At 39.6% G+C, this 103784-nt stretch overlaps 6 protein-coding genes across 7 annotated transcripts; 4 read left to right on the top strand and 2 right to left on the bottom strand.

The window, feature by feature from the left end:
- The first annotated feature begins 28941 nt into the window (after positions 1-28941).
- On the top strand, positions 28942-40761 carry LOC124864345 (RUN domain-containing protein 1-like). Its single transcript, XM_047359107.1, has 5 exons — positions 28942-31732; positions 37145-37303; positions 38323-38521; positions 38629-38724; positions 38804-40761. Exons 1-5 carry the CDS (start codon positions 31352-31354, stop codon positions 39664-39666), a joined length of 1698 nt encoding a protein of 565 aa, XP_047215063.1. The 5' UTR covers positions 28942-31351; the 3' UTR covers positions 39667-40761.
- A 1305-nt stretch (positions 40762-42066) lies between these two features.
- On the top strand, positions 42067-47372 carry LOC124864344 (60S ribosomal protein L27). The gene is made up of 5 exons (XM_047359106.1): positions 42067-42139; positions 42646-42728; positions 44344-44513; positions 47075-47185; positions 47284-47372. The coding sequence occupies exons 2-5, from the start codon at positions 42648-42650 to the stop codon at positions 47330-47332; spliced, it is 411 nt and encodes a 136-aa protein (XP_047215062.1). The 5' UTR covers positions 42067-42139; positions 42646-42647; the 3' UTR covers positions 47333-47372.
- A 3667-nt stretch (positions 47373-51039) lies between these two features.
- On the top strand, positions 51040-57457 carry LOC124864194 (interferon-induced 35 kDa protein homolog). The gene is made up of 10 exons (XM_047358858.1): positions 51040-51121; positions 51391-51417; positions 51604-51681; positions 53051-53209; positions 55795-55911; positions 55986-56130; positions 56230-56339; positions 56425-56608; positions 56716-56822; positions 56907-57457. The coding sequence occupies exons 2-10, from the start codon at positions 51403-51405 to the stop codon at positions 57111-57113; spliced, it is 1122 nt and encodes a 373-aa protein (XP_047214814.1). The 5' UTR covers positions 51040-51121; positions 51391-51402; the 3' UTR covers positions 57114-57457.
- Positions 57458-58444: 987 nt separating this feature from the next.
- Positions 58445-69894, bottom strand: LOC124864193 (branched-chain-amino-acid aminotransferase, cytosolic-like). Its single transcript, XM_047358857.1, has 11 exons — positions 69385-69894; positions 67297-67368; positions 66726-66926; positions 66402-66512; positions 64590-64709; positions 64309-64472; positions 62718-62860; positions 62550-62635; positions 62157-62297; positions 61486-61560; positions 58445-59481 (listed from the first exon to the last, which is right to left on the bottom strand). The coding sequence occupies exons 1-11, from the start codon at positions 69475-69477 to the stop codon at positions 59440-59442; spliced, it is 1248 nt and encodes a 415-aa protein (XP_047214813.1). The 5' UTR covers positions 69478-69894; the 3' UTR covers positions 58445-59439.
- LOC124864195 (17-beta-hydroxysteroid dehydrogenase 14-like) lies at positions 68720-74713 on the bottom strand. The gene is made up of 9 exons (XM_047358859.1): positions 74411-74713; positions 74283-74321; positions 74061-74158; positions 72271-72337; positions 72088-72179; positions 71761-71865; positions 71613-71680; positions 71036-71132; positions 68720-70074 (listed from the first exon to the last, which is right to left on the bottom strand). Exons 1-9 carry the CDS (start codon positions 74490-74492, stop codon positions 69928-69930), a joined length of 795 nt encoding a protein of 264 aa, XP_047214815.1. The 5' UTR covers positions 74493-74713; the 3' UTR covers positions 68720-69927.
- A 2532-nt stretch (positions 74714-77245) lies between these two features.
- LOC124863977 (potassium voltage-gated channel subfamily A member 7-like) lies at positions 77246-88045 on the top strand. Of its 2 annotated transcripts, none has more exons than XM_047358570.1 (3): positions 77246-77908; positions 78331-79069; positions 86170-88045. In XM_047358570.1, the coding sequence occupies exons 2-3, from the start codon at positions 78377-78379 to the stop codon at positions 87103-87105; spliced, it is 1629 nt and encodes a 542-aa protein (XP_047214526.1). In that variant the 5' UTR covers positions 77246-77908; positions 78331-78376; the 3' UTR covers positions 87106-88045. The 2 variants fall into 2 exon arrangements, with proteins under 2 accessions (XP_047214526.1, XP_047214524.1); XM_047358568.1 differs by having other exon boundaries at positions 77248-77935.
- Positions 88046-103784: the final 15739 nt, after the last annotated feature.

Raw genomic sequence — 103784 nt, 5'->3', positions numbered from 1 at the left:
GATTGATTATGTTTTAAACTTAATAATGCTGAACTTGAGACTGAACAAATTATTGTTTTTAATGGTTTTATATCCTCCACCCACTGCACTGCTAATAATATTGCTAATAATTCTTCTGAATATACTGATAATCCATTTGTAATTCTTTTTCCTACTTTTATTTTAAATTCTGGTATTATAAATGCTACTCCTAATTTTTCATCTGTGTAAATCTGAACATATTGATAGTAACTGTTTATATATTCTTGTATTATACTTGAATCTAAAAAACATTTTGGATCCTTTTTCTTTTCCATCAACACCATATCCACCACTGCTTCTGGTAACAGCCACGGTGGCACCACTGGCAAAGGCAACATTGAACTTATTTCTATATGATATAGTTGAAATTCTTCTGCTATGTTATTAATAATCCAATCAAAACTATTAATTTTTTTTTTTTTTTCTTTTTCCCAGCATGGCTTTAATATATGTGTGGGATGATACGGATTATTGCTTTGTTCTTCCAGTAATTTATTGCTGACTGTTTCCTTCGTAGATCTAATGGCATCTCTCCCATCTCTTCCTGGAGTTCTGCTATTGGACTGGTTCTGATTGCTCCTGTACTAATTCGTAAAGCTTGATGTTGTATATTGTCTAATTTTATAAGTTGTGTGTTTGCTGCTGATCTATAAATTATACTTCGATAATCAATATTTGATCTAATTAATCCTGTATAAATTATTTTTAATGATGTTCGATCTGCTCCCCAATCAATACCAGCCATACATCTTATAATGTTTAATATTCTTTTGCATTTATCTATGATTTTTTCTATATGTACTTTCCATATAATTTTTCATCAAACCATATACCTAAAAACTTTATACTTTTTACTTGTTCTAAAACTTGATTGTATAATTTTAGTTTTATATTTTCTCTTATCCTTTTCTGTGTAAACACTATTACTTTTGTTTTTTCTACTGGGAATTTAAATCCCCATTGTTTTGCCCATTGTTCTATTCTAATAATCTCATCCTGTATTTTCTTTTCAATAAGTTTGATATTACGACCCCTTTTCTCTATACCTCCATCATCCGCAAATAGTGAGCAACCCACTTCTTTACCAATATTTTTAAATACATCATTTATCATTATAGAAAACAATAACGGACTTATAATACTTCCTTGAGGAGTACCATTTTCTACTATATATTTACCTGACATTTCTTGACCAATTCTTACTTGTATTGTTTTATTTGATAAAAAGTTTTTAATCCATTTAAACATTTTCCCAGTATACCCAATTTACTTAATTTAATTGATAATCCTTCAACCCACATCATGTCATATGCATTTTCTATATCAAAAAATATAGCTACTACATTTTCTATGTTTATTTGTGCTCTCCTAATTTCATGTTCTAAACATAATGCCGAGTCATTAGTGCTTCTCCCTTTTTGAAAACCATTTTGATATCTAGATATATACCCATTAATATTTAAATAATATGTTAATTTATTATGAATCATTCGTTCCATTGTTGGGACCCCAGCCATGGTTACAACATGAAAGTCCAGTATGAACTTTTCTGGAATTTTCAAAATGAATCGCATTAACCTACTTCCAGCAGGGCCAGAAAAATGGGTAACAGCAGCCTTCCCGTGATGTCACTGTCCAAATAAAATAACCGCTCTTGCTACATCCTGTCTCTTCTACGTGGGTCCCTCAGGGGAACTGGACCAGAGGGACACAGCGCGCTGTCTCTTTGCTGGAAAACAGACATAACAGATAAGGCCAAAATTGAATAGATTAAAAAATAATCTAAAAGGAAGAAATCAGGAAAGTCTCATAAAAATAAACACAACTCAGACTAAAAAGAAAAATAAAACAATTAAATGTGGCCTACTGAATATAAGATTTCTCTCTTCAAAGACATTGCTAGTTAGTGACCTGATTTGTGACAATCAGATTGATTTATTTTGCCTCACAGAAACCTGGCTGCAGCAAGAGGATTATATTACTATAAATGAGTCAACTCCTACTAATTATTCAAATTTTCACATTCCTCGAAATACTGGGCAAGGAGGAGGAGTAGCAACCATCTTTCAGTCCGATTTATTTATTAGTCCCAGACCAATCAATAGCTACAACACTTTTGAATATTTAATCCATGGTTTTCCTCATCCAAATTTCAAAGCACTAAAACCACTTCTGTTTGTTGTTTTGTACCGTCCACCAGGCCCTTACTCTCAATTTTTAGATCAGTTTTCAGACCTTTTATCTGATTTAGTGTTAAATACAGATAAAGTTATTATAGTGGGGGATTTTAACATTCATGTTGACACTGAAAGCGATAGCCTAAATATAGCCTTTAATGTATCTTAGACTCAATTGGCTTTGCTCAAAACATTAACAAACCTACCCACCTTTGTCTTCATTCTCTGGACCTTGTGTTGACATATGGCATTGAGTGTAAAGACATAACAATATTTTCTCATAACCCTGTCCTGTCTGACCATTTCTTAATAACCTTTGAGTGTAATTTAACCAGCAATGACCTGTTTGAAGAGTTTCAGTCAGGTTTCAGAGCTCATCATAGCACTGAAACAACTCTGCTGAAAGTCACTAATGATATTCTTATGGCCTCAGATAATTGACTTGTGCCTGTCTCTTTACTATATATATGCTTCCAATAGGTCAAATTATCAGGCAGCATAGGATACATTTTCATTGTTACGCTGATGATACTCAGCTTTACTTATCCATAAATCCTGATGAACCCAACCAGTTAGATAGACTACAAGCATGTCTTGAAGATATAACAACTTGGATGACTTTACATTTTTTGCTTCTAAATTCAGACAAGACAGAAGTTGTCGTCTTTGGACCGGAGTCTTTAAAAAAGAAACTGCTTAGTTAATCACTTAACCTGGATGGCATTAAATTGACCTGTGGTAATAAAGTAAAAAACCTTGGTGTTATTTTTGACCAGGACATGTCATTTAAATCCCATATTAAACAGGTTTCTAGGATTTCCTTCTTTCACCTCCGGAACATTGCCAAAATTAGAAATATCCTATCCAGAAGTGACGCTGAAAAACTAGTCCAGGCATTTGTTACTTCAAGGCTGGACTATTGTAATTCTTTCCTATCAGGATGTCCACAAAATGCAGTTAAAAGCCTTCAGCTCATTCAAAATGCTGCAGCAAGAGTTCTGATGAAAATTAAAAAGAGAGATCATATTTCTCCTACTTTAGCTTCCCTTCATTGGCTCCCTGTTAAATCCAGAATAGAATTTAAAATTCTCCTCCTCACATATAAAGCCGTTAACAATCTAGCTCCATCATACATCAGAGATCTGATTGTTCCATATGTTCCTAACAGAGCACTTCATTCTCAGGCTGCAGGTTTACTGGTGGTTCCTAGAGTCTCTAGAAGTAGAATGGGAGGCAGATCCTTTAGTTATCAGGCTCCTCTCCTGTGGAACCAGCTCCCAGTGTCCGTGAGGCAGACACCCTGTCTACTTTTAAGGCTACGCTTAAAACTTTCCTTTTTGATAAAGCTTATAGTTAGAGTGGCTTAGGTTATCCTGAGCTATCTCTGTAGTTATGCTGCTATAGGCTTAGGCTGCTGATTCAATTCAATTCAGTTTTATTTATATAGCGCCAATTCACAACACATGTTGTCTCAAGGCACTTCACAACAGTCAGGTACATACATTCCAATTAATACTAACAATTGAACAGTGCAGTCAGAGTTAACTTTTTATTCAAATTGTATAAAAAGTTTTTCTATCTAAGGAAACCCAGCAGATTGCATCCAGTCAGTGACTTGCAGCATTCCCTCCTCCTGGATGAGCATGTAGAGACAGTGGACAGTCACTGGCGTTGACTTTGCAGCAATCCTTCATACTGAGCATGCATGTAGCGACAGTGGAGAGGAAAAACTCTCTTTTAACAGGAAGAAACCTCCAGCAGAACCAGGCTCAGTATGAGCAGCCATCTGCCACGACCGACTGGGGGTTTGAGAGAACAGAGCAGAGACACAAAAAGAACACAGAAGCACTGATCCAGGAGTACTTTCTATGGGAAGGAAAAGTAAATGTTAATGGATGTAGCTCCTTTAGTCGTTTCATCTAGAAAGAAAGAACAGATAAACTCTGAGCCAGTTTTCAAGGTTAGAGTCTGAAAGAGAGCACATATAATTAGTTACAGTTAAGCTCAGTCAATCGCCATGTCTAGGAGAGAGAAAGGGTTAAACACTAAAAGACAGGGCCATGTGGATCATCTGTAGAGGGTGAGCATTAAGTTGTTGCCAGCAGAAGCTTGGACGATGCCCCTCTCCTGAAAGGTGTCACAGGTAGACACAGAGTCAGGCCAGGTGTAGCTTCTAGGAAGAGAAAATAGGGAGAACAAAGTTAAAAGCTGAAATAACAGCAAATAATGCAAAATTGGAGAGTAGTGTGAGAATGTAGCGAAGAGGGTGAAAGTGGTCATTATGTCCTTCAGCAGCCTAAGCCTATAACAGCATAACTACAGAGATAGCTCAGGATAACCTAAGCCAGTCTAACTATAAGCTTTATTAAAAAGGAAAGTTTTAAGCCTAGCCTTAAAAGTAGACAGGGTGTCTGCCTCACGGACTAAAACTGGGAGCTGGTTCCAAAGAAGAGGAGCCTGATAACTAAAGGATCTGCCTCCCATTCTACTTCTAGAGACTCTAGGAACCACCAGTAAACCTGCAGTCTGAGAACAAAGTGCTCTGTTAGGAACATATGGAACAATCAGATCTCTGATATATGATGGAGCTAAATCATTAAGGGCTTTATATGTGAGGAAGATAATTTTAAATTATATTCTGGATTTAACAGGGAGCCAATGAAGGGAAGCTAAAATAGGAGAAATATGATCTCTCTTTTAAATTTTCATCAGAACTCTTGCTGCAGCATTTTGAATCAGCTGAAGGCTTTTAACTGCATTTTGTGGACATCCTGATAGTAAAGAATTACAATAGTCCAGCCTTGAAGTAACAAATGCATGGACTAGTTTTTCAGCGTCACTCCTGGACAGGATATGTCTAATTTTGGCAATGTTCCGGAGATGAAAGAAGGAAATCCTAGAAACCTGTTTAATATGGAATTTAAAAGACATGTCCTGGTCAAATGTAACACCAAGGTGTTTTACTTTATTACCGGAGGTCAATTTATTGCCATCCATCTTTCTTACCTTTGCTTGCTTTCTTTTGTACTCAATTAGATTCTGATAAACTGGGTTACTTTTTAATGCTTTAAATGCTTTACTTCTTAGTTTTATTACTTCACTACATTCTTTTGTCCACCATGGCACAATTCTTTTATCGTTATTTCTTCCTCCTTTTTTAATTGACTCTTCTGCAGCCTTAAAGATTTTTTGTTTTACATATATTTATATTTAAACCATTTATATCAATCGACACATCAATTTCTTCCAATTTCTTTTGACTTAAACATTTAAAATTTTCCCAATCAGCCTTAATAAAGTTCTTTTATATAATCCTGTATTGTCGTTATTTATTAATATTCCTGTTATGATTTTAATGGGGTAATGATCACTGCCTACTGTAGTATCTTTGTCAATGTCTCACTCACTGTTATTAGCTAAAGAATTTGATACTATTGTTAAATCCATCACAGACTCTGTACCTATTTTTACATTAATTCTTGTTCCTCTTCCATCATTTATACATACCAAATGTTTTATTTCCATTATTTCTTCAATAATTTGTCAATTTCTATCATTACATTTTCCCCATAATGTGCTGTTAGCATTAAAATCTCCACACCAGATTACTTTTCCTTCCAAATACACCATTAATTCATCCATCAACTCGAATGATAATGTTTTACATGGATTCTAAAAATTTACTATCTTACATTTTTCTTTTTTACCATAAATTTCAACTACTATGTATTCTAACTCTTTACCTTTTCCCAATATCTGATATTGTATTCCTTCTTTTATAAATATTCCACATCCTCCTCCACTTCCTTCTAGTCTATCCCTTCTGATACACTTTAAACACAAAATCTAGGTTTGCTTTAACCATGTCTTCTGCATACATATAATTTCTGGTTTTTCATCAATTTCAGCAATTAAGCTTCTTTCATTGTTATCATGTGTTTCTGTAATGTTATCATGTGTTTCTATCAGCTGGGGTTCCTCCTTGCCTTCCATTTGTTTCCACCTTTTTATTAATGTATTCCCAAAATCCTTCTTTAAACTCTAAGAACGTTTCTGCTCCTCTGACTATTATTTTAACCTTTTCTGTTTTGTGTTTAGCCTGTTCAGTTCAGTGAATCACATAAGCTATGAATAATATCAGTTTTTCCACAGACATTGTAACATTTTCCTCTGATTCTACTTTTCTTTGTTGATAATCTGGAATCCTAATTTGACCTTCCTTCCTTGTTCTTTCATTCTGTACATTTTTGACTGCTTCAGCATAGCTTATGTTTTTAGTCAATTTAATTTGTTGGATTTCTTTTGCTTTTTTCCTTTCCTCACATCCCCCGAATGTGACTCTATGTTGCCCTCCACAATCGCAACATTCCCTGCACTTCTTCCCCACAATCTTCAATTCGGTGAACTTCTCCACACTTTGGACATCTTTGTTTACCTTTGCATACAGCTGCAATGTGGCCATATCTCTGACATTTATAACATCTTAGTGGCGGAGGGATGAAAGGCCTCACTCAGATATCCTATTTTATCATTTTGCGGCAACACCGTTTCTTCAAAGTCAGTTAAAATTGATTGGCTTCCTACTCTTTTTTGTCGATCACTTGAGATTTTTTACCTGTGCACCAACAATGGTTTGTTTAGTTTGTCTACATTTTCCTCCAATGAAATGCCATAAATTACCACCCGAATTATTTTATCTTCTCCTATAATCTTCCTCTCTGTCACCGTTTACTTCCAAATGTTTTCAACTTTTAATGCCTTTCTTCTTTGTTCTTCAGTTTTACATGACACCGGTATATTTCCATCTCTCATTACCTTCACCATTTCAACATCTACTATCTTTTTTTTTCTCCAGTGAAATAGGACTCAGGTTCTCTTTTTCTTCTTAATTTTTTAGCTTTAATATTATTTTACATTCTCCCCTTCCAATTTTCCTCCTAACTACTCCCTCTTCTTCAGAATTGTTTTCTTCCAGCTCTCTTTTACTCCTTTGGCTAATATCTTTCCTTCTGCTTTACCTCTTCCCCGTCCTCTACCTCTACTTACTGCCGTCCATTCATTAAAGTCCATATTGTCCTCCTGTGTGTCCATTCTGAACCATTCACATACCAGTTTATGCCTCTTACCTCCTCTTCCAAAAATAGATAATCTCTCAACATGTATCTGCTTGAAACTGTTCTCAAAATTCAGTCTATATTCAAGAAAAGCTTTCCAAATCCGTCAAAAGTATGATTTGGTTTTTTTTCGCTTCCCCGTTAACAGCGTCCGATCGCCCCATGTCAGCTACTGCCATCTACTGATCAGAGTGTGAATTATCACAATGACCAACCCTCCTTCCTTCCTTCCTTCCCTTCTTCTTCTTCTGTCTTCTTATTAATGGTAGGCAAACAACGTAATGGTGCATTACCACCACCAATTGGTAGGGATTGTGAACCGAATGTCGCTCAGATCCTATCAAACATCTTACCCTGTCTCAACCAGTGCTGAGAGTAACGTCGTTACAAAATAACGGCGTTAATAATTGCGTTCCTTTTTCGCTAATGGAGTAATCTAACTAATTACTTTTATTGTTTCGATAATGCCGTTATTATGTTTATAAGGTAACACGACTCTATACTACAACTCAATGGGGTTTAATAAGACCACAGTCTGTTGTGGGGAAGAGATCTGCTTTTCTCCCTGTAGTGAGTGTTTTGTTGAAAGCAGGAGGTGGGGGAGCGGAGGAGGGACGTTATATGTTATGCCGATTGGCTGAGAAGGGATCAGGTAGGCGGGTTTTCACCACACAGACAGTAAACCAAGAGCAAGAGAGATATATGACATGGAGGGGAGTCTTCAAAGGCAGCGTTCGAAGGCTAGAAATGTAGGCAATATTTCACGTCTGCTGAAATTAAAGGCGAAAATGTGCATGTGAATTGCAAGTAATGTCCGTGAACATCCGTGACCAGCAACTCCAACCTTATTAAGCACCTAGCTTCGTATCACAATACGTGTGGCTAACAACCTGACCCTGCTACTGCCAGCATGACCTCCGACAATCCTACACCGTGCAATCAGAAAAGGCTTGATTTTTCTGGTCAGAAACCTGTAACACCATTTTAGATTCTAAAAAGTAACTGAATAGTTACCCGAAAAGGGTGGCTCTTCCTCTTCAGGTTGGAGGGGAGTTCCTGCCTCAATTCAGTTCATGTATCTCAGGGTCTTGTTCACAAGTGAGAGAAAAATGGAGCGGGAGATCGACAGACAGATCGGTGCACCTGCCGCAGTAATGGGGGTGCTGTGCCGGTCCGTTGTGGTGAAGAGAGAGCTGAGCCGAAAAGCGAAGCTCTCGATTTACGGGTCATTCTACGTTCCTACCCTCACCATGAACTTTGCGTCATGACCAAAAGAACGAGATCCCGGATACAAGCAGCTGAAATGAGCTTCCTCCGTAGGGTGGCCGGGTACCCCCTTAGAGATAGGGTGAGGAATTCGGCCATCCGGGAGGAGCTCGGCGTAGAGCCGCTGCTCCTCCACATCGAGAGGAGCCAGTTGAGGTGGTTTGGGCATCTACAGGGGTTGGACAATGAAACTGAAACACCTGTCATTTTAGTGTGGGAGGTTTCATGGCTAAATTGGACCAGCCTGGTAGCCAGTCTTCATTGATTGCACATTGCACCAGTAAGAGCAGAGTGTGAAGGTTCAATTAGCAGGGTAAGAGCACAGTTTTGCTCAAAATATTGAAATGCACACAACATTGTGGGTGACATACCAGAGTTCAAAAGAGGACAAATTGTTGGTGCACGTCTTGCTGGCGCACCTGTGACCAAGACAGCAAGTCTTTGTGATGTATCAAGAGCCACGGTATCCAGGGTAATGTCAGCATACCACCAAGAAGGACGAACCACATCCAACAGGATTAACTGTGGACGCAAGAGGAAGCTGTCTGAAAGGGATGTTCGGGTGCTAACCCGGATTGTATCCCAAAAAACATAAAACCACAGCTGCCCAAATCACGGCAGAATTAAATGTGCACCTCAACTCTCCTGTTTCCACCACAACTGTCCGTCGGGAGCTCCACAGGGTCAATATACACGGCCGGGCTGCTATAGCCAAACCTTTGGTCACTCATGCCAATGCCAAACGTTGGTTTCAATGGTGCAAGGAGCGCAAATCTTGGGCTGTGGACAATGTGAAACATGTATTGTTCTCTGATGAGTCCACCTTTACTGTTTTCCCCACATCCGGGAGAGTTACGGTGTGGAGAAGCCCCAAAGAAGCGTATCAACCAGACTGTTGCATGCCCAGAGTGAAGCATGGGTGTGGATCAGTGATGGTTTGGGCTGCCATATCATGGCATTCCCTTGGCCCAATACTTGTGCTAGATGGGCGCGTCACTGCCAAGGACTACCGAACCATTCTTGAGGACCATGTGCATCCAATGGTTCAAACATTGTATCCTGAAGGCAGTGCACCAATACACACAGCAAGACTGGTTTGATGAACATGAAAGTGAAGTTGAACATCTCCTATGGCCTGCACAGTCACCAGATCTAAATATTATTGAGCCACTTTGGGGTGTTTTGGAGGAGCGAGTCAGGAAACGTTTTCCTCCACCAGTATCATGTAGTGACCTGGCCACTATTCTGCAAGAAGAATGGCTTAAAATCCCTCTGACCACTGTGCAGGACTTGTATATGTCATTCCCAAGACGAATTGATGCTGTATTGGCCGCAAAAGGATGCCCTACACCATACTAATAAATTATTGTAGTCTAAAACCAGGTGTTTCAGTTTCATTTTCCAACCCCTGTATATCGGATGCCTCCTGGACACCTTCCTCGGGAGGTGTTCCAGGCACATCCCACCAGGAGGAGGCCCAGGGGACGGCCCCAGACACGCTGGAGGGACTATGTCTCTCGACTGGCCTGGGAACCCATTGGTCTCCCCCTGGAGGAGGTGTCTGGGTGTCTCTGCTGAGTCTGCTGCTCACGCGACCCGGTCCCGGATAAAGCGGAAGACGACAAGTAAGGGTACGAATCAATCTAAGGGCGTATTCACATCTGCCACATTGGGTCCGCTTTATATGGACCAGAGTTTGTTTCCCCCCTTGGTCCAGATCTGTTGTACATATGTGAATACACTCAAGCAACCCCTAGTCCAGACAAAACAACAATGCTGCCAGCATGCTGTGGATCAGGGCACACAGACCACATAGTCTCCATTGGCTCACAGCTCGCATTCTTCGTAGCCATTCCAAAATTAGAAATACATTGTGAAACCTGTGTTGAATGAGCTGCTCTTGACAATGATTTTCCAGCTGAACAGAAAAGAAATACAGCAAGCATTACTTCCATGATAGTTTCCCTCCATTTCCGGGTTTCTGCTCTGTTCAGTCCTATTCATTTCTGTCCAATGCAAGCAATGATCGATATGCATGTGGCTTTGTTTACAAGCTATAGTTCACTTGCAAAAAGTACAATGTGACAGCGAACCACACCAAACGAAGAAAATTAAGTCTGCTTTTGGATCGGACCAAAAGGACTTTCCTGGTGTGAATACACCCTAATATCTAATTAAACCAGAGAATATTAAGAGGTTAATTACACTAAGATTATTATGTCTTTAATCATTTTGGGACAGCCCTGATAATGATGATGCCATTGCGTTTGAAAGTACTGATAGGTTGAATTATAACATTTGAGTTAATTGGAAGCACATCTGTAGACATTTTAGGTGTAACACCTCAACAGGCTGCCTCCTTAAATTACATTGTGGAAAAAAACAAAGGAAACCAGCCAGGATATCAAAAATAGACTTGAACACGTCTACAAGTCTGGTTTATTGTTGGGTAAAATTTCCAGATGCTTGAAGAGATAATACCATAGTTTGTTCAAACATTTATCCGGAAGTATAAACAGCATAGGAGTGACCAGCCATCATACCGATCCAGGAGGAGACAGGTTGTGTGTCCCAGAGATGAACATGCTTAATATGAAATGTGTCTCAGCCCTAGAACAAAAGCAAAATACATTGTGAACATGCTGGCTGAAGCTGACAAGAGAGAGTGTCATCATCCACAGTGAAATGAGTCTTGTACCAACATTTTGCTGAAAGGCCATTCAGCAAGGAAGAAGCCAGCACGCCTAAAGCAACTTAAAAAAATGCATTACATTTTCCAAATGCACTTGGAGATGAAGACCTGGGACATGTCCTGTGGTCCGATGAAACCAGAGGTTTTTGGCCATAATTACCTTTTATATATTTTTGGGGAAAATAGGAAAGCATGCAAGCCTGAGAGCACCATCCAAAGTGTGAAGTACGAGGATGGCAGCATCATGTGTTGTGATTGTTTTGCTGTAATGGGGACTGGGGGCACACCACTAAATTGATTGTGTTATGAGAAAAAGAATGTTGAAATTTTGACATAACATTAGACAGGAGGTTAGAGCTTGGAATCAAATGGTTCATCTATGTAGTTCATGACCCTCAGCATACAACCAAATTAGTTCCAAAGTGAGTTGAGGACAACAATATAAATGTTTTAGAGACCACATCTTAAAACATCTGGTTTTAACTGTGAATCTGATTAATTTATTAAAAATTTAGATCTCATGTCTGCTGCCTTAAAGTGATGTCATTTGGCGAACACCATTTTACTTTTACGGCAGTATCAAACAATTTTTGCCTTTTTAGACTGACCTTTGTTATGACTTTACCAATGAAATATGAACACATTTTAAATTCAATAAAACCAAAATAGAATGATTAAATAAAGAAATATGTCAATAAAAAAGAGCATCAAAATGGAAATTTATTAAAATTATATTCAGTTTAATTTTACTTGGTTCATTTATAAACAATCAAATTTCACCCAAATGCACTTTATAAGAAACAGATTGTTTATATTCAGAAATATAAAATCTGTGTCCCTAGCCTTTCGCCCCATGGATGTGCGTATGCCTCCGTCTGTTTGAACTTGGCGAAACGGGGGTGCCTATTGGGGAGCCAGGAGCTAGCTCCCTGGGAGAGCATTTTGCCCCCGAGTCCTTCCCTCCCCATCCCCGGACACCTCCCTCCGCCCACTCCATCACACTACCACTCATGTAGGGCCTTGTGGTGCAGGTGTGTCATTGGAGTGCCACAAGGGTTTTCCATCTCTGCGGTCCCATGGCACCCTGTGCCCCAATTTTATTGTACAACTTAGACACTCATTAATAACATTTAATTTTCATGGCATTCGCATGTAGGGCCTTGGGTGTGAGCGCAGTCATTGGCATCAAGAGGGAGGGTATTTTATTACCCAAACATCTGGCTTTTTCTCTTTGCTCTCGGTGGAAGACACGTGTTTTTCTCTCCCTCCCTCCCTGCTGATCCCTGCTTCTGCTTTTTGTCTGTATTTTTCTCAGAGCCTCGCTTTGCATATCCTCCAAACTTGTAAATTATGGATTTGGTCAGCTGGTCTCTCAATGTAATTTATCAAATTGTTTCGACGGGAAGACAGGGTAAAGGTGAACCCTCTTGTCCAGACGGGACGTTCTTCTCCGGATACACAATGGATTCTTGGCAGCAGTAGAAGATTGTGTGCCTGACTACGATGTCGGTCGAGGACGTAGAAGATGTGTACATATTTGGACTTTTGATAACAGGATTTCTGCTTTTTGGAGTTGGTGGTTACCTGGCTTATTGAGTAATTCACAAAACGTGGGCGGCTGTTCAAAGCTTTCCAAAGCTGTCTGCGATGATAGATGGAGTCTGTAGAGCGATCAGCACTCAGACTGAAATGTTAAGAGAGCAGAATTGCAAGATGGACGCGATTCTTGAACAGAATCGCAGCCTGGCAGCGGTTGGGCTCAAAGGTTAAAGGATATAATCTTGGAGAAGTTCGCTCGAGATCTGCGGAAAGTACCAGAAATTTGGCTATTTGGACTCACAATTGAGACATACCAGTAAAACTCTTAAGGTAGTTGGAAATTCACAACTGCCTGAACCACAACATTGATTGTTTTTCTAAATCTGGTGCCCCACTGTGGCCTTGGCTAATTCTGCTAACTGTCTATCGACAAAATATCTCCCGGATGTTATATAAACACAACGCTCTTCCCCAGCACTCCCCTACCAGCTGTGTGCTGATAGGACTATGCAGCCAATTGATAAAACTTCCACCTCTCTTCTCAAGGACAATGGCGCTTCTATCAGTGTTGACAGTCTAAATCTTGCAAACACACTCAGACCTATATATTCGCACCCTGAAGATTCCACCGTACTCTTGCTAAATCTTTACTTATTTGTGTGTTGCTTACCCCTGCTGAGGTTTTTTGTACTACTTCCGATTTTTTTTACTCCTATCTTACTTTACCTAAATGTGTGATTTCATTACTTTTCATAGATTTTCCGATTTCTCAGAAGGATTACCAGCGAAAGCCAAATATTATTAGTATTTGAAAATCTGGACTAAAACAGTTTTTACACCAATGACCATAGATTTTTAGATTTCTTAGAAGGATTTTATTACAATTATTTCATACCAGTGAAAGCCAAACATTATTAGTATTTAAAACGTTTGGACCTAAACTATTTTATACCAGTGACCCAGCTACTCTACTTAGACTGCAGTGAGTGCCCATGACTGTTATTATTTGAATGATGGGACCACAACTGCCTCATACCAGCGACCTCAAGGATTAATATTATAATTTTTCTTCAAGCACAGGATGAATTCCTTACCACAGAGGACTTAATGAGCTTATTACCTCTATTAGAAAGATTGGAATAGAACCAGCTCTTACCAGTAAATTCCCAAGGATTATTAATGTAATTTGATTTGTTTTTCTGTGTTTGATTTTCTGTATCATTGTAATGTTTTTACTCATGTACAGAGCTTTGAGTGCCTTGTTGCTGAAAAGCGCTATATAAATAAACTTGACTTGACTTGGTGCCTGCGCTCACTTCTAAGGGTTAAGTGGCATGTAGACATTGAGGGTTCTGGGTAGGGGGCGTGTGGCAGACCGTTTTCCCCACCCATTTTTCTTTTTAAATGCACACTACAACAACACGCAGCAACACCACATTTGAGAGGACGGAGATAGGCTTGGAGTCTTTTTACACCCCCATTTGCTGTTTGCCATCAGGGGTCAAAGGCTGGGAGAGGGAGCGAGCCTTCTGGTTGGGATCTGTGCTGGGGTTGGGGTTTGGGTCTTGGGGGTTATCTGGAGGTGTGGGGTTGGGGAGGGGTGCCCGGTCCTTGGCATGCTGTGGTGGCCTTCCTCCAATGCTTTCTTCTGTGGCTCTTGCCGTTGGCCGGGTGGAGGGGTACGGTTGGCGGTGGAGCATCAGTTTCATCATTGCAACCTTTCAGCTCATCCTCCTTGTTAGCATTGAGTTCTACTTTGTCTTTTTTATGAATTTTTGTGCAACGAGTCAGATGATGCCACATGTCACTTCCCTCTAACTGAACAGCCGTTGCAGTTGTTCTTTTGACCCTTGCATGGGCTTTCCCTTCTTAGTTCATGCCTCTTGTGCCTGTACACCTTCACGTACACCAGATCTCCAGGCTCCGCCGGTTTGTTCACCACCATCTCTGGACTGGACCCTTTGGCTTTTTCCTGCGAATAGATGGTTCTATAGATAGCAGTTAGTTGTTCCATATAAGCCTTCAACTCTGTTTGCAACTGTTCAAGGACTGGTCCCTTGAATGGTAGCCTCCATTGAGGCACAGGCATAGGTCTGCCAGTTAGCATTTCATGTAGTGTTAGATGCGTGCTCCTATGCATTTGCATGCGATAGCTCATTAGTGGAAGTGACAAAGCGTCTACCCAGTTTAGCTTAGTTGAGGCACATATTTTGTTCAGTTTAGCTTTCAATGTTCCATTTATTCTCTTGACCATTCCCTGGCTCTGGGGAAGGTAGACTGCACCAAACCTTTGTTTGATCCGTCACTGCTGCAAAACTCCTTTGACTGTTTTCTGCACATATGCTGAGCCGTTGTCAGAACTTATTTCGGATGGGATCCCAAATGTGGGAATCCCTTCTCTTGCTAAGAATTTGATAACAGTATCTGCTCCCAGTGTTTTTGATGGGACGGCTTCAACCCATCGACTGAAACGATCAATCACTACCAGCATGTACCGTTTACCCTGAACTGGTTTGATCAATTTCTACAAAATCTATCACAAGATGTTTGAACGGTCCCTCAGGGACCGGAATGTGTCCAATGGGTGATTTTATGCCTTTGCATAAGTCTTCTGGCATTACCAAAGGCTCCAATGACACTATAGGTGCCAAGATAGCCATCTGGCATCGGGATGCCATTTTTGCCGCTCCGTCTGCTGTGTTATTACCTCTTATTACTACTTCATTACTTTGCGGTGTCTGACACTTTGTTACTGCCAGTTTTGAGGGGAGCATCATTGCCTCAATTAACTGCTGTAGCTTCTCTTTATGTAGGACTGGACTGCCATCTGCTCTTTTGAACACTCTTTGCTTCCAGACTGAAGCAAACAAATAGCAAACTCCATAATCATAAGCATTGTCGAGCTTTGTCCTATAATAAGAAATGGCTTGTTTTCGCCGACCTGCACAGCTTTCCTGCATCAGTACTGCTGAGACGTACATATGTTCTCTGTTTGACACATATAGGTAGAATTGCTTGTCATAGTCTGGCATTGCCAGACTGGGTGCAACTTGCATTTCCTGTTTTAGTGTTTCAAAAGCTACTTCTGCCTCAGCTGTCCATTTCAACATGGTTTTCAAAGACTGATTTCCTGATTCTTTCATAAGCTCTCTTAACTGTGACATTTTTTTCTGCATAATCTTCTGTCCAGTCTGCATTAAAGCCTGTGATTCCAAAAACGTCATCATCTCACCAACCGTTTGTGAGCATGGTGCTCTGCTGACACCTTCGAGTTGCGAAGGCGAAATGCCAATGGTTCCTTGTGAAATCACTCTGCCCAGGTATTCTACCTGCAGTTGGCAATATTGAAGTTTTTCCTTTAAGGCTTTATTACCTCCTTCAGCCAGTCTCTGAAGGACTTTCATTGAGTCTTGATGACAGTCTTCCAATGTGGGTGCACAAATTAATAAATCATCAACATACTGCATGGATGTGCTGTGAAGTTTCAACTCTTCAAGATCCTGTTTTAGGATGTGGTTGAACACATGAGGGCTGTGTTTGAACCCTTGTGGTGAGCGAGTGTAACTGTACTTTTTACCTCTGTATGTGAACGCAAACAAGTGTTGAGACTCTTCTGCTAAAGGGATGCTGAAAAACGCAGAACAGAGATCGATGACACTGAAAAACTGTGCTTCTGGTGGAAGAGCAGTTAGCAGAGTGTTTGGATTTGGCACATCTGCAGGCCGATCCTGAACAACCTGACTGAACAACTTAAATTATGAACCAGACGATATTTTGATCCATCTGCCTTTCGGACTGGAAATATTGGTGTGTTACACTGACTGTTTGTTTCTAACAATACCTCTGCTTTAAGCAGTCCTTCAGTAGTTCTGCTAATGCCTTTTTCTGTTTCCACCTTTAAAGGGTATTGTGGACTGTATTGAAGGTCTAAATTTGGTTTCAACTCAACATTAAATGGGTTAGCCGATTTTACCAACCCCACATCGGTATCATGTTTTGACCACACATGATCTGGAACATGTTTTCTCATGTCCTGCACAATCAAATCTCCTTTTGACAACTCGTTTTCCTCAGATGTATTTGTGTCATTAGCAGGCACTGTTACCACTTGTGGTTTGGATTCCATCAATGTTTCGCTTACAATCATAATTTGTGTTGCATACTGTGATTGGAAAATTAATGGATTATCTGTTTTCTCCCATTTGATTGTGGTTGCAACTTTCATCATTGGTCCCAAGTCTTTTGCATGAAAAGTTTTGTTTACAAACAAGGTTATGTGTCGCACAGTTTCTGGAACATTATACCATTTGGATATAAAATAATTTGTTTCCGCATTTATTCTTGCCCCTTGTGCACCAATAACAATGTATTTGGTCGCCAGGTTCACATTTAATCCTCACGTGCCGCTGTCCCATTGTTCCTCAAACTCTGTGCTTTTTGAAACCTCATAGAACATCGTACAATAAGAGTCCAAAAAAGGGCTTTATTGGGTGCAGCGCCGGTGGTGTAGGGGTTTAGCATGAGGCCACACATAGAATTCTCAAATTGGCTGTCCCGGGTTCAAGTCCTGGACCTGGTGACCTTTGCCAAATGTCTCCCTCTCTTTGCCCCTCCTTCCTCTCTACCTACTATCTGAAATAAAGGCCTCTAGTGCCGAAAACATTCTTAAAAAAAAAAAAGCTTTTTGTAGCTTCTGGAAGTTGGAGTTTAATGTACCGGTCCCACTTAGAAATCACATCCCCAACTGGGCTGTCAATGTCTCCTAGCCAATAAACCTTTGCCTCATGCGCCTGCATGAACATTTGCAGATCTAGACCTTCTTTTTGAACATACACTCCTTAAGGGGAACACCAAATTTTTATTTCGAGTTTACACAGAGCATCTCTGCCCAACAAAGTAATTGGGGTTTGGTTAGAGACTAAAATTGATATTTTTATTTCATCATCTTTACTTGCCAGCCGTACAGGAGCCGTCATTTGGATTAGTTGACGTGTTCCCGAGAACCCTACCGTCAATATAAGTTTGCTCTTGTTTCAACTAACATTGGTGTTTTTTTAATTTTCTATTTGAATTTTTAGCTCTGGCTCATTTTCAGCACCCGTGCTTACAACTGGGTACTGCCTCTACCCTGTAGAGCTCTCTGAGCACCCCTAGTAGCCACAATTTGGCGTGTTAGTTGGCACTCTCGGGGGACCAGGCCTGGCCCTGCCACGCAGTACAGATCCTGTCATTACAGCATTGTTCAGCACGATATCCGGGTTTGTTGCATGTCCAGCATCTCCCGACTATTCCAGGTGCAGCATTTCGCCCCGTTTGCCCATGGGGAACCTCCAAATGGTTGTGAATTCAATGCTGTAGGATAGACATTTACTACCGGTTGCAGTGACAGGGCTGTTTGATAATTTGCAGGACCCACCTGTGATTTAGGTGTGTTCTTCCCTTTTCACCATTACAGCATGTGTTTTGGCTTCAACTTTTCCCTTAAGCTCTCCGAGCTGCAATTGAACCAGCTTTCTTTGTATATTTTTGTCTTGTTCATTAAGCCTCTGCTCATCTTTTCTATATTTTCTTACATTGTGCACTACATGATCTCGAAACTCTTTGTGTGGCATTGATGTCAGAGCAACAACATCTTTGAGTTTGCTCCGCACTGGTGTTGGCATACTCTCAACGATGGTATTCCGAAATAAGGTTGTGAGTAGAGGACTCTTGTCAATGTACTGTTCCGCATCCCGTTTCAATCTTTCCATTGTTTAGAGATGTATGTCGCTGGGTTTTTGTTTGTCATCGAGTGGTTCCCCTTTCAGCGCTCTGGGGTCTACCCTTGCTGGGTAAATCCCATCTGCTCGATGATGATGAAGCATCCAAACAGTTTCATTTCAAATGTTTTTCATGGTTGCAGTCCCAAGACATTGTCCCCAAACTGCTTTAATGTCTCCCAATGCCACCAGTTTCCTCACTGTTTCTTCTTCAAATTCTGTTATCCACTTGTTTGCACCTTCATGTACATCTGGCAACTGGGTGACCAATCTGACCAAGTCCCCAGAGGCCCAAGGAACATATTGGGTTGTATTTCCTTTGACCAAAATTGGCAGCTGTCTTACATCTGCGTATCTGTCAGGTGGATGAATCTTAGGCCAATAGCATAAATCCTACTGCCTATCATTTTGTTCTCTGTTTATTTCTGACCCTTCAGTGAGCTGCCCTACCACATTTGCAGCCTCTACTTGTCCTACAGCTTGTCCTTCTGGTTAGTTTAGGTTAGAATGGTGATTGAGAAGTTGTTGTTCTATTTCTTGAATGATGGTTCTATCTATGTCAAGTCTTACATCAAGCCTAGTATGATCCAAATTGATCCAATACCAATTCAATTCAATTCAAGGATACTTTATTGATCCCCGAGGGGAAATTAGAATCACCTCTTGGTCTTCCAGTGTGTTCCGCATAACAATTATTCTCGTCCTTTATTGTCCGTTGTTTACTGGGAGTACACTCTGTGTTGCAGATAGTTTGAAGAGTGAGGCCTTACTACTGAGCTAAAGCAGTTAACACAAAACTCAGAGTTCTCTCTCCTCCCAGCCCTCATGGAGGGAACCTTTATTTTTCACAATACACAAAACATCATCACAAATTCCACAAGTTCCCCTCTTACAGGACATTTCTATACAAATACAAAGGAGTAGTGTATATGTGGTCCTCCTGACCAATCAAATTTGCCATCTTCATTTACGCACAAATTCTGGCACCCATAACATTGATTCTCAAGCACAGTTACAGGAATACGAGACCAGCATCACATCTGCAAGAAATCAAACCGGTCTACGTGACAGTTGTACCACAACAATTTTATTACTCCTATCAACTCTTCATTCCAGAGCTGAACTAGACCACCGTTTTGTCCCTTTTTTGGCCAGCAAGACTTGACTCCCAGGAACATTTTTTCTCTGACGCACAAGCACTTTTTAACCACATAAATTGCTTCCACAATCACTGCAGAAAGGCTCCTCTCCTATGTGGATTTTCACGTGTCTGTTTAAAGTAGATTTTCTGCTGAATCTTTGCGCACATAGATGACAACAGAAAGGTTTCTCTCCTGTGTGGATTCTCATGTGTGTATTTAAATATTGTTTTTGGCTAAATTTTTGTCCACATATATAAGGTTTCTGTACTGTGTGGACTCTTATGTGTCCATTTAAATATGCTTTTTGGCTAAATCTTTGTCCGCATAGATCACAGCAGAAAGGTTTCTCTCCTGTGTGGATTCTCATGTGTATGTTTAAATCAGCTTTTTGGCTAAATCTTTTTTCACACAGATCACAGCAGAAAGGTTTCTCTCCTGTGTGGATTCTCATGTGCATGTTTAAAGTTCCTATTTAGCTAAATCTTTGTCCACATAGATCACAACAGAAAGGTTTCTGTCCTGTGTGAATTCTCACGAGTGTGTTTAAATGCGTTTTTTGGCTAAATCTTTTTTCACATAAATCACAACAGAAAGGTTTCTCTCCTGTGTGGATTCTCATGTGTCAGTTTAAATCTGCTTTTTGGCTAAATCTTTGTCCACATAAATCACAGCAGAAAGGTTTCTGTCCTGTGTGTGTTATCATGTGTGTGTTCAAAGTTTTATTTCCAACAAATGTTTTGCCACAGCCTTCGCAGCTAAACTTAACTCCTGTCTCGACTTTCCTTTGGGAGTTTACATTTTTCTTCTCTGCAAAACATTTCTTGTCATCCAGCGAGCTTGAAGACGCTTTTTCTAAATTAATAGTGTCTTTCTGAAAAAATGATGGCGAACAAAATGTTCAGCAAACTCAAAAGAGCTAAAGGGTTTAACATTGTTTTCATCTGATTTATGAGCTCTGCTCTCCTTCCAGTGATTGTCCATGTTCTTAGTTTTCAGTCCAGAGCCCGAGTGTTTCAGTTTATTGCTCTCCTCATCCTTCTTGGTGCCTTCAGTCTTTAAGGCTATGGGACCATCTCCATTAACTTTTATCCTGATGAATTCTTCTCCACTGTTCTCTTTTGGAAGCTCTCTACCATTAATTTGTTCTGGATAAAGCTGTAAGAGCAGAGGAGAATGTTTATCATTCACACTCTGCATGGGAGTAGCAGTGACTGGAAGACTGATGGCATCAATCTTGTTCCCATTGAACTGCTCTCCCCCCAGACTGGTGCAGACTTCCTCCTGTTCCTCCTTTATATGGTGGACCCCTGAGTCATGCAGGTCAGCACAAGGTATATGGTCTACATGAGCTTCTTCTTTAACCATCAGCATCTGCTTAACATCTGCAGGAAATATTGAACACATTATACACGTTAGAAAGTATTTTGACTTTAGCTTGGACCGAGTCGCTTTTTAATAAACATATTTAGGTGCTATGGTTGTATTAATTTCTTTCTTATGCGTTGTTTATCCTTTATTTTGTTGTTGTTATGTCTCTTCATGCATGTCAACACTGATTCACTCAATCTCAACTACATGTTGAAACCATTTTAGTCTTCCCATCTAGCATCTTTTCGGTCTCTATCTCACTTGAATACTATTGTTTCCAGTGTGCTGCAAAATTCGTATTATTAACAAGTTTCTATATGGAATAATCACGTTTTAAAGCTAGTAAAATAAGTAATGAACAAATCAACCTTTCTCTGGTTAAATATTTATTTTAGAAGCATTGAGACAAACTTTATACCAAATGCTGAAAACTTTCAAATAATCCTCAAAAAAGAAATCAAAGCAAATTTTAGGAATAAACTTACGTACTATTACTTATAGATGAGCTGTCACACACAGAAAAGAATGATAAAGTATGAATGCTATTGTTTTCACTTTTTTTAGAATAGGAAAATAATCCTCAGTGACCTACAGTTTGACATAAAGTTTAGTGCATTGGGTTGATTGTGGATTGATTAATTGCAGCAGCCACACTTAGATTCAGGGTTTGACATCTGCTAGTACACACACTATCAGATAGACATCAAAATGGCGACACATAGTCTACTGATAAACACTGAGGGAGTGTACATTCCTTGCAGGGAACACCAGACATGTGTGACCTTCTTTCGTGGCTGTTCGTCACGTCAATCACCGAGCGGGTTAAGGACGGGAGCCAACGCCGCTGATCTCTGCAACCATTTCTCTGCCTTATTTAAAATTAAAGTGTTAAGAGTATAGAACAGTTTGAGAGTCATTCCTTTTAGGATAAATTAATTGTAAGTAGGGGTGACGCTTGGGGAAAAGAATTGGGGGGAGATCCGAGGCATCTGTCCGTCAACAGGGTGCGGTAGCTCAAACACAAAATATTCCACAAAAAAGCAATTGGAATGGCACAGAGAAGAGGTATTTACACATGAAGAAAAAGATGTTCAGAAGTGCATAGAAAGTCAATCAACCGTATTAAATCCGTCAGCATTTGGAAAGCTTCCCTTGTATGGTGCAAATCAATATCAGCCAATGATGTCCTATATAAAGGTTTCTTATTATCAATGTAGTGCACAGAGTTGTACGATTGCTAAAAGCGAAGAGACCCTCACAAAAAAGTCTTACTTAGGCCTGTGCGGTATAGCGGTTCATACTGACAACCAGTTTTTATTTTCTTTAGGATATGAATTTTTCATATACTGCTATACAGGTGAAAAGCCTAAACAAAGCCCGGGACGTGCGCAGTGAGAAATTGTTCACCGGGGACTGAATTCACTGGTGCACAAACATCACAGCGCGTGCTAAGGAAGGCATTGAAGGAGAATGGCTGCAAGTGAAAGTTCCCAGAGTGAAGCACATGTTGACCCAGACGGACTAATTCCAAAAAGAGGAGCCACGTCTGTGGTTTGGAAGTTCTTCAGCTTTAAACAGTCCGACATGGCCCAAACGACTATTCTTTGCAAATGCTGTCGAGCAAAAGTGGTAGCCGGCGGTGGTAACACTGGCAACTTGCTTCACCACCGTGAAAACACATTTTAGAGTACCATGAATGTCTTAAACCAGGATCCACACCTTCCACATCCACAGTTAAATCTGCAAGGAGCAGTATGTCCTGCGGACCGAAAACATTTCAGAAGCACAGCCATACCCGCCATGTACTCAGAACAGGGAAATTACAGACCAAGCTGGCGACCGTCACTGACTATTCCTCAACAGCAAATCTGTGGTCTAGTTGAACGATGGAGCCATACTTGAGCCTTACCATCCATTTTATTAACTGGAGTGACTGGTGACTGGGAGCTGCAAAGCCATTGTCTGCAAACCAGTTTCTTCCCTGAAGACCACACTGCCGAATTGATTGCAGAAGGCTTACTTGAGCATCTTGAATCCTGGAGCCTTGACAAAAAGAAGTCAGTCACCATCACCACAGACAGTGAAGCGAACATCAAGAAGGCAGTGCAGCTCAACAACCGGATAATGCTTCAATGCTTTGGACGCAGACTTAGGACCTTTGCTATGGGTTTGTTATGATTTGGTGAAAATGTTATTGCTGTTGTATAGTAATAACAATAATATTGGTTTTAATATTCTTAATATATTATTATTATTATTATATTATTATTATTATTATTATTAGTAGTAGTAGTAGTAGTAATAGTAGTAGTAATAACATTATTATAGTGCTATCATTATTACTATTAACGATAATATAAATAATAATTGTTATGATTAGTCAGTGTCATCACTGTTATAATCTCTTAACTTCTACTTAGACATGGGAATTTGTGTTGTTTTTGGACTATTAATTGAAATGAATTGCTTGCAGTTGCAATTAACATTTGGACTGTTTGTCATGGAAATGTTTTCCAGCATCTTTACAGAGGTAGCTACAAAAGATGTTGAGCGCATCCAACATGGAGTTGTTCTGTGCAAGAAGAATGTTTCTGCTTTCTCATATTCCTGGAAAAAAGGAGGGACCTGGCCATTGCTCAGAAAGAAATGGGCCTTCCAAAGCCTGCACTGACGACAAGGACACCTACCAGGTGGGGGTCACGTCAGAAAATGATAGTAAGAATTCTTGAACAGGAGAAACCCATTGCTGAAGTCTTGAGATCTCACAGAAAGTCTAGGCACTTGGTGTTGACCTGGCAGGATGTTGAGGTCCTTGAGTCCCTTAACAAAGTGTTGAGGCCATTAATGACTTTACTGATGCCTTCTCAGAAGATCACTATGTGACAGTCTCCTACTTGAAGCCTGTCCTCCACCTGTTTAATACAAGCATTCTCAAAAGAGAACACCACACAGCTTACAGATGATGTAAAGAAAAGCTGGATCCATGATTCAGAACCACATAAACAATGAAAAGGTGGAATACATCCTAACAAAAGCAATTGAATAAATAAAGTAAATCCAGGGTAAAAGTGAAGTGTCCACTGCCATGGCGGCAGCAAGTGAAGCAGCAGGGCCTGCGTCTCCTCCAGAGAGGAAGAAGAAGTCCTTGTTGTGAAGCTTTTTTAATAGACAAAGCAAGAACAGCATGGGGTCCAGTAACATACTGTCAGAGGAGGACATCAAGATGGAGTTCGAAACATAACTGCAGACTTTAGAGGTGGACAGCAACATTGACCTCCTTGCAAGGTGGAAATCCTGGGTAGTTAATTGCCCGCGTGTTACTAAATTAGCACGCCGATATTTATGCATACCTGCTACCAGTACACCATCAGAGACTGTTTAACACCGGTGGGAACATTGTCACTTGCCACAGGGCCGCACTTAAACCTGACGCCATCAACCGTCTGATTTTCCTTGCTCGAAACCTGTAATCACTTTGCCTTAACCTCTCATGTCGAGACGAGTGAAAACTGTTACTCTTGAAATGATACAAGCCAAGCTGCACTTTATTAATACATAAAACATATTTATTGATGTGAACTTCACATAGCTTGTTTTTCTCTATTGGTGGTTTGCATATTTTTAAGTTATTCAAGTTACAGTCAGTTGTTATACTTCAGTTGCACTTTTAATTTGTACTTGCAACATCTGAAGCAAGGTCATTTCTGAAAGGTGAACAACATCATTCATTTGTTAAGATATTTTGCAGCCCAATTGAATGGGGGGTCTTTGACATTTCAATATCACAATTTGTGCAATGCTTGCTGACTTACAAAGGAAAGAAAACGTTTGGTCATTTCCTAGCATATCAGTTGAAATACCTCATAGGGTGTTCAGTGACGGTTGACTGCACTGATTATGCAAACCGTTAAAAAAAAATGTTCTATTATGAGAGCAACCTTTATCATTATAATTCTTTAACTTAAGTACTACACTTTGAAGGGGTTTTGCATTGACCTGTGTCTGGATATGGAAAAAACAACATGATAAAGTCCTTATTACTGTAAAATAAGCTATTTAAAGCCAATTGAGTTCAGTTATTCTTTTCTTACTTTAAGATAATATGGGTAAGTATGGAAGCAAATTTGTCCCAATATTCATATTAAAATGGATTAACAGAAATGCTTTTTCATTTTCAAAATGAAGCTGCAATTTTTTACTCATAAATACAATTTAAAATAAATCATTGAAACTGCTTTTTCTTCTCCAAGACTCCTCAATTTGTAAATTAAAATGATAAATAAAATAACATTCAACATTTCATTTTCAAAAGATGTCTCAGACAAAAGTGACCAAAATTCATTTTGAAATGTCAAATTTGAAAATTAAAATGTACTAACAGAAATGCTTTTTCATTTTAAAGTCAAAGCTGCTTTTTTGTCTTATACATGAAATTGCAAATAGATCATCCACACCACATTTTCTTCTTCAAGACTGCTCATTCTGTAACACAACGAAAGAAATAACTAAGAGCAAAATGCCTTTTCGTTTTCATGCCCACGCCCGCAAAGTGTTCCATAAATCAATTTGACTTTGCAATTCCAAGCGACGCAGGAGAGTGACATCAGTGGCAACTCTTCTTCTCCTGCCTCAGACCGCACCATTATGCATCTTGTTCGTTAGGTGGCAAAGACTACACGTAACATGGCGCTTCCTCATACCATCGCACAATCTATTTCCTTGTATTGAACCTTCCCAGGAGTAGTTGCCCAACCAAAATTACTCCAAGAAAACTCATATAAGAGGTCACAAAAATCATGTGACAACATCTAAACTGCAGGCCTCACTTCTGCAGGCTCAGTGCACAATGACTGGCTTTTAGGTAATTTTTTATTTATTTCATGTGACGTCCTGAATCGTATTAAAGATTTAAAGTACTTCACATAGTGCGTGTGGTGAAAGTCATCCTGATGGAAATATAGGAGACATATTTACATCATAACAATGATCAACATTGAGCTATGATTGAGGTCAATGCAGCAGCTAGATGGCGCCGTTTGGATTTCATTCACACATTGTAAAACAAAACGGCTACGAGACAAACTTTTTTTCAGTCAGGTTTGAGTGGCTGATGTCATTCAAGAAGTTGGTGGCTTGCAGTAATTCATCAAAAATACCTCATGGTAGAGGTCGACCAAATTTTGTGTAAAAAAAACACTACTATTTATTTTTGTTATTTTGCTGTTTACAAAGTTCTGAGAAAAGTAATTTGCACAAAGGCCTCAAGCTGCTACAAGCCCACAAACATGTACGTGTTAAGATTGTTTTTATTGTTATATATTTAGATGGTTCTACATTGTTTACTATACATTTTAATATGTTTTGTTTTGTTAATAAATGTTGCTTTTTGATTAAATTAAGATCTGTGTAACATTTGTTATCCTTGTGTAATTGCTATCAGGTAAATGGCGGTCAAAAAAGGAATAGCGGCATCACGAATCATCGGCTAGACTAATGTCAAAATAATCGGTATCGGCCTTAAAAAAAACCTGTGTCCAGGTTTGACCAGCTACAAAACCGTTAAACAGACAAATACAAATGGTTATGTTTTTGGAAATTTGTAAGAAATTCCTGACAAAAGCAGAAAGCTGAAGTTGTTTGTCGCTACATGCAGTGGGCAGCACTGGAAGAGGAGACGTAGCGATCTACTGTAGCCACACAAGCACACCCACTTGAAGGAAAAACAAGCGCGCCCCAACTAAGGCTGTGACCTCACAGTGGCACACTGTCATTTTATTGGCTGGAACGGTTGCTAGGTGATGGTACTGCTCCAATCCCAGAGAGCAAAAAAAAAAATCCACAAGCTGGGAAGACAGAGTTGCAAATGCATTTTTGATCTGTGCAGAGAACAATGTTGTTATGTAGATGTGTTAACAAAAATGGAAAAGAAATCCTCTTTTCAATGGATCGTTGTCATGCAAACAGGGCCTTAAACTCCCAGTCAAGTCAAGTTTATTTATGTAGCGCTCTTCAGCAACAAGGCACTCAAAGCTCTGTACATGAAGAAAAACATTACAATGATACAGAAAATCAAACAAAGAAAAACAAATCAAATGACATTAATAATCCTTTGGAGTTTACTGGTAATAGCTGGTTCTAATCCAATCTTTCTAATAGAGGTAATTAGATCATTAAGTCTTCTGTGGTGAGGAATTCATCCTGTGCTAGAAGAAAGGTCCAAACTTTCAAATACCAATAATGTTTGGCTTTCACTGGTATAAAATAGTTGTAATACAATCCTTCTAAGAAATTTAAATATGTATGGTCATTGATATAAAAACAGCTTTACTCCCAAATTTTCAAATACTAATATTCTGCTTTCGCTGGTTATCCTTCTGAGAAATCTGAAAATCTATGAAAAGTAATGAAATCACACATTTAGGTAAAGTAAGATAGGAGGAAGTCCAGTCACCAAATAACAGAAGTAGAATTGCAGACCACACAAATTCATCACAGATCAACCGTGCTGCAGGGATTTGATTGTTTGCTTCTGTACTTGTCCCATTATTCATTCTGATGTCTTTAAAATCAAATAAAACAAACAAAACACTTAATACTTTTCTGTAACAGGTTTAGACCTAAATGTTTCTTACGACACAGTGCAACATCATTTCAATAAATTCCATTTATAATAATAGCTTTAAAATATAATACTTTGTCCAACAAATTGTTTTCAGGTTTATGTAAAACAGCAGAGATGCATCTTTTAAATCAAGCAATAACTTATATTGACAACCTCTCTCATACAAAAATACTTGGTACATTAGCAGAAAGTCCTTTTTAGTGCTTCATTTACATAGAAAACTCCGTTTCTCAGCAAACTTGTATCTGTTTCCAAGCCCAACTTACCACTAACAAATATGGCGGACGCGGGTCGTTTCTACCGAGAGACAAAGCATTTACTGTTTAACGTCTGTGGGGGTCCATTTGATCTTGAAGAAGTTAGAAAGTGTGCGTTTCCGCCACCAAGTGGTATGGAGTGTGATTCGTCATGAATTAATATATAGATTATATAACATATAATCAAATTCTACATAATAATTTTTTATTTTTTTTAAACTTATAATTTGTATATGTTTGTATATGTTTGCTTCCTCATTTTGTTTGCAATGTGTCAATGTGTCTATTATACTAAACACTTCTTTAATCATTCCAAGTTCTCCTCATAAATATTCTTTCCTGCTCATACAATTGCTCATTGCAACTGCTTGTGCAATTAAGTCCTCTATGTCCAAATCCTAATCTTATTTTTCTTTCCTCCTTTCTGACCTTCCTCTGGTTCTTATTTCTCCTACTGCCTTTTTGATCTTATAAAACCATCATCCGTTTCTTTCCCCATCTCACCTATCTGCCATTCTTTCTTCAGTTTTTGTTCGATGATACACATTGCCTCAGAGTCTTTCTGAAATAACTTAATAAGGTCTGGTTTTATATCTCACATTTTCCTTAGGATTTTGTAAAACGCCGTCCTCTCCGTTTTTCTTCCCATTGCTTTTGCCACCTCTGTTTTAATTTTTGTGTTATTATGCCCTTTATTTCTGTTCTACTGAACGTAACAACAATATCAATTAATCAACATTTGCTGCTTTCCTTTGTTATCACATCTGCCATATCATTCCCCTTTACCCCATGGTGGGCTGGTACCCATACAAAGTTAATTGTAAGCCCCATCATATTGATTATATAAAGTGTTTGTTGTATCTCAATTAATATCTGGTCTACTATCTGACTGGCTGTGCTGAGAACTGGCCAAAGATGAACTAGAATAAAATTATTAATCTTAATGGTCTTACCTCTTCAATCCACTGAATATCTAACTGTATTGAAAGCATTTCTTCCTGTATTTCTCTTGTACATGGACCATTTATACCCATTCTTCTAACTTTAATTAGTAACTTCTCTTAGCTTCTCTCCACATCATATCATACGCTTTCTCTATACTAAACAATACTGCCACTACACTCTTTAGTCACATGTGCCTTTCTATTTTCATGCTCTAAACATAATATTTGATCCATTGTACTTCTCCCACTCCTAAAACCACTCTATGTTTCTACAACTCTTTTATTTTCCATATAGTGTGTTAACCTTTTGTTTATCATTCTCTCCATTATTTTACAGATGTTGGATGTTAATGCTATGGGCCTGTAGTTTCCTGGTTTTGTCTCATCTTTCCCTGGTTTTCATATTGGTTTAATCACTGCCTCCTTTCAGCTTAGTGGTAATTCCCTATCCTCCCAGACTCTGTTATATAATTATTATACAATGATTTTAGATTATTCACTTTGATTGCTTATCATTTCATAACAAACCTGATCTTTTCCTGGTGCAGATAATCTGGATTTCTTAAGTGACTGATTCAACTCTGCCGTTGTAAGCAGCATATTCAAAGAATTGTTGGTGTATTCCACTAGCTGCAAAATCTCCCTGATCTCCAACATTGTCATTCTCTTCCTTTTTTTCCGTCTTCACTAATATTATCCAAACTATACATTTTAACAAACTTTTTTGCCATCGTTTCCTCCATTCTTCACAACTATTACTTCTCCATCATTTAGCATTTTATATCTATTATCAATTTTAATACCATTCATCCTTCTAATCATTGACCATACCTTAGAAATTTCTGACTTCCTCCCCACTGAATTATAAAAAACTGTCCCATAATCTCTCTTTGCATTTTTAACGGGTCTTCTTACATTAGCTTGTAATTTCTTATGTGCAATCAGATTATCAGAGATATGATTTCTTTTTAATAACTTAATAGCTTTATTCAGGTTCCTAATTGCTTTACAACATTCTTTTGTACACCAGGATACAATCTTCTTTCCCCTTTTCCTAATTTCTTCTTCATAGCTCGACTAGCTGCTTCCAGTATAGCATTTCATACAAAAAAATTTAAATCATCACTTTTATCAGTTATATCCAGTTTTTGCATTTTTCCGTTACTAATACACCGAAAGGTTTCCCAACCTGTAGCTAAAACACCATTTCTGCACACCTGTTATATTATACCTCTCTACATTTAGCTTTCAGTCAATATAGGATCACCTTCTATGGTGGTTTCCTTAATTACTTTCCATGAACAACCACCTGCTAGCGAACCTGAAACTAAAGTGAAATTGATTATTCTCTCAGTATTATCCCTAAAACTGATTCTGGTACCACTCCCATCATTCATTGTAAAAATTGATACTTGGAAGCTTCAATTTTTTGTCCTGATTTCATTGATATTATATTCTAACTCTCTTTCTTTACCTAAAACTATATTGAATTCCCTGTTTTATGAATGTTATACACCCTCCTCAAGAGCCTCTCTCTCTGTCTCTCCTGATGCTCTCATGTCCTTTATGACAAAATCAAGGTTTGATTTAAGCCAAGTTTCCTGAATGCATATAATATCTGAATCTTCTCTGAATTCTTTTATAAATAATTTAAACTCTTGTCCATTTGCAATTAAACTTCAGGCATTCCACTGTAAGATGATCAGTTTATCCTCTCTCCCTGTCCCCCTGCCTTCCCTTCTGCCGCCAGTCTGTTATTTAAATGCACCCAGGATACTTCCTTTAGGCCAAAAAGCTCTTTGCTCCTTTCACAATTTTTCTTTTCCTCTTTGTTTGTGCGTGAAGCACAATCCGTACAATTTATCAAGTAGCCTATGCAATGAACAGTATAATCTTCCCAACAGTAAATCCAGTGTCTGTTGCTGTTTGCCTTGGTTGAAATCTCCTGAACATTTTCCTTTTTCATCTTTTGCCTTCCACGCTTTCTAGTGTCTGCATGACACTATTGACGGCTGAGACTTGCTCGATTTCCGCTGCTTTTCTCCGGACCTCACTTCCCCTCCTTGTGGTAGGCAGCACAGGGTGACCTTTTTAAATCTCCATCGTCCTCTACCTGGGACGTCACTGCGGTCCAGTCACAAAACTAGTTTTATTCCAACCGCCAATGTTTGCGTTTTCCTCCGTCCGCCAACCGACGCATGCGCACACGTCATATCTTTAATGAAATGCTTTTATTTCGAAGGTAAAGCTACTCCACTTCCGTTATGTCAACGTCACGTTCTTCTCTGTTTACGTATGAATCATCTTTCCCAAGATGGCGGTGGACCTGTTTCTCAGGCGATGATCCCTCTTAGTTTTGCGCATTTAAAAATAATAATAATAACTGCTAAAAATACGTTAGCAAACTGACGTCTGCGAGGGAAACCCTAGAGTGACCTGCACCGTCCAGAATGTCCACTGAGGAGCTGTCAGCTTCGGATAGCGAGGCTTTTTTCGCCGGCGCCGGGGAGCGATGGGCACCGGTGGGCGCCGTGGCCAACCCCGAGGAGGAGAGCAGTAGTCAGCCGAGGCAGAGAAGCTCGTCGTCGGCCACCGAGGAGGAGATGGCCTCCCGGCTGATGAAGCTGGAAGAGGAGCAGGATTCGTTGAATTCGTCTCTTTTAGCCCTCACATCGCACTTCGCTCAGGTTCAGTTCCGACTGAAGCAGATAGTCCATGCCCAGAGCGAGGAGAAGGAGAGGATGCTCGCCGAGCTGGAGGAGTTCGCCTTCAGGGGCTGCCCGCATGTGCTGGGCTGCAGGGCTCAGGATGCCAAACATCTGGAGAACTCGGTGAGACTTCCAGTTAATGTGCCTCAAGTGTTCAAAAAGGGCCATAAAATGCATTTATTTGTTCAGTAACATAAGAATGTTGTATCGGGTCGTGGTTGAGTTTATCAGAAGAAAGTTAACCACGCAATGGTACACCATATTAAATAATAATGGAAACATTTAACATAATATAATCAGAGCTTGGCCGAAAGAAGAAGACGTTTAGTTTTCTTTCCGTAAATTAAGTTTTGAACGAAAAGAGGATAAACGGGAAGCAAAACATTAAATATTTGAGTATCTAAATCACACTTCATGCTTATAACCTTCGGTAGAAATGTGCATATTATAACCACAACACCGCCAAACAAACACACTGAAATACTTTAAATAATCGGTTACTACATCAGTAAAATGAAAAACTTCTATTTCCATTGGTGAAAAGATGGGTATATTTTTATTACAAACCAGACTTTAACCGAGCTGCCACTACTATGATCAACTCATCCTCCAAAGAAATATTTCAGTTTAGTTTATTTCTGTTATGATATGTTATCATGGTTTTTGCATACATCATAATGAAATGTACATAAAACTTTAAAATGTGACATTTTTGTATGAAGTGCCACCCAAGGCATGACAAAATAATATAACATGAAATCTTTATTATTTCAAAATTTTCAAAAAGTCTGATTATTCAAAACTTTATCAATATAGGTTTAATTCAGTCATGTGTGCCACATCAAAGAAAAAAATATGTTTCTGTTACACTTTTTACTTAAAATGTAATAATGGAGGTGCTAAAATTTGTATGCAAGTTACAAATGAGTTGTACTTATTAATTGCATCGATTCTTTATGGGTAGGTCTCGCTTAAATTTGATTAATTTACATATTAACGGTATTTTTACAATTAAATGTGATTTAATGAGATGAAGCAAAGTTGATTTGATCAGAACTACAGGTGTGTTAATCAATCAAACTTCGGTCAAAATGTGTCCGTAAACATTTACTCAGGGAAAAATGTAACAGATCAACAAGGTGTCTGACCTAATAGTGTGTGTAGATCTTGTCTCTTCAGCTGCTCAGCTGTGGATCTTTGTGCTGCTGCAGTTTGTAAAACAGAGTGCCTAAACCAGGGGTCTGCAACCCGGTCAGACCCTCCACTGTGGATCTTTATGGTAAATGGCCTGTACCACCAACAGCAGGCAAGGTGAAGTGTCTTGCCCAACGACACAACAATTGAGAAAGACATAGCGGGGGCTCGAACCGACAACAGGACGAGCCCCTGCCACGAATTGTCACGGTCGTCCCGTTACAACTCTTAAGAACTGAGCAATGTTTTAAAAGGTAAAGCTAATTCAAAAATGCTAGTGTTAACGTTTTCCACAAAGAATGACAATTATCGAGTAATTAATTTTCTTTCAAAGATGTAATCTTCTTTGTCAATTAGTTGCAAACATTGTGCTTTTTCTCCTAATTTTCTATAAACTTTAAATGTCCCATTAAAGAAAATGTATAGAACCTAAAAACAAAAGTAAAATTTAAAAATAGTGGTAGTTAAGTTTATTTAATCAAGGACAGCACATACAACAATGTTACACGAGAAAACAATGCACAGGTTTTCTAGCCCAGGCTAACTTGCAAACCCAGTCCTTGGTTGGGTTTTTAAAATTTTTTTATTATAGCATAACAAAACTACTCAACTACAACCACACACATTCGGAGTAACTATAACTAATGGAAGGGGATACATGGACATGCATGTTAAAGGTAATGTATTAACCAGCCGCATCAAGGTAGGCTAGTTTACATCAATGTTCACAGAATTGTTTTTGTTTCACCTAAGAATTAAAAACTTGAAAATCATTTTACCATTGCATAACAAACCCGATCTTTTCCCGGTGCAGATAATCTGGATTTAAAATTTTTATTGCGGGTGATAAACTTTTCCAAATCCGAGGACCTATAAATGAGAATGAGGATTGACCAAATTATGTTTTGTATTTCTGTGGTTTACAATCTCCATTAACTGCTCCTCTTGTTACAACTCCTGTGCTACTGGCTCTTCTCGTCTGTGCACTACCTCTGGGAGAAGGCCATTGATACATTTAAAATGCAACTTTAAAAAAAGATAAACTTAAGTAATTAGCAAAACTTAAGAAATTGTATTTCTCCAGCATTTTACAATGATGCCACTTCATTGTTTTTTTGGTCCAAGACTTTCAGGGCTTGTTTGTACAACAACATCATAGGTTTAAAAGCAGATTGAGATGCTTGGCTCCAAACAGTGACACAGTCTGAGAGATGAGGCAGAATTATGACATGCAGATACATCTGGGAAGCCTTTGCAGATAAACACAATCTTATAAGACGAAAGCAGTTGGTGTTAGTCTTGATAGTTCTAGACACTTTCTTGAATATGAGCCCCAAAGTTAAGATGGGAATCCAAAACAGCACCCGTACAGTGATACCCTTTTTGGATTTCCCTCTGATCAATCACAATGGAGAATTATTTACAGAATTTACATTTAATTAAAGAAAGACATTGAAACTGTTTGGTTATAGTTAAGAGTCAAAAAGTCATTCTTAAGCCACTGGGACACTCCACCATCTCTCTGTTCAACAGCTCTGCCTGTTGTAAAGTCTTTGCGCATACATACAGGTCCTTCTCAAAATATTAGCATATTATGATAAAGTTTATTATTTTCCATAATGTCATGATGAAAATTTAACATTCATATATTTTAGATTCATTGCACACTAACTGAAATATTTCAGGTCTTTTATTGTCTTAATACGGATGATTTTGGCATACAGCTCATGAAAACCCAAATTCCTGTCTCACAAAATTAGCATATCATTAAAAGGGTCTCTAAACGAGCTATGAACCTAATCATCTGAATCAACGAGTTAACTCTAAACACCTGCAAAAGATTCCTGAGGCCTTTAAAACTCCCAGCCTGGTTCATCACTCAAAACCCCAATCATGGGTAAGACTGCCGACCTGACTGCTGTCCAGAAGGCCACTATTGACACCCTCAAGCAAGAGGGTAAGACACAGAAAGACATTTCTGAACGTATAGGCTGTTCCCAGAGTGCTGTATCAAGGCACCTCAGTGGGAAGTCTGTGGGAAGGAAAAAGTGTGGCAGAAAACGCTGCACAACGAGAAGAGGTGACCGGACCCTGAGGAAGATTGTGGAGAAGAGCCGATTCCAGACCTTGGGGGACCTGCGGAAGCAGTGGACTGAGTCTGGAGTAGAAACATCCAGAGCCACCGTGCACAGGCGTGTGCAGGAAATGGGCTACAGGTGCCGCATTCCCCAGACCTGGGCTACAGAGAAGCAGCACTGGACTGTTGCTCAGTGGTCCAAAGTACTTTTTTCGGATGAAAGCAAATTCTGCATGTCATTCGGAAATCAAGGTGCCAGTGTCTGGAGGAAGACTGGGGAGAAGGAAATGCCAAAATGCCAGAAGTCCAGTGTCAAGTACCCACAGTCAGTGATGGTCTGGGGTGCCGTGTCAGCTGCTGGTGTTGGTCCACTGTGTTTTATCAAGGGCAGGATCAATGCAGCTAGCTATCAGGAGATTTTGGAGCACTTCATGCTTCCATCTGCTGAAAAGCTTTATGGAGATGAAGATTTCATTTTTCAGCACGAACTGGCACCTGCTCACAGTGCCAAAACCACTGGTAAATGGTTTACTGACCATGGTATCACTGTGCTCAATTGGCCTGCCAACTCTCCTGACCTGAACCCCATAGAGAATCTGTGGGATATTGTGAAGAGAACGTTGAGAGACTCAAGACCCAACACTCTGGATGAGCTAAAGGCCGCTATCGAAGCATCCTGGGCCTCCATAAGACCTCAGCAGTGCCACAGGCTGATTGCCTCCATGCCACGCCGCATTGAAGCAGCCATTTCTGCAAAAGGATTCCCGACCAAGTATTGAGTGCATAACTGTACATGATTATTTGAAGGTTGACGTTTTTTGTATTAAAAACACTTTTCTTTTATTGGTCGGATGAAATATGCTAATTTTGTGAAATAGGAATTTTGGGTTTTCATGAGCTGTATGCCAAAATCATCCGTATTAAGACAATAAAAGACCTGAAATATTTCAGTTAGTGTGCAATGAATCTAAAATATATAAATGTTAAATTTTCATCATTACATTATGGAAAATAATTAACTTTATAACAATATGCTAATATTTTGAGAAGGACCTGTATATGATGGCATCATCTGCATACATCTGACATCGGATATCCTTATAGCTGTCTGGGGAGTCATTGATGTATAGACAGAAAAGCAGCGGTCCAAAAGTGGAACCCTGTGGAACTCCCATTATGCAGTTTTGAAAGCTTGATTTTTTTCCATTGACTTTGACTGTTCTCTATCTGAATCTAAATAAATCTTTCAAAAATTCCTATGGCAGGTATTATGATAACACGTTATTTGGTTTCTAAGAATCATGTGGCTTTTTTGGGTCTGAACTAATTTTCTTGAGATGGGCCGAAGGCAAAAATAGCTCTTAGTGTTGTAAAGGTTATTGACTCCTGGCCCAAAGCTACGTTTAATATGATCCACCTTGAAGTACTTCCAGTTTAGACCACTCTGGGCTTTAAGTACCTTGGACAAAAAACTATCCTGGCTTATTTGTCAGTGCAGCAGACACTTTATTTGTATTGAATCGGTAGCTCAGATGGTGCCGATGAATCAAGCCATAGCCTGGATCTTCTCATAGCACAGAACAGTTTTAACCAAAAGATGTCTACGCCATCGTTACATTGACTAGCCAGGGCTGCCTGAATGTAAAGTGCATCTAAGTTAACAAGTGTTGGAGCTATTTTACTTCTCATAATTTTAGTAATTTGAATTTGTTGAGATATATATTGTTGCAACAGCCATTTGTCGTTTTAATTATTTAAATTTTGCTTTGCTTTTTATAGGCCGTGGGTGCCATTTTTTTAATAATCGAAAGGCAGGCATGGAAGCAGCATGCACTGTTCTCCAGTTGTGTTTTGTTCTGCTTTGGATGTTTGATTTGGAAAAACCAAAGAAATTGATATTGCACCCAGTGTTTCTGGTCATTTAAGTCTGAAAACCATCCTTTGGTAATCAATTAATTATCTTTTGCATTCAGAACTACTAGTGTTATTAAAGTACCTGCTGCATATTTTTAATCCTATACCTTTTAGTTCTCGGGTATCTGTCAAAGTCAAAATTTTCAGGTCAGACCCAAAAGAAAACCAGCATTTGGAGGTTTCAGCGCATTGTGTTTAATCTCAAGGCCTGTTTTGTTCCTTTTGTCACATGCTTCATTTGCAGGGAGATCTGGTGAGTAAAACTCGTGTATGTTTGGGTAAACATTGTGCCAAAAACAGCTTCTGAGAGGTGTCTGTCTCAGTTACAATCTCTGTGTGTCTCCTGTCAGAGTGAGAGGGAGAAGAGGGAGCGCCTGGAAGCTCAGAGGGAAAAACAAAAGGATCTGATTTTCCAGCTGAAGACACAACTGGATGATCTGGAACGCTTCGCCTACCAGGAGGGCAGCTACGACTCTCTGCCGCAGTCTGTCGTCATGGAGAGACAGAAGGTGTGGGAATGCAAACATGCTTCACGTTAATCCCGTTACATGTTAGTGCATAGCATAAAATCCACAGGTTGAGACCAGCTGGTCAGTAATCCTGTTGTTTATCTAAAATATTATTATAATCCAGCTGGATGGATCGGTGAATACTAGTTAACTCCACATTTAAACACCAGGTGTATTAAGTTCAACATAATTGCTTCTTTTTTCATGCTAACATTTAAAACATTAAAATTTTCCTCTGTGCTCTCCTACCATGAAGCTATTTTTTGCAGAGTTGAAGTTATATTTAGACAAATGTGAGCTTTTTGTTTGCCCTTCCCAGAACCCACTGGCACTTCCCTGTTTGCGTAACTCAGTGTTGTATTTAAGGAAGTCCAGGTTAAACAGCCTCTGGAAATCCCTGATTTGTGGGCTCGTTTTTTTGACAGGATTCTGCATCCAGTCCTTTTAGATAAAACTTGAGGATCAGGAAGTGGTGAGCTGAGTCAGTTTTCCAGTTTTCTAGCTTAAAGTATTTTGTGAAAGAAGGTTAAATGTCTTCTAAATGTTTGTGATGAAAGTGCCTTTCATTTACAGTACTCAGACAGGAAATGAGTGAAGATATCCAGTGAAGGTTTAAGATCTGGAGTTAAACCCCCGGACATCTGCATTGAGGACTGTGGTCTCTGTATATGGGCCGCCCACTCTACCACTGTGTCACCCGCCGTCCCAGTTACTGTTAGATCCAGGCATTTCATATTCTACCTTTCCATTTTGAAATTACTTTCTCCAAATTTTAGACAAAACAGACAGGATAACCTACAAGTTTATTAGCTGACTGTTGAATTTTTGGGTCTTTTTGATTTAACTGCATCATGCAAATAAGTCAAACTAAACAGCTCAGTATAGTCTGTTTGCAGATTATTTTTTAAAACAGTTTTCTTCAGGAAGTTTTCTTCCCCTTTAAAGAAGTTTTTCCAACCTTTAGGGAGCCTTAAAATCCCAATGAAGAAGTTTTACCTTCAGTCTGTTTCTGTTCTCAGGTCATCATTGATGAGTTGATAAAAAAGTTGGATGTGAATTTGAATGAGGACATCGGTAACTTGTCCCCAGAGGAGCTGAGACAGCGGGTGGACGCTGCCATCGCTCAGATAGTGAACCCGGCCAGAGTCAAAGAGCAGCTGGTGGAGCAGCTAAAGACACAGATCAGGGACCTGGAGATGTTTATCAACTTCATCCAGGGTATGTAGGACACCGTTGTGTTGCTGAGATGGTGATTGGCTTCATTCTTCATTGCATTCATGCTAGATTTGTCTGTTTTAATCATAATTTGCCTTGTCTTTCTATAGATGAGGTAGGGAACCCTTTGTTGTCAGATGGTGGGCGGAGTCAGCAGCCAAAGGCAGAAGGAACTAACGCCAGATCTGCAGGAATGAAAAAGAAAGGTCAGATAGTTTATTGCAGATGTCTACTTCAATTAAACTGCTACATCCTGTGTAAAATCTGCTACCCCTCACCCTGCAGTGGATCCAGTGCAGGCCCAGAGGATGCGGGACACGGGCCTGCAGCTCATCCAGAAGGCTCTCGCTGTGCTACAGATCTTTGCTGCCAGTCAGTTCGGCTGCTCGGCTGGCCATGTCCCTCAGAATATGTGGCCCCAGGACTCATCTAGTCGGGACTACGGGCCTTTGCTGCAGTGCCTGGAAGCAGCCGTGGAGAAGGTGCGAGTGCTTGGCTCGCGCCAACATCCCTCCGTGGAACATGTGGTCAGCTACAGCAGCATGTCCACGCTCGGGGCTCGAGACGAGCTGACGACAGCTGTGAGGAAGGAGCTGGCAATCGCTCTGAAAGACTTGTTGGCTCATGGCCTGTTTTCCCCTTCGCAGACCATGAGCCTGGTACTGGCCCCCATTTCCTGCATTCTGCCTTACAGACCAGCCCCACAAACAATGCACCCCTGGGAACTCTTTGTGAAGTTTTACGAATCCAAAAACGGGAAAGCCTTTGTGGAATCACCAGCCCGAAAGCTCTCCCAGTCCTTCAGTTTGAACGTTGGTGGTGGCCCAGGGACAGTGACCCCGAAGCACTCACTGCTGTGGGCCATCCACACGGTGCTGAAGGAGCACGGACGCTACAAGAGGGGGCCGGACATTGAGTTCAAAGCTCTGGTGTGCATGGCTCTCAACGAGCAGCGGCTTGTGTCGTGGCTCAACCTGCTGTGTAAATCTGTCAGTCTGATACATCCGCATTATCAGTCCTGGAGCTACATGGCCCAGACGGGCTTCGAGGGAGCCTTACGCATTCTGGGCCGCATCAGCCACCTCAGGTTCAACCTGCCGGTGGACCTGGCTGTGCGGCAGCTCAACAACATAAAAGATGCTTTCTGATGAGCCTCATAATTAAAGCATTTTATCAATTTGTGTTCAGGACCAAAAGCATGAATCTGTTGGCATTCTTTAACCCTTTAAAGGTTGTTTACGTGTGATGTCAGCAGTGTGTGCATGGATGTGGTGTTAATATGCATATCCCACTAAGATGACAGCGCTGCTTGTACTGTAAACATGCCTTAGAGCTGAAACTGCGATTACCTCACCTTTAGTAAGTCTTCTCGTAAGATCTTTGACCTGTGCTCAGCAGCATGCATCTTCCTCTGCTCTACCTGATAGTGCCCTAAACCTATGCAGCAAACATTATGAGGGAAAGTAGTGATGGATAATTAAAACTGAACAGAAACATTCATGGGAAGTTCTTGTTTATAGCTTAAATTGTGTTGGATGCTGTTACCCAAGCAGGAAACCTTTGTGGAGCACACTGCATCAAAATAAAAGCTCTCTGTCCGTGTCAAACAAAAACTGTCCGTGCTGTGTGACGTTCCTATAAACAGGAAGCTTTTTCCTGAATGTGTTCTTGTGTTTCAGTTTTGAGTGTTTTCAACTTGACTGAGCTGCTGTATGAGATATGAGTAAAACTCATAAATGGGAATACGTTTTATTCCAGATTTTCTTTTATCTTCCATTAACAGCGAATCATATCTGTAAAAACCTGAATGTATGAACCATAGATGCTATTTAACTGAGGTTAGTTTATATTTGTTGTTTATTTTGTTTATAACATTAAATCCTGTGTTTGTGTGATGTGTATGTATCAAACATTCAGTTGTATTCTCATTGTGGAGCACTTTTTCCACCTTCAGTTGTGTTTTGGGTATATTTACTACACACTATCCTACATTTTCTTTTTCCTGTTTTTGTTTTTTTGTTTAGATGCTTGTTTATTAGATAAACCACTTTAAACACTTAAAGTTGCAGCTGTGCTGTAACTAGCATTTCAGTCCTGGAGCATCACATGGGATTTAAATTTAAAATAATTTATGCTATATTTAATTAATCAAAGATTATATATCGGAAGATATTAAATTTGTTTTGGTTTTATTAGATTTAATGTAAACCTGCAGTAAAATAAACCAAGTATAGTAAATGAAATGTAGTTGCTAAGTTTTTTCTTTTGGCTGCTACCATTAGGGGGCGCAACATTCAATTATCTTCCTCCATCTCACCCTGTCTGAACCATCCTTCTCTTTCACACCAACCCTCCACATGTCCATCTTTGCTACATTCATGAACATGCTCTGTGATCTTTTGCAGTTCCATATTCCACCTGCTTCCCACTTTTACAATTTTATCCGCAAACAAACAATCTGTCAACCTGTAGATCACCTTTGTACACAAGGAGCTTTTGGCTGATCCCTGATATAATCTTAAACCCACCATGATGCCATCTGTTAATCCTACCTCACACCTCACCACTGTTTGACTGCCCCATCCTCACACATCTCTACCACAATGACTTCCTGAACTTCTTCTGACCTTCTCTATGGATCAACACTGAAAGCAAACATCACATCTGCAGGGTTCTTTCTTACAATTTTATTACTTCTGCTCAGTGACTTAACATTTCTTCTTAAACTAGCTCCAACAGCTTCTTCCCATAGATTCATGCAATGGCTCCTCGTACAAATGAACTTGTATGAACTATCGTCCTCAACTTTCTTTTCATCCTAAAGGATTTTGTCAAAACTTGTCTTTGAGGTCCTGTTTAGCTGTAAGTATAAAGTAATATTTAAGCATGATCAGATGTTCTTTATTAAGTTAAATGTCAAACAGGACTACAATATATATTCCATTCCCAAAACTAAAAATATGAATCACCTATATTCACACACATACACACACATATATATATATATATATATATGGTGAAAAAGTATTTGCTCCCATAGTCTTTTCTGTTTTTTAAATATTTCACATCAAACAAATTTGTTTACATAAATACTTTTTTTTCTCTTTGATTGGCTGACTATTTAACACAATTAAAAAGGTGTACCTAATATAGTGTCCCAATCCTGAACTGTGCTTGCATTAGGCGACGGTACTGCAAACTAAATATTTGAGTCGTGTTTTACTTAACAAGATTACATAATTAAAATATTTTAATTTTCTTTACTTTTTCTTGTAATTTCTTTAATTTACCACATTTTTGCTTTCTTTTTCTACATTCTATAGTTACATAATGCTGAAGAATACTTTACTCATTAAACATATGCTCAAAAGAAACAGTGACAGCAACGTTTTAGTGTTGTTCTTGACTCTTCTTTAAAAGAGGTGATTTACAATGTTAAATTTGCAGAAATGTATAACATCTAAAATGTAAAAATAATACATTTTTGTTTTAGCTTTTTGACAGTAAATTTAGAAAATTATTCCTGAGATTTCTCGAAAAAATTTATTTAGGAAGTGACGTACTTCACGTAAGCCCTCTGAACTTCCTTTTCCTGTTAGCGGCGGCCGTAGAGCAGCATCAGTAAGTGAAATTTTCCTCCTAATAATCCACGTCCATCGTGTAAAATCTGCGTATATCTGTTGTTTTTATCACGGCATATCGCAGACAGTCCTCCCCAGTATTAATGGCTACCTGATATTTAGTGGGTTTGTGCTTGGTTAAAGAAGATAATGAGCCGTTTTGTTGCAGTTGGTTCGCTTCCCCGCCGCTCTTTCCAACATGGCAGCCCTCTGAAGGCTAACGCAGGACTTTAGTCGCTTGTTGTCTGATTATTTTGACATATTTTGGCTTTTTGTGGAGGTGCTTTGTTTGACAAGCATTTTGCCTTGTTTTAGAAACACCCAGAACTGATACCAGAGCGAAATTAATTTCTAAAACGTTTTTATAGTTTGTAGTTAGCTAAATGCTAACTAGCTTGGAATTCGGGGAGTAACAGCGAGGCGGTAATAAAATCTGATTTTGAAGAGTTATTTTTGCATCAAATTTTTTACGGATGGTTTAATTGCTTTTTTTCTTCTTTTTGACAGAAATGGGCAAGTTTATGAAGCCTGGAAAGGTGGTCATGGTCCTGGCTGGACGCTACGCCGGGCGTAAAGCTGTCATCGTCAAGGTATAAACTGACGTTTTTCTAGAGTTAAGCTGTGTTGGAGCAGTGAACAAATGGCAATATTAGTTGTTTTTATCCAAAATGTATAGTGTCTTCACAAATCGTATCTGTAGAAGGTTGCATGATTAAGCAAACTACAAAAATTTGGGTTAAGATGTCCTATCTAGTTTAAAAATATATATTTGTTGCTACAAAAATGTTAATGAGGAAATAAATGAATATATGAATAAAAACTAAGTTAATATATTTATAAACTCTTTATGACTTGTATACAGTGTTTGAATTCATTCATAGTAATACTCCAAACAGAAGATTTGATAGATTTTATACATTTTGAACACGTTTAAATGTTACATTAACTTTGCTTTTAGAAGAATGCTTGCAAATTGTCTATTTCTTTGTCAAAGTTTTATAGTAACATTTCTGTATATTGTTTACATTATGGGTGTATTCACACCAGGAAAGTCCTTTGGTCCGGGCCAAGAGCGAACTCTATTTTTTTCACTTTGTGCGGTTTGTTTTCACATTGTACTTTTTGCAAGTGAACTATTACTTGTAAACAAAGCCGCGCGGGTGACGATCATTGTTCCCATTGGACAGAAATGACCGGGGCGGGACAGAGCACAGACCCGGACATTTAGGAAAACATCTGTAGACGTGCTGCGTGCAGCACCTCTGTTCTGGATATTTGTGTCGTTATTACAGCTGCAATATTATTGTGAGACTGAAGAGCAACTCATTCAGCACAGACTTTGAGACGTTCCATTTATAATTTTGGAACCCCGTCGGAGAATACGTGCTGAACGCTGACGTTCTCTACGTGCCTTGTCCCACAACAAGCCAGTAGCGTTGCTAAGCAACACACTGCTTATCAGGTATGATTACCTTACAACACACACCTTTGCTACCGGATACGGTGGCTTTTTATATCCAAAGAGACGCTTTTTGTAGTTGGTTCGGATCGGGGCCGGTTTATATTCAGACCATAAGCGAACCGCACCAGAGTCCGTTTGGAAGCGGACCAAGACCACCTCAAAAAGTGGGTCTGGGTCCGGTTGTTTGGTCCGGACCAGGGTTCGCTTGAGTGTATTCACACCTGCACAAAAGGTCCGGACCAAGGAGGGAAACGAACTCTGGTCCGTTTAAAGCGGACCAAAAGTGGCAAGTGTGAATACACCCTATGATTCTCAAACTCCAGTTGTCCAGGCTGTGGTCCTGCAACCTTTAAAAGTGTATCTGCATCAGCACACCTGACTCGATGTTTGGGTCATTAGCAGGACTTTGAAGAACTTGATTGGATGCTGAGGGTCTTATTCAACCATGTGTGTTTAACATGGGACCCATCTAAGGTTGCAGGACACTGTACCCTGTGAACTGTTTAAGGGGACTGTTATTAATGTTCCATTATAACTTCTTATTTCATTTGCAGCAAAGAAAGCAATTAGATCTATTATAATTTACCTCAGACATCTTATCCACTACTTGGTGAAGTTTGAGAAGATATTCTCTTCATTTATTGTCAACATTTTGAAGGTTTTTTTTTGTCACCTGCGTTTTTATGTCGGCTAAGATGTACAGATCTATCTGTAATTGCGGTCTGTTATTGATCTCTTTGCAGAACATAGATGATGGCACCACCGACCGACCCTACAGCCACGCTCTGGTCGCAGGCATCGACCGCTACCCCCGTAAGGTGACCACCACCATGGGCAAGAAGAAGATTGCCAAGAGATCCAAGATCAAGGCCTTCGTCAAAGTTTTCAACTACAACCACCTCATGCCCACCAGGTCAGTAGCACACAGCAATCCTTAATGTTCCTTTTATTTCAGTTCACCTGTAGGTAAATCCTAAGAGAATACACCAACATCTTAACTCAGTCTCGTACCAGTTCTACATAATGACCACTCAAGAGCATAAGCTCCTGATGACTGGAGTAACTGCAGGTCCTTCTTTGCATTCAAGCAAATTTACTCCTTTTCTCATTACCTTAAGGTTAACTAGACATAATTCCACATTACTTGACTTCTGAGTTGGTTTAGGTCTACTCGTTCTGTGCACCAGTCTGCAGTCTCTTCTTCAAAACATGATCCTATCAGTCTGATGGTAAACAGCTGATTCTCTCTTTTACCAAGAATCAGACAGAAAAACATTTAAAAGTGGCATTATGACCATATGCCCCCTGAAACTTCACCATATGGAGCCTGATGCTTCCTTGCTGTTGATAGGGAAAGCTTTATTGTGACCATTTTCATATCTATACCTTACTGTTGAGTTTAAGCTAAAAGATGTGTCAGAGGTTGGCAAGAAAAAACTTTGGATTTTTCACCTAATAGTTTGTTACCCCTCTGAACTATAGTACAGTCATATGAAACGGACTGTTAACATTCAAACCCAGTTGTTTATACATGTACATAAACATTAAATAGAGGGGGTTTGTCCTTTTTGATTAAAGTGGGATTTTGGGGGCAAGATTAATGGTGCCTTCTATATTTGTGATTTTGCATTAATTGTGAATGTTACATCTTGGAAATTGGGAGTAGATTTTGTATTGAACACAACTCTGCTTCAGGTTCGCTGATTGTTGTGTAAACCTATTCAGATGAGAACCTTTAGTTTATTTTACATGTGTTCAATTTTCATCTGTTCAGAACCGACTGGTTCAGCTGGAGTTAGAAATGCAGGAATCAGCCAGGGAGCAAAACCAACGACGATTGGCAGGTTAAATCCTGATAAAGTAGATTCAAATTTTTCTATTTGCCCTTAGTTCATTAAATGCATCTTAACTAAGAACTCTCACCATCTTCAGTCCACCAGGGCATTAACCACCATCATTTACTTTGATGCATTTTCTTGTGTTGAATAAAAATCTAAAGTTAGGGACATGAGCTTTAAAGCACACGTTGTGATAATCGTAATTCCTTCATTTCCTGTTGGAAACAGAACTGCTTCCTCTGTTAAGGAACCTGCAACACTTTTATCAATTGTGTTTATTTATATAGCACCAATTTACAACGCCTGTTGTCTCAAGGCACTTCACAAATACAGTTAAATTGAATCACAGATTTCAAGTCAAGTACATACAGTCCAAGTAATCCTTGCTATGACAGTGCAGTCAGATTCAGTTATTTATTCAAATTGGATAAAAAGTTTTTCTATCTAAGGAAACCCAGCAGATTGCATCCAGTCAGTGACTTGCAGCATTCACTCCTCCTGGATGAGCATGTAGAGACAGTGGACAGTCACTGGCGTTGACTTTGTAGCAATCCCTCATACTGAGCATGCATGTAGCGACAGTGGAGAGGAAAAACTCCCTTTTAACAGGAAGAAACCTCCAGCAGAACCAGAACCAGGCTCAGTGTGAGCGGCCACCTGCCACGACCGACTGGGGGTTTGAGAGAACAGAGCAGAGACACAGAATGAATACAGAAGCACTGATCCAGGAGTCCTTTCTATGGGAAGGAAAAGTGAAACATTAATGGTTATAGCTCCTTTAGTGGCTTCATCTATGAGAGAAAGACAACTAAGGAGATGAGCTGAGCCAGTTTTCAAGTCTAGAAGATGAAACGGAGCACATACAGTCACAGTTGAAGCTCAGCCAGTATCTATGTCTAGGAGAGACAGGGTTAAACACTGACGGTCCCAAGTGGATCATCTGTAGAAGGAGAGCATGAAGTTGTTTGCAGCAGTAACTCAGCAGATGTCCCCCTCCATTAAGGTGCCACAGCTAACCACAGAGCCAGGCCAGGTGGAGCTTCTAGGCAGTGAGAGAACATAGTTATTGTGTTTTGTTAAATCACAATGAGAATGTCAGACCTCAAAGACAATTGGATGTCCTTATTGCCCTGTAAATGATTGATTGGTGCATCTTTGATTGGACTGTCTTCCCCCTGGATCAATAAAAGCAAATCAGCCTGCAGAGAAGAACTTTTCTGGTTTTTATTTGCTGAGGTTTTCACCTGAACCCCCACATACAGCCAGACTCCGCGGTATGGAAGAGTAAGATCATGAGTATTACTTGGCTTTGCTTTCCATTTTTGTTATTCCTTCAGCTTTTTGTTGGATGGTGCTCCTTTTTTAAATAGAAAAAATCTTTAAAACTAGTCCTATTCTGCTCTAATAAACTAATCTATTTTTTGTTTTGGCCATTTCTTTAAAGGAGAGGTGAAAAAAAATGAATAACAAACTACTTCCATTATGGCTGCTGTTTCTGAACATTTAAACAGCTTTTTGTTACCTTTTGGTCATATTGTTGTAGTAGTAAAACCGTTGAAATGAGAGATGCAGGACCGTGTTAGCAGTATCCACAATGTCCCAACAATCTTTCACAGCTGTCCCTCTTCACCCTCAGATACTCTGTGGATATTCCTCTGGACAAAACTGTCGTCAACAAGGATGTCTTCAGGGACCCTGCTCTCAAACGCAAAGCCAGGCGGGAGGCCAAGGTCAAGTTTGAGGAGAGGTCAGACGGATTTTTGAGCATTCAATCTTCACTTAAGTTCATCAATTGTAATTTACGCTGTTGGTTTCTCACTAAATTTGTCTTTTTCTTGTTTCCAGGTACAAGACAGGCAAGAACAAGTGGTTCTTCCAGAAGCTTCGATTCTAATTTCACTCGGTTTCACAAAATAAATGTTTATAAATGGAAATTTGGACTCCTGGCTCTTTGATTCTGAATCCCATTCTGAAGGGAAAGGCACCGTTTAAGCTGTAATGAAGTCAAGCATTTTCCATGTCTAGATACATATAAAACAGATTTTAAAACCTGACTACAACACTTGATCGTTCTTAGATCTTGAGTTAACTGAAAATCTAATAAAATGAGGATTCCTTATTGCCTGTACTGCTTATCCTATTGCTTATTCTTATTCCTTCCTACATGGCGCGACATTTTGGAGCTCATACTTTGTGACCCTATGAGCGGCTGACAGGCATTGGCCCTGGCAGAGGTCTGCGTTTACCGAGTGCTTTTCTAGTCTCGAAATTGTATCCCATCTGTTATGCCTACCCTGATTCTTTCCTTTCTTTCAGTTTTATTTATATATATTTCAAACCTGACCTCAACCTTCTTGAACACCTTTTGGGAAGAGTTAGAGCAGAGGCTGCAGTTCTCGTTTTCTCATGCGGTGTAACAATTGTATCATGGGTGGTTACTTTTACTGATCTCTAATATATTAAAAAAAAACAATCTTGGCTTAATTTTACAAGCAGCCAACTGTTGCTCAGAGGTCCTCTTTTCAGTTGAAAATAAAGTTTACATTTTCATTTGGAAATCGAAATTTGAGTCTGGAGGAAGAATGGGGAGGCACAGAATCCACGTTCGATATGGTCGAGCATTTCATGCTTCCTTCTGGGGTTATTGCCAAATGTTGGTCTAATGACCATGGTGGTATTGTGCTTGACTGACCAACAAACTGGTCTGATCTGAACCTAATAGCGAATCTAAAGTTGCCATCAAGGTTACCTGGGTTTCCATTACACTCCAGCAGGTTGATCACCTTCAGGCCACACCACAATAATGCAGTAACCTGTGCAAAAGGAGCCCATACCAAAGTGCAAAGAAATAAACATACTTTTCATCATCTTTTTAACGTGCATTTCTTTTATTAATCTTATGTAAATATAAAATTTTCATACACTGAAGTTGCGTTTCATTATCTGTATACCATAATCGACAAGAAATAAAGGCTTTAAATATTTTACTCTATCTGTAATGAATCTATAGAATGGGTTTCTGAAATGAATGACGAAAAATTCTGACACTTTTAACGATATTTAATTTTTTTGTGCTGTATCTGTATTCCAAGTAATGATTTCTGTTTATTTTAATCCAACGTTTAAAATTGCTCTAGAATATTACATTAGACCAATAAAAAGTATTTTAGTGCAGAAATGTGGGCCTACTAAAAAAGGATGCTCATGTCCTGTAGATAATATCTACGTAATACGTGGTCGGGGCTCCTTTTGCATCGGCGCAGTGCTGTTTAGGTGTTCATGACGCCTGTGTTTAACTGCAGCTTTCATCTTGTCTGGGTTTTTGGCTCTGGTGTCTCTTGATTGTACCCCATAGATTCGCCATGAGATTCAGGTCATGCAAACACAGTGGATCATTTATGCAGGTAGTAATACTTTTGGCTGAGTTATGAGGTACCAAGTTCTGGTGGAAAATGAAATCAGTATCTCTTTAAAGCTTGTCAGCAGAGGGAAGCATGAAGAGCTTTACAATTTCTTGATGGACATATTTGGACTTGATAAACCCAGTGGACCAACACCAGCAGATGACATGGGTCCCCAAATTCAATTCAGTTTATTTATATAGCGCCAATTCACAACACATGTCGTCTCAAGACACTTCACAAAAGTCAGGTTCATACATTCAATTCAATCCTAACCATTGAACAGTTCAGTCAGATTCAGTTATTTATTCAAATTGGATAAAAAGTTTTTCTATCTAAGGAAACCCAGCAGATTGCATCCAGTCAGTGACTTGCAGCATTCACTCCTCCTGGATGAGCAAGTAGAGACAGTGGACAGTCACTGGCGTTGACTTTGCAGCAATCCCTCATACTGAGCATGCATGTAGCGACAGTGGAGAGGAAAAACTCCCTTTTAACAGGAGGAAATCTCCAGCAGAACCAGAACCAGGCTCAGTGTGAGCGGCCATCTGCCACGACCGACTGGGGGTTTGAGAGAACAGAGCAGAGACACAAAAAGAACAAAGAAGCACTGATCCAGGAGTACTTTCTATGGGAAGGAAAAGTAAATGTTAATGGATGTAGCTCCTTTAGTCGTTTCACCTAGAAAGAAAGAACAGATAAACTCTGAGCCAGTTTTCAAGATTAGAGTCTGAAAGAGAGCACATAGAGTTTGTTACAGTTAAGCTCAGTCAATTTCCATGTCTAGGAGAGAGAAAGGGTTAAACACTGAAAGACAGGACTATGTGGATCATCGGTAGAGGGTGAGCATTAAGTTGTTGCCAGCAGAAGCTCGGACGATGCCCCTCTCCAGAAAGGTGTCACAGGTAGACACAGAGTCAGGCCAGGTGTAGCTTCTTGGAAGAGAAAAGAGAGAGAACATAAAGTTAAAAGCTGAAATAACAGCAAATAATGCAAAATTGGAGAGTAGTGTGAGAATGTAGCGAAGAGGCTGAAAGTGGTCATTAAACCTATAGCAGCATAACTACAGAGATAGCTCAGGATAACCTAAGCTGCTCTAACCATAAACTTTATCAAAAAAGAAAGTTTTAAGCCTAGCCTTAAAAGTAGACAGGGTGTCTGCCTCACGGCACAAATCACTGAATGTGGAAACTTCACCCTGTACCTCTAGCAGCTTGGATTCTGAGCTTCTCCACTTTTCCTCCAGACTCTAAGACCTTGATTTGCAAATCCAATGTAGAATTTACTTTCATCTGAAAAGAAGATGGACCACTGAGCAGCTGTCCAGTTCTTATTTCATTGGTTCTGATTTAGGAATGGCTTAACATGAGGAATAGGGCAGTTTTATCCCAGGTCCTGGAGACATCTCTGTGTGGTGGGTCTTAAAGCCCTGACTCCAGCTGCAGTCAACAGTAAGTCTTGACCAAAGTCTTAAATTGGCTTGACTTAGGAATCCTCTTAATGCTGCTTGTGCACCCTTATCTACCAAACCTTTTTCCTTCCACTCATTTTTCCATAGCATGTTTGGATATAGCACCCTCTGTCTACCCAGTTTCTGTAGCAATGACCATTTGTAGCTTACCCTCCTTCAAGAGGAGTCAGTGATTGTCTTTGATATGGTTGCGCAGACCGTAATAATTTTGCATTAAAGCACCGTTTTTTTTTTTTTGTCTCACCTAATAATCTAATTTAAAGTCGCTGAATTTGATTTGGGGGTTTTGATTAGTTGTAAGCTATAATAACGAAGATTAACAGAAATAATTGCTTGAAATAGAATAGAATGGAAATATCCTTTATTGTCCCACAGTGGGAAAATTCAGGTGTGTCAGTGGCAAAACAAAAAGGCAAAATGGAAGCAAAAAACTATAAAAATCTGACTCAAAATCAGGAAGCAAAAGTTAGAATAGACTGTCAGTAAAGGATCTATCATTATGAATAATGAATCTATAAAAGTATAATTTTTAATTTAATTACTGAAATACATTAACATTTTTGGGATTTTCTAATTTACCGAGAAGCAGCTGTACACTCAGTATTGTAGAAATTAAAACAGTTCTGCAGTAATCTTCGCCCGGCTGCGCTTTGTGCCAGTAAGTAGTCAGATTTTCGACAGCCCCCGAACGCAGCATCGTGTAGGGAGGTTGTGCGCCCTCTGGTGGAGAGGATCGGTACTAGCAGGTCTTCCTGTTGAAGGAGAAAAGAAACTGAAAGAATAAGTTCAGAGCAGAGATCGTTGGTGGGAGGTAGGTTCACACCGAGCTGCTGTGTTTTACTCATAAATTCATCTCTTTACTGTTATTTAAACGCTTTCTGTTTTAATATAAAGTTGAATTATTTGTCTGACTTTTATTTTTTACTGTTAATCTGAAAGGAGGCCTACAGGGTGGCTCCTTTCCTTGTTGACATTATGAAAACATGTTTATAACTCGTTATTTAATGTTTTTATGCTGTTATACAGTTCTCTACAGCTGTAACTTGTTAAATATGTAATATGTTGTGAATTGTTTTTCAGGTTTCTTTTACCATGTCATCAGACGAGGTGAGATTAAGCTTCATCATGTCATTGTTTGTCATGTAATCAAAGCCTAAAACACTTTCTCTTTCCTTATAAGGTGGAATCCGGCTTCACATGTATTCACTGAACATATATACTTTAAACGTATGTTTAACTCAAACGTTTGTCTTCAGATCTGTTTTTCTTACTGTCTGTTTGCTCCTGTGTCAGGATTTCTCCCTGGTGGGAAAGTCGGACCAAAATGAAGACACCTTAGAGGGAGTCCAGGCTCTAATTAAGGAATACCAGGTGCTCAAATATGCACATTCTTGCAGTAGCATAATGTTACACTGAAACACTTATTCTATTAATTTGGGAAATAATTGCTAATGGGAGAGCATTTAGTCTTCTGCTGTAACACTTCACAATGTTTGAGGATACAGAGTGAGGGATATTACGACAATTTCTCTGTATCATCCACCTGGTTCCTCAATTATGCTCTCTTCTCTTGTGTGAGGACTAAGACGGCCGTGAAGGTTAAAAGGTTGATTTTGTGTAGAAACATTCGAGAAAGACTCAATGACGGCCCTCTTTTAGCTTACTGGCAGAGTCCACCGGATGTTTCCTGGTATTTCAAAGAGTTCATGTTGCTGTACGCTCTAATGTTCCATCGGCCATTGGAGGAGAAATAAGCCCACAGCATCACACATCCTTTGCCATATTTAACAGTGGGCAGCATGCAGTGGGCACCTATTCATGTTTTATTTTACTCCAGATCGACATGTAGTGTTTGTTGCTGAAAAAGGTTCATCATAGTCTTATCTGACCAGAGCACATGGTTCTGATGAAAACCCCAGTAGAGTTAAGCAAACTCCACACAGTTATGCTTGCATACAGATAGTCTCTAATGGTTCTTAAGTGGTTGCCCCAAGATGCCACTCTTTGTTGCAGTCCTCTAAAGGTGGACTCTGGAGATGTTTTTACCTCTCTTACCTTCCTCCGAACTGTACATGTTGGCAAGTTAAAATCCGACCTTCTTCCAGCTTCGTTGCCACAGTTACAGTTTTAATTTATATTCATATAAAAATTTTCTGACTTCAGGCGACTAAAATCGACACAAATTTGCCTTAGTGGGATGACGTGTTCTCCTGTGTTTCCCATTTTGAAGAGAAGCTAAGAGAAATGGGTCTTTGTTTCACATCATATTTATCCCCCAGGGAAACAGGGATCCATGGATATCTAATTAAAAGCTTGTAAGCAATCTGATCAATTTTAAAAAAGGTTGAAAAAAGAGCTTTAGTTGTATTTATTTCTCACACCAATAAAAAACGAGTTTTTTTGTAGGCTGTTCACACATCTTTACTGGGAGGGCAGTAATTCTGGAGGGTAATGACCTTTATTCAATGTTAATGCAAGAACAAAAGGAGGACAGATGAAGGAGGGTTTAAAGTGTCTGTGTTTAACTTTTTACATCTTTTGAATGTTCAGAGGTGCCAAAAAGTTACATTTATTGAATTCTTAGACCCATGACGTGGGCTTTTTGGAAGAGATGTTTTATAAATGTTTAAAGGTTGTTATTTTCATACAATACTCTTAATCTGACAAACAAGCCACATTGGAACACATCGTCAGCCTTCTCTGGCAGCCCGTAAACACGGTTGTTCCTTTGTGTCCTCAGAAAAAGTATTCTGAGATCCTGGAGGAGCAAAAGGACATAAAGGACTCCACTGTAGAACATCAGGATATGACCCAACAGTTCAAGAAACGCACACAAAAGCTGACAGAGGCCCTGAAAAAGGACGAGATCTCCTTCAAAGAACAGATCGCCAGTGACGAGGTTGGTGTGTGTGTTGGTGTGTCTGCGCATGGTGAAGGTCTTACATTTTTGCAGCACAGCCTGGAAAAAAAAGACTAAATCATTGTCGGATATAAAGATCAAATATGTTGAAATGGTCACAGACTCAACCCAAGAACCAAGACACTGAGCGCTGATTTAAAAAAAATGCCAAAAGTATTTGTATTTTCCTATCTGAGCCTCTAAGTAACGGCGTAAAGAGAGAGATAACACTTTTCCCAGCGCTCTGCAGGTTTAATACAGTTGTTTAAAATAAATTTGCTGTCTTCAGTTTTAGTTCTTTTGTAAAAACTAAAAATACGTCATTCACAGAAACCTGGTTAATTTTATGTACAAAGAAATACTGTCAAATCCCTGTTGCAACGCTAATGCTAGAGGACCTGAAGTACAGTTTCTACCCTCATCATGAAGGGCCAAAGAGTAAAACTGGAAAAGAAAAATTAATTATTAGACTAACCGATGAAAACACCCAGAAAAGGGCTTTGCAAAAGTATTTACACCCTCTGAATTCATCCACATTTTGTTACATCACAGCCACAAACCTCTGTGTGTTTTGCTGGGATTATATGAGCATATGTATGGGTGTGTGTGAATATTTCTGACCTGAAAGAAAAACCATTTTATTTCACTCATTACATTTTAACAAATATAAATCTGAAAAGTGTGGCCTGCGTTTGTAATCTGATTCACCTAAATAAAATCTAGTGCACCCAATCATGTTTAGAAGTGGTCATCCGCCTAACATCCAACGGGTCGGACAAAAAGAGCATTCACCAGAGGAGACGACAAGCTCATGTTAACTCTGGAGTAGCTGCAGAGACATACAGCTCAGGTGGAAGAATCTGTAGACAGGATAACTATCATTATTGGAAAAAAAAACAAAAAAAACAATGGAAATAATTGCCACCTTAATAAAACACTTTCCTTTAGCAAGAAACTATTTTGTTGAGTTACCTAAATGTTATTATGTTGGGCAAACATGATGTATTTGTGTTACTGTTACTTAGTTACCAAGGTTCACTCCAACTAGATCTGTAAGTGTAAATGTTATGAACTGACATATTTCCTTGGGTCATTTAAACTTGTATGATCTCCTTATAAGTTACTTAATTTATTAGGGTAGTTTCAGCTACTTTTCAAAGTAGTACAATCTACAAATTACTTGAGCTGAACTACTTTACCTCATGTAATACTGTGCAATTTTACCAATGACTACTGACAGTGAGTTACATCTCCTGGTGTGGAGCAAAAAATCACCACTATTTTAGATACTTAGAAATAAGGTGAAGCTCACAAGTCTTCCTGCCAACTAACTTCCTCACACACCCTGCTGAACAGTCTAACACAATCTAACACTTAATGAACACATAAACTAGAGAAACAAGAACAGGCTAAGACACTAAAAGAACTGTCCTAAACAAGCTAAATGATTAACAGTCAACATGAACTCTACCCATGATCCCTTTCCTGAGTCACGAAAGGCACAGTCACCTGCTGCAATATAGCATGCAGTCTAAAACTTCAGTGTCCAACAGTCTATTATGTCATGTCTATTTAATTCAAAAACAACTATGTGCGTTTCTTAAGACTGGGTTCTTGGATTCTGACCAGACTGTCGTAAAGGCTCAAGTGGATTTTGAGAAATCAGTCTGCAACAATTTCCTAAACAAAGACACACAGGCACATTACTGCCACATGCTGTTGTGGAGATGTAAGCAGAAATTATTTTCAATTTTAACCCACTCGCATTAAGTTGTCTTAACCTAAATTTTTCTTGTAAATTTTAAATTGTTTTATTTTAAACTTGACTATATGTTTTTCAACTATTCAAACACAGAGCATAATTTTATACAGTAGAAGCTACATGTTAGATTCAGGATTAGGCAACAGACACCTTTTCTTTCTTTGAGAGCAGAGTAGCTGTTATAGTTGATGGGACTTTAGACTGGGGTGGAGGTTCTCCTTCCAGCAGGACAACGACCCTAAACATACAGCCAGAGCTACAATGGATGGGTTTACATCAACGTAATTGGAGAAGTGGCATAGTCAAAGTCCAAACCTGAATCTAACTGAGAATTTGTGTAAGGACGGAAAAACTCCTGTTCACAAACGGTCTCCATCCAATCTGACAAAGCGTGAACTGTTTTGCAAAGATGAATTGGTCAAAATTTCTGTCTCTAGATGTGCAAAGCTGGTGGAGACGTTCTCCACAGAACATGCAGCTGTACCTGTAGAAAAAGGTGGTTCTACAAAGTATTGATTCTTCGGGGCTGAACACAGATGCCACTCTTATTTATTTAGGCAAGAATTAAAATATAATGATGGCTTTTCTTTCCATTTCACAATTATGCCCTTTGTGTTCATTAATCACATAAAATCTAATTAAACACGAATTGAACTTTATGTTAAGGGTCTATGGGAGCCTTTGAAAGACACGGACTTCAATTTTTGTGAGAATTAGGACCAAATATTCCCGTTTCTTGACCAAAACTGTCTTGAATGACTTTTCCTTTGACTGAAAGGTGCTTTGAACTTGCAAGCTGTCTGGTTACTGTCTTAATTTCCAGGCCAAGCTGAATGCGCTGAAGCAAGAGAAGAGTGATCTCATGGAGGAGTTACAGAGAATCGAGGCTGAAATCGAGGAAGAAGACTCCAGAAACGCCCATCTGAGGGAGCGGGCGGATGTAGGTTATATTCTGATTTATCCGCAGCCCGAGCTTCTGCACATCTCCCCTAAAATCTTACCCATCCATGGTAGGTGTTCTCCAAAATGCCAGAGAAGAAGTTTGTCTTTTCTGGGAAGATAGGAAAGGCCAACGACACGGAGGACTTTGAGATGAAGCCTCACATCACTTACCCGATGGAAGAAGGAACGGCACTCATCACGTTCGAGGAGGAGGACGGTGAGAAAACAGAACCCAATTGTCTTTGTCTTTTGCAGCTTACCACCTTACTTAAACTGGGATTTTTCTTCATATGTAATTGGAAACTGTTGTTGCCAGTGGCGATAAAAATTCTGGAAATGAGGAAACATAAAGTGGATCTGGGGGAAGAGTGCAGGATCATCGTGGAAGCCCAGCCGGTTCACCTGATGATGCCCAGTCTGGTCGAGGTAAACCAGCCGTGCTGAGGTCATGAAAGGAAATGTTTCCGTGCAGCCTGCAGGTAACCTGTGCCCATCTCCGTTCAAACCGCAGATCGACACTGAGATTTGTCCTCAGCGGATTTTAATCTCCAACCTACCCAAGATGGACACGGAGACTATGCAGAACAAACTGGAGATCCACTTCTCCAAATCCAAAAATGGAGGCGGCGAAGTGGACTGCTGCGAGTTCCTGCCAGACTCTGGGACGGTGGTCATCACGTTCGTGGAGAAAAACAGTGAGGAGAGCGGCAGACGCTCAAATATTTTGTGTTTTTCTGTCTTTACTCGTTCACTGGAGAGAAAACGGCGAAACTGTTTCTTCTTCTGACCTTTCTCCAATCAGTTGCAGAACGTTTGACCGAAACAGAACACCATGAAGTAAAGCTCACCCAAACAAAGCACAAAGTGAGAGTGACGCCTTTCATAAATGGAAAGATAACAAATTTGGAGGTGAGAAAGTTTTAGGAAAACACCCCAAAACCCACATTTGTACTGCGTTGCTTTAAGTTTTATTTTTGGGATTTCCCATCCTAGACCAGGACCTCCATGTGCCGTCGAACCGTTCTGCTGACAGGAATACCAAACGTCATGGACCAGGAGACTCTGCAGGACATGCTGGAAATCCACTTCCAGAAAAACGGCAACGGTGGAGGGGAGATTGAATCCTTCCTGTACAACCCACTGGGTCAGCACACCTTGGCCTTGTTCAGCAACGTCTCCTCAGAAGATACAGAGGAGTAGATGCAGCTGCTGCTCACCTGCTGCTCCAGAAAATACCCGATCCATCTGCATTAGGAAACATCAGGAATCTCTTTCTGATGGATCTTAGCAGAACTCCCCTCAGTTATCTGTTGTTTTGCAAATAATGGGAATGGTGAAGGGGCTTAACTTTATGGAAAAATTGATTCCAAAACTTTTACACACACACATATATATATATATATTTGAACATGACTATAACATAAATGATCAGATAGGAAATTACTGACACCTGTTATTACTGGAAAGACGTTAATACTTAAAGTGAACATTTCGTGAAATGTAACTGTTCTTCAGATTATATAATAAAGAATAATCAGGGAAAATCTATATTGTAATAATTTGACATGGTCCAGAAACAAAAACTTTTAAAGAAATTCTAGCATTATAAATGCTCAAAAACTAACTTTTTAAATCGATGTCGTCACACACATTCTGACCCAGACTGAGCAAAATGGTCTTTATCATTAAATAAAACTAAGCAAACATAACCTTTTATCCTTCAAATGATGATTTGGCAAGGGTTCAACATGCTGTTTGTTTAGATGCACGTAAACGTAAGGCTCTTTAAGTAATCTTATATGTTCTGGACTAGCTGGTTAAGTTGGGTTTATGTTGATCGTGTTATTCCTTAAAGGTTTAGTTTTATTTTTGTCTTCTTGCACCTTGGTACTGACCAGACACCAGCTTATCCAGGAAGGTCACAGCTTGGTTCTGAACTCCAAAGAGCAGGACCACTGGAGACCCAACAGCCTCCAAGCTTCAGGGTGACGTCCTCAAGCAGAATTGGTTATGAGAAAGCAAAAACCACCTGGCCAGACCCATTACCCCTCCACCACCGTGGATTACACCCCTACTAGGCGTTTGATTTTCTCCAAACATGGTGCTATACATTAAGCCTGAACATTTGGTCTCATCTGTCCAGAGGACATTGTTCCAGAACTCAGCATCCTTGCTTACCTTATGCCAGGCCCTCCTTCCAAACACGCCAAACCTGTTCTGTGTTTTTCCTGTCGTCCTGTCATTAATTTAAACATTTAACATGCTAACTGATGCCTGTGGACTCTGAGAAAGACTTATTGGTTTTTTTGGTCCACTCCTGCATGGATATGGAGCTGACTTAAATGTCTTCCACGTGTGAATTATCTTAATAAAGTCTCCTTAAAGTGGGCACCAAGGATAAAACTGTGCTGCATGTTTAATCAAGTTTGTGTCGCAGAGAAAATATTGCAACGTTGAACTATGTGCAACAGTGCTCCCTTGTGGTCACTGCTTTCAGGAAACATTTATCATCTGAAAGAAAAGCCAACCACTAAAACTAGTCAAGTTTTATAGTAAAAACCGAATAAAAGTAACAGCACGTTGAAACTAACAGGACTAAAATGACTTGTTTTAGCGGTACATCCTCTGGAGGACTAACACAGGAAGGACAAGCTAACCCACAGCGGTCAGGCACTTCGAGGAGAGGGACAGGAATACAATTTGTGTACAAAGTACATTCAGAGAGAGGAGAAACAAAACATTAAAGGAGAATACAGCAAGATACTGGAGAAACTTTGGAAGACAGCTGGCCAAATCTTACATCAATACAAGGAGACAATAATTTAAAAGCCTTGAAACACAATCAGTAACTTTACATTGTTCTCATAAAACACAAACTACTGCAGGAGTAACCGCCAGCATTTAGTTCTCTTCTACATGTTTGCTTCCTACCACTTGTGCGCACCGCTGTTCACTTCCACCTCCATGATTCTGATCACTAACATTTAAATTAAAAACGTTTCCTCTGAGCGCGGCCTCCACTACGAGAACCGGGGAGCTCGGATCTGTGTGCGCAACAGTAACAGGACATCTTCACACTGGTGTAACAGTTGTTCTACAGTGAATTAATAGTGCATACTGCAGAGAGGCTGACTGTCTAACACTCAGGCCCTACACACTGAATATTTAGCTGCTGTTTAAACAACATAGATAAGTTTGTTTGTGCCGACAAGAATGATCACAATGGATGTTTGTTCAGCTAAAGTTACTGAGAAAGTCTGTACACCAAAACTTGACATTAAATCTTTATATTCTTGAGGTGTTAATTACATTCAAAGCTCCAACTGTTTTTCTTTGAGGGGTCCTTAGAAAGAGTGGGGAGAGATCTGTGAGGGGTGGGGGTGTTGAGCTTCAGACTGACGGGGACACCCTCCTCAGGTCTCCTCAGGCTGGTAAAGTTTAGGATGATTGCACTGGCTGGTCGTTCGAACAGAAGGGACTGGACATAAATACTGTTGATGGATGTGGCGTGTGCAAAGACGGCTCTTTAAACAACCACTGGCGCCCATTCGTTTGGTTTGCGGCCATACTGGGAGGAGTGGGGAAACAAGAGGAAAGGAAAACAAGCAGGTGAATATTTAGATCAGCACTGAAAAGGTTAAAGATGATTATTTAAAACCAAAATTGACCTAAATTAAGGTCTTCTGGGGGTCCATTAATAACACAGTGGGGTCCCCTGTGTGTGGTGAAGCACAGGAGTTCCCTGCATGCACAAAAAGTCAAGGCTACAACCTCACCACGCCCATCCCAGACTGGCAGCACAGTAAGTTGCTGTAACCCTCCAGCAGAGTTGCCAGGGCATGTTCTGCTGCTGCTTTGGCTGTAACCATAAACGTGGCGCCTAACCATGTGCAGGCTTGGCTGTGCCGGTTGCTGGGAGACCAGAGGAAGGTATACATCCTCTTTGTGATCAACGCACCCAAGTTATGGATTTGTCCATCATTCCTTATGCAAATTATGGTGCAGTAAAGAAGATTCTCAGCATTCTGTACGGAAAACTTTAACCACTCGTTTTATTTAGTGCATTTTGTGTTCACATTTTCCCAACCAGCTTATTAAAAACAATATGCAGATATAAAATATTTATCCTGTTAACTGTATTGTTTTTTCTTTGTATAAAGATCTACAACATCCAGAGGAAGAAAGACACTTGTGGAATCCATTTTTTAAATATACAGGGGTTGGACAATGAAACTGAAACACCTGTCATTTTAGTGTGGGAGGTTTCATGGCTAAATTGGACCAGCCTGGTAGCCAGTCTTCATTGATTGTACATTGCACCAGTAAGAGCAGAGTGTGAAGGTTCAATTAGCAGGGTAAGAGCACAGTTTTACTCAAAATATTGAAATGCTCACAACATTATGGGTGACATACCAGAGTTCAAAAGAGGACAAATTGTTGGTGCACGTCTTGCTGGCGCATCTGTGACCAAGACAGCAAGTCTTTGTGATGTATCAAGAGCCACGGTATCCAGGGTAATGTCAGCATACCACCAAGAAGGACAAACCACATCCAACAGGATTAACTGTGGACGCAAGAGGAAGCTGTCTGAAAGGGATGTTCGGGTGCTAACCCGAATTGTATCCAAAAAACATAAAACCACGGCTGCCCAAATCACGGCAGAATTAAATGTGCACCTCAACTCTCCTGTTTCCACCAGAACTGTCCGTCAGGAGCTCCACAGGGTCAATATCCACGGCTGGGCTGCTATAGCCAAACCTTTGGTCACTCATGCCAATGCCAAACGTCGGTTTCAATGGTGCAAGGAGCGCAAATCTTGGGCTGTGGACAATGTGAAACATGTATTGTTCTCTGATGAGTCCACCTTTACTGTTTTCCCCACATCCAGGAGAGTTACGGTGTGGAGAAGCCCCAAAGAAGCGTACCACCCAGACTGTTGCATGCCCAGAGTGAAGCATGGGGGTGGATCAGTGATGGTTTGGGCTGCCATATCATAGCATTCCCTTGGCCCAATACTTGTGCTAGATGGGCGCGTCACTGCCAAGGACTACCGAACCATTCTTGAGGACCATGTGCATCCAATGGTTCAAACATTGTATCCTGAAGGCGGTGCCGTGTATCAGGATGACAATGCACCAATTCACACAGCAAGACTGGTGAAAGATTGGTTTGATGAACATGAAAGTGAAGTTGAACATCTCCCGTGGCCTGCACAGTCACCAGATCTAAATATTATTGAGCCACTTTGGGGTGTTTTGGAGGAGCGAGTCAGGAAACGTTTTCCTCCACCAGTATCACGTAGTGACCTGGCCACTATCCTGCAAGAAGAATGGCTTAAAATCCCTCTGACCACTGTGCAGGACTTGTATATGTCATTTCCCAAGATGAATTGATGCTGTATTGGCCGCAAAAGGAGGCCCTACACCATACTAATAAATTATTGTGGTCTAAAACCAGGTGTTTCAGTTTCATTGTCCAACCCCTGTATTTATTTTTACTTCTTGCTTAAATGTCATTTTACTTATTAAAAGGTTGAAGTAGGCTAATGCAAATTAGAATGTGATGATCTTACCTGAATATCAGTAAGCTCCTTAAAGAATCTCTTTGCAAGATCTGGACCGTTCTGCATGGTAGGGACCTGATATGTCTGAAAGAAAGGAAGAAATCCAGTCGTCATTAGCCCAAAGTATGACACCTCCTCCTCTGTACTCAACAGTGGGCACAAATCCATTATTTATTCACACCAGACTTAGCTGGAGTGTTAGTTTAGATCTTAGTTTTCTCACCAGAGGACACAATTGAAATTAAAGTTGAGCAAGCTCCACATTGTTATGTTTCTGAGGGTAAGAGAGAAAGAATTTTTCCTGAAATTTTCCCTTAGGAGATTTTTGTTAGGTGGAGACATGATAAACGTGTGTCCTTGCCCAGCCTTGTTGGTCTCTGTTCCAGTTGTTTAAAGCTTTTCAATTCCTGCTCTGACAGCAGATGTAGACAAATTTAGTCTAGTAGCCATTTCCTGACCAACACATGTTGGCAGTCCTTAAATGGCATGTTCTTGTCTTTCCTGTTTTGAAGAACGAGGAATGAGAAATTGCCCTCTGTTTCACACCATGTAGTTTATTTCTTCATTCCTCAGAGACATTTATTTAAATTTATTTTCTAGCAACTGTTTGGGAGGCCGCCATAGAATGAGCAGCTTCAGCAAATTAGAGAAAAAATAGAAACACAAACCAGAAGTCTTACCTTTCCTTTATAAAGGAGGGTTTCAACGGGACAAACAACGCAGGCGGTTCCAGCTCCAAACACCTCCAGGACTCTTCCAGCATCTAAAGCCTCGAGGAGCTCCTTCATCGCCATCGTTCGCTCCGTCACTTTAAACTCACCCTGATAGAGACGGACGTAAAAAGGACAAATAAATGGTTTTTCCACACTGTTAGATATCGACAAGGATATACAAAGTTATGAAGAATTTTTCAAAAATGGCTGAAATACAAATTTTCTTACTCTGTTTAGAATTTTAAAAAAAAGCTCCAGCTTGGATAAAATCTCTTTCCAGAAACAAATTAATTTGACTTCTTGTTAACTTCTGAGCTCAAACTTTAGGGCGAAAAGCAGGAGAACATTGTGTCTTCTTACCCAGGCTCTGGCCAGGTCCAACAGAGACTGCCGGGTCACTCCTGGGAGAATTATGCCATCCAGAGGAGGAGTCACCAGCTCTCTCTCTGCAGACACACAAACACAGAAATCACAGCGGCTGATATATTCCCACCACCAGCACCTAACAACTCTTAAAAAATGTCTCACCTCCTTTAGTATTGGTCCAGTAGATGAAGAGGTTCATGGTGCCGACCTCTGTGATCTCCTCATGCTCTCCGTACAGCCATAGGACCTGCTGGCAGCCCTGCTTCAGCGCCTCGTTCTGGACGGCGATGGTCGGCCCGTAATTACTGGACACAAATACTTCTGTTAATACTGGACACAGTAATATTCATGTTTAAAATGAAAGGGACACGGCGCTGGCGGTGTTATCTATATATCTATTATATATATATATATATATATATATATAAAATAGATATATAGAGGCTATAGTCCTCGATGCAGCGGTCCTGGGTTTGAGGCCCCGGACCCGGCGTCCTTTGCCGAATGTCTCCCCCTCTCTCTGCCCCCCTAATAAAAAAACATAAAAGCCTCTAATGCTGAAAAAATAACTAACAATAAAATGAAAGAACATTTTGTTTGGTAAATGTGCCGTTTTCTGAAAATTGAGTCTTTCTTTGAGATTTTTTTTTTTTAATAAGTGAATTTATCGGAGCTAACTCAAACGTTTAATTAACCTTTGATGCACCTTTATACTGAACAAACACTTTTTACCTTTATGTCCCAAAACGGTACCTCTTATAGAAGTGTAATAAAATGTAATATTTAATTTTTTTCACATTCACTTAATCAAATCTTTCTCCACCAAACTTCAGACCTATCCAAAGATATAAGGTTTTTCATATTTTTTAAATCTTTTCTATGTTTTAATGTCGTTTTGTCCAAAAAAACCTTGATTTCTTGAAGTGGAAAAACACTCAATATGCTAAATATGTAAAGATTGTATGCAAAATGCATAGCTCTTGATCTACATACCTTGCAATCAAAAAAATTAAAGAAATTTAAAAAATAAAAATTAAGCAAATCCTGGCCAATTTTTACAGAACCGACCTTTAAGGCGATTGAGATACTGAGAAGTAAAAAAAAACAAATAAGCAGAAAGTACAAGTTTGGTCCCCCCAGAGTGTCTCGAGGGATAAGGAAAGCTGGGTGTTACCACGTTTTAGCCCCAAAAACTCAAATACCTGAAGTCAGACGTAAAATCATTTGAGCCGAAAGCAAGCTTACAATATATCTGTAATTTAAAACCATATTAAACAAGCATCACAATGCAGCAATAAACAGGGGTCAGGGTCGAACCCCTTTTATTCAGAAGCGTTGAGCTGATCTCCAGGGTGTCAGCTCAGCCACACAGAGAGAAACAAAGAGCTTCAGGCGCCATCTCAACCTTCAAATTCTCCAAATTCCAAACTGACTCAACAACTGGGAAAGCCGAATCAAAAGGATCTGAACAGGATGTTCCAAAAGCTCCTGATTGCACGTCCAAACAAGTATGAAAGATTTGTAGCAGGCAAAGCCAGAAGACTTTAATGTTCTGAGCTGCAGTTTCACATAAACTTTTCTCTTCTGTCTAATCTCCATTTTCTCCATGTTGTTCTTCCTGTAATGCAGAGAAATGTGTCTTTATTATTTCAGCTGAACATCAGAGCTCCAATCACAGGCGACACTGATGATGCTGGACTAAATCCACATAGAAGTCCATCCTAGCTGCACATGGGGAGGGATAGAAACTCACCCTCCCATCTTGTACGCCCCGACTCCTCCTTTCCAAGCTCGGACAAACGCAGGATCTGCCAGCAGAGAAACCGGGTTGAAGGACCCAGTGGCAAAGTATGGTCCCACTGGGCTGAAGATGACGAAGATCAACGCCTTACTGGTCCGAGACACACCAAGAGACGGCTGGTTGAGGAGACCACAGTGAAAGGAGCAGGAAATCGTTAAAAAATGCAAGAGTTTCACCAGCTGATAAACACCACTGAGACGGGATGCTTTACAGGTCATCAGGCCCAGGCTCACCTCAGTTCCTATGAAGGTGGGTCGGATGTAGAGGCTGGCGTCCTGGGAAAAAGGGACCCAGTCCTGGTCAACCTCCACCAGCTTCTTGATGCACTCCAGCATTTCGACTTTATCAAACAGCTGAAAGACACATCAAAGATGATCTTTAAGTACCAAAAACGTTAAAATGCGGATTATTAATCTTCCTCCATGAAAGGAAATAATTTGCATCTTGAAATGGATGGATGGACAGTCAGAGATAGAGATGGATGGATGGACAGATGATGCACAAATGGACACAAGGATGGATTTATGGATAAATCACCAAACAGATGTATGATTATTGATTGATGGATGGATCCAACTTTTAGAGAATGAGACAGGGAATAAAGTCCGGAAATTCTTAAATCCCGTTCTTTTCCAGACTGGAGTTTTTCATCATAATTTTCACAAACAAAAAAACGGCATCACTGAACATCTGGTCACTTATTGTTCTTTTTTTTTTTTTTTTCCCATTTTCAAAACATCTGAAGCATAATTTCAGCCACTGCTATATGATTATTTATAAGGTTTTTTGAAGTGGACATTTTAGTGGAAAATAAACCAACACCAATCCAGCAGAACATTTCACCATCACTGAAAAATTCAGTCAGAGCAAAAATAGAGACAAAAAACATCTTCAGTTTATTACAATATACTACATAGTTTAAACTAATTTCTGGAGGTTTTTTATGCATCAACTTTTTGATTAAGGCCCTGTACACACATAGCAGGGCATTTAAAAGAACGAATATCTCCCCTACATCGTTTTTAAAAATAATATCGTACACAAGTGAGGTTTTTCAGAAAAGTTTTCATCCAAACCAACCCGCAGAAATACGCCACTGAGCGTTGTGTTAAACACTCCAGACGCATAGGGGGCAGTGTACTGCAAAACTGAAACCTTTCTCAGCCAATCAGAATCCTTCAAAATAATCACGACTTCCTGTTAGGTATAAAACATGGCGCCAGAAGGTTCGTTTGTGCGTGCAGAGAAACAAGTTGAACTTCTTTTAAATACAGTTTTAGAATATAAAGCGGATAAAACACAAGATAGTGTAGATTGGGAATCATTCTTACTTCATTTTTACTCCACAGTACGGCCGAGTCTATAAATAATGGTCGCACATTTGACGTCAGCGCTGCAATATTTGTCGCAGACAGTGATGCACCGAATTGTAAAAGTCCATTTGATCATGTACACACGCAGGCTCAAAAACAGAGTTTTTATAAATCTCTTCTTTGGCCGGAGTCCTACGATTAACAATTTAATGCTCCGAGTTCTTTTTGTCACTTGTAAACTTTTTTTTTTTTTTTTTTTACAGAATATAAAGCATTTAAGACATCCACTACAATCTTATTTGCCGGCTCACTGCATGCTGCTCACTTCCTCTTACATTAAAGACTCCAATAAAGGTCTGAGAACGACGATCTGATCAAGAAGCTCCGGCTCCTTTTCCTACATGTAATGATATTCTGAAAGGCTGCACATAATTCTGTATTTTACAGGATCTTTGATTCCCTGCCTGCTGGGCAGCTTCTTCTTGGATCCCTTTGTGTTTGCACTGCAGTCGGAGTTGAGTCAGGATCAGCTTTCTGCCAGATGACCCAGCATTTCTCCGTCTGCAGAGACGGATTCGGATAAATGAGGCTCCTGCGTTTGGTCCTTCAGAAGAAGTCCATATTAATTTGTCACAGTCCTAAAACGACCTTTAGAGGCACTGCAGCTCTGGCTAATGATGGGAGGAGCAAATAATAAACTGAATTTTAGGATCATTCAGGACACGAACTCACAGGAAGGCAACTCCTATCTGCGCTACGATGCATCCTCTCCATGTTCAGCATGGGCCTGAACAGACGAATGTGGTTGTCGACTCCACGGAAGGCCTTCATGCCTTCAAACAACTACGACAAAAAAAAAACAGAAAACATTTTAGGAACAATTCTGAATGTAGGGTTGCAAATCCAGGACGTTTTTGGGAAGTGTTTTTTCCACCATCACTTTTCAAAGCTGTTTCAAATCAAACTTTCCCACATTTATTCCTGCCGCTCTCAGTTAAACTGTACAATAAACAGTTGCTGCTTTACATTACAACAGAAGTGTTGTTGCCCTTTTACCTCTGTGGAATAGTGCAGGGCGGAGGAGGCCGGGTGTAGAGACAAGTTCTGGAAGGGTTTGATCTGCGGAGCGTCCCAGCCACTCTTCTCCGACCAGCTTATGGTCAGCATGTGGTCAGAGAACTGTTTGCCAAACAGCAGAGTGGACGGGTCGGGCTTTGGCTTGCATTTCGGGTTGCGTTCGATGGTGAGATCTGCTGCCTGAAGTGGAGACGGATCGGGGAACCATAGGAAGGAGGAGGGATAGGACGGGACAAGAGTGGGACGGACACGAGCAGAGGCCACGAACACAGTAATTGTTTTGAAAAAGGGTATTGATAGAGCATGCTTTAAACAAATATATTGGAGATACAGAATTATTAGAGTCAGCTAAGGTGCTGACTGTTCTGGTTCCTTTAATCAGGGTCAATTAAACTGAATTACATAATTAAACAGGGAAAGAGTGAGAAAAGGCGAGAGGAGGAAATCAGATTTAAACAAGACAAAACCTCTGGTTTTTTCCCCCTAGGTTCTATATAAACATCTACCAAACAATGTATGTGCAGGTCTTACCGACAAGTTTCCTAATTACCTTAAAGGAGCTGGCGAATCGCATGGAGCCAAAGGAAAATGGGAAAGTCTGAACAAGTCGTGCATGGAGCGCCTGCAAAGGAAACAAGTCGATGATCTGGCAGCTGAGAGGTGAGGTTTTACCTGGCGACATGCAGCAAAACTGATGAACCACTGCCTTCTTCATAATTCATCAAGCCCTGGTGAAATGACACAATGGCTGACACGGTGTCTGTGGGTTTGTGTGACTGAGCGCCAGTCAGTTTATGTGTCGCAGTAAGTTTCCACTGAGACTCGCCTGCAGTGCATGACATGAGCATGCAAACCTGAACAATGAATGCAATTTAGATAGGAAACTGTAAAATAAGACATGTAATATGAGATAATAGACCAATAATGGGTCATTCTGGTAAAACTGCAGACAGGTAGATGATCTGTGTCTCATCTTTGGAGGTAATTACAACAACTTTCAGCTCTTTTTCTCGCCACACAAGCTGAGTTTTGACTTTTTCTTAATTACATAGTTAGAAACTCAGTTTAGTTCTTGTAAAACAGGTTTTTCTTGAGCATTTTGTCAATATTGGTTTACTCTTGCAGCTCCTGGGAAACTTACCCATTCTCTAGCTGAGTGGACTTCCTGGTAAGGTAAAATACAACTGAAAACTAGGAGCAGGCTTTAGACCCAGGATCACCAATGCTCCTAAAAAACTAAATGTGTGCTGAAGGACAACTGGTAGCTTGAATTGATAAAGATACACCCTTTGTGGACAAGCCTCCAGAGGATTAAGAAGAAGAAAGTACACTGGATGAAGGTGGCCTGCTCTGATAGATCACATTTTTTAATTCCTCCAAAGACAAACGGAATTGCTATAAATGGACGAAAAGATGCTCAGATGGTAGCATAGAAAGTTGGATGAATAGAAGAATACAGGGATCAATCAAGAGATGGATGGATGCATAGACAGATTAGACAACTGTTATACAACTGCATAGGCAATAAATTCAGGAAATAAAAATATTTCCTGAATTTTTGCTTTCTCCTATCTGGACCAGAAAAATAGTGAAATAAAACTCCACACTTTTCCATGCTGTGTATAATTTCAAAATGGGGCTTCATGGGTTTTGATGACATAATAAAAACATTGTCCCAAGATGTATTATAAGCCAATGTGGAAACCTGAAAGCATTGTGCAATGATCCACTGCTAACTTCATTATGTCATTGAGTTATTAAAAGGTTAGGACCGCCTGCTATAAACTCAAGGTACAAGGTCACATCGCTCCCTAATGGTTTTAGGAATGCAAGGAGAAAATTGAATGTCTGAATCGGATCCATGGAGGATCACGTTGTAATTTTCAGGACTTTCAGAATCACAGTTGACCTTCAGAGGTCTAATTCAGAGGTCTTCAGTAAGATATAAATTAATGAAATGCATGACGACTGGATAATGCAAGTTTTGTCTTTATTGCCTCCTCTACTGAGTGTTTACATACAGCTATAAATCTTATGAAAGCCACGTTTCCTTTATCTCAAGACTGGAAATGGAGGAAACCTATGACAAAATATTTGAATTTATAAAAACATAACCATGTAAAAAGGGAAAACATGTTCACATTATCAACTCAAAATACATTTTTGCATGTATATTAAGCAGATTTTGCCATAAAGACTTATACGTTTATGGCGTAGCAAAAGAAAAACTCATGAATGAACCTTAGTCACTAAAAACAAACACAAACAAAAGCCACATTAGAAGTTAACGTTGTGCAAAGTATAAAATAAAACATTTCAAATGTTACTATAAACATATTAACGCTACAAGGTTGCCGAATTGGTCGTCAACTCTTTAAAATTCACATTCAATCTCCAGTTTGTTGTTCTACGTCTCATGTTTAGTCGAAACTTTAGTTTTATTTTATTTTTTAATGAAGTCTGGCGTGCGGTCGATTCGTGCCCCGCAGTGCGTGCTGGCGGGTCGGACCCCGGCGCGGGAATGGTCGGTTATACAGTAACAGTTATCTCCTTTCCTCGGTGTTTACTGGTTAAATAATGTTGGACCCGGTTATCAGTGAAACAGATAAGGAACACATTAGACATTGAACTCACTCACCGTCCGGAGGGCTGCCATCTCCTCTGCTGATAAACCGAGATTATCCACCCGTGCGGAAACAAATGCAAATCCAAATGAGTTCCGCTCAGACATACCCTGTTTCAGAACTGCTTATTTTGTATTAATACATTAGAATATATTACAGTGAAAATGTTCTGGTTTAATAATTTAAAATCATACGGACTACTCTGTTAAAATGCAACAATATTAGAGGTAATTTTTATTTTAATCAGAATGATTGAGGGAGTTATTAGAGGCGTGCCAAAAGCCTTGCCCCTGATTGGTTAGAAAAACAGAGGTTACGTTACGTCAAACTGCTTGGTGTGGAATGGCCTCTCAGGAGGGGAGTGGTGCGGGTCCTGTTACAGCTCGCCTGGATGCCAGAACATATCTTTACCAGGGAAAATGCCAACAATATTTATTGTCCTGGAATACCAACATCTCTACTAAAATTTTATGAATGAGTTTTGTTTTAATCCTGCAGCAGGTATCGTGTCAGTATCTGAACTAATCTCCTGCTGACACTGTGGACATCAGAGACCATCAGGACGGGATCTGACTCTTCAAGCCGTAGTTGAGTTCAGCTCCTCCACTGAGAATGAGGTCGATGCCGGTGCAGAACGTGGCGTCTGCAGCCAGAAACACAGCAGCGACTCCACACTCAGCCTCAGTCCCCATCCGACCCATAAGCTGTTGGAAGAGAAACACAGCAAACAGGTTGAACTTCGGCTTCGTGTACGTGGAAGCCCGCAGCTTTCCCCCAGTTGCTGCTAAGTTGTAAAATCCACTTGATTTACATATAATTAAAACATCTCAGTTTACTCTATTCCATAACTTTGATAAAATACCACATTTCTTTGTGCTGAGAAGGAAAGACAGGAGTGTCCTAGATTCAATATACAGTATCTTGCAAAAGTATTTTTACTGTTTGTCCTTTTTGATTTTTTGTTATATGACAACCACAAACTTCAGTGTATTTTAATGGGGTTTTATGTGATTGAGACTATCGCAAATTATTATTTAACCAGGAAGAGGACAAAGCAATGCTTACTTTAGATTTTATTTAGGGGTATTAGGGTAAAGGAGGATTGCTTACAAATGCACGACACACTTTTTAGATTTATTATAACGCATTTTGAAACCTGTGTATTCTTTTCTTTCCACTTTACAATTGTGCACTGTTTTGTGTCGGTTTATTAAATAAAAATGCGGTTGCTAATTGAGAAAATGTGGAAAGGTTCAAAGGGTTATAATACTTTGCAAACCACAGTAAGAAATTGTAAATAATAACAGTTCCCAGGGCCTGGGAATAAATGAAGCAACCCTTTCAAGTCTGAGAATTTTTCTAACTTCTCCACTATAAATAATGCAGCTGAAACAAACATCAGGTAGTTTTGTCAGACGTTAACCTAATTTGCATTTCAATATAACAGACATGACTTGAAATTTCTCCTGCTAGCCCTAAGAATGAAGGTGTGTCATTTACTACACAACAGGGTTGTAACAAATCAATTTGCTTCATTAATACAACGAAACAGCTAGAACTTTCTGCTAATCCAGTTTCGGTGCTACTTCTTAAGAGCAGAAACATCGGGAGACTTTGCATAAACCTCATCTCTTCAAAGACTTTAAAGCATTCTCCTGGCCTCACCTGCGCATTTTCCCCCGTTCTGATGGTAGCTGTGGCATCGACCGTCTGTGCCGCAAGTTCTTCCCACAGAGGTGTCATCACGTTGCCTGGAGAGATGCTGCAACACAAGTTAGACACTTGTTAATAATCAAATTACAAGCTATTAAATATTTGTATAGGTTTCTTTTTTTTACCACAGATTTTTGTAGTGGCACAAATGTATTTTACTAACTTCTGGTTTTCATGACAATTCACATTGTTTTTACATCATTTTGCAAAAACAGATGCATATTTATTCTTTGAAGAGAGTTTGATTAGCCTAAAATGTTGTCAGGCAGCCACCATCACTTTGCATCAAAATGGTCTCAAATGCATATATATATAATGTTTAAAATTACATATTTCCAATAAAACATGTGAAAATGCACAGATTTATTTAAACCACTAGAGTACAAATTATAATGCAAACTATTTAATAGAGATTATTTGGAAAGACTCAAAAACTTAAACAAACTCATCACAAACCCTTAGATTTGACCGGATGTTGTCTCACTTCCTTCTGTGAACTGGAATAACCTTGAAATTATGTTTGGCTCACCAATTCACTCTCACGTGGTGTCCACTTTCATCCACAGCCATGGCTTTTGTCATGGAGATGATCGCCCCCTTGTGGAGAAAAGAAAAGCTCGCATTACAGAGCCGTTTTGGCTGAATTCAAAAAGTCTCTTTCTGACACTTTTACTCACTTTAGTGGCAACATAAGGTGCAGCATCTTTCTGACCAATGGTGCCCACAAGACTGGAGATATTAATGATGTTTCCCTGACGCTGACGCAGATACGGTAGGGCAAACTGCAGGGAGAGAGAGATCAAAACATATTCAGAAGCATTTTGGATGAGATAACATGGAATATAATGGTTACTGCTTTCCAGTCTTCGAATGGCACTGTGAATTTTCCCCATGAGTTTAGATTAAAAAGTCTTTGTTAATGATTGTGTTTAAGAAATTTTTGTAATGGTTAAATTTGCAAAAAAAAAAAAAATCATTTGCAAACACAAGTAAAATAAAATTACCTTGGAAGCTAAGAAGTAGCTGATGAGGTTCAGATTTAGAAGATTTCTAAACTCCTCTGCTGTGGTTTCATCGGTGGATTTGTGAGGAGGGTCTGAGATGCAAGATAAAAAAATGAAACAATCTCAAACATATGCTGCTTTCGCTTGATGCTGTTTTGATATCTGCTGGAGGAAGAGACTCACGCCAGCCTGCGTTGTTGACCAAACAGTCGATGTATCCATAAAGCTCCACTGTGACTGTGATCAGTCGCTGCAAAGACAATCAGGTCAAACAGAAAGACACAAACCTTAAACAAGACATTTGCAGGTTTCTATGTGTTTTCTAGATGTGAGCAGTAATATTTTTTTCTACTTCCCACCCTTGATAAAGAAGTGTGAAAAGCTTCGTTATTTAATTAATCTTTTATGCAGCATAATTTATACTGAACTAAATCCAACCCTTATCATGAGTGCATTAACTCAGTAGGGAAACATATCATCTTAGGAAATAACTGTCCAACACAGTTATTGGTATATATATTCATTTTTATGCAGTAAATGTAAATTTAGCATTTTTATTTGCTCAATGTATCCACAGAAACCTTCCTCCCTTTGCCACTCTCCAAAAGTGTAAAGACAATAGTAGATGCCACCCAAATAAAGTAGATGTGTGTTGGTCTTCCTTGGCTAGAAATTGGCTCTAAAATAAATAGCTACTGAACTATAATTCTGTCAAAATCTACAGTCAGACTGGACTAGAGCCAGGTTTATCCTGCCACCTCTCACAAGTCTCTTAAACTAACTGTTAGAGAAGTGGAGTAAAGAGAGAGGCATCTTACGGCCACCAAGTCTCCATAACAACCATTAGATGCTAGTTGCATGCCAATTGGCATTGCAGAAAAAGGTATTTTCTGGCCTACTGCCACAAACATAAATGTTTTGAGTTTGGACTTTAACTGACTCTGTTTGGCAGCAAACACTCCAGGGGGGTTGAGATAAACAAGCGATAAATACGTTGAAATCACCTCATCCCCACTGTTAAGCATGGTAGAGGACGATAATACTGTGGGCATGTTTCTCTTCCAAAGGCTCTAAGAACCTTGTCAGAGAAGATAACATTATCAGTTCATTGAAAGATCAGGACTTTAAAATTAAAGATCTGGTGGCCTCTACTAGAGTCCAGTACAAATCAACCTTCTTTAATGGGCATCCCAGCCCCCGACATAAATCCTTTAGGAAATCTGTGCAGTGAAATCAAGAGAAGAGGGAATAAGAAAGGACCCAGAAACATTCTGGAGAGATTGCGCACACACGTAGAGTTAAAGATTCATCCTACTTCATGCTCCAACCTTGTGAAATGTTAAAATTGCTGTTCTATTCCAAAATAGGGCTGTAAAACAAATTACCAACAGCAGTAGCTGCTTTCTGTCTTGATGCTATCTTGCTTTAACATGGATATACTCTCTCTGAACCTGTCTGTAAAGTAACAGTTGTGTCAAATGTTTGAGTTTTTAACTGGCAGTTAGTAGTTATTCTTTTTAAAGCATCCATTGCGCACCAAGTGGGGACATGGTGTCAGGCCTCTTTATGTGAAGTTTGCATGCTCTCCTGGGTTGTCACCAAGTACCTTGGCTTCCTCCCATAGAACAAACACACACATGTTGGGCTAACTGGAAGCTCTAAAGTTTTCTTAGGTGTGAATCTGGATATTTTCTCCTACCAAATGACTGCTGGTTCTAAAAGCACTACCCATAAGGCATCCACAATCAGACTCTGCCATATGAACAAATCCTGAGGTCCATCTTATTCCAAACGATGTAGCTGTAGACATCTGTTTTATATACATCATGCTGGCACTCATCTAACAACTTAATGACAGAAAGCAGATGTTCATTGGCTTGTTGTAAGATAGGAGACCAAGTGGAGAACAACTTCCAGCTCTAAGGTTGTGTTTTAAAAATATGTGCAGCCAGAGCATCACCTTTTCACTTTACCTTGATCTCTTCTTCCTTGGACATGTCACACCTCACAAACTTGCATGATCCTGGTCCCTGCGTGTTGAACTCTGCTTCCTGGGCTTCACCTACTGCAACTGAAACACATTATTATTGTAAGTGACATATTCTGCATCTGTTGTTAGCCCATATGTGTTGGCAAGGAGAGCAAATAGTGTGGCTAGACGCATTTAGCAGTTTTACTGACAAGATGTGACTGACCTCCTCTTGCACAAAACACCACGATGGCTCCATTTTCCACTAAATAAAGACGCAAAAATGATCAGGGCTCCACTTTTTGTTGCATTCGTAACAAACACAAAAAATGCAAATACAATTATCCACAATACCAAACGCTTTGACAATCCCTCTGCCGATGCCTTTGGAACCTCCAGTGACAACAACCACTTTGTTTTGGTAGCGGAGCGACATTTTGGTGCCCTGCTGCCCGACAGCGCGACACGTTTATCTCCTATAGACCAGAAGTTATTGGTTGATCAATATTTCAAGCTGACTGCACCTCTGAGTCAATTCTACTTTGTTAAATATTATCCAGCTGTCAGTAACTGTTTGTTTGTAAAGTTCAAAGTCCCACAGAAAAGTCCTGGTTTGCTCTGATGCGTTCAAGTCGTGACGGAATGATCGAAAATCCCGGAAGTCGCGGCAAAACTCCTCATAAAGCAGGAATGGCACCAGTTAATTTGTTTAGCACCATTCATAAAGGGTAATTCAGATCATTTTACAGGGAAAACTAAGGAACAGATAAAAAAAAAATCTGATACCTAAAAAACATGAACAAAGCATCACATAAAAGCTTAAAAACTTCATACATATGACATGAGACAAAGCTGTGAAATCTACTGGAAACAACAATAATTATACAGTTGGTATTATATGTTTTTTTTTTTTTTTTTTAGGGCCACAATCCAAAAAATAAATCAGTCATAAATATTTCTACATTTGATAATTTAAAGAAAGTTGCAATACATTCTTCAAATAATTAAAAAATAAATATTTGTAGAACATGGTTCAATAATTTCTGAAAAATACAAGTGAATAATTGAATGTAGGAAGAAATAATAGAAAATCTGGTTTATTTTACGTTAAATGATTAATTATTTAGTATTTATTTAAGTATTTCGTTTTTCATTTGCAACGGTTTACCCCTGAAATAATTTAAACTGTGACTATGGCGCTTCAAAGAGACGCTGAACATCTGATTGGTTCATTAACACATCATTTGGACTGCAGACCAATCACCTTGTCTATACCAGTTTTAGCCCCACCCACTGAGTTTGACGGGCAAGGCTGACAAATACGATATGCTTCAAGACTGTAAAAATTATTAAATAAATACTGAAACAATTACAGATGTTTTTTTTAAAATATGACAAACACTATTTTATAAATTGCTTGACTGTTTAAATAATTACATTATTTAATTGCCTAATGTATGTAATTACACTCTTGATAAAAACAGTAAAATACAGTAGTTTTAGTTAGGAAAAAATATATGTTGCAGTGCTTGTTTTTGTCAACAGCAGTATGGGTATATGTTATCACAGGTTACTGCATTTATCAAGCACAGGAGAAATAAAAGCATGGGCGTTGCTAAATCTGCGGAAAAAAGAATCCAAAAAACTAATCCTGGTCCTCCTGGATCACCTGATATGAAATAGGTAAAAAGCTTCAGTTGCTCAGATGGACTGGAGTGTACAACATACAATTGTTGCCCCAGTTCGTCAATTGTCAAAACTGTGGTGGAGAGTGGGAAGAGAAAATATCTGCTGAAAAAAGCTTATGAAATCTTGTCTGAAATTTGCAGGTATGTAGGAGAATCCAAGAAAGAAGTTTATTTGGTCTGATGAGACAAAATCAAGGGTCTTAGGTATTAACTAAACACTATATTTGGGAGACACTAAACACTGCACATCACCACAAACTAACTACCGCAGTGAAACACGGTGGGGGCAGCATCATGTTCTGGGAAAGCTTCTCAGCAGCCGACCCTGAAAGGCTTGTGAATATAGAAAAATAGTACTACAGGTTGAGAGACCATTTATTTTCCAGCAAGACAATGACACCATGCATACATATTTTTTATAGGCGTTGCAATAAGGAAAAACAAAGTTGGAGGAGGCAAGCCTTAATGCATAAACAAGACCTGATAGGCTGATGAGACACAGGAGGAAATGGATGAGGAAAAATGCAAGGACCTTAGGTAGAAAACCACAAAAATATCAGAAATAAGGGAATTCTTTCAAAATAAATCCAGAACTGATCCAAAAACAATTTCTTTATTTGTCTATTTGTCATATTCACAATTATGCATAGTACAATATACAGTAAAATGTTATTATACCTGCAGCTGATTAAGCGATATAAAATATGACCTAAAAGATATTAGTGCCTATAAGTTAAAGACAAGGAGTTCTGGTTCTGAGTTGAAACAGAAAACAGGGCCATTCTACAGGAACCACACCTTAAGGGAGCTCCTTCAGGGCTACTAAATCCCAAATTTACAGATTCATCACAGCACATACATATCTGGATGGAATAATAGATTATTTCTTCCTCAGAAGGGACATTTAAATTGTTGTAAAAGTGTTGTTGGAAAAATGAATCAAATACAGAAAAATTTTTAAAAAGAAAAGCAAACAACACAAAGTATATAAAATTAGAGAAAAGTAAAAACATACCAAGTACACGTAAAAGTAAGCTTAAAATAGTAAGAAATAAATAATAGTAAAAAATGATCAATAAAACAAAGAGATCAAAAACCCACAAAAACAGATGCATTAACCAATAAAACCGGTGCCTGTTTTATTGTTTACAAAATATACATAAAATGCTTATAAAAAGGTAAATTAACTAAACTGAACTTAAAGCAGAAATTTGGGAAATATTAAATGATCAAAGATAAATGACACCAAAGTTTTCCAAATCTTTTTCCAGGAATTAAATTAAACGAAATAAAATTAAATGTAATTAAAACAATTTATTCATTTTAACTCCCCGTGCATGCATGGGTTCTCACCGGGTACTCCGGTTTCCTCCCACAGTCCAAAAACGTGACTGTTAGGTTAATTGGTTTCTCTAAATTGCTCTTAGGTGAGAATGAGTGTGTGATTGGTTGTTTGTCCTGTATGTCTGTCTCTGTGTTGCCCTGCGATGGATTGGCGACCTGTCCAGGGTGGACCCCGCCTTTCGCCTATAGACTGCTGGAGATAGGCACCAGCTCCCCCATGACCCACTATGGAATAAGCGGTATAGAAGATGAATGAATATAGAGAACATCAAGTTCTAAACTATAACCTATATTTTTTAGAAATAAAAACACTCAATAGTAACAGTAGAAAAATAATTTTGTTACTTTATTACTATTATATTTCTTATGCATGCAGATATGTACTCTATTCCTGCATTTAATATGTAGACTATGTTTAGTAGGTTTAAGAGGTTGACATTTTCAGACAGCAAAGGTGGGGGTTGGGGGTAATGGGTGGTAGGTGTGGGGCAGCGGTGCTCTTGGATTGGGGTCAAAGATTAAATTTCAACTCTACAGCATTCCCTGGGGTGGCGCGTAACAGAGAGGGTTCAAAGAGAAGTGATCCACAAACAAGCTTAACTTCAACCCAGGGCTGCAGATGAACACCACAGCGGCCCCTGAAGGAGCTACGCTGCTCCCTCTGCCTCCTCCTCATAGTTCACGAAAGAAGGGAAGATTGGGACAGCTTTCCTGGACATCCTGATGAGGGAATCAATACAGAGCAAGCTGCGGACGGAGGGAAGGGTCATCACCGCAGGCACCTGGAGGTGGAGGCACAGCAGAAGAGTTATGTGGAAGTGTGAGTAGTCCGAGTTAGTGAAGCCAGGTAAGAAGGAAGAGAGCAGCCTGATGATGTGATGAGATTTATGTTAAAATGTTTAATAAATATGAAGAAATTCTCAAACACTAAAGCAAATTCAACAAAATCTAATGCAGCCCTGCAGCAGTTTCTGCTTTGAGCAGCTTCTAATTCTCAGTTTTGTCTCAAAGAATTGAACTTAATGAAATGTGCTGTGAAGATTTTCTGTGACTCACTCTTGGAATATTTTGGCTAAATCTTTAGGTTGTTAGGCAGAAAAGGGGATAAACAGAAGACATTAGTGTCATTCTTTAGAGTTGAAGGATTTTAAATTTCTATCTGCATCAACACATAACTCTTTGATGTTTTCATGTTCACTTGTGCCATTGCTCCTGGTTTAACCTTGATTTTCTTTCCTCCAGCACAGAGACACAGTCAGCAAGAGAGAGAAACATCTGACCCTGAGACATGAATAATCAAGACAAGGGAGGCACAGATGGAGCAGGAGATGAAACAGAAGGGAAACAAAAAGCTGAGGAGATCAGTGATGAACAAAAGCAGAGCAAAGACAAGTACAACAAGCTGGAGAAGGAGAGCAGTGAGAAGGAGGTAAGGAGTGAGGCCAGGAGGGAGAGCTGTCGCCCCTGTAGGAGCAGCTTGGCGCTGAGTAAACGTCTGGCTATCAACGTCTCAGGGATGCATTATGAAACCCAGCTCCGTACCCTTGCTCAGTTCCCCGACTCTCTGCTGGGGGACCCCCGGCGCCGGCTCCGTTACTACGACCCCCTGCGCAACGAGCTCTTTCTGGACAGAAACCGCATCTGCTTCGACGCCATCCTCTACTTCTACCAGTCAGGTGGAAGGCTGAGGAGGCCCGCCAACATCCCCCTGGACATGTTCCTGGAGGAGCTGCACTTCTATGAGCTCAGCGAAGAGATCATCGACCGCTTCAAAGCAGACGAGGGCTTTCCTAAAGAGGAGGAGAGACCCTTGCCTCCCACAAAGTGGCAGCAGAAAATCTGGATGCTGTTTGAGTATCCTGAGTCCTCGGGTGGAGCCCGGATCATCGCCATCATCAGTGTCATGGTCATCGTCCTCTCCATCCTCATCTTCTGCCTGGAGACTCTACCTGAGTTCAAAAATGAGAAGGAACACAAGGAGGTGAGGAGGGGAGGTTGGTATGAGCAACGGGGTGAGCAGAAGAGGACAACAAGAGTCACTTTGTCTTGATAAGAATATAAAGGTTCAGAGTGAAAATAGCTGAAAAAGCAAGCAAAGAAGCAGAGAGAGCAGTGTCATTAAAGCTGATCCAATCAGTCTGAGTTGAAGGAATAAGGACAGCATTCAGGTGGTGTACAGTTAGAGGAGTACACACTGTGGAGATGCCTTGCCTCTTTTGACCACTAACAGACTGCCAGAGTCCTTTGGGTGATTCTTTAAAACCAGCGGGAAGTGAGAGTGACTGAGAAGCCTCAGAGGTAGAGAAGTGAGCGTGAATGCAAGAGCTTGTCTAAAGTTACTGCTCAGAGACCTAGATGTCTAAAAATAGTGTGGACGACCGTTAGAGAGCACGACACATAAACTGATGTCCGTATTAATAAACGCTGTGACTCACAAGCTCTGAGAACGACATGAAAAAGACGGCAGCAGATCAGCTTTTCACAGCAGCAGGAAATTAGAACCAAACTTGCTCATAAAGCCCAGATACAAAACGGATTGTGGGCTGCTGCAGAAAGGATGCGGCACCGTACAGAGTCTTAAGTAAGCCTTTCTTTTAGCCTATTTAGGAGGTCTTGATCAGTAGAGTTTTATGGTTTTCTTCAAAGTTTGGCTGCCTTTTGTACACATCTTCTGTCCAGGTCCTGACAGTTTTTAAAAAACAAAAAAAAGCTACTTAACTCTGACTTTCAGGCATAAAAATGCTCCTAACACACACCAAGAAGGCCTTCACACCTTCAAACTGTTGTTAAGACAACAGAAATGTACTACTGTTTAACATCCAAGTTGAAAAATACTTTTATATTTTCAGTGTGAAGTTCCAGACTATCCCATCATCTTTTAAAGTGGTCTCAATCAATGGCTTCAACAGATTTCTGAGGCTTCTTTTTCACTAATTTTACGGAGTTCCTGCTCTTTTTTGCTAAACTAAAAAAACTCTTATCTAATAACCAGTAAAGCACAAAAAGCCTTCTAACAGAGACAATGAAAGACCTTCATGTCATCAAAAAGTGTCAGAGGATAGAAAAACAACAATTTACCACCAACTTCTCTATACGTTTCCTCTGAGGAACCAGACTTTCATGTAATCCTTCAAACGGCTCTTGAGCAATACTTCTCCAGGCTTTCTCAATATCTTTTAAGGGTTTTCCTTGCAATGTGGTGGCTTTGTCACTCATTTACTGACCATAACAATATAATTCAGCCAAGCACTGCACATCCTTTTTATGGCTATTTAAAGATTTTGTTTTAAACAGAAATAACTCCAAATAAAAAGAACACAAGAATAAACTTGAAAGCTAAATGTAAAGAAAAGCATGAAAAAACACATAATAAATATAAGCACAGAGAATTGAATATATATGGCAAAACCCTTTAGAACATAACCCAAAATGCTACAAATCATGACAGAAATCTGCACTTCTTTATCCCATAGTTCCCTTCTGAATTTAGCCCAAATAAGACTTTAAGAGTCAGGCTTAGTTATTCCATTTGGTAAAGTTTTAAGCAACTTTAACACTGCAATTAGAAATCGTTTCTCACATTTGGACCGTGTGTTCTGGAAAAGTGTGATGAAAGCGGTCAAGTGGAGGACAAAAGTGTCAAAACAAAAAGACTCCCTCCAGCAAGTCACAATCTTGATTCAGACGTTTTTGTAGTCATCTGAAGTGGTCTTGTCAGCTCATCAGATTTTCTAAAGGTCTCCTCTGATCCTTGGCTACTTTTTACAAATTTTCTGTCCAAAACTGGAACATTTTGCTAGCTAAGCCTCTGGACTTCCTGACTCATGATTTATTTAGGCCATTTGTTTACTTTGCTCATATTTTCCAGCACTAACTGTAAAAACCCCAGGCAACATTTCTTTAAAGAAGCAAAAGAAAGACAAGGTTGCTTTCTAGCTTAACAATGTGGTTGAAAAGTAAAAAGGGAGGAGCCGCCGGCATCATAATGATGATGGTTATTTTCTAAATCAGGAGATGTTAAGGTGTCTCTCTTCTGCGCCTTCTTTTAGAGGTTTTCTGCAGATGTCCCATGAGAAGGAGACCACAGGGCAGCCCCAGATTACCCTGGAGGAATTGTACACCCTTTCTGGCCGGGGAATGCCTCAGAATCCTCCTGAATCAGCAGGAGAGTGCTTCTGGATTTCCCTCCCAGACTTGATTTCCCTCTTCACAGTGGGAAGAAGGCCTGGGGAGAGGGATGGATAGATGGATGTATAGAAGGATGGATGGTTGGATGAATTTTAAAGCATTTGTTAAGGCTAAATCTGGACAGGACTGTTCTGGTACTGGTTTACCTGAAATAGACATAAAGAGTAGGGCTGCATGGTGGTGCAGTTGGTAGCACTGTTGCCTTGCAGCAAGAAGGTCCTGGGTTCAATTCCCAGCCTGGGGTCTTTCTGCATGGAGTTTGCATGTTCTCCCTGTGCGTGCGTGGGTTCTCACTGGGTACTCTGGCTTCCTCCCAGAGTCCAAAGACATGCCTGTTAGGTTAATTGGTCACTCTAAATTGCCCTTAGGTGTATGAATGAGTGTGTGCTTGGTTGTTTGTTGCCCTGCGATGGACTGGCAACCTGTCCAGGGTGGACCCTGCCTCCTGCCCATTGACTGCTGGAGATAGGCACCAGCTCCCCTGCGACCCACTATGGAATATGCAGTAGAAAATGACTGACTGACTAGACATAAAAAGATGTTTATGCTGTTTTTGTCTGGTAATAAAGGGCAAAACAACAACTTTAAGGAGAAACTTCATCCAAACTATTGATCAAGACCAAATTAAAAGATTACAGGAAATGTAGCTGCTAAGAAGGGTGTATGAAGAACTTTCTGGAGCTGGTGTTAAATTATTTTCTATTTCTGTTGTAGCTCCAATGAATTGAAGGAACAAAGGCTTTTCTTTGTTGTATTGTAGGAGACTTTTTAGGTTTGATTGGTTAATACTGTAGATCAAATTTTATTGGTTTAAAAAACATACAAAAGCAGCCAGACAGGACAGAAACTAGTAAGGAAATTCCAGGATCTGCAGGAACAACTGATCAAAACCGTTTGAATACAAGATAGCCTGGATCTTTGGTAATAAGGTATAAAGACAACGGCCAAGTTGGAAAAAAGTGGTGTTTATTTTCTGTTGTCTCTTTAACACCAGAAAATTAACGAATAAACGCAAATTTGAATGCTTAAAAACCATCCATTTTGTGTACTGGGATGTCTAGGGGTAATTGGTTTAGCAAACAAAATACAAACAGATACTTAATGCAAGAGTGAAAAAGGAGCCAAAGAAAATCTTCAGAAAACTTGAAGAACTACTAAGATTTCTTCAAAAGATTTCAAGAAAGTCTTATATACAAAGAACATTTCCAAGTTGAAGCTAAACTCAAGTTTCTGTTTTCTCTAACTATTTGAAGGCATGAAGGCCTTCTATGAGGTGTCTGTTAGGATGCTTTTAATTACTGAATGGTTAATACATTAGAGTATATTAGTTTAGTAAACACCTGAGTAGTAAATGAGTGACAAAGCTGCCATAGTCCAAATAAAACGTCTAAAAAGCCGGGAGAGCTACTGATCATAGACCAATTCAAAGGATTCCAAGAAGGTCTGTCTCCATGGAAGCAAAATAAAAAAATACAGCAATGGTTAAATATGTTTTTGCACAATATTGTATATGGAAGTAGATTTTTGCTTCATCATAACTCATATAAGACCGCTGCTGCAGGAAGTCTGAGAGTTTCAGATATTATCCAAAACCTCCATATGCAATCGCTCCAACCTAATCAGTCATTTGCCAGATGTTAAATCTTACAAACATGACTAGACTTTCTTAGATGTTGATTAATTTGTTCTGTTGCTTTATGTTTGGTATACCAGGATCGACCAAAACGGTGGATGGACCAGCTCAGCATCGGAGCATTAAAGCCATTCAAGTTCTGATGTCCTAGCTTAGGCAAACATCTAAAAAGCACCACAGGTCTAGAGACCCACTGTAATCAAGCCCATATTAGTAGTTTCTGTCTTAAACTAACATTTATTTGTGAAAAACCTGGAAAATATCTGCAAAACTACAAGAAAAAGACAAAACAAACTGATGGGCAGGGAGGAACATTGAAGGCAAGAGTGCAGTTTCCAGTTTATTGGGTCGATCCAGCTGAAACTAATTTAATCTAATGCATCAGTCCTGCAATAAATCCTCCTTTCAGGGAGGTTATGAGGTTCGGTCTGAGTTGAAAGAGGAGATGTTTGCTCAGCTGCGCTTTGATTTTGAAGAATCGTTAATTTCCGGTATTTTATTCATCCATGCATTCGAGCTGAATTATGAAAACATCTATCCTAATGAAGCAAGGAACTGTAAAAAATGCCACACACTACATCCTTTAAATTGATTCAATAACATTATCTCAACCGTATCTGCCAGTATTTAGGACAAAATTCAGCACAGAGCCATCAAAAACCTGGTGTAACTTTATCTAAATTGTTAAAGGACACTAATGCCCAGTTATGTCAGGAGAGCATCTTCCACACAGATAAAAACATACGTCTAAGTTAAACGAAGCAACAGATGCCTGTAATTCAAGCCAGAGTCACATGAACTTAAAGTTTGTTTGTGTGTTCAAAAATAGAGAAAGTGATTTATATAAAAGTCAGTGAGAAGAAATAAAGCTGGGAAAGTGTAAAAGGAGAAGGGAGAAAAAATTAGAACAGTATCACAGATATCATAATATCCTTGTCACAGATATTATACTTTGATTCTGTTTTCTCTCCTGTACACTTTACACATATGGGCATCCAGACTTTCTTTTAATAAGTTAAAGTTGTTTTAATAAATAGTGGTCAAAGCTTTCTGATGCTCTTTCATTTTGCATGCAAAGCCATTCTGACCTATTATTTATTTAATCATAAAAAATGTACAACATTCAGTGGCTGAACCAAAGTATCTATGCATAACGGACAACCTATTTACAACAGCTAAACTACAACTTGATAACATTCTTTACATTTTTCTTCTGAGGATCTAGACTTTTCTAAAATCTTCTAAAATGTTCGGTTGATTTCAAGCTGTTTTCTTCAGTCTTTTCCTTTCTTTTCACAAATTGTGACCCAGTTCTGACTTTTGTTTGTTTTCTAATACATGTATCTCTGATCTATAAACCATTGAAGCATAAAAAACCTCCTAAGAGACTCCAAGGAAGTCGAATTAATGTGACTTGAATGTCCCGTTATTTTTCCTCTGTTTTCGTCAAATTTGCTATCAAAGTATAACCGAAGTAAAGACAAAATAGCAGTTTTAAAACAAGGATTTTATTTTTAAGTAAGCCAAAATATCTAAAAGAAAAACAACACATCATAGCCCAAACAAAATAAATCCAACAAGCCTACAAATGGCTACAAATTAATTTCTAAAGCTTTGAGCCTCCAGCAAACCACAGCGAGAGTCATTATCCAATAGCAGAGATGACGATGCTCAAAACGTTTGGGAAAATATCCTTTTGACTGAGGAAACAAACTTGTTGGAAGATGGTGGTCCCGTTACATCTAGAGTAAAACTAACGCAGCATTTCAGAATAACGAACATCATGCCAAGAGACAAACATGGTGGTGGCAGTCCAAGCACACGGAGTAGGGCAGTTATCCAAAGCACACCAGCAAGTTCCCCTCTGAAAAATAAAAACAAAAACAAATTTAAGATTTTGCAGTGGCCTAGTCAAAGTCCAGACTTCAATCTGATTGAGAACCTGCAGCTTGACATTAAACATTATTTATTATGCTCAAAACCTTCTAGTGGGGCCAAATTAGGTTTTCTACAAGGAAGAGTGGACCAAAACTCCTCGACAGTGACGTAAAACATTCAATGCCAGGTATCACAAACACTTGATGGCAGCAAGGGTGGTATAGCCAGTTATTAGCATTAGTTTAGGGGGGATAATTACTTTTTCACATGAGCCCATAAATAGATGTTTGCCCCTCATAAATGAAATCCTCACTTAAAAACTTCATTTTATATAAACTGCGTTTAACACTGTCTAACACTCATTAAAATTGGTTTGATGCAAACATTTTTTGCAAAAACAGATAAACCTGTTATGGGGAAATACTTTTTCACAGCAAACCCTCACCTAAATATTTTCATATCTGGTGCTGTAGGTCCTACACTGTCTTTTCACTTGAGGAGGCTAAGTCCTATTAACTTATGGTTAGTGATCATGACTGAGTGAAGTTGGTGGTTTCTGCACACATTTAATCGATCAATACTCAGGATCTCAGAGCAGATCTAAGAAGGTGAATTGTAGATTTAAACAAATCCGGAAAGTCGGTTTCAGTCAACTACAGGTTATAAAAATTTTAGGGACATGTATAAGTTATCTGGATGTCATCACACAAATATACAGCTTCCCACATGGAGAAGCCAAATGCCTCTGGACAAAGTTGATCATAAGAGACAAAGATTGAGGTTCTTGGCCACAATGAGAAGAAGAATGTTTGGAAAACTGCACCAACTGTTAAGCATGATGGTGGCACTATCATTTTGTGGGGTTGTTTCACTGCCAGTGGTACTAGTGTAATACAAAACCCTTATCCAAATTAGAGACTAGATGATTGTCCAGTTGGAACACAGATAGATGTTCCAAATGGACAATAATCCCAAATGATCAGGTTTTGGAACTGATAAAGAGGGCTAACAATGAGATTCTGGAATGTTCTTCTCAACTACCCAACCTCATTTTTATGGAACATGTGGTTTATTCTTAAAAGCTAAGCCCATGCCAGGAAAGCAACCAATATGAATAAATTCTACTAATCCAGTCAATAAGAGGGGTCAAATATCCAGAGACTGTTATCCCACTGACCTGTTAATGGCTGTGAAATGTGTGTGGTGCTGAAAGACATTTGAGAAAATTCTCAGTAAATTCAAATTTGTGGACTGAGATTCAGTTTTCATCACTGAAATTGTATGTTGTGCAGTTTGTTCATCATGGAAAAAAGCAATCAAATCCTGAAGGATGATGATTTTTGTGTTTGATTGTGACCACTACTTCTCATTTTGTCTTTCAGCAATACACAACCACGTCTCATCCGACCATCCCCAACGGAACCATCCTGGTCCCACCAAAGTTCTCTCCCTTCCAAGACCCGTTCTTCATAGTAGAGACCATATGCATCTGCTGGTTCTCCTTTGAACTCATCATGCGCTTCATCAGTGCTCCAAGCAAGATAAATTTCTTCAAGGACATTATGAACATCATCGACTTCTTGGCCATTTTACCGTTTTTTGTCACAGTAGGCACAGAGCTTGCCAAGGACAAAGGCACACCGCCATCTGTGTCCCTGGCCCTCATCAGAGTTATCAGGCTTGTAAGAGTCTTCAGGATCTTCAAGCTTTCTCGTCACTCCAAAGGCCTCCAGATCCTTGGTCAGACGCTGAAGGCCAGCCTGCGAGAGCTTGCACTCCTGATTTTCTTCCTCTTCATCGGGGTCATCATATTTTCCAGTGCTGTCTACTTTGCTGAGGTGGACAGTCCCGGTACGCTATTCACCAGCATACCTGAGTCCTTTTGGTGGGCTGTGGTGACTATGACCACCGTGGGCTACGGGGACATGTGCCCAGGGACAGCTGGGGGAAAGCTGGTGGGCTCCATGTGTGCCATTGCGGGTGTGCTCACCATCTCTTTGCCGGTGCCTGTCATTGTGTCAAACTTCAGCTACTTCTACCACCGAGAGATGGAATGTGAGGACAACAGGGAATACCACCATGTCTCCACATCACTCTGGGAAAAGGACAAAGAGGACGGTGAAGAGGATGATGAAGAGGATGGAAGGGATCAGGATCCTGAATGCATGGTGGATTATGCACTTTTGTATGAACAGAACAGGGCAATGTGCCCACCACTCAATGGGAACCTCCTGTCTGGGTTTTGTGCAGAACAGGAACCACAAGATCAGCAAGGGATAAAGTTCTCTCTCAAAGAACCTCTGGTTACCCAGGTGTGACAAAAATAATTCATACTCTGACAACTTAAGGAAAGAGGTTACTGCTAATATGACAAAACAAGTCAGAGTTATCAAGATGAACATGGCCACAAATATAGCTGGTTACTTTGATTCTTGTAGCTCAGGCATTTGTGCGGTTAAATTTTGCAAAGTCTAGAAGGAAGCTAGGTTTTTATCCAAGAGCAAAATATAAAATATTTTATGTTTTTATGTCTCCATTTATGTCACAGCCATTGCAGCACCCTCCACCTTAAAGATGTGTAAAAGAAAAAATGTAAAATAAATTAATATTTTATGGTAGAGGCAAAATACCAAAATTAATCCAACATTTAAATGGAATACATAAAAAAACCTGTTAATATGTTTTTACCACTAGGACTTTGCTTAGTTGTTCCCTACAACGCAAAGAGAAGGATCTTTGCACAATCTTTCTAAATCGCCCCTTTATCCTCTCTTTTCAGACATTCATGGGAAAGGGTTGATTTTGTGTCTGGTGAACCATTTCTGCTTCATTTGGTTGTACTTTTTAAATGAAAATCCTGCTAAAGACCCTATCGCAACCCATTTTTCCGTTTTCTGGCAGGTTCCACCAGATGTTTTTAGTTGAAATGTCCTGGTATTTCAAAGAGTTCATGATGCCATGCACTCCAATAAGGCTACCTTGGGTGTTGGAGGAAAACATGGCCCACAACATCACAGATCCTCCACCATACTCAACAGTGGGCATGAGGTGCTTTTCCAGATATTGCTCCTTTGTTTGGCACTAAACTCACCTGCACTCTTTGTTGCAATAAAGCTCAATATTAGTTCACAGTCAGTCAGTCAGTCATTTTCTACTGCTTATTCCATAGTGGGTCGCGGGGGAGCTGGTGCCTATCTCCAGCAGTCTATGGGCGAGAGGCAGGGTACACCCTGGACAGATCGCCAGTCCATCGCAGGGCAACACACAAACAACCAAGCACACACTCATTCATACACCTAAGGTCAATTTAGAGTGACCAATTAACCTAACAGGCATGTCTTTGGACTGTGGAAGGAAGCCAGAGTACCCGGTGAGAACCCACACATGCACGGGGAGAACTCCATGCAGAAAGACCCCAGGCCGGGAATCGAACCCAGGACCTTCTTGCTGCAAGGCAACAGTGCTACCAACTGCGCCACCGTGCAGCCCTATTAGTTCACATTACTGGTTAAAGTCCCAGTAGAGTTAAGGGAACTCCAAATGTTTATGTTTATGATAAAGGGACAGAAAAGCCTTTTTCCTGGCATGCCTACTAAACCACTGTCTGATAGATAGATAGATAGATAGATAGATAGATAGATAGATAGATAGATAGATAGATAGATAGATAGATAGATAGATAGATAGATAGATAGATAGATAGATAGATAGATAGATAGATAGATAGATAGATAGATAGATAGATAGATATCTAGATAGATAGATAGATAGATAGATAGATAGATAGATAGATAGATAGATAGATAGATAGATAGATAGATAGATAGATAGATAGATGGATGGCTTCTACTGGTTGTTAGGGAGCTTCAGAAATTTTATTTGACCTCCTTTACCATCTTGCTCACCATGTACGGTGACAAAATAAATTGTCACCGTTTTAGTTGTTTTAAACTTTTTAATTATGGCTCTGACTGTAGGCAAGTAGCTATTTTCCTGTAGGTTGTTTGCCAACCTGTGAAAATAAACAATCATCTGCATTACTTGAATACATGTTCTTGTGTTCTTCTCATTTTGAAGAGTGGCTAAGAGAAATGGGCCTCTGTGTCACACCTTTTCCCTCAGGGCATCAGGAAGTCCTGGATTGTTAATTAAAAGCTCATAGACACTCTGTTCAATATAATGTCAAATAGATAAAATACAAAACTGTTTCACTTACCAACCAAAAAGCAATTATTTCTCAAGGTTTTCCCCATGGAATAAATGTTCTCCAATTAAAGGTTAGATTTCTTTATGGAGAGATTATGCTACAGCAACGCAAGATTACACAAGACGTATTTTAAGGCTTTTTGCACTTGTTTACAAGGAGTGCAAATAACTGCAGAGGTTGCTCAAGTTTTCTTGATTGCTTTGACCTACTTGAAGAAACTGGGATCCACTCAGTTGTCATCATCACCATCTCTGTAGAGCAGAAGACACTTCTTGCAGATGTGTTAATCCTTTCTTATTGCATGGACATGTTTTCCCCACACTTTTGCAAAACAGTTAACACAGATGTTATTCAAGCAGTCCAAACTCCATTGCTACTCTCTATAGATGTAGTTATGAAACACAGTTTTGTCAAAACACTACACACTATTCTCATGCATTTAGCACAATTAATATGAGGAAAATGTTCAGTTTTCACAAGGAACACACTGATATTCAAAATTCTAAAAGCAATTGCCCAACTTTGCACATCAACATGGGCAAACACCTGTCACACAGTTTTATAATTAGCAATCAAAGTTTGAGCAGACAAGGGCCACAGGTGATACCTTCAGTTTAAGTTCAATCGAGGCCAACATTGGAAACATTGGTAAAGCCATAGGAGTGAGAGAAGGAAGAGGACGGGCAGGACAAGGAGTGAGAGAAAGAGGAGGAAGAGGACGAGGATGGCCAAGGACCATAATCTCTAATGGCATTCGAACCACTTTAGTTGACCATGTGGTCAACCATGGTCTAACAATGAGGGAGGCTGGGCAAAGAGGACAGCCAAACCTTAGCAGGTATACTGTGGTATACCTGCTAAGGTATACCACAGTATACCTTACTGTGTCTGGATGATGTAAGGTATACATCATCCAGACTTTCCAAGATGAGGATAGGTAAAAAATGTACTTTCACTAGGAAATTGCGGTACTGCATATCAATACAGTACTCAATTATACAGTAGGACAGCAATGCCTGTGGACTGTTCTGTTAACCTGTAAAAAATAAAATATGATTCAAGTATTTGGGAAATGTATTCCTTGTTCAGAGTTTTACCTTCAGGCCACCGCTACAGAGCACTGTTCACTAAAACCAGCCGCCACAGAGACAGTTTCTTCCCCCAGGTTGTTTCTCTGATGAACATTCAATAGAGTACAGAACAACAGCATACAGATGTTGCAAATGCACCTTTTATATTAGATATGTGTATATTGTACATCGTAAATATGTATATTTGTATATTCTGTAATGCAAAAACAGAACAAAAGAGCAAAGTGTACCGGAGGCAAATTCCTTGTTTGTTTGCATGAACTTGGCAATAAAGCTGATTCTGATTCTTACGGTGGCCGGGGGGTGCAAAACAAATTTACATTTTAGAAAACAAATTTACATTTCAGAAAATCAACCGGAAAGGGAATGTACCAACGCCGAGGCTGACCCGGAAGTCAGCCTCAGGGGCTGCATCCTTCGAAGGCCGTATTTGTAGGCCGATTACGTTACAGCGCGGCGACGAAGGCTGTCCCAATTCATGAATCATTCCGAGCAAATGCTGCCGACAAATGTGTCCTTATTTTGCCCGATTTGAAGGATGCGTCGTGAGTATCCTTCGCGGCCCATCATTTCCCATCATTCATTGCGGGTCGAAGCGGATTGGTCAAGCAGGGGAAGCCATGGCGGACCATAGCAACAAAAGCTGTGAGTAAATTGTGGAAAATTACACTTTCTGTGACACAAATTAACTTCTACAATGTTTTTAGTGCGGGAATATAACTATGTAGACGTGAAATATATGCTTGATTTATCAAGACATCGCTTAATTTCAAACGTGCTCTGACTGTGTTCGGAGTTTTCCGTTCCCGGCGTAGTAACCGGCTCGTCTCGCCAGTCCTACCGGCGGTGAGGTGAGCTAGACCCGGTAGAGATCTGACCGGACTATCGGCACTAAGCTCCCGCTGGCAGTCATCACAGTGAACGTTTAACACAAGTGATTTCTAACAGTTTATGTTATTATTTTAATTGTTACTGAAAATCGATTTAACATTTCAGGTGATATTAAGGTTAACCAGAATAAATGGACAGTTTTATGTAATCCAACTGTATCGCTGGAGAGTGTGATTGAGAATAAATAAGCTTTACAATATGAATTTTTAATGAAGAAATGTGCTATATGTTTTAAAAGTTTATTTATAATTCAGTTAGCATTATAATTTCTAATTCCAGGTAAACCCGACGAGGAATACACCTCCAAATGTAAGTGAATCTCAGTAAAGAAGTGAAAAGTTTGAAAGAGCTTGTTTTAGACATTTGCTTAGAAATATTTTCTTCAAATTAAGACAAATGTGAAATTAAAAAAGGCTTTATTTTTGCTCTGATATTAAGCAAGATGTTTTTTTTTGGTATTTTCTTTTTGTTTTTTTTTAGGTACAAAGCAGCAGACGGGCCAGTTTATGAAGCTCAGGGGTGAGAACCACCACCTTTTTACTGGAGCTAAAAACTCAGACACCGTGGCTTGGAGGTACAATAACAACATTCTTTGCAGTCAGTTTCTGTCCAGTTTCAATAACTCCTATCTTTCTAACTTTCATAAATATCCATCCAGTGATTAACATACTTTTTTTTGTTTAGGACAATTCTGGAGAAGATGGACCAACAGGGGAAGGTCACCCCTTTGCAGGACAAAACAATGTGGGACAATTTGAAAAAAAAAAAAAAAGAATATAAAGTATGTTCAGAAGTTCTCATGTCACACACAAATAAAAAAATATTTCTAAAAGTCTTGTTGGTTTCTCTGTTTAGTCAACTCTTTTTTTTTTATTCCATCTAACTTTAGGATTGTAAGTATCCAGGGTCAGGAGAGGGAGTCAGTGAAAAGCCCACTGCTGCTACTTGGCCCTGGTTTGTCCTTATGGATGAGGTGTTGGGACAGAGGTCTTCCACAACACCTCCTGTCCTAATTGCCTCCATCCCTGAGGACACTCCAGGGCCAAGCAGAGCGGTGGTCAACCAGATGGAGAAGGAAGACAGTGAGCCAGCAGGAAGGTATCAGAAAAGAAAGAGGGACAGAGATGATGGAGTTGATGGAGTCGATCAGGGAGGACATGAGGGCACAGAGAATGGACAGACTGTTTTCCAAAGACTGGCACCAAAATAAGGTGCTGCATAAGAAATATTAAGTTTTGTTCAGATTGTTTCTTAAAGTTGTAAGGTGTTCTAATAAATTTCAAAATTGTTTTTGTCACTAATGTTATTTATATTTGATCTAACAATACATCAACTTCATTTAAAGTTATAAACAGAATTTATTATGAAAAATACAAACAGCACTTTAAACAGAATGTGGGAAGAAAACATTCAAACAGATCAAGATTACAAGAAACAAAAGGCATAAAATAAAACTATGTACAAATATTTACAATGGCGACAGCAGGATCAACCTGAGTGACCAGTTCCTGGAAAAACCTCTTCAACAGAACAAAGAGGCAGATGTCTTTCTGAACAGAAAGTCTGGCAGTGTGGCTAAATCTTTCACAAGGTCAGAGACTTGGATGGGATGCTGCAACTGAGACCTGTGGTTAGTCTTTCTGGATGGTGAGCGAAGCATCACACAGGTGGTCTGCAGATGTTTGTGATGCCTCTCTCCGCTGTCCACGTCATCGTCCATCAAGTGGGTTTAAAGGGCTGGCTGAATTGACGGCTGCCACTAAGAGGTAATCGGAAAAATGCAAAATTAGAAGATGGTGCTCACAAAATATTACAATTAGTTATACCCCTCAAACATTAATCACATCTATAATATTATACTTGGCTGCACACAGTAGTCATGTTCTGGTGGTACCTCCTCGAGGGCGGACACCACAGCTGAAAGCTGGTCCTGCCAGAGAGCAACGCTGACTGCCTCAGTCCAAACCACACCCTCATCCTCTTCTACAGCTTGCTCTGGGTCATCCTCTGGGGCCATGACATCCCCAGCACCAAGGCAGATGTTGTGGCGGATGGCGCATGTTGTTATGACCTGAAAACAATTTAAAAGAGGGTGCATATATGTGTATGTGTATATATTAAGTATAATGTATATATAAAATGGATCTAGGTCAAAACGTATGTGAGGTACAAAGGTGTCATGCACTTCCAGCGCTTGCAGGAAGATGGCCCTGAATCTGGTTTTCATCATTCCAAAAACACGCTCTATTATAGAGCGTGTTTTTGGAATGATGGCTGTTAAAGCGCTGGGCTCCCACACCTTGTCTTGTCCTCTTGTAGGGAGTGATGAGGGGGAGTGGATATTGGAGGCATGGGTACCCTCCATCAGCAAGGATAAAATGCCCTGGAGGAGGATAAACTGTACAGTGGGCTGTGGCGGAGCACCCTAGAGTCATGCACTGACCCAGGCCAGCCCACATACGTGTCAATAAAATGGCTCTCAGAAACTGCCAGCAGGATTATGGAAGGGAAGAGTTTCCTGTTCCTGTAGCACTGACCATCAAGGCTGCTTGGACACCTGAAGCGGATATGGCAGCCGTCAATTGCACCCACAGCTTTAAGAAAAGCTCTGTGGCGTGCCAGCCCTGCAAACTCACGGGACACTGCCTTAAGACCTCAGGGGTCTTTAGAAGGTAGATGACCTGGTGACGAATAGCCACGATCTCCTCTGTAACTCTGTGGACGATGCGATGGACAGTAGAGCGAGGCATCCCAAACACTCTGCAGACCACTCTGTAGGATGTGCCACTTGCCAGCCAGAAAAGAAAAACTAAGGTCTCAATAGTAGCACCCATCCATGTCGCCTGTCCTGGTGCAAAAGATTAAGCAGCACTGCCAGAGACTCCCTGCTCAGCCAAAAATCAGGCCTGGTGTCCTCCTGGTTGAAGAAGCGATCAGGACTGGGACACTCAGGTTGATCCTGCAGTAAAGAGGTCTGGTCTAGAAAAGGGAAGAATGGAGATGGAAAAATACATTATTTTTAAGGCATGCTTCTGGATATTTTAAGTAATCAAAGCAAGTAGATACTAATACACCAAAAACACTGCATTATTATATAATTATCTAAGAACAGCCAGAGGGGATCAAATACTTTATAATTCCCATCTATCTTAAAATTTAAAGTTGTTGTTTATATATATATATATATATATATATATGTCGACATACATTAGCCATAAAGTTGCTATCTCTTTGTTTATTGGCTAGTTAAATCAAACATCTTTTTTACCTGAACATGATTGTCTCTGGATTGTACCTGGAATCAGAAATTATAATGCTAACTGAATTATAAATAAACTTTTAAAACATATAGCACATTTCTTCATTAAAAATTCATATTGTAAAGCTTATTTATTCTCAATCACACAATCCAGCTATACAGTTGGATTACATAAAACAGTCCATTTATTCTGGTTAACCTTAATATCACCTGAAATGTTAAATCGATTTTCAGTAACAATTAAAATAATAACATAAACTGTTAGAAATCACTTGTGTTAAACGTTCACTGTGATGACTGCCAGCGGGAGCTTAGTGCCGATAGTCCGGTCAGATCTCTACCGGGCTAGCTCACCTCACCGCCGGTAGGGCTCGCGAGGCGAGCCGGTTACTACGCCGGGAACGGAAAACTCCGAACACGTCAGAGCACGTTTGAAATTAAGCGATGTCTTGATAAATCAAGCAGATATTTCACGTCTACATAGTTATATTCCCGCACTAAAAACATTGTAGAAGTTAATTTGTGTCACAGAAAGTGTAATTTTCCACAATTTACTCACAGCTTTTGTTGCTATGGTCCGCCATGGCTTCCCCTGCTTGACCAATCCGCTTCGACCCGCAATGAATGATGGGAAATGATGGGCCGCGAAGGATACTCACGACGCATCCTTCAAATCGGGCAAAATAAGGACACATTTATTGGCAGCATTTGCTCAGAATGATTCATGAATTGGGACAGCCTTTGTCGCCGCGCTGTAACGTAATCGGTCTACAAATACGGCCTTCGAAGGATGCAGCCCTGAGGCTCGGCGTTGGTACATTCCCTTTCCGGTTGATTATGTAAAAGTGTTTTCTGAAATGTAAATTTGTTTCGCATTTTGTTAAATTGTTTTCTGAAATGTAAACGTATTTTCTGAAATGTAAAAGTGTTTTCTGAAATGCAAATTTGTTTTCTGAAATGTAAAAGTGTTTTCTGAAATGCAAATTTGTTTTCTGAAATGTAAAAGTGTTTTCTGAAATGTAAAAGTGTTTTCTGAAATGTAAATTTGTTTTCTGAAATGTAAATTTGTTTCGGTACTTGTAAAAGTGTTTTGCACCCCCCGGCCACGGTAGATTTCAGTCTGTTGGACGCTTCCTCATTAACTGTCTGGATCACTTCCTCTTCTGGATTCTGTGCCTCATCCCCAGACTGAGAAGGTTAGTGGCTTTATCTAACTCCTCGCAAATCCTGAGTTTTATTCAGCCACTAACTAGTCTCTCTGTTCTCAGTGGTTCCTGGAAGTTGACTGCTGCTCTCCTGCTCTCTGATCCTGAGTTTCTGAATAAACCTTTTAACTTATCACTTTGTGTTTGGCTGAATTTGGGTTCTCTGTGTCTGGTTGTGATATTCCTACTTTGTATTGCTACTTAGTATTTACAGTATTTTACTATTTGTATTGCAGAACTGAAAGATTACCAACATGAGGTGGTCGGGAACGCCTTCTGTCTCCTGAACAGGAAACTGCAATTATAGACATGGTCCTAGAAAATAATGCCATAACATTACGGCAAATACAAAGATCATTAAAACAATTAATTATTTAAAAATATTGATAGGGTAAGCTTATCAACATTGGACCGTGTCCTGCGCAGGAATAATTACAGGGTGCCATTTAAATGCAATTGAGAGAATCAAAGAACTGCAATATATCTATGTGCAAGTAGGTTCTATATAATCTCACAATTGATGTAAAGTCTCAACACTATAAATTATTGATTACATATTTCAGTATTGTAATCTTTTCCAAGCTATGGAAGATCCATGTGGAGATGTAGCCAATGATGCTTTTCATGGCTGGATTCGCCAAGCAAGGCGATATTTACCCTGCTGCTTGGCCAGGGAAAACGTTCCTTGTGACGTGGATGAGGTTCTGTGGCTACACCCCAACAGACGAGAGGATGCAGCATTGTTTGTTTTTTGCTGTTACCACATGTACAGTAAATTTCAGTGTTTTTGTGTGTGTAGCACCATGTGCAACTTTGTGTTGGTTGGATGTATTTTTTTGAAGGAAAAATAAAACATACTGTACATTATACAAAATATACTGTTTCTGTGTTCTGAGTTTGTGAGTGTAAAAAACAAATATGTAAAAATAATACAAAACTGTTGCAGCAACATTGAAGAGAAAATGGTCTAAGTCATGATTTGTGATTTGTGATTTTCATTCATCATAGTGTTTTACACTGAGCTCATCAGTGTTTAAATGGTTCTTAGAAATGTTTATTCGTTTGAAGGTTTGTGTGTCATTTTCAAACAAAATAGCCTTCCGAGAGGAATTCATATCGTTTAGAAAGTAAAGTTTGATTTTGCAGGGGAATTTAGGGGTTTTGAAGACTGTGTTTTTTTAACTGTGTGTAGAGTTCTGAGAATATGAGGCATGTTTTCAGGGAATGTGTGTAAACGCTCGAGAAAATCCATAAAGCTCAAACAGGTTCAATCCCTTACATGTTTATACTTCATTGTGCAGCGCTATTGTTGCTTTGTAAAAAAAATGTGCTATATGAATAAATATGACAATTTATCTGTGAACCTCTTGTAGCAACTACAGTACATTGTGCAATGGGTGTTGCAGGTGTTGATGTTGCACTTTGTCACAGTTATGGTAGAAATGTAATTTCACACTGAAGTAGACAACAAAGAGATCGCTCATCGTCTGGCTGGCGGTTGTGCACATATCAGTTGATGCAGTTGGTCCAAAGCCAGTTTGTGTGTGACACGTTTTTACAGTGTAAGTGATACAGCTCAGAGAGATGGGAAAAAGCTGATCTCCGATCAGAGCTAAGGCATTAACGTGTTAGGTCATGATCATAATCTGACTAAAGAAACCACTAACATTCTTTATTTAATCAACAAAATCCTTTGTTACTGAAAATCTGATTGTCTTACTTTCAACTTTAAGCTTTTAATGCTATAAAGGTTGTACGTAAACCATAAATACATTTTTATACTAAATCTGATCACCTGAATTAATAATAATAGATTATTAAAGTTTCTTCCAAAAGCCTCAGCTTCTCCAAGCCAGAAAAGGTGGAATACCTCCTCCAGTTCAGAGGTGAGTCGGGATAGTTGGATCAGGGCTTTGTCTGTCCATGTACCTCCCACCCTTGTCTCTTTAGATATGAATGATGACTGAAAGAACAAGATCCCAGATACAAGTCATGTGAACTTCCTCCACAGGGTGGCTGGGTCCTGACTTAGAGATAAGCAGAGGGGCTCCATCATCCAGGAACCACTGATGCTCCTCATCCATGTGAGTCAGCTTAGGGGGTCCAGGGTAATTGGGGGGCCTTTTGGACGCCTCCCTTGGAGGTTTTCCAAAGATGTCTGTTAGGTATTATTCAGTCAACTCAGAGGTAAGAACGATACAGAGTCAGTTTTACTTGTGACAAGGGTAGCCCACTTTGCAGTGCAACTACAAAGTTTTGACACCCTATCTCTTTATTTATATACACAATTCAACAGACAGTTCAGACAGGGTGTATGTGTGTGAGAAAGAAAGGAGGCTGGTTCACACAGAGATAACAATAATTCACACACACAGGGAGGAAGGCATAGTGCAGGTGCCTTGCAACACAAAGTTTTTACATGAGTGATAACAAGTTTTTGCACCCATCCAACAGTCCCTCCTTTTATCACAAGTAAAAACATTTCATATAAAAACGAATAAGAAAAATACTCTGTATGAGCAGAAACCTACGGACGGTAAACAGATTATATTTTGTGGGAAATACTCATGCCCTCGGCAACCATTAAAAGTTAAATGTTGATTAATACTTGAAATCATAAAAATAAAAGAATGATACTTGAAATCATAAAAATAAAAGAATAATACTTGAAATCATAAAAATAAAAGAATAATACTTGAAATCATAAAAATAAAAGAATAATACTTGAAATCATAAAAATAAAAGAATAATACTTAATGAAAACAGTGAAACATAATAAAGGAATTTAAAAATCTGCCCTGTTTATGTCATCATTGTACTTTTTCTCATTTCACTTAAGCAACAACTTCTTTCGATTTTCTGCTGTAAGGTTATTTTATGAAATACAATGTATGAGTACACTCAGGCTTTCGATGTGATTTATTTACCACATGTCATCATAATCGTCCCCTTCATTTTCGTGCATTTCCACCTGGTTCAGTGTTGCATATGCCACCATGAACAATACCAGAAATTCTGTAGGAATGGATGTGCGTCATGTTCTTCCGTCAGTGTTCTGAGATGGGTCCCGTCTGATGTCCATCTCTTCTGGTTCGGTATCACCTCCTGTGGATCCTTCACCCTGTAGGTGAAGTTGTTAGTATCTCATGTAGATCGACATATACTGTTGCATTTGGAGAGGATCTCAGATTAAATAAACATAGTTAGAGCTTCAATCCAGGTTCATTTTGTGTCTGCAGACTTTAGCCAATTTTTTACATAAAGAGCAAAACATTTTCAAAAGGCAGATTGTGGCAGAATATAGACAATACTGCTTATTGATTGACAAAATAACATTCAAGCACACAATCACCATATTAAAAGGTTCTACTTCTAGAGAATCACTAAACTTCTGGGCTCCGGTTTTGGCCCGCGGACCTTGAGTTTGACACATGCAGGGTAGAGTTACAATTTTTTTTCCAGACCTTTCAGCAGAGACAGGCTTCTGCTGTTTGCTGAAGTTTAATCTTTGTTTTCAGGCAGCTGCATCTCTTTGTCAAGGTCGTTTCACAGAGCTGAAATTTAACTTCTCTCAAAGAGGAAAAATCAAGAATGCACACAATCTGAGCCAAATATGGAATTATTTCCCTGTAAAATGAATCTTTTGCATTTTATCATGATATTATTGGTAGTATAACACCATAGAATGATTTTTAAAGCACCTGTTTCTCACTAATGCTTGCCTACAAAATCTTTTACTCTCAGATTACTTCTTTAACAACATTCTGTTCTCTCTTCTCTAGTCATTGTTCACTGGGTTGTCCAGTTGGACAGTTTCCATGTTGTCCACATTGTCACCTCCTCTTTAACTTCCTTTACCACGTCCTCTAAAACCACCTCTTAGTCTTTATAATTTGGGGCTACCTTGGTATTCTAAACTGGGATGAGTGGCGGTCCGCCCCCCTTTATTTGTTTTCAGTTAAGCTGAAAGTTTTTTCCTGTGCTTTTCTCAAGGCCTCAGTATTATGGCTATGTCAGTTAAAGGCTGCTCTTGTTGTTTTTTTAATTTATCTTTTTGTTTTAATCTGTTTATCAACTGTGTGCACTCAGGGACTGAAAGGTCCCCTTTGAAATTATAATCTGGCAAGGCTTTTTATTGTCTCTTGAATCTTTTGAATGCATAATCTCCAGTTTAAGATCCCCGTGTAGTTTTAGGATTTCAGTGATAATTAAATTACCTGAAAATCCGTATTTTTATACCATCGTGTACATATTTCTGTTAAATCAGAGCTTTTTCTCTGTCCCTTCCCCATTGTTCTTTGTTATTTTTCTCTTTTTAGTTTTCATTATTTCTAATTTTAGATCCCCTTGTAATTTTAAGACATCCTTTGTGTCTAATTTGCCCAAAAACCCATGTTTTTTATTTTTTATTCCATCTATGACAGATCATACTTGCTCCTTTTACATAATTCTCCATAAACTTTACATCCCCTTCTAAGTCAATTAGTTTACTTTGTTTCTTCCCCATTATGTTTTATGTTAGTTTAATTATAGTATAAATGTCCCAGATAAAAGGTCACTGGCATGAGACTTTAAGGAGAGGACATTAACACGGCCTTCTACTGCGACTAATTCGCAGCGGTGTTAATTTTCTGGAATGAAATCCGACCTGAATCTCCAAAGTCACCAGTACGTAGTTTTAATCTGGGCAAAAGAAAACACAGGACTAGCAGAATCCTACTGATTCTATTAAAATGCTTAGTCCTCCATATATACACACAACACAGTCACACAGTTAGTTTCAGGTACCTTGTAATTTTTCTAAGTTAACTTGGTGTTATTTTATGAGCTCAATTTACTCCGTTCTTTTTACTTTTATAGTGCTTATTCTATTCCCTCGCAGGGGAATAACCCTTAGTCGTTTTATTTGGCCCCCTTCTTGGCGGGGCCCTACCTTAATTTGTCACTATTCCTTTCACGGTGGAATAAAACCATACCAATGCAGCGTCCTTACCGGCGACGCACTACCAACGACTTTTAAGTACTTTTCTTCTTTTATGTATATAGCGCTTTACTCTATTCCCTCGCAGGGGAATAATCCTCAGTCGTTTTCTTTAATCCCCTTCACGGCGGGATTGTACCAAATTTGTCACTATTCCTTTCACGGTGGAATAAAACCATCCCAATGCAGCGTCCTTACCGGCGACGCACTACCAACGACTGTTAAGTACTTTTCTTATGAACTGTATTTTAAAACTGTCTCACCTCGGAGTTGACTTCTTGGTGACTCTCTGGACCCTGTGAGAGTCACCCCGCGCCGAGGAAGGCGATAACCCACTGGCCAGGTGTGAATTCACACACACCGGGACTTTCAGCCACTCCGGCTAATGGAGGCTGTGCAGCGGTGCTTCGCTCGACGTCAGGCTTCCCCCACGGATCCCAGAGTCACTGTTAAAGCAAAGAGAAATAAGGTTATTGAATTAATCTGGCTACGAAGGACCAAATAATGTTAGGTATTATTCAGTCAACTCAGAGGTAAGAACGATACAGAGTCAGTTTTACTTGTGACAAGGGTAGCCCACTTTGCAGTGCAACTACAAAGTTTTGACACCCTATCTCTTTATTTATATACACAATTCAACAGACAGTTCAGACAGGGTGTGTGTGTGTGAGACAGAAAGGAGGCTGGTTCACACAGAGATAACAATAATTCACACACACAGGGAGGAAGGCATAGTGCAGGTGCCTTGCAACACAAAGTTTTTACATGAGTGATAACAAGTTTTTGCACCCATCCAACAATGTCCCTCTGGCAGAAGAGCCAGAACTTACTAAAGGTACTATATACGTTTACCTTCTAGTTCCAGGTTGGGCCAATTCTTGACTTCACGACTGCATTTTGATGACATCGAATGAATAAGATGCTCAAAACATTTCTTATGGATTTTGGTCCATGCTGACATAATAGCATTCCACAGTTGCTGCAAATTTGTCTACTGCACATCTATGGTATGAGTCTCCTTTTCCATCAAATCCCAAAGATGCTCTGTCATTAAAACGTGAGACTATTGGAGTACAATAACCTCATTATTATCATGTTCAAGAAACCAGTTTAAGTTTAAGTGTTTGGATGGGTTGTACTGGAATTCTAAGTTCCCCTCGGGGATCAATAAAGTATCTTTGAATTGAATTGAATTGAAGATGATCTGAACTTTGTGACATGGTCCATTGTCCTGCTGGAAGTAGCTATCTGGAGATGGGTGCACTGTGGTCATAAAGGACTGGACATGGTCAGCAACAATATTCTGGAAGGCTGTGACGTTTAAATGATGTTCAACTAGCACTAAGGGGCCCAAAGTGTGCCAAGAATAAATCCCCTTCACCACGACACCACCACTGGTAGGCTGAACTGTTGATACAAGGCAAGATGAATCCGTGCTTGCATGTTGTTCATGCTAAACGCAGACATTATCATGTGAACATTGCTGTTAGTTTCAATAGACCAGGAAAAAACTCTTCTATCTGATGAACTGTGTGAATTGTAGCCCCTGTTTCCAATTTGTAGCGGACAGGAGTGGCACCTGGTGCGGTCGTCTGCTGCTGTAGCCCATCTGCTTCAAGGTTTGACAAAAAAACTGACTGGTAATGTGAAAGAGCTGAAGAAAAATGGTGCTAGCATAATAAAAAACCAAAAATGAGTGATTCACACTGTGTTTTTGCAAAATAAAATGTTATTTTGATTAATTTTGGAGTGTCTCCGTTCCATTTTCTGACAGATTTAATGACATAAACTGTAATTTCCACAGTTATATTGATACTGTGACAGAATACTGAAAACACTTGAATGGAAAAATCATTAAGAATATGAAATTATAATTGTCTTCACACACTTTGTTTCAGCAAACCTATGAGCAACATTTCAGCTTGACTGAAACAGTAGAATTAAACAAAAGTAATTCATCATTTTTTAAAATCTAAATCATGAATAAAAAAAAAACTTTTTTATTGACTCTGTGTCTACCTGTGACACCTTTCTGGAAAGGGGCATCATCCAAGCTTCTGCTGGCAACAACTCAATGCTCACCCTCTACCGATGATCCACATAGTCCTGTCTTTCAGTGTTTAACCCTTTCTCTCTCCTAGACATGGCGATTGACTGAGCTTTTACTGTAACTAATTATATGTGCTCTCTTTCAGACTCTAACCTTGAAAACTGGCTCAGAGTTTATCTGTTCTTTCTTTCTAGGTGAAACGACTAAAGGATCTACATCCATTAACATTTACTTTTCCTTCCCATAGAAAGTACTCCTGGATCAGTGCTTCTTTGTTCTCTTTGTGTCTCTGCTCTGTTCTCTCAAACCCCCAGTCGGTCGTGGCAGATGGCCGCTCACACTGAGCCTGGTTCTGCTGGAGGTTTCTTCCTGTTAAGAAGGAGTTTTTCCTCTCCACTATCTCTACATGCATGCTCAGTATGAGGTATTGCTGCAAAGTCAACGCCAGTCACTGTCCACTGTCTCTACATGCTCATCCAGGAGGAGGCAATGCTGCAAGTCACTGACTGGATGCAATCTGCTCGGTTTCTTTAGATAGAAAAACTTTTTATTCAATATGAATAAATAACTTACTCTGATTGCACTTTTCAATGGTTAGGATTAATTGGAATGTATGTACCTGAGTGTTGTGACGTGCCTTGAGACAACATGTGTTGTGAATTGGCGCTATATAAATAAACTGAATTGAATTGAATTCAATTTAATTTTGCCGCTTGATAAAGCATCTTGGAATTGACCCACATTGACCCAAAAATAAAAATGTCAATTATTCTTTATATCATGTTTTATTATAATAAAAGTCATTCATTTATTACATTTAAAATAGTCAAACCTAATGTTTACATTATTCTACCCAAAAAGAAGTCAGCATGAATGCTCAAAAATCTGAAAAAGCTGTAAAAGGTTTAGTCTCAAAAAAGGAGTCTAACCTTTGGTGTTTGAATGAATTTGTATAATTTATTAGGTTATGAGGACCCCATATTGCCCGCACATTGACAGCCAATGTTTCCATGTAATGCGTACATCTTTCTTTACTTAATAAAGATCATGTTTTATAACTTACATCCTGGATTTCTGCATTCCTTCCACATGACTCGCTGTTCAGTGTCTCCGGGAGAATGTGATGATGTGGGTTGAATAAACAACTTTTTCTTTTATTTTTAAAGCATCACGAGGCATGAACTTCGAGGCGGATAAAGAATGGACATTGAAAGGTTCTGATCTGATTTTTGAGTGTTGCGAGATCTGAGTATTTTATCAGTCACTCGGCTGCATGTGAAGAGGGATCCTTCCTCTAGAGGTCAGACTGAGTA

Source organism: Girardinichthys multiradiatus, chromosome Y, assembly GCF_021462225.1.
Source record: "Girardinichthys multiradiatus isolate DD_20200921_A chromosome Y, DD_fGirMul_XY1, whole genome shotgun sequence".
In the NCBI taxonomy this organism is placed as follows: domain Eukaryota; kingdom Metazoa; phylum Chordata; class Actinopteri; order Cyprinodontiformes; family Goodeidae; genus Girardinichthys; species Girardinichthys multiradiatus.
Note: the sequence above shows the minus strand (reverse complement) of the source record. Positions and strands in the feature narration are given on the sequence as shown.

Excerpts from the sequence above, each read along its gene's own strand:
- LOC124863977 (XM_047358570.1), top strand. The coding sequence starts at position 78,377 with ATGAATAATCAAGACAAGGGAGGCACAGATGGAGCAGGAGATGAAACA. Across the intron at positions 79,070-86,169 it reads ATGAGAAGGAACACAAGGAG|CAATACACAACCACGTCTCA; the intron begins GTGAGGAGGGGA and ends TTTGTCTTTCAG.
- LOC124864344 (XM_047359106.1), top strand. The coding sequence starts at position 42,648 with ATGGGCAAGTTTATGAAGCCTGGAAAGGTGGTCATGGTCCTGGCTGGA. Across the intron at positions 44,514-47,074 it reads AACCACCTCATGCCCACCAG|ATACTCTGTGGATATTCCTC; the intron begins GTCAGTAGCACA and ends CTTCACCCTCAG. Across the intron at positions 47,186-47,283 it reads AAGGTCAAGTTTGAGGAGAG|GTACAAGACAGGCAAGAACA; the intron begins GTCAGACGGATT and ends TCTTGTTTCCAG.
- LOC124864195 (XM_047358859.1), bottom strand. The coding sequence starts at position 74,492 with ATGTCGCTCCGCTACCAAAACAAAGTGGTTGTTGTCACTGGAGGTTCC. Across the intron at positions 71,681-71,760 it reads CACCTTATGTTGCCACTAAA|GGGGCGATCATCTCCATGAC; the intron begins GTGAGTAAAAGT and ends TTTCTCCACAAG. Across the intron at positions 71,133-71,612 it reads CACCACGTGAGAGTGAATTG|CATCTCTCCAGGCAACGTGA; the intron begins GTGAGCCAAACA and ends CTTGTGTTGCAG.
- LOC124864193 (XM_047358857.1), bottom strand. The coding sequence starts at position 69,477 with ATGTCTGAGCGGAACTCATTTGGATTTGCATTTGTTTCCGCACGGGTG. Across the intron at positions 62,636-62,717 it reads CTGGACCAATACTAAAGGAG|AGAGAGAGCTGGTGACTCCT; the intron begins GTGAGACATTTT and ends GTGTGTCTGCAG. Across the intron at positions 61,561-62,156 it reads CCCTCCTTTATAAAGGAAAG|ACATATCAGGTCCCTACCAT; the intron begins GTAAGACTTCTG and ends CCTTTCTTTCAG.
- LOC124864194 (XM_047358858.1), top strand. Across the intron at positions 56,340-56,424 it reads TGATGCCCAGTCTGGTCGAG|ATCGACACTGAGATTTGTCC; the intron begins GTAAACCAGCCG and ends TTCAAACCGCAG. Across the intron at positions 56,609-56,715 it reads CACGTTCGTGGAGAAAAACA|TTGCAGAACGTTTGACCGAA; the intron begins GTGAGGAGAGCG and ends TTCTCCAATCAG.
- LOC124864345 (XM_047359107.1), top strand. The coding sequence starts at position 31,352 with ATGTCCACTGAGGAGCTGTCAGCTTCGGATAGCGAGGCTTTTTTCGCC. Across the intron at positions 31,733-37,144 it reads CCAAACATCTGGAGAACTCG|AGTGAGAGGGAGAAGAGGGA; the intron begins GTGAGACTTCCA and ends GTCTCCTGTCAG. Across the intron at positions 37,304-38,322 it reads TCGTCATGGAGAGACAGAAG|GTCATCATTGATGAGTTGAT; the intron begins GTGTGGGAATGC and ends TTCTGTTCTCAG.